The sequence below is a fragment of the Pelobates fuscus genome, chromosome 5 (assembly GCF_036172605.1).
Source record: "Pelobates fuscus isolate aPelFus1 chromosome 5, aPelFus1.pri, whole genome shotgun sequence".
Taxonomy (NCBI): Eukaryota; Metazoa; Chordata; class Amphibia; order Anura; family Pelobatidae; genus Pelobates; species Pelobates fuscus.
The window spans coordinates 69,075,906-69,220,084 of record NC_086321.1 but is presented as its reverse complement, the minus strand read 5'-3'; the positions used below and the strand labels follow the sequence as shown (position 1 = coordinate 69,220,084).

The window sequence follows — 144,179 nt, the reverse complement described above, 5'->3', positions numbered from 1 at the left end:
CACACACAATCATACTCAGCCAGTGGTTTATTTAATTGTGCTCAGGCCGATTACCTTGGTCCCCTCGGGGACCCATTGGGTGTCCTCTCACACTTGGGGACATGGACACCTGATAGGCCTTTTGATCATGGTCCCATCTGCTGCCCTTTAACAGCGAGACAGGTCCCTGTCAGATTGCCAGTGCTAAGAGGATGTAAATACATCACTCCCAGCTAACAGAGAACCTCTTGTATTTTTTTTGTCTTGAGCTTAAAACCGCAATGGACATAACACTGTTAGAGATTATGAAAAAAATTAATATGTATATGGATGTATGATGCTGTGAAATGTGAATAATTATCATTGTTTTATTCTTGAAATCTCTCTCTAAGTAGATTGTCAAGAGAAGCTGAAAACCATGCTAAAGCATAGAGATACCTTATTGGCAAAAATATTAAAATAGCGGACCAGTGAAGGCCCTAAGGAGAGAGTAACATTGAAAAGGAGAGGATGCCCTACCTTTAATACTACTAAGGTTGAAAAAAATAGCGAAGATCTCAACTATTAACAAACCATATTGCACCTAGCAAAAAACTTGGAAACAATTTAACAAAAAGGAGATACTGAGCGAATAGAACCCTATAATTCCTAGAAACACCTTCAAGGGTGTTCTATGCTGTCCCTAAGAACTAGAGCTAGGACCTATCAGATTACCCCTTGCCACGAAAATAAAGGAAAAACTCCAAGCTACAAAATTTAAGTGAATAAAGGTGTTAAACACCTAGTGCTCCCACAGTGAGTGAAATAAAAGCAATCAAGAAACCCGACACGCGTTTCGGTGCATATAGTTGCACCTTCGTCTGGGGATGAGGACCCCCTGACGAAGGTGCAACTACATGCACCGAAACGCGCGTGCCATATGGTTTGTTAATAGTTGAGATCTTCAAGCTCTTGCTATCAGAAGCTTTATATTTTGCTACTTGCCATTTCCTGACCCTGTTTATATACTGACATACTGATTGCTGCCCTTTTATTCTCTGAGTATGGGTTTCAGACCTTCTAATCGGATTGCTGATTAGGTAATAGGTATAAGGTATATACCACATTATAGAGACTTCGAGTACCTCCAGATTATTAGTATACCCCCTGGCACTTAGCAATTATCTCAGTTACATAGTGCCTTTTATCTAAATGTACTAATAAAATATTTATTATTTTATTTTTCATTGGCACACTTTGGGACTAGATGTAATTGCTGTTTGTAGTATACTTAACTATTTTAACTCCAATCTTATTTCTGGATTGGTTACATACATTTACAATGTATCTGACTTTGTATAAAACCAGATTTGGAGTTTCATTAGCTTTGGGACTCTATTAGTTATCTATAACCACTAATGCTTACCTGAACCAGTCTCCCTGCCTAAAACTAAATAAAAATAAACTAGTGCATACTAAATTAAAGTGCTACCAAGTGAAGTGAAACAAAAAAGAGCTCGACGCGCGTTTCGGCGTGATGGCACACCGTCGTTAGGAGCAGTTTTCCTTATTATGATATCCAAGAGACACCTTGTAGACAGTTAAAATGTTCTGTGCCAAGGAGATTATAGAAAATGCAACTGTTAATTATGCTATACTACAGTATGTTGTTTCCATCCACCCAAAGTCCGAAGGTATGCATTACATTCAAATGGCAAAGCAATTACAATCGCTTATCCCATTTTATGGCTGCCCTTGTGAAAAACTTTTCAGTAGATTGTTTTTTCATTTGCTTTATACTTTGCAATCATTACAGTTCTGATCTATTATGGCACTTGTCATTTTATACATTGATAGGATTTCCCAACTGCATTTTACAGAAGACATGAAAACATTCAAAAACCATCTGAGAATTCCAACTAACAATGCCAGCCAGATTAATGGTATTTCATAATAATAAATCTTCTTTTGCAGCATATTTAAAATTGTCACATTATTTTAGAAGGATCACACGCTGCCAAAGGAAATTAACAAATGCAATGGCACATAACAGGGGCAATGTAGAATTTGATGAAATGCTATAGCCCATTTTTATTTATGCAATCACATTACTTACTATGCACAGATCTATTCAATGTGTGTAGAAGGACTGCTACAGCCAGGGGAACTCACATTATGCAAGAAGCTTGATGTAATTATTTACATTTTAAAATGATTCTCCGTGGTGCTTTTGCTGTATTTTCCTAATTATTTTAGTTTTCTCCTTCTAATGAGTCTTCTTTTGAATTTATCGTTTTAGGGCTTTTGAAACTATTTAGTCTGCAGATGATCTGTTAACAATGTAATTTCAACCACCACCTTCCAGTTCCAATACTTTTTAAATTACATTTTCCTATTACCTGTTCAGTAGGAAATCACACTATAAGATTAAGCAATCACAACCCTTCCAACAAAGGGTTTTCACCTATTAATCGTACCATCAACTCAGAGTTGAAAAAGACTTGATAAACTACTTGAAATAATTTTTCAAATTATTGACCAATATCCTGAAACTTTTTAAAGTTTTTGCGCACAAGTGAAACTACCACCACAAACATCCCCCCTAAATTCTTTTTTTTTCCATATTTACATTTTTATTAAGTTTTTAAAATAACACTTTTTACAGTCTGTTCGACCATGTGCAGCACTGATGTTCAATGTCTCCACGCTCTGCATGGAGGCGCTGAACTTTTCCCATAGAGATGTATTGATTCAAATGAATCTCTATGAGGAGATGCTGATTGTCCAGCGTGGCATTTTGCAGCACATGCACATTAGACTCCAGATGCTTTTTGATGATCTCACCCAAGGAGGTGGATCAGGGTGAGATCATGCACTGGAATAAAGGTATTTTTTAAAACCTATTTAAGGGGGGAGGGGCAGACACCTATATAGTGTTCTTACCTGACCCTACAGTGTTCCTTTAAGGACAAATGATCAGTGTTATAGTAAAATATCTAAGCCAAGTTGATAAAGGATAATTTATTCCTACTTACGGTAATTTTCTTTTCCTAGTCATAGGCCATGGTAGCACAGCAATGGGTAGCCCCTACCGATCCATAATTATACAGGAACCTAATGAAAGTACCCTCAGTCTTGTTTCCAGCAATATCCATACATTTTACAGGAATACATTTTCCTTTTTCCTGGCCATATCCATGGCAGCACAGCAATGGGTAATACTCAAGTAATAACCAAGGGAGGAAAAAAAAAAATTAATACACAAGACTTCCAAAATATGAATGCAAAATGACAGCACATACACCTCATAAGTACATTGGAAATTAAAAAAAAAAAATATATTATATATAATTGCCCACTATTGCAACATTATCAAATTGACCAACTCAAATGTCCAAAAAAATATTTCTGAGAATGATTGATTGAAGACCAAGCAGCCATTTGCCTATAAGTTCCAGGGAAACTTGGCCACTGACGCTCAAGAGGGAGAAATTAATCTAGTGGGGAGCAAACAGACCGTCATGTACTACCACCAGGGCTTAGTAGCCTGAAAATAACCACCCTATCCACCCTGCTGCACAGATTACTGACATCTGTGTGCCCTCCATTTTTTCCAGTTATTTGCTTTGTGCAAAGGAATTGCAGGCAGGCAGTAATATATATATTTGTTTGTACTTTAGTTTATTGAGTTATATATTTATAGTGATTTGGCACTAAGCACTTTAAGTAATGTTTTGCACTATATATGGTGGACTAGTTATGTGAATTGAGATAAGTTTACATCTATGGGAGAGATAAGCCCTCTTACCTATACTTCTATATTGTGTCAATAAACTACTTTTTTTCTATTTTGCTTTAAAATGGAGTGAGGTATCATTTTGGTATCTTCTTAAACAATAAATACATCCCAGAAGAAAAAAAGAAAATCGCAGAATTAGTGAGAAGAGTGTGAAAAAGTCAAATAAAAGACGTTTCAGCGTGTGTGCATTTATCAAGGGAGCATAATCAGAAAGGAGAGAAAACCCTTTATATACCAATGATAAATTAACCATGAAAAACACATGAGTGTAATGGGTTGCCACCAACAAAAATTGGAGACCTCCCAACCATAGTCACATGGCTATGGTTGTCAAGGAAACCAATGAGCAGGAAGTAAACATGTATACATATTATATTTGATATGGTCAAGAAAACACAGAATCAAAAATATTAGAAAGTGAAGAGCACAATGAGTAGATTGTCACAGTTCTGCAGATTGGACTGCCAATATATGGATCCATAACACAGTACTTTTCACTAGATTAAGAACAAAGAGATTGTTAATATGATCAGTGGAATGCATGTGCGTTCCACTATAAACCGGAGAAAGTCCCACCACCCAGAATACCGTAGACATCCGGCGAACGCAGAGTATATTGCAATCACGCACGCGTCCGCAATATTTAACGAACATGAAGAATGGCTGTGGAAAGCAAGAACTCAAATAGATTTGCGCATGCACGGGACAATCAAATAGAATGACACATGCACGGGAAATTCCAACCAATGTATGCATCCACAATGGGGAAAAAAAAAAAAAAAAAAAAAAAAAAGTAGGACATGGAAATAATTCCAACACTATCAAGCCGTCAACAAGGCTCAAATAAAAAAAATGTGCATGTGTGCTTGGCAATTGGAACACATCCCACGTTCCATCAATAGAAAAAACAAATTTTTACTTACCGTAAATTTCTTTCCTGAAGATTAGAGGCAGTGCTTTACCAATGGGATTTCTAATCTGGAGAGAAAAAAACGGCAGGCAATTCTCCAAATTTCTCTTTGCCAGTGGGATATAAAAAAAAAAAAAAAAAAAAAAAAAAAAATCCTAGGGTGGGGCTCATTTCACCACTGCTTGTAGCACCTTGCGCCCAAAAGCTGCATCTTCCGAGGCCAGTATGTCTAACCTGTAAGGTTTAGAGAATGTATGAAGCGATGACCATGTGGCCGCCGAACAAATCTGGGAAGGCGTAGCCGCAGTAGATATAGCTCTAGTAGAATGGGCCTTTACGGAGCCTGTGATTTCCGAGTTACTGGTGGAATAAGCCAAATGAATACAGTCCTTCAGCCATCTAGCCAGAGAACTTTTTGAAGCCTTCATACCTTTCCTTGCGCCGTTAAGACAAACAGGCTGTTATCCTTCCTGACAGACTTTGTAGATTTAAGATATTGCATAAGACATCTCTTAACGTCTAAGCAGTGAAATTCTCTTTCCAACTTGATCTTTTGAAGCACTCTGGGAATAAGAACTACCGGTGGGAACACATTTGCTAGGTTGAACTTCTAGGGTACTGAAAGAGCATCTATGATATCTGGTTTGTCTGCAGGGTTCAGAGATGTAAATCGTCTTGTCTTCCGGTTTGTCCTGGAAGCCATAAGGTCTATTTCTGGACAACCAAAGAGGTCTGATATTTGCTTGAAAACTTTGCACGAAAGGGACCAATCTGTTTGTTTTAAGTGTTGACGACTCAGGGCGTCTGCTAATACGTTGAATTTTCCCATTATGTGAACTGCCGAGATTGAGAGTAGGTGAACTTCTGACCATAGCATGATCTTTGAACATAGAATTTCTAATTCTGTTGATCTCGTACCGCCCTGTTTGTTCACAAATGCTACTGTCGTCAGATTGTCTGAACATATCTGTACATGCTGATTCTGTATCTGGAACTGAAATGCAAGGAGAGCCATCCACACTGCCTTCAATTCTTTGAAGTTCGAGGAAGTTCTTACATCCTTTACTTGCCAAAGCCCCCACTTCTTTTGGTCTCGTATATGGGCCCCCCAGCTTAATGCCGAGGCGTCTGTTAAAATTCTGAAGGACTTCATTTGGAATGAAAGACCTGCCTGCAGGAATCGAGATGAGGTCCACCATGGAACACTCCTCAGCGTCTGACTGTAGAATTTCATCAGACCATCCAGGCTGTCTGCCCCAAACTTTTAAAATGTTTCTCTGAAGAGGTCTCATTCTGGCTTTTGCCCAACAGACTGCAGGGATAGCGACAGTCAAAGGACCCATTAAACTCATAGCTTCTCTGAGCCTCTGAATTGTTTGAGTAATCTTTAGTTTCTTCCCTTTTGGAAGGAAAATTTTCATGGAGATTGAGTCTATGATTAGACCTAAGAACTGAATCATTTGAACATGAACCAATTCTGATTTATTTGAAATGTATAAGCCAACCATGATTTCTTAAAGCTTGTAAAGCTGTATTTAGGTCTAAAGCTAGTTGTTCTTTTGATTCCGCAATCAAAAGCCAGTCGTCTAAATAAGGGATGACATAGATACCCAAACCTCTTAGGTAGGCCGAGATGACTACTAGCAGCTTTTTGAACACCCTTGGAGCAGATGAAAGGCTGAATGGAAGGGCTCTGAATTGGTAATGCCTGGTTACCGACTGGATGCAGATTGCAAATCTTAAGAACATTTGCTGGATTCTGCTATGGGCATGTGTAGATAGGCGTCTTTTAAATCCAGGGACGCAAACCAATTCCCTGGTTTAATAAGAAGTGTTGCGGATTTTATTGATTCCATACGGAACTTCTTTATTATAATACACTTGTTTACGGCCTTTAGGTCTAGTATGGGTCTGAATGAACCATCTGGCTTTGGAACTAAAGATAGCCTTGAATAAGTGCCCCGATGTCTCTCTCTTCGGGGTACTTCTTATATTACTTCCTTCTGCAGGAGTCTTGATACTTCTTGCATTAAAGCTTTTTCTGCTGCCTGAGAATGAACCCTGGAACATAAATAAGTTCTCTTTGGGGTATCTGCCAGTTCCAGACCATACCCGCTCTTTATTGCAGAGAGAACCCAGAAATCTGATGTAGTACTTTCCCAGTGATTTAGGAAGTGGGTCAATCTTCCTCCCACTGGCCTGGCGTCACAACATTCTATTTCTCTTGTCCGTGAATTTCGCTCTGTAATCAAGAACTTTCCTCTGTTGACCCCTGTAATTGCTCCTACGAAAGGAACTTCTAAATGAGGGCTGGATCCCCATTTTCTTTATTCCAAACCTGCTTTGTGTGGGCTTCAGGCAAGGCCTTCCTTCATTTGTTTTAACAAATCATCCAGTTTTGACTCGAACAGTCTTCCAGACTCAAAGGGTAAGTCACACAAAGAATATTTAGATGCAGCGTCAGCTGACCAGTTTCGAAGCCAAAGTGCTCTCCTAGCTACTGTCGTTAATTTCAGACTTTCTGAAGAAGAATCTACCAAAATAATCTGCAGACATGTTGATATTTTTTAACATTTTTACTGGATCTTCTTTTGATTCGCCTGCATAAACCTTCTCTAGTTCTTCTAGCCAATGTTTTTGGGCTTTAGCCACAGAGGTTCCTGCGATAAGGGCTTTTGCCTGAGCCGCTGAGGAAACAAACATTTTCTTTAAAGACGAGTCCATACGCTTCTCCATCACATCCTTTAAACCACTAGAGTAACCTATTGGTAACGCAGTTTTCTTTCCTATTTGAGCTATAGGAACGTCTACTACAGGAACTGTATCCAGCAGGCAGTCCTGGTCCACTTATATGGGGAGAAGAGTTTTAAAGTGTTTTGATATAAATGGTTTTATTACCTGGGAATTTCCATTCTCTAAAAACCAACTCCTTTAGCTGTGGATGTAATGGGAAAACTTGATCTTTTTCCTGTTATCCCATCCTCCATAAGGTTCTGTACTTTATTAATTTTCCAATGGCTTCCTCTAGTGAAGAATCACTAGAGGAATCATCCGAAACACAAGTACCTGAGCTTGCATCTGAATTTTCCCATGATCTCGGTCTTTTCTTGGACTGTTTTACTACCGGTAAATCCTGAGCAACAGATGCCTGAGCAGACTGCATAGCTGCAGATTGCATTTGCACAAAGGTTTGCTGCATACTCTGTTGTAACCAGCTTAGAAATGTGGACATTTCCATTTTTTTTTTAGCTTCCTCCGAAGCCTCTTTGGAACATAGAGAACAAAATTTCCTTTTATATTCATCTGGCATAGGTTGGAAACATACAGAGCAACTTAAATGCTTGGATTTTGCTGAACATTTCCCCTTCTCTGTATTCTCAGGATTAGACATACTGAGGAGAGAGAAGAGAAAGAAGATAATTCTTTATAATTTCAGGCTAGAGCCATTAAAATAAAAGCAAAATGTCTTACCTTAAATGGTCTCACAGTGTGTTGGAGGGCATGTGAGAAACAGATCTGAGAGCTCTGAAAGGAAGGCTCCAAATCATGTTGACCGTAGGAAAATAATTTGCCTATAAGAATGCAGCCTTGTCAGTTGGTTTCCGAAATAAATTAAAAGATAATCCAGTTTCAGTATAACTCACCAGGACATCCACAAAATGTACACTCGATCTGTCATATTCCATTTTAATATTCAGGATGCATTGATCAAGATCCGATTTGAATAGAAGTAAATTGCCCTCTGTGCCATTTCACACGAAGAATACGTCGTCAATATAGAGAAGCCAAATAGCAACGTGTTTAAACATGGGATGTAAATAGACAAAATCTCTCAAACTTGGCCATGTAGAGATTAGCATATTAGGGAGCCATGTGTCTAAAAAGAAATCATTACCAAATGTAAAGTAAATGCATGTCAATTACAGTTCGAGCGACAAGACAAATTCATATAACTTGGAATTAATTCCTAGTGTGGTCAATGAGTGTACCGAAGCCTCAATGCCACACACACACAAGGAATGGATGTATCCAAACTGCATAAAGCCATCGTACAAAGAACAGTGCCAGAATAAGAAGATTGTAATTCATTCCATCATTATATATATATATATATATATATATATATATATATATCTCATATATAGTGCTTAGTTATGTCTCCTCTTGTTTTGCCTATTATATCTTGTCTTATTTTGTAATTTCAGTCCATGTACAGTCCTGTCCTGTCCTGCCCCTGTTTAGTTAATGTCCCCTTATGTATTGTGTACATGTTCTGGGTTTAGCTTCTGTGGCGAAACCAGCTTCGCCACTGTGAACTGGAGAGGCCTGGTTGCTAGCCTCCTGCCCTGCGACTACGGCCCCTGGACATATTGCTCTATACAAACTATATTTGGGCATGTAATAATTTATATTACGGCTACTGGGCCTTTAAGGGCCATCCGGGAACTTATTGGGACTTTTGTGAGACTGTACCTTTAAGACTGTGGAACATGGTACTTTAACCCTGCCTTTAATATCCTGTATGTAGTGATATGTTCAGTTAACCTGGGATATAGATATGCAGCATTCTCTGATTGTTCGGTAGAATCACTCCATTCAGTATATTGAGTGAAACTACCGAACAACCAGACCACCCAGGAATAAGTGTGCCTCCAATTACCGTTTGCAACAATGTTGCAAACGGGTAATTGGCAATCAGTGTAATGTATGCTTTGTCCTCTGGGTGGCCGCCATTCGGGAAACGAACACGTGGCGGCGGCCATCTTAAACTACCGAACAGCGGTGTTTTGCCGTCGAGTGTCTGGAACTAAAATCGGACACTTGACTAGGCAAACACCGCTGAGACCTCCATACTTCCAGAAATTCGTATAAAAACTACCGAATGACCAGCCGTTCGGTAGAAAGAACCCCACAAACAAGGGAATTCATTCAAACCCTCTCCAGGCTCTATAACACAGGCAATTCGTCTGTTTTCATTCCCTTGTTTGTGACCGACCGCAGGGCCAAAATGCATGGAACTGTTTTCGGATACTTTACCCATGCGGTCGGTCAAATCTTTGGAACCCCATATCTCCCGAACCGTTCATCCGAATGACCTGATTTTTGAATATGTTGTCCCCCTGAATAAGGACTTTAAGGGTGTATCATATGTATTTGGGGTACATCCAGGAATTGGGGAAAAGGGTGTACGGTATAATTATGTTAAGTGTTAATCTAAGGGGAGGAAATGTGTGGGAGGTACATCCATGTGATTGGTTAATTTCATCCTCCCCCTGGGAGTGTCCTGTATGTACCTGTTTGTAATAAAAGCCAGGCTGGGTGTCCCAGTCCAGAGTTCCTGTTTTACCCTCAAAGTGATGTGTCGTCTCATTATTGGGGGGAAGGATTTATTGCATGCTGTTCCAGTTGACTGCTAGGAGTACAAGCCTATTCGTATGGTTCCTATTCAATGGTGTACAGCATTCATATGCTTGGGAGAATTTAAAAGGTTTCTCGGATTCAGTGTTCGTGTGTCTCCAGTCGGGAGAATGGTGTTTGCAGTAGCTGCCTGTGCAGCTGTAAAGGGGATTATCGCCTAAACTGGGTTTTACCCTCTTGTAAGTGAAACGGTCCGTTACAGCTTCCTATCCTTCTCTGGTTCTGGGTTCTACTAGTTCTGTCTTGTTTTCATGTTTGGTGACTATCCTAGCCTTGCCTTGTTTCTGTACTGGATACATTCTTGCTGCAGAGCCCCCCTTTCCAGTTCCTGGGAGGTCTGCATATCAAGTTCCTGGGATCCGCTGTAGCTGCAACAGGGTTTTGGTTTGTGGCCGCACAAACGCTGGTGCTCAACACCAGGGGGCATGTGGTTGCCCTGCACCAGGCCCTGATAATCCACTTCCACGCTGAAGACTCCGCTCATTTCCACATCAGGCACTGGGGTCCCGGTTTCCGTACCGCCACCCGAGACACAACCCTCAGGTAAGCCAAAAAGAAATTCTCTAGTGTTAGAATGACAAAGTCTGTCCTAGGGATAGGACAGGAACAAAGACTGCGGGTGGGAGGGGAAACCTATACCTTCTGTTTAAATTAGGTTCCTGTCTAATTAGGGATAGGGAGGAGCTACCCATTGTTGTGCTGCCATGGATATTGCCAGGAAAAAAGAATTGCACTTGCTCATAATATCTGTAAGGTATGATTTGAAACCATCTTTAAAAAAACAAAAAAAAAACAAAAAAAAAACACATATAAATGTCCATGACAAACATCACCTATCATCATCATCATCAAAAATTATGTGTTAAACAGTAAGGGCAACACAGATCCATTCCAGATTTTGGTACAAAATCTTTAGCAGTATGATGAAGTGGTGATGCAGAAAAGACCCTGTCAGTCTGTGGCCAAGTGAAAGATCTGCTCAGACATAAGCTCTTTTAATAAATGTGGTTGTTTTTTTACACTAAAAAGTGAGGTTGAGCTACTGACACTCATATGTGAAATCACATAATGTATAAGTAAAACAATCTTGCTTACAAAAATAGCAGGTTGTTAAAAAAACAATACTATCCCATGCTTAAATATTAAATAGTTTTAACACATATTCAACAAAACAGTGTTCCATGACACAACATTTCTTTGCATGAATAACTATTCAAGTTGAGGATTATTTTGTTAAAATAAATAGCACAAATGTGCTTCTCATTACATATTTGTCAAAAGTAAAAGAGAAAAGGTGCATATGACAACAGTAATACACACGTGCACATTCCATTGCAGAATATAAAAGTAACCAAACGTGAAAATCTGCAAGAAAAAACAGACCTTGTACCGCTGGTAAAAATATTACACAAGCCAGTCTGGTGGTGACCTTTGTTGCAATGCTGCCTTTTATCTTCACCTAATACTCTTTTATGTTTATGTTATTTAGAGGTCTGGTTTTCTTGACCATTTTGCTCAGTGAATCATTTTTCTTTTTTAACCTCAACCTTACACAGTTATAATTATTTTTCCACAGCTGATAGTAAAATTTTAGTAGTTTACATTGCGCACACTAACCTTAACCCTGGCCCATACTGAATTTTGCTTCTGAACAAGTAATTTGAATTTTTAAATGTTCTAAAATGGCATCAATTAGAGTTCTTTGTCCTCTTAAATGGAGCTTGTGGAAGCATTGCTGTCTGCACTCCACCAACATAAAGAGGTACTGGGCTGGTAATTGAAATGTCTTATCTCCCCACTGACCAACACAGGACCAGAAACCCCCTTGCAATAGTTAGGGGACATACGGCCTGTTTTTTTTTGTTTGTTTTTTTTAAGGTGTCCATCCAGCCTCCCTACCTTGGGGGAGATGGTGTGGTCCAGTGGTTGCTCTTTATGCACACCTCCCACCACCTTGCAGTGATGCCCCTGAATGGGGTGACATCAAATTCTGGCTTCAAGCAAGGGAACTGTGAAGGAAAAGCACATTAAGTACATCCCTCCCTTGTAACTTGAAAACATAGTACTCTCTGAAATCTTATAAATTAAGAGAAATGTTATTGACACATGCATGCACACATTAACTCTGACCCAAACACTCACTCAGTGCACAATCACACTTGGTGACCCATATACACAGACACTGAGTCTTTCAGACACACTTCATGTCAGGGTTCTTACCTGAGATGGGAGTCTGTAGCGCAGATATGTTTGCTTACCCTTGCAGATAGACACAGTGCAAGGTGACCAGATAAGAAGCCACCTGGACTGTGAACTTGTGCACGGGGGCTGTGCAGGAAAGGTGATCCAATGCAGTACCGACAAGAAAACAAACAGCAGGATAGTCAAGGGATAGCCGAAGTCATGGGATGACAGAGATCAGGATAAACGAAGACAGAAGCCAGGGTCAATATGGAGTTTAAGTTCAAGAGACTGGATCACAGGAACTGAACACACACAACAGGATTCAAAGACTTGATAGAGTTCCCAGGGCAAGGCTGCTTTTATATACCCTGCTGATGACTGATCTGTCTCAGGTGAAGCACAGCAATAGACAAAGCTCCCAGTGCTACAGACAAGCCAGGTAGAACAGGGCTAGAAATACTCCAAAGAATAGGAAGTGCTCTGGCTGAAAAGCAGTATAGTAGGCCCAGGACAGCAAAGGACACAGGTTCAAATCCCCTGTTGAGCACTTAATGGGCTGACCATGTCTGGATGTCACGGTGAGAACAGACAAAGAGATACACTCAGTGAACACACATATTTGCAAATGTGGCATAAATTGTGTAATTCAAGGATAGTTTTGTACCTTAGTATAGAACTTGGTTTAAAATGCATGTCACTATCTATGCATTTAAATAGATTTGTGTCCTAAATTTCTGTTTGTGTGCCAGAGAAATGCAGTTACAATCTTTTGACATATTTAATGCTGAACTTATTAAGTGTATAATGTACTTACTGTATGTATACCAGCACATCTATAAATTGGATTTTTTTCATCTGGAAACAGTTCAGGACAGGGGGAATTGAACTGGGCTTTTAATATGTTCTTGAAAAAAATAAGACATAGGAGATTGATTTATTTGCCCTTTCCTGTTTAAGATAAATGTCACTAATTTGTTTATATTACCTGAATGCTGAAAACATCAATATCTTATTGATGCTTTAAGTGTTCTTGATACAGTTTATACATAATACGCATACTGATTATCTATAAAAGTGATAAACATATTGTTCTAAAGGTGATTGTGATGGATGGCCTGATCCTCCTGATTTTTTTTGTGCAAGCCACAAGCTCACGGCGCCATTTTGTGACTGTTAGTAATGTACATAGGCATCTCTGTATTATGTGTACCTGTATTATACACAGTGCAATGTTTGTCCTTATATGCAGCTGTGGGTCAAGAGTGGGAGAGGGACGGCAGATTTCATCAAATATAGTAAAGTGTGAAATTTATTTTGTACTGTAAGTGACCTTACTGTTATGGGAGCCAGTAAGTCTACACTTGTAATTGCAGGTTCTTTACTAGATGTAATCAGATTTTGCTCTGAATGGACAGTGGTTCCAGGTATCTACCTGGCCAATAAGAGGAGGACCTTTTGTTGTCAGGGTGGACGTTAACAGGGGAGGCGGGTGGGGGGGGGGGGGGGGGAACTAGTCACTGAATCACTTTGTAACCAGTTATTTTCTCTGTGTTCTATTTCCCCAGTTCTGTATTCCCATTTGTGCAATGTTTTTTTTTTACTGTATACTGTGATCTATGTAAGCTGTTTTTTTTTTTTATAATAAATGGTGTGTTATTTTGAGTTGCCAAAAAGGAACCTGTTTTAGTCTCTTCCTTGAGGTCTCAAAGGATGTTACTATTCATCGAACTCTATAGAGTAATTACTAAGCGTAGTGCCAGAGGACTAGATAGATGGAATGTCATATAGTATTCAGATACAAAGATGAGTCCTTGCATGTAGTGGAGCCAGGGGCGTACCTAGAGCATTTGGCACCCGGCGTCGGGTCCTATTTTTGGCACCCCCTCTCAACTTTAAATATAAAAACAACCCAAATGTTTTTTTTATGTATTTAGCACCAAGCAGTCTTTGTGTGTTTGAATGTATGCATGTTTTTGTATGGAGTATATGTGAGTGAATGTAGCGGTGTGTTTGTATGTAGTGTTGGCGTTTGAATGCAAGCATGCATTTGTGTGTTGTGTGGTATTTGAATGCAGTGGTATGGTTATATATAATGGTGGGGTTTGTATGTAGTGTTGACGCTGAAATACATGAGTGTATTTGTGTGTAGTGTTGGCGAGATTTTTAGATGTCTGCACATATACACATACATACACACATTCAGATTCATATACACACAAACACAGTCACACACAGACACACACTGACACACATGCACGCATCATGACGACTCTAGGAACAATATATATTGGGGGAGGGGGGGCAGGTGAGGGCACATAAGATACCACAGTCAGTCAAAACAGGAGGGGAAGGGGGAGCAGTAAAACTTCTCACTAGGGGATGGGGTAATATGCTGCCATTGGCTAGCTGTGTTCTGCATGCTGGCATCTGACTACACATTTGCATAGAATTCACATTAGCCACCCAGATTTCTTGTTGCGGGGTGGCTGACACCTCTTAATTTCAATCTTTGTTTAGCAGATAACTCCTCTATTTGCTATCCTTTGTGGGATTGCCATATTTAAGGACACCAAATAAGGTGCTATCTGCTAAACAGCACCCTCATTTGGTATCTTTAAATATGGAAATCTCACATACGGGCACCAATTCAGGGAATGATCTACTAAACAGCTAAAGGATTAGTAGATAAATCCCTTATTTGTTATCCTTATGTGGGATTGCAATTTTTAAGGACAGGAAATAAGGGAGCTATCTACTAAACACATACGCAGAGATACACACACAATCACACACATAATCACAGAAATACACAATCACTGACCCACACACATAAAATTACATACACACAATCACATACACACACAAACATTACATACATACACACATTTAATAATTAAGAGGTCCACCCAACCTTCCTACCTTGCTCTAGAAGGGCTGGAGTGGATCCTTAGTCTCTGGTGGTCAGTGGTTGCTGCTGGGATCTCTGTGCTCTTTCTGCACAGGTCCATCGCACACCCTGTAATGACACAGAGGCCGCGATGACATCATATCCTGGCTGCCGGCTCACTGCAGGGCGAAGACCGTCAGTCACAGTCAGATGCACATAGTCCCACACAGTCACTCACACACAGTTACAGGCAGACAGTCAAACATGCCGGCAGACAGTCACACATACACACACAGATTCACAGACAGTCACACACACAATCACAGGCAGACAGTCACACATACACACAACACAGTTACAGACAGTCACACACACAACACACACACACAGAGTCACACAGACAATCACAGGCAGACAATCACACACACACACAGTGACACACACACAGTCACAGACAGTCACACACACACACACACACAATCACAGGCAGACAGTCACACAGGCAGACAGTCACACATACACCCAACACAATCACAGACAGTCACACACACAATCAGAGGCAGTCACACACACAGACACACAGTCAGAGACATTCACTCACACACACACCCACAATCACAGACAGTCACACACACGCACACAGACACACAGGCAGACAGTCACACACACACACAGGCAGACACTCACACACAGTCACACAGACAATCACAGGCAGTCACACAGTCAAAGACAGTCACAATCACAGTTACACACAGCACACACTCTCTCACTTACAGTAAGCTTGGGCTGGAGGAGGAGTGGATTCAGTCCTGCTGTGTTGGAATTGGGGAAGCTTCCCCTCTGTGTGCAGCAGTATGAGGCTGCATTTAGCTCCGCCCCCACATCTGGATTGGCTCCGCCCCCATGTCCGATCTGACTCCACCCCCAAAGCTCCGTGCAGGTTTCCTGCTTGCTCCCAGCCCCTGCATGAGTGAGTTGTGTCGGCTGCCCAGCGCCCCTGCTGCTATGGCACCCGGTGCAGCCACACAGCTCACTGAACTCCAAGCCTGGCAAGCCCTGGTGGCACCCCCATGCCACTGAGTAGAGCAGTTTGGTTGTGTAGGTTATGTAAAAAGAAACCCATGGACGATAGCGGGCCTGAACTGTTGCACATTCAGTAACAGAGCTGCTAGGGTTGTGTCACAGTGACATCCTGGTCAGTATAAAAAATATATATAGACATTATTTGTACCCCGTGGTGCATAGCAATTTTACATTTACAAGATGTGCTCACTAAATATCATATTGTAGGAAGTTTAAAACAGATTTGGAAAATTCAGGGAAAATTGCTAACTTGGAAAAAAATTCAACTAATTACAAATGTATTCTTTCATAGTGATGTCGCGAACATAACATTTTCGGTTCACGAACGCCGAACGCAAACTTCTGCAAATGTTCGCGAACAGGCGAACCTGGCGAACCGCCATAGACTTCAATAGGCAGGCGAATTTTAAAGCCCACAGGGACTCTTTATGGCAACAATAGTGATGGAAAAGTTGTTTCAAGGGGGACTAACACCTGGACTGTGGCATGCCGGAGGGGGATCCATGGCAAAACTCCCATGGAAAATTACATAGTTGATGCAGAGTCTGGTTTTAATCCATAAAGGGCATAAATCAACTAACATTCCTAAATTGTTTGGAATAACGTGCTTTAAAACATCAGGTATGATGTTGTATCGATCAGGTAGTGTAAGGGTTACGCCAGCTTCACAGTGACAGACCAAACTCCCCGTTTAACGCACCGCGCACAACTGCAAACTCCCCATTTGCACAAGGTTGGATACCAAGCTACCCATGTCCCGTTCCTTGTCCTCACTGATGTCAAGCCCCCTGGGACGCCTGCTGTGTTTGGTCTTCCACCTCCTCAAAGCAACCTTCCTCCTGACTCCTCTTCTTCAGACTCCTCTCTCTGCGTTTCCGCTCTCTGTGTTATTATAAGGAGTGTTAAATAGTACTATTCCTATCAGTTTAATCCCTGTTACGTCCCCTATCAGGGGACGTGTATATGGCAGCGATTTTAGGAACCGTGAGATGGAAAAAGATGCTTGGTCGGTCCTCCTACTTCAAATTTGGGGCACTGCGCGTGCAATCTAATGTGCCACCAGATAGGAGTGGTGTGTTAAGTAGTACTATTCTTATCAGTTTAATCCCAATGTCACGACTACTAGTGTGGTCCAGCACGCAGAAACTATGTAAAAATATACATAGGCAAGAAAAGGAAAATAAAAGGACAGAGCGTAAACTGGACCTTAGAATGGCCGGACTAATACGCTAGAGACAGAGAATGGTCAAAGGGAAAGCCGAGGTCAAGGAAGCCAGAAAATAAACAATACCGTTTACACAAGCCAAGTCAGGGAAACCAGAATTCAGAATAACCAGGGAAAAACCAAGATCAGGATACCAGGAAATCAGATTCACAATGATAAAGCACTCTCAGGAAACCAGGAACAGGAAACCACGACAGGGCAAGGTACTGGGGTGAGCTAGGGATTTAAATATCACGCGGCGGGCCGGCAGCCGCGACACCCTCTTACGTCCCCCTCATCAGGCCTTTTTTAGTCGAATGTATCGCCCACTGTCAGTCCCTTCGGGATCCATCTATTTTGGATCAAAGAAAACTTTTATTATTTGTCTATCTACACCTTCCAAATTGATTGATGAATGCGTGCACGCTTTCCCTAGAAGTAATTCACACCGGAGACAAAGTTTCTGATCAGTGAAATACTAAGGAATGCTTTATTCCCCAGAGGGGGGTCTCTTTCTTAAAGCAAAAATACGTCACAGTTTAAACATACAATATCAATTCAACAATTGGTTAACAGTCAAAAAGGGTCCCGCCCTACAGGATGTGATGTCATCATTACAGAGCTCTTCCCCCCATATTCCAGCTCTGGCTTGGATACATGAAGAAAGGGGAAGTGAGTAGTTTCTTTGTTACTTTAACAGTGATTCTCCATTTTGTTGCACGTGGAATTGGCACAAAGGAAGTGGGGGAGGAGTTAGCAAAGGAGGCTACCTATTAACACAAGAATGTGTAACAGAATGTGTAACAAGAAACTTGCAGAGGAAATAATGACTGAACCATAAAGGGGGAAGGGAATATTTACTCTAGCAGCCAGTTTTAACATAGTGAACACAGAATAACTAGACATTAGTAAATAGCTATTTTGGTTTAATTCTTCTGTCCACAACAGTCCCCCCTTAAAATGGCTATTTTACTAATAACTACTATCTCTAACTCTAATACTGTCCCTATAGAAAAATAACAAAAGGCTATCTTGCACATCTGTCTGAACAGGCCTCGAACGCTTCACTGTGCGGGTTACCCATAGCAGCTTGTCCACTACTTCTTCCGCGCCAGACTTCTGCCCGTAGAGACAGACGCTATCCCTGAATGTCATTAAGAAGAAGTAGCTATTGATTTAGTGCGGTGGGACTGTAAGGGTGTATGTGGTGTATCACGGTCTATGTCATCAATCTCTTGGTGAAGGAAGGTCGGGGTGGTCTGGTCGACTGTCTGATCAACTGTCTTTTGTAGGCATTTCTTAAGACAAGGTAATACACAACAAACAAGAAGAGCGAGGATGAGTATCGTTATTAAAATGGCAACACCTATTTGGGCCAGAGCACCTTGCCATCCAGACATCCATCCAAACCATCTTTCCCATGGATCTGTGGCCCCAGAATTCCTTTTCAGTTTGTTGGATAAACGTTTTAACTTTTCTATTGCCAACGTTACCTTACCATTAGGGCCTGTATTATCTGGGATATAGGTACAGCATGTCATGGTGTCTGGGAGTATTTTACATACTCCCCCTTTCTCTGCCAGAATCATGTCTAAGGCCAGTCTATTCTGGAAGGTCATCTGGGAAGTAGCTTGTAATTGTTCCGCCAAACCCTGGAGGGCATCTCTTGTATAATTTACAAAACGTTGTTGGTTATAATAGATGTAATTAATCCAATTTAAATTTTTATTGGCCGTGATGATTGGAAAAATAGATTCAAACCCTGCGGACACTTCATCTCTTGCTTTAAATTCATTTGGCACCCCCCTTGGCACTCCTATGGTATCTATATAAATATGGGGATCAAAACTGCCTTTTACAGGAGTATCTCTCTTTATTCTAGAGTATTGGTGTAACGTACCTGGGGTATCTTGGTGTCCGTCAGAGATTATGTGTATAGGCATAATTACCTTAGCTAGAGCACATTCTCCCCACCATACGCCTTCCAATCTGGTTCTAATCTGCATATCCCCACAAATCCAATATATATCTCCAAGGGATCTTATGTGTTGTTGGATAAAGGCAACTGGAATTGGGCTATATGTGGCACAGTACTTACCAGTGAAATTACCAAAGAATTGGCCTACCCCATCATATATACCATAACAAGTGTAGTTCCCTGGATATATGGTGATACCTTTATCTGGCTTGACATCTTTAAGGACAACTGGGTATTCCTTTATCCATGATCCACATTCCGTCCGGTTGTGTCAGGATCGGGACAGGGATCCAACACGCAGGGTACAAAGAGTGGAAAGGTACGTATACCGGGCCTTAGAATGGCCGGACTAACGTACCGAGAGTAATAGAGAATAGTCAGAGACAAGCCGAGGTCGAGGGAACGAGAAGACAGATAAGCGAGAGACAAGCCGGGTCAAGGGATAACAGAGAAGCAGGGTAGTACAACAAGCCGAGTCAAAACCAAATACAAACTAGAATACCAGAGCACTGAGTGACTAGACAAGCTAGAACCACGACAGGGCAATGAGCTGAAGAGAGAAGCAAGCTTAAATACCCTGGCTCCGGATGGTAAGCACGCCTCTGACAAGTGCCGATTGGATATCGGACACTTGAGTGACAGGTCGCTCGTGATAGCGTCATGACGTCACGTATTGAGCGTCCTGCTAGAAAAGGATGTGGATTCCTCGCGGCCGGTGTTTAAGTGGCTGGATGAACCGCGAGGAACGGAGGAAACAGCTCGCCTGGATGGATAAACCACCAAGTCTCTACCTCCCTTAGAGGTAGAGGCCTCAGGTACCCTGACAGTACCCCCCCTCTCAGATACGCCCACCGGGCGGAAGGAACCGGGGCGAGATGGGAAGCGGAGGTGAAATGCTCTGCGAAGGCGAGAAGCATGAACGTCCTCCTGAGGTACCCAACTCCTCTCCTCAGGACCATATCCCCTCCAGTTGACCAGATATTGCAATTTTCCCCTTGAAATTCTGGAATCAACGATGGAGCTTACCTCGTACTCCTCCCGACCCTCCACCTGAACAGGACGAGGCGAGGAGACCTTAGAGGAGAATTTGTTGCAAATAAGGGGTTTCAACAAGGAGACATGAAAAGAGTTAGGAATGCGTAAGGCAGGTGGCAGAGCAAGGCGATACGCAACCGGATTGATACGAGTGAGAACCCTGTAAGGGCCTATGTAGCGAGGAGCAAATTTCATAGATGGAACTTTTAGTCGAATATTCTTAGTACTTAACCATACCCTATCCCCAGGAACAAAAACAGGAGCCGCTCTTCTATGCTTGTCAGCGTGTTTCTTGAACAACGAGGAACTATGTAACAGAATTTGCCGAGTCTGATCCCATAATTTCTTCAGGTTGGCGACATGATCATCAACCGACGGTATCCCCTGAGAAGAGGAAACCGAAGGAAAAATCGAAGGATGAAAGCCATAGTTCATGAAGAAAGGGCTAGAGCGAGTTGAATCGCAAACAAGGTTATTGTGTGCGAACTCCGCCCAAGGAATCAGACCGACCCAATCGTCCTGGTGTTCGGAAACAAAGCAACGCAGATACTGTTCGATTTTTTGATTGGTACGTTCAGCAGCTCCGTTAGACTGAGGGTGATAGGCCGAGGAGAAGTTCAATTTGATGCCCATTTGAGAACAAAAGGATCTCCAGAAACGTGAGACAAATTGAGAGCCTCTATCAGAAACAATCTCTGAAGGAATCCCATGTAGGCGAAAAACCTCTTTTGCAAAAATCTCCGCCAATTCAGGAGAAGTCGGAAGTTTAGGTAATGGCACGAAATGGGCCATCTTAGTAAATCTATCCACCACCGTGAGAATAACAGTCTGTCTCTTGGAAGCAGGCAAATCAACGATAAAGTCTATGGATAAACAGGACCAAGGTTTCTCAGGAATGTCCAAGGGGTGTAACAGGCCACATGGAGATGCATGAGGTAGTTTAGTCTTGGCACAAGTTTCACAAGCTGCGACGAACTCCTCAATATCTTTTCGAAGTGAAGGCCACCAGAAATCCTTGGATATCAAAGAGTATGTCTTGCGAATACCAGGATGACCAGCTACTTTACTTTCGTGAAAACATTGTAAGAGCTCCAGTTGAAGTTCAGGAGGAACAAAGTTTCTTCCCTCAGGAGTGTTTCCGGGAGCTAGATGTTGTGACTTCAGGATCTGGTCAAGTAGCGGAGAATGAATTTTGAGACTGGTATTAGCAATAATATTGCATTTGGGTACAATGGAGGACATAAGTGGTTCAACTGAAGCAGAGGGCTCATATTGGCGAGATAGCGCATCGGCTTTAGAATTCTTTGACCCAGGTCTGTAAGTCAGAACGTAATTGAAATGGGTAAGAAACAATGACCAACGAGCCTGCCTGGAGGACAACCGCTTAGCCTCTCCGATATAAGACAAATTTTTGTGGTCAGTTAGAATGGTAACAGGATGTAATGTACCTTCCAATAAATGTCTCCACTCTTTCAAAGCCTTGATAACCGCTAGTAATTCTCTGTCACCAATGTCATATCTGCTTTCAGTACCGGTCAATTTTTTAGAGAAAAATCCACATGGATGTAATGGTTTATCAACCCCCAACCTTTGAGATAGGACAGCACCTAAACCAGTCTCTGATGCGTCTACCTCAAGTAGAAAAGGCAGAGAAGTGTCGGGGTGAACTAAAATTGGAGCGGAAGCGAAAAGCTCCTTGAGAGTTTTGAACGCAAGGAGAGCTTCAGTAGTCCAATTCTTAGTATCAGCACCCTGTTTGGTCATATTAGTGATAGGTGCGATAATGGAAGAGTAGCCCTTAATAAAGCGCCTATAATAATTAGAAAACCCAATAAATCTCTGTACGGCTTTAAGACCTTTGGGTAAAGGCCACTCTAGAATGGATTGGAGCTTATCCGGATCCATCTTAAATCCCTCTCCAGAGATCACATAGCCGAGAAAGGTTACCTGGGTTTGATCAAAGCTACATTTCTCCAACTTGCAGTACAAGCCATGCTGGAGAAGCTTGTGCAAAACCCTCCTGACTTGCTTGTGATGAGTCTCAATCTCACTAGAATGAATGAGTATATCATCTAGGTATACAATGACGCAATCTTGCTGAAATTCCCTAAGAACCTCATTTATCAGATCCTGGAATACAGCTGGCGCATTGCATAACCCAAAAGGCATAACAGTATATTCATAGTGACCATATCGAGTATTGAATGCCGTCATCCACTCATGTCCCTGCTGGATTCTCACCAAGTTATATGCCCCTCTGAGGTCTAACTTGGTGAAAATTGTAGAGCCCTTCAAACGATCGAAGAGTTCGGTGATCAAGGGAATCGGGTAGGCATTTTTAATGGTTATCTTATTCAAGCCTCGATAATCAATACAAGGTCTCAAAGAACCATCCTTCTTTTTAACAAAAAAAAATCCAGCCCCGGCAGGGGAGGAGGACCTCCTGATGAATCCCTTGTCTAAATTCTCGTGAATATACTCCTCTAGAACTGAGTTCTCTTTTGTAGATAATGGGTATACATGACCTCTGGGAGGCATGGTACCAGGGAGTAGGTTAATTTTGCAATCAAAGGACCTGTGTGGGGGTAAGGTATCGGCTTTCTTTTTGTCAAATACTGCCTTTAAATCTAGATACTGAGGCGGGATTTGTGTCTCTGTAGGATTGTCAGAGGTAGTCGATGTGTTAGTTAATCCGAGAGGTAAGACCTTCCGCAAGCATTTTTCTTGACAATTCTTTCCCCACGAAACTATCTCCCCTGACTCCCAATTAATAATAGGGTTGTGTCTCCTTAACCAGGAGTACCCCAGGACTATGGGAATAGACGGAGAAGAAATGAGCATTAAGGATATATCCTCTTTATGTAGGATGCCAACAGTTAAGTTAATCGGTATGGTCTCATGGAAAATAACAGGCTCAAGTAACGGTCTACCATCGATGGCCTCAACAGCCAGTGGTGTCTCTTTTAACTGGGATGGGATAGCATGCTTGGCAACAAAACCCTGATCTATAAAGCTCTCAGCAGCTCCAGAATCGATTAGTGCCATAGTCTTTACTACTCCCTTCTCCCACCTCAAAGAAACGGGTAACAGAAGCCTGAACTCTTTGTAGTTGTGAATAGAGGACAAAGTAGAAACACCCAAGGCCTGTCCTCTAGAGAAACTTAGGTGCGAGCGTTTCCCGAACGATTAGGACAATTTAGGCGTAAATGTCCTCTGACTCCACAATACATACATAAACCCTCCCTTCTTCTGTACTGTCTCTCTCTCTCTGTGAGATGAGTACTGCCTATCTGCATAGGTTCAGAAATACGTAAGTCCTCGAACTCAGAATTTTGAAAGGTAGGCGCTAGTTTAAAGGAGGGTCTACGGGTCCTATCTCGAGTGTTCTGCCTCTCTCTTATGCGTTCATCAATACGAGATATAAAAGAAATTAAATCCTCCAAATTCTCAGGGAGTTCTCTAGTAGCGACCTCGTCAAGAATTACATCTGATAACCCATTCAGAAACACATCTATATAAGCCTGTTCGTTCCACTTAACTTCTGCCGCCAAAGACCTGAACTCTAGTGCATAGTCCACAAGTGTTCGATTCTCCTGTCTAAGGCGCAACAGTAATCTAGCTGCATTGACCTTTCTACCAGGAGGGTCAAAAGTTCTTCTAAACGCAGCTACAAAGGCATTATAATTATAGACTAGTGGATTATCATTCTCCCATAAAGGATTGGCCCATCTCAGAGCTTTCTCAATGAGTAACGTAATAACAAATCCAACCTTCGCTCTATCTGTAGGATAAGAGCGGGGTTGTAATTCGAAATGGATGCTAATCTGGTTCAGAAAACCACGGCACTTCTCCGGTGACCCGCCATAACGTACTGGTGGGGTAATACGGGAAGAAGCACCTACAGTGGCTACCTCTAGACCTGAGACTGCAGGAGAAATAGAAGGAGTACGTGTCTCCTCAGGTGGGTTACTAGCACGAGACAAAAGTGCCTGTAGTGCTAGAGCCATCTGATCCATCCTATGCTCCATGGCGTCAAACCTGGGATCAGAAGAACCAAGCTGACTGTTTGTACCTGCAGGATCCATTGGCCCTGTCGTAATGTCAGGATCGGGACAGGGATCCAACACGCAGGGTACAAAGAGTGGAAAGGTACGTATACCGGGCCTTAGAATGGCCGGACTAACGTACCGAGAGTAATAGAGAATAGTCAGAGACAAGCCGAGGTCGAGGGAACGAGAAGACAGATAAGCGAGAGACAAGCCGGGTCAAGGGATAACAGAGAAGCAGGGTAGTACAACAAGCCGAGTCAAAACCAAATACAAACTAGAATACCAGAGCACTGAGTGACTAGACAAGCTAGAACCACGACAGGGCAATGAGCTGAAGAGAGAAGCAAGCTTAAATACCCTGGCTCCGGATGGTAAGCACGCCTCTGACAAGTGCCGATTGGATATCGGACACTTGAGTGACAGGTCGCTCGTGATAGCGTCATGACGTCACGTATTGAGCGTCCTGCTAGAAAAGGATGTGGATTCCTCGCGGCCGGTGTTTAAGTGGCTGGATGAACCGCGAGGAACGGAGGAAACAGCTCGCCTGGATGGATAAACCACCAAGTCTCTACCTCCCTTAGAGGTAGAGGCCTCAGGTACCCTGACAGGTTGGTTTTAAGTATAGTATAGAGACTTAGGAAACACATCTCTATCTCCGGAGGTATGTTCAAAGGGACAGTACCTAAGTGAGGCCTCGCTCCTCCACAGACATAGCAGTTAGATCTGTTGTGTTTGTTAGCATTATATTTCATCCACTCAAGCCATAAGTTAGTGTCAGATAAACCCGTCTCTACAGCCATAGTGTCCTCATACGTGGGGTTAGCTATAGCTATCATCTCTTTTAGAGTTTTGATATGTGGCTTAAGAGGATTAATAGTCATGTGTGTGGCTCCTACCCATTCAGGTGAGTCATACATGTCCCGTAAGTAAAAGGTCCCCTGTTTATTGTATGAACCTCCTCCCTTCCAGTACATTCCCATTACATATTGTCCAGCATCTCCAGGACTGGGGTGTTCTATGTTTAAGGCTAGTTTCATAGGTGTCGCCCCCCCTGGTTTCCTGAACGTCATTCTTTTCAGTAAGGACTCCCCATTTTTATCTAATCTGTCTAAGGCACTTTGTGGTCTATAGCCCCAGGCTGGCCCTGTATTCCACCCTGCTGCCTTCCATGAACTACACTCATATCCCCAGTAGTCATTAGTCACACATATGTATGGGTCCTTAATGTTAGGTATATCTTTGTACACTGTTGACAACAACGCTGGTGGAAAAGTACAGTTTACGATATCACAATAATCAAATGCAAATGTGGCTACCCGTGTATTAGAGGAATTGTACCAAAATGTATAAACATGATTGTCTTTGGTTATAGCGACTTGTTGGGCCTTTATCAGACCTAGCAGCAAGAACAAATACACAAAATTCATGTTATAACAGGATCTGGTTCCTCTGGAGCTGGAACTTTCTTGCAGTGTGAAGCGTGTATCCAAGAGTTCTTTCCAGCCAATTTAACTGAGGTAGTTGTGGTTAGAAGGACTTGGAACGGACCATCATATCTGGGTTCAAGGGTATGTTTTCTCACGAACTTCTTAACCAGAACCCAATCACCAGGGAGCAACTTGTGTGTGCCTGTATCAGACTCTGGATCTGGAATGGAAGAAAACACTTGGGCATGTATCTTGTTTAAAACTTGGGAAAGAGCAGTCACATAATTAACCATAACATCTGATTGCAGTTGGAGTTGTTGAGGAAAGTAACAACCTAACCTAGGGGCTGAACCAAACAAAATCTCATAGGGAGACAGGTTAAACTTCCCTCTTGGTGTGTACCTGACACTAAATAGAGCTATGGGGAGACTCTCTGGCCAGGGTAGGTTAGTTTCTTGGGCCATCTTAAGCATTCTGGCTTTTAAGGTGCCATTCATGCGTTCTACCTTACCACTACTTTGTGGGTGATAGGGTGTGTGAAATGCAAGGGTCACCCCTAGTGCTGCCCAGACTTCCTTAGTTACTAGTGCTGTAAAAGCCGGGCCCTGGTCACTTTCAATCACTTCAGGAACTCCATATCTACAGACAATTTCAGTGAGCAACCGCTTGGCAGTGGTCTTGGCGGTCATATTAGTAACCGGGAAAGCTTCTGGCCATCCTGAGAACATGTCCACCATAACTAGGGCATATTCATACCGGCCACTCTTTGGCATCTGAATATGGTCAATTTGGACTCTCTGGAATGGGTAGTGTGGCTTCGCCAGATGTTTGGGGAAAACTTTCTCCAATTTTCCCGGATTGCACTTGGCACAGATAGCACAAGACTTACAGTAGTTTTTAGTCAGAGTGGTAATACCTGGTGCTTCGAAATATTTAGCAATTAAAGAGTTCATGAGGGTCTTAGACAAGTGCGCTGCTCCGTGGGCCCATTGAACCACAGCCGGATACATACATTTAGGCAGACAAAATTTGAGATTACTAGTATATACTCCATCCTGTAAGGTCGCTCCCTTCTGTTTCCAGCTTTGCTTTTCTTCGGGACTTACAGCTGCTTGCTGTTCTTTCAAAAACTTGAGGTCCGTAGGTAAGGTTTGCATGGGAAAAATAGTAATTTCCTCACCGGACACTTTTCTGTCCACTTCCCTTGATTGACATGCAGCATCTTTGGCAGCTTGGTCAGCTTTATGATTGCCACATGTTTCTTCCGAATTCCGTCTTCCATGGGCCTTTACTTTCAGTATGGCCACTTCTTCAGGAAGGAGTAAAGCATCCATCAATTCCTTGATAGCTGTACCATGTTTAACTGGTGTACCGGTTGCTGTTAGAAAACCTCTTGTTTTCCATATTAATCCAAAATCATGTGCTACGCCCAGGGCATATCTTGAATCGGTATAAATATTAACACGCTTCCCTTCAAACATTTGGCATGCTACAGTGAGGGCTTTTAGTTCAGCTTCTTGAGCAGACATAGACGGAGGAAGTGGGGATGCTTGAAGTACCTGATCTACTGTGGTCACTGCAAATCCAGTGTGGTATCTTCCTTGTTCATCTGCAAATCTGGAGCCATCCACAAACAGTGTGCAGTCAGGATCTGGCAGAGCCGTTTCATGTACTGTAGGAAGATGGGTTGTTTCAATCTTCATCTGTTCAAAACAATCATGGGGGATGTCTGGGTCAGAATCTTTGGGAGGGGCATCTTCACATATTTCTGTGTGATACTGTAGGTAACCAGTAGTCTTACAATTCACAGTTCGTTTGGTAACACCTTCTGCAGAAAGTTGGTCTTGATCTGTTGCACTCCATGCTTTGGCTAATGGACCAAGTTCCTTCCATGAGATATTTGGAGATTTAGTAATAGAGACATGAGGAACTGCCATCTCCCAATGGTGGTACATATGAGTCACTTCTGTGGGTAATTGGACTAAAACTACAGTGTTACCTTTTGTATCACAGTATATGTCTGTCAAAGTGAGAGGTACTTCAATCAATTGAAACAGTTCTTCTTCATACTGAGGGTCAGGCCCCGACACGTCTCTGAACCATAAAGTACAATGCCATAGAGGAGATGGCTGTTCATCGTGTGGTACTGTGGGCATATGGACATCCAGATCAAGGAAGGCATCAGGATCTATGTTCAGACTGTACCAATAGTGTGGTACTCCCCCCTTGGGAAGTGTCAGAAGAGTGGCAGGATTCAAAGTGTAACATCGCTGTAAAGAGACATTATCGGGTAACATTAAAGTTGTTTGGAGACGAAGATGTCTTTGAGTAGAGAGATGTTTAGCTCGAACTTGGTTTAGTATCGCAGAAATATCATGGGGAGCGAGAATGGTTAGCTTGTGACCAAGGATTATGTCACATGTCTTGTCCAGCAGAGCACTTGCTGCAAATACAGCCCGAAGACAGGAGGGTCCTCCTCTGGCCACAGCATCCAACTGGCAGGAGTAATACCCTATTGGACGTTGACGAGACCCATGAGACTGAGTGAGAACACCAGATGCATGGCCCATCTTTTCGTAGACAAAGAGCTTGAAGGGCTTCTCGTAATTGGGAAGGCCCAGAGCAGGAGCAGTAACAACAGCACGTCGTAATGCGAAGAAGCTGGTAAGGGCTTCAGGAGATAAAGCAAATGGTTCAGTTTTGAGGGCATCGTAGAGCGGCTGCAACAGTGTAGAGGCTTCAGGAATCCAGGCTCTGCAGTAAGAGATAAGACCCAGGAAGGCATGGAGGGACTTATGAGCCGATGGAGGGCATAGTGATGTAATACCCCGCACTCTGTCTCTAGTAAGGTGCCGGGTGCCATGAGAAAGACAATGCCCCAAAAAGATCACCGATGGTCGGCACCACTGCAATTTCTTCTTAGATGCTTTACAACCTTGGGCGGCCAGGAAACAGAGGAAATCTTCAGAGGTACATTCTGCAGTCGGGAGATCATCAGCACAGAGAAGGAGATCGTCCACGTATTGCAGGAGGACCACGTCTGTGTGTGATTTCTGCCATGGTTCCAGGATGTATGCCATGGCTCTTGGAAACTGGCTTGGGGAATTTTGTGCTCCCTGGGGCATTACAGTCCAGGTGTATTGTTGGCGGTCATGAGTAAATGCGAACAGGTATTGGCAAGAGGGATGCAAAGGCACGCTGAAGTAGGCATTTGCCAAATCCACCACTGTGAAGAATTTAGCTGACGGAGGGACCTGGGATAGAAGAGTATGAGGATTTGGAACAATGGGGGTTTCCAAGATGGTAACATCATTGACTGCTCTGAGGTCTTGAACCATCCTGTACTTGTCCGGCTCTCCCTTTTCGGTCTTTTTCTTAACTGGAAACAAAGGAGTATTACAAGGCGATACACATTTAACCAGAGCACCCGCAGCCAGCAGAGTTTCAACTTGTTTGGAGATAGAAAGGGACTGAGCAGGAGTCAATGGATATTGTGGTCTTCTGGGCAGACTTGCACCTTGGAGCAACTGCACAAGTATCGGAGGAACTTTAAGACGTCCAATATCATCGGGACCAGTAGACCACAGTTGCACAGGAACTCTGTCAAGCGCACTGGGGGAATTATCTGGGACCCTTTCATTCCCATGGGGTGACTCCATGTGGAGTAGGAGGGGTAAAGAACAAAGGGCTGAGGTATCATCACTGGAGAGAGGGGTCAATAACTGAACCTTACCATCTGGAGTAAAGGAGACGGAGGCTTGCAAGCAGGACAGGACATCAGCCCCTAACAAATTAAGAGGACAAGAGGAAGACACTACAAAACGAGTAAGGAGATCTGGGAAAGTACCCACCCGTAAGGGCTTAGTTAATGGGTTGCTACGAGGGGTTCCATCAACACCTATACAGGAAACATCTATATTAGAGAGAAAGGAATCGTCAGGCAGGTCACATGCTCTAAGTACGCTACGGGCTGCGCCTGTGTCAACTAAGAAGGTGGTTGGGCAGCCTTCCACAGGTAGGACCACTGTAGCTAGGGGCCCCCCTTTATCCCCTGTATACACTGCCATGACAGGGGCATTGGACACAGGTTTGCCTGTTACCTATTGGACAAGATCAATATGAGACTGGTCTGGACCAGGGTATGTACGTGTAGGTGTAGTTGGATAGTATGGTTGCTGAGCATGCTGTGTAGGGCGTCGTTGTCTAGGCATTGGATTGTTAGTGGGCAGATAAGTTGCAGAGGGTAGGTTATTAGGATAATAATGAGAACCAGGTAACGGATAACCAAGCGCCTGGGCAGGAGGATAACCGGCCACAGGATATGGTGGCCGTAGAGCATGTGTGCGCTGCCTAGGTGCATGCAGACTTGGACACTCATTCCTAAAATGTCCTAGTTGCCTACAGTGATAACACGTTTTGAGTGGTGGTCCTGGGGCCTGAGCTGTGAAAGGGTCCAGAGGTGATGGAATAGGGTACCCGCCAGGGGCAAGATGAGTTGCAGGGTCAGATAAGGAAAACATTAAAGGATTGGATTTCTTTTGCAGGGGCAATTGGATTGACTCCAGGCCTTTAGCGACCAGGAGGAGAGTGTCCAGGGGAATTATCCTGAATTCGGGACGGGACTGGACCAGGCCTTTCCTTATGGGTTCCTTAAGGCCTGCAACGAAAGCAGCTGACAGCATCTGTGTGTGGGACTTATTACATGTGTTGAAACCTAGATCAGAAAAGGTTTGAGTTAACCTAGAATGAAATCTTTCAACTGTTTCTGATTTTTCTTGAACAATATCAGCAATAGAAATAGCCTGATCAGTCAACTTATCTTGAGCCCATGCACGGAGTTGTTCACAAAATGTGATACCAGACTGAAAATCTGTATCCGTAGTGAGACGGGCATCATCAAAGCTCCTTTCCATTACGGGCCAGTAAGCATCCCCTGCCTTAATTTCACACAGACTAAACAAATCGCGCCATGCTGCAGAGTAAGTTTTACGGATCTGAACAATCCGACGGAAAAAGGGCATGGGCTGTTTCTCAGGGTCAGGAAGTGATTGTACCAGTGTTGCAGCTTGGGACGGGTTGAAGGTAACATACATCAAAGGGGCACCCTCCTGATCATGCTGGGCACCGCAAGCACCTGCTATAGGAATGGAGGGTAGATTAGTTGTGGTCTGTGGAGGCTGCGCCTCTTGGACACTACTATCGGCAGTGAGAATGGGAATCAGACCAGCTGTAGTACTGGTCGCAGGGTGATTAACTGTAGTAGTAATTTGGACCGAATCAAGTTGCGAGGCAGGGGGAGAAGTGGCTAAGGAAGCTGTGGAGGTTGCAGGATAATAACCTGATGCTGCCGGGGTCGCAGCAGGAGGAAAGCCTGATGCTGTAGGAACAGTGGATCCAATAGTCATAATAGGGAAAGATACACTGGGGGCAGCCATAAGAGGGGTTGGAATGGAAGAGGATACAGAAGGGGGGGGGGGAAGAGACCACAGGGGTGTTGGTAGGGTACGTTACCATCATGGAAGGGATGGGTGTGTTAGAAACAGGAAATGGTGTCAGTGAAAGGGCAGAAGGGAAGGATTCCACAGGAGAAGTAAGGGCGGAAGTTATAGGGAGAAGTGAAAGGAATTGGGCGTGGACAGAAGCAACAGGAGCCGAAAGAGAGGGTGTAGCTGCAGAGATGGGCAAGAGAGGAGGAGGAGGCAGAGAAACAGGAAGGGAAGGGGGAACTGAGACTTGGAGTGGAGAAGGAGTGGGGGTTGGAAAATAACATGAACCATCTGCTTTAAGAACAGGGTACAAGGCAGCAGGGGCTGGAGAGAGGGAGCTAGCATGAATGGGCTGTGGGGGCGCTCCAGAAGCAGGTTGAGCCACCTCCCTTTTAGGCCAGGCCTTATCATATGGAGGAGGGCTGGAAACGTCTGCAACAGATTCAACAAAACAACCTTTTTCATGATATACAAAGACTTTTTTTCCTTCTAGGTCTATCTCCTCCTCAATCCACCCCTCCTTCTTAATTACACAAGCAACCTTATACCACGCATCTGCTGATTTCTTCAACCCATGATCCACTAAGATCCCATGTTTGTCGTTTAAAAGTTTTCTCCAGTCTTCCGCCTGCAATCTGCCACTGGGGGACATATTAATACTACACAGTTTAATAATTTTCCGGAGTTTGACCACAGCTAAGTCCCCAGCTCTTTCCTTTACAAGATCACAGGCTAACCGACCACGGGAGGGGTTAACATGAGTCTGACCCATTGATAAACTACAGTAGAACTGGATAGAGAGAAACAGGGAAAAGAGACAGCAAGCAGACCCTTGACCAAAAGAGAGTGAAGATAGTGAAGAGAGTGAGTGAGAGAGAGAGAGAGAGAAAGTGAGACAGAGAGAGAGAGAGACTGAAAGAGAGAGAGAGACTGAAAGAGAGAGAAAGAGACTGAAAGAGAGAGAAAGAGACTGAAAGATAGAGAGGGACTTAAAGAGACAGAGAGAGAGACAGTGAGACAGAGAGAGAGACTGAAAGAGAGAGAGAGACTGAAAGAGAGAGAAAGAGGGACGTAAAGAGAGAGAAAGAGACTGAAAGAGAGAGAGAGTGACTGAAAGAGAGAGAAAGAGGGACGTAAAGAGAGAGAGAGAGAGACTTGCAAGAAACTTGCATAAAGTGTCACACCAAGCTAGCAGAGCACAGAAAACACCCAGAGTGATGCAAAAAAAAAAAAAAAAAAACTAACATCTGGCAGCACAGACTCCAAGGAATGGAGGGGGCAGAAAGGGGGGGGGAGGGGGGAAGTAGGAGAAAGTGAGTTGCAAGCAGCACAAAGTATTTAACCATGTGAGTGCCTAAGCACAGCTCTCCTGAAGACAAAAGATAGAATAGGAGAACTACAGGACACAGATAGAATATATAACAAGTAACATATACCCAAAAAAACAAACAAACAAAAAAACAGTATACATGCAAAAGAACAATATATATGCCAAAGCACACAAATTCTTTAAAATAAATGCCAGCTGAAAATAGACTCCTTAAAATAAACTCCGTACATACACACATAGAAACTCACACTCAAGCACACATACAACAACTTAACTCTTTGTTTGTTGTTTTTATTATTTCAACAAACTAAAACCAATTACGCCAGTTTGGTATTTCCCAAAACCGAACTTAAAAGAAAAACAATAGAGAAACGCCAGGATTTAATATTAAAATATTAATATAATCCGGCCAAAAACGCCAGGGTTGTCTTATGAACCCCCTGATCTCAAAATAAAAACAACGCCAGGATTTACAATTAATATAATCCGGCCACAAACGCCAGGGTAGTCTTATGAACCCCCTGATCTCAAAATAAAAACAACGCCAGGATTTACAATTAATATAATCCGGCCACAAACGCCAGGGTAGTCTTATGAACCCGTTGATCTCAACATAAAAACAACGCCAGGATTTACAATTAATATAATCCGGTCACAAACGCCAGGGTAGTCTTATGAACCCCCTGATCTCAAAATAAAAACAACGCCAGGATTTACAATTAATATAATCCGGCCACAAACGCCAGGGTAGTCTTATGAACCCCCTGATCTCAAAATAAAAACAACGCCAGGATTTACAATTAATATAATCCGGCCACAAACGCCAGGGTAGTCTTATGAACCCCCTGATCTCAAAATAAAAACAACGCCAGGATTTACAATTAATATAATCCGGCCACAAACGCCAGGGTAGTCTTATGAACCCCCTGATCTCAAAATAAAAACAACGCCAGGATTTACAATTAATATAATCCGGCCACAAACGCCAGGTTTCAACACCCCGACCTCAAATAATCAAAAGAAAGTAAAACAGATTCTCAAACAGACACTTTCACACATAAAAACTCAAACTCTGGATTTAGTTAGGCTGTAGATAGACAAGTGACAGGGTTTATATAGTTCTATAAGGGGCCATATGGGTATATATATACCTGTCTGAAGACGTCATTCACACGAAGCCGTAGTGAAGCCACGGAGAATAAACGAAATCCAAAGAAAGGAAAATATAGGTAGGTAATTAACTCATTTACCATAGCCAGAGGTGATCAGTCTCCTTTTCCAATCTCTGGTAGTCCTTTTGTTCTCCCGTCTTGTAATGTATACACGGCTTTTCAAGTGAATTAACTACCCTTAATGTCCCTGTTCGGGCGCCAAATTGTTTTGGATCAAAGAAAACTTTGATTATTTGTCTATCTACACCTTCCAAATTGATTGATGAATGCGTGCACGCTTTCCCTAGAAGTATTTTACACCGGAGACAAAGTTTCTGATCAGTGAAATACTAAGGAATGCTTTATTCCCCAGAGGGGGGTCTCTTTCTTAAAGCAAAAATACGTCACAGTTTAAACATACAATATCAATTCAACAATTGGTTAACAGTCAAAAAGGGTCCCACCCTACAGGATGTGATGTCATCATTACAGAGCTCTTCCCCCCATATTCCAGCTCTGGCTTGGATACATGAAGAAAGGGGAAGTGAGTAGTTTCTTTGTTACTTTAACAGTGATTCTCCATTTTGTTGCACGTGGAATTGGCACAAAGGAAGTGGGGGAGGAGTTAGCAAAGGAGGCTACCTATTAACACAAGAATGTGTAACAGAATGTGTAACAAGAAACTTGCAGAGGAAATAATGACTGAACCATAAAGGGGGAAGGGAATATTTACTCTAGCAGCCAGTTTTAACATAGTGAACACAGAATAAATAGACATTAGTAAATAGCTATTTTGGTTTAATTCTTCTGTCCACAACACATCCCTCATTCATCTTAATAAAGGTGAGGTAATCTAGACTTTTTTGACCTAGGCGACTTCTCTTCTCAGTGACAATACCTCCTGCTGCACTGAAGGTCATTTCTGACAGGACACTTGAAGCGGGGCAGGCCAGAAGTTCTATCGCAAATTGGGATAGCTCAGGCCACAGGTCAAGCCTGCACACCCAGTAGTCAAGGGGTTCATCGCTCCTCAGAGTGTTGATATCTGCAGTTAATGCGAGGTAGTCTGCTACCTGTCGGTCGAGTCGTTCACTGAGGGTGGACCCCGAAGGGCTGTGGCGATGCATAGGACTTAAAAAGCTCTGCCTGTCCTCCATCAACAACACGTCTGTAAAGCGTCCTGTCCTTGCCGGCGTGGTCGTGGGAGGAGGAGGATTACTTTCACCTCTTCCCCTGTTAGATTCCCGTTGTGCCGTGACATCACCCTTATACGCTGTGTAAAGCATACCTTTTAATTGATTTTGGAACTGCTGCATCCTTTCCGACTTGCGGTAATTCGGTAACATTTCAGGCACTTTCTGCTTATACCGGGGGTCTAGTAGCGTGGACACCCAGTACAGGTCGCTCATCTTCAGCCTTTTTATACGAGGGTCCCTCAACAGGCACGACAGCATGAAAGACCCCATTTGCACAAGGTTGGATGCCAAGCTACTCATGTCCCATTCCTCGTCCTCAGTGATCTCACTGAAGGTATGTTCTTCCCCCCAGCCATGTACAACACCACGGGTACCAGAAAGGTGAAAACGAGCACCCTGGGATGCCTGTTGTGGTTGGTCTTCTTCCTCCTCTTCAAAGCCACATTCCTCCTCTGACTCCTCTTCCTCACAATCCTCTTCCAGCATTGCCGCAGGTCCAGCAAGCGATTCTGATAAGGCTGTTTCTGGTGGTGATGGTGACCACAACTCTTCCTCTTCACGCTCATCTATGGCCTGATCCAGCACTCTTCGCAGGGCACGCTCCAGGAAGAAAACAAATGGTATGATGTCGCTGATAGTGCCTTTGGTGCGACTGACTAGGTTTGTCACCTCCTCAAAAGGACGCATGAGCCTACAGGCATTGCGCATGAGCTTCCAGTAACGTGGCTGTCCTAGCACCCCGGTCATACAAATATTCATTAACGTCTTTTTCTTGTTGGAGCAGGCGGTCGAACATTAGGAGTGTTGAATTCCAACGTGTCGGGCTGTCGCAAATCAAGCACCTCACTGCCATGTTTTTTCGCCGCTGGATATCTGAAAAGTGCGCCATGGCCGTGTAGGAACGCCTGACATGGCCACACACCTTCCTGGCCTGCTTCAGGACGTCCTGTAAGCCTGGGTACTCATGCACAAAGCGTTGTACGATCAGATTACACACATGTGCCATGCACGGCACATGTGTCAGCTTGCCCAAATTCAATGCCGCCAACACATTTCTTCCGTTGTCACAAACCACTTGGCCGATCTCTAGTTGGTGCGGAGTCAGCCACTGATCCACCTGTGCGTTCAGGGCGGAAAGGAGTGCTGGTCCGGTGTGACTCTCTGCTTTCAGGCAAGTCAACCCCAAGATGGCGTGACACTGCCGTATCCGGGATGTGGAATAGTACCTGGGGAGCTGGGGGGGTGCCGTTGATGTGAAGCAAGACGCAGCAGCAGAAGAGGACTCAGCCGAGGAGGTTATGGAAGAGGATGGAGTAGGAGGAGTAGAGGAGGTGGCAGCAGGCCTGCCTGCAAGTCGTGGCGGTGTCACCAACTCCTCTGCAAAGCTACGCATTCCATGCTTGGCAGCCGTCAGCAGGTTTACCCAATGTGCAGTGTAGGTGATATACCTGCCCTGACCATGCTTTGCAGACCAGGTATCAGTGGTCAGATGGACCCTTGCCCCAACACTGTGTGCCAGACATGCCATTACTTCCTTTTGCACAATCGAGTACATGTTGGGGATTGCCTTTTGTGCAAAGAAATTTCGGCCGGGTACCTTCCACTGCTGTGTCCCAATAGCTACAAATTTTTGGAACGCCTCAGACTCCACCAGCTTCAGGGCTCGAGTCCTGCAGGAACGCATGGGAACGGCGTTCCTGCACTTTTTCCAAAGCAGGAACGCCGTTCCCGTTACCAGTCCTGCAGGACCTGCCCTGCTACCTGCACAAAGGGGGCCATCACACGCTGTGTTCCCTATTCGGCTCTAACTCTCGCGAGACCCGCGGCTGTCACCATGGCAACGCTCCGCACAGGCGAGTCTCGCGAGAGTTAGAGCTGGAGAGGACACACAGAGTGTGATGGCCCCTGTGTGCAGCGGCTGCCTCCCTCCACCGGACCACCAGGCGAAGCTCCCCCCTCCCTGACAAGGTAAGAAGCAGGGAGGGGGGAATAAAATAAAATAATCACATAAAGTTAAAAACAAATGCTTCCTCCCATCATCCAGCACACACACATCATCCAGCACACACACATCATCCAGCACACACACACACACACATCATCCAGCACACACACACACATCATCCAGCACACACACACACCATCCAACACACACACCGTCCAACACACACACACCATCCAACACACACACCATCCAGCACACACACACCATTCATCACACACATACACACACACACACACACACCATCCAGCACACACATCATCCAGCACACAAACACACCATCCAGCACACACACACACACACACCATCCAACACACACACACACACACACACCATCCAGCACACACACACACACACAATCCAACACACACATCATCCAGCAAACACGCACACACACATCTTCCAGCACACACACACCATCCAACACACACACACACATCATCCAGCGCATGCACACACACTTCATCCAGCACACACACACATCATCCAACACACACACACACATCATCCAGCAAACACACACAGCATCCAGCACACACACACACATCATCCAGCACACACACACACACACCATCCAACACACACACACACACATCATCCAGCGCACACACACTCATCATCCAGCGCGCACACACACATCATCCAGCACACACACACACACACATCATCCAGCACACACACACACACATCATCCAGCGCACACACACACACACATCATCCAGCACACACACACACCATCCAGCACACACACACACACACACATCATCCAGCACACATACACACACACACACACCATCCAACACACACACACCATCCAACACACACACACCATCCAACACACACACACACCATCCAGCACACACACCATCCAACACACACACACACCATCCAACACACACACATCATCCAGCACACACACATCATCCAGCACACACACACACCATCCAACACACACACACACACACATCATCCAGCACACACACACCATCCAACACACACACACACACACCATCCAACACACACACACCATCCAACACACACACACCATCCAACACACACACACCATCCAGCATACACACACACCATCCAACACACACACACACCATCCAACACACACACATCATCCAGCACACACACACACCATCCAACACACACACACACACACATCATCCAGCAAACACGCACACACACATCTTCCAGCGCACACACACATCTTCCAGCGCACACACATCATCCAGCGCACGCACACACACTTCATCCAGCACACACACACACTTCATCCAGCACACACACACACACACACTTCATCCAGCACACACACACAAACTTCATCCAGCACACACACACACACTTCATCCAGCACACACACATACTTCATCCAGCACACACACACTGCATTCATTATACACACTCTGCACGCATTACAAACACACTACATTCCCTATACACACTGCACTCTCTACACATTGCATTCACTACACACTGCATTCACTATACACACTCTGCATTCACTACAAACACACTATATTCATTATACACACTCTGCACTCACTACAAACACTACATTCATTATACACACTACATTCATTATACACACTGCACTCACTACAAACACACTACATTCATTATACACACTCTTCACTCACTACAAACACATTACATTCACTATACACACTCTGCACTCACTACAAACACACTACATTCACTATACACACTCTGCACTCACTAGACACACTACATTCATTATACACATTCTGCACTCACTACAAACACACATTTATTATACATGCACATGCACTGCATAGTAGTGTAATTTTTTTTTAAAGATGGGGGGGGGGAATCATGGGTGAGTTCCCACACTTTTTTCTCCAGGACTTGACCCCTGACCAGCTTGTATGGTAAAAGCTGGCGGGCTAAGAGTTCAGTCAAGCCAGCTTCTTACGCTCAAACATGTCCTTGACCGACACCTGACTGTGGGCAGATGAGCAGGAACTGCTCAAGGCAAGAGACGGAGTGGCGGATGGTTGAGAGGGGGCAAGGAGGACAGCAGTGGTTGACGTGGCTGACGATGCTGGACCAGGAGGAGGATGGCGGCTTTGAGTTTGTGTGCTGCTTGTACTCATGTGTTGATCCCATAGGCGTTTGTGATTTGCGATCATGTGCCTTCGCAAAGCAGTTGTACCTAGGTGGGTGTTGGACTTCCCACGACTCAGTTTCTTTTGGCACAGGTTGCAAATGGCATCGCTGTTGTCAGAGGCAGACACACAAAAAAAATGCCACACTGCTGAGCTCTGCAATGACGGCATTCTGGTGGTGGCAACAGCATGCGTTGATTGGCGTGCTGTCGGGCTGACCCCGGGTACCGATGCATGCTGTCTGACTGTGCCACTAGCTCCTTGCGACGACCTCCCCCTGCCTCCTCCTCCTCTCTGTCTCCCCATCTGAACTTTCCCCCTGTTCTTCTTCTATTCTAGCGGGCACCCACGTGACATCCACGGACGCTTCGTCATCATCAACCGCTTCACTTGTATCTGACAACTCAGCAAAGGAAGTAGCAGCGGGTACAACATCATCATCATCACACCGTACGTCCATGTGTGTAATGCTGCCTGACTGAGACATATCCCTGTTATTTACATCCTCTGGCAATAATGCTTGCGCATCACTCATTTCTACCAACTGATGTGTAAAAAACTCCTCTGACATACCAAGTGAAGCGGCTGTGGTGCTAGTGTTGGTAGTGGCGGCAGGCGGGCGAGTGGTAACTTGAGAGGTGCCCGAAGCTAAGCTGGAGGAGGATGGTGCGTCAAGGTTCCGAGCGGAAGCTGTAGAAGATTGGGTGTCCTGTGTTAGCCAGTCAACTATGTCCTCAGAACTTTTCAAGTTCAGGGTACGTGGCCTGTGAACACTGGGCATTATTCTAGGGCCAAAGGGAATCACAGCACCACGACCACGACGGCCCCTGCGGGGTGGCCTGCCTCTGCCTGTCATTTTTTTTTCGATTAGTGGTACTATGCATGCAAGCTACTGTGACAACAGATATGAGTGGCACTGTGCACTGGCAGAAGTTGGCAGAGTAGACGCTGTAGGCCTGACACACACACTTGCAGACAGTGGCGTACACATGACCTATGGGGCCCCGGTGCGAAAATTGATCCGTGGGCCCCCCCGCACGCTTACTCTGCGCGGGCCGGGGCCGCAACACATGGCGGCGGCACCAGGTCGCAGGGGTTGCAGGGCTGCGACCCCTGCGACCGCGGTATGTACACCAGTGCATGCAGATGCACACACACTTAAAGGACCACTACAGACACCCAGATCACATCAGCTCAATGAAGTGGTCTGGGTGTCAGGTCCCTCTAGTTTTAACCCTGCAGCTGAAAGCATAGCAGTTTCAGAGAAACTGCTATGTTTCACTGAGGGTTAATCCAGCCTCTAGTGGCTGTCTCACTGACAGCCGCTAGAGGAGCTTCCGTGATTCTCAGACACTGAACGTCCATAGAAAAGCATTGAGTAATGCTTTCCTATGGGCGGTTTGAATGCGCGCATGGCTCTTGCTGTGCATGCGCATTCGGAGCTGAGAGGCGGAGGGCTCCCCAGCGCCAAAGGAGTTCGGCACTGGAGAAAGGTAAGTGCTGAAGACACACACATACACACTCTCACGAACAGACGCATACACACTAGCTAACACACGCATACACACTAGCTGACAGACACACACATTTACTGACAGAGACACACTCAGCGATAGACATACATACACACTCACTTACAAAACACACACTCACTAACAGACATCAAACAGACTCACTAATACAAACACACTCAGTAACAGACACACACCGTAACACACTCACTGACACTCACTAGCAGACACACTCAACAGACACACTCACTGACACTCACACTAACACACAGTAACACTAACACACACACTAACACTCACAGTAACACTCACACACACACTAACACTCACAGTAAAACACACACACTAACACTCACAGTAACACTAACATACACACACTAACACTCACAGTAACACATTTTTTTTTTAATTTAACCCCCCAGCCTCCTTACCTTTTGGAGTGCTGAGGGAATTCCCTGGGGTCCAGTGGTGCTGCTGGGCTCCTGGGAGGCCGGTCACGCGGCGGGCGGGCAGGCAGGCGCGCGCGCGAGGGAGCACTCTCCCCTGAGTGGTTCCTCTTCAGCTCCCTTGCGCGCCGCATACTGATACCGGCGCCAGAAGATGACATCATCTTCCAGCTCCGGTATCATTGCGGTGCGCGAGGGAGCTGAAGAGGAAGCACTGAGGGGAGAGTGCTCCCTCGCGCGCCCGCAGGACCGGCCAGCCGGGTGACAGCAGGGCCAGCCTCGGGGGGCCCGGAGGTGGCCGGCTCCTGGGCCCCCCAGGAGAAGAGGCTGGCCAAGTGACATACATACCGGGTCGCAGGGGCCCTGGTATGTACGCCACTGCTTGCAGACAACTAACTGCTACTCAATCTATTACAGTCAAAATTTTTTTTTTTTTTTTTAAATGTACACTACTGTTACACAGATATGAATTGCACTGGTGTGACACTGTGCCCTGGCAAGCCCTGAAACGCACACGCATGAAGGAAACTGACTGCTATTATATTACAGTCAAAAAAGTTTTTTTTTTTTTTTTAAATGCAAGCTATTGTGACACCAGTGAGTGAGTGGTGGCACTGGGCAAGTGGGCACAGTATACGCTGTGAGCTTGACACACAGGCTGGCAGGCAGGCAACTGCAATTGGATTACACAGAAAAAAAAAAGAAGCAGACTGATATTCTAGCCCTAAAAAGGGCTTTTTGGGGTGCTGTCCTTACAGCAGAGATCAGATGAGTCCTTCAGGACTGTAGTGGACACTGAATACTACCTAACTATCAATTTCCCTATCAAATCAGCAGCAGCTACACTGTCCCTACTCTCACTAAGAATGCAGCTTTACAATGAATCTAAAATTAATGCTGTCCAGGAGGTGAGAGGGTCTGGGAGGGAGGGTCTGCTGCTGATTGGCTGGAATGTGTCTGCTGACTGTGAGGTACAGGGTCAAAGTTTACTCAATGATGACGAATAGGGGGCGGACCGAACATCGCATATGTTCGCCATCCGTGGCGAACGCGTACAAGCTATGTTCGCCAGGAACTATTCGCCAGCGAACCGTTCGGGACATCACTATTCTCTCAACTTTAATTTTGCTGTTTGGTTGTTAGTTCTCTTAAATACATCCCTTTATGTCTCTAACAATGTTGTTTTTATAAAGTACTGCATGTGTCACTGACTTGCAAAGTGTAACAATAATATATAATTATGATTCAAAATTGTATATACAGACTCACTTTTGAACAATTTATTGTACAGACTTAATATTCAGTATGGTAATTTAGATAATATTGAAGAACAAGAAAAATTAAAAAAACACACATGGCCAGTAAATAAGTCCATGACACACACATTCATGTTATACTCTTTCTCTTGGTAAGGAGGAGGACACAATAAGTACATGACTAAACCTAGCATGATGGCTAAGCTGAATGTAGTCAGAACTATGATCATGACTTGGAACTTGCAAAGGATCTTCTATTTAATCTTGCTGAGCAAGATTTCCTAAGGTAGACTGTTCCCTAGATCCATCCATGATGTAGACTGTGGAACAAGAATGAAGACTATTGCACTGTTACTTCATTTATAGTTAATCAGTTGTCTGTTTTACTTAACCAAGTGCATAGATATTATTATTATTATTATTATTATATTATTATTTATAGAGCACCGTCAAATTCCGCAGCGCTTTACAATGGGTGGACGAACAGACATGTAGTTGTAACCAGACAAGTCGGACACACAGGAACAAAGGGGTTGAGGGCCCTGCTCAATGAGCTTACATGCTAGAGGAAGTGGGGTAAAATGACACAAAAGGTAAGGATAGTATTAGACTAGTGACAGTTGCAGAAGAGGAATCAGTTGGGAGCTATTAAGAGTTTAATTGATATGCTTTTATGAAGAAGTGGGTTTTTAATGATTTTTTGAAGGAGTGGAGACTGGGTGAGCATCTAACGGAGGAGGGAAGCGAGTTCCACAGGAACGGTGCAGCCCTCGAGAAGTCTTGAAGGCGAGCATCAGAGGTGGGAGTACGGACAGAAGATAGACGTAAGTCTTCAGCAGATCGTAAGGGCCTAGATGGGACATACTTGTGTATAAGGGAGGATAGACAGGTGGGAGCAGCATTATGTAGACATTTGAAAGCAAGAATCAGAATTTTAAATTGAGCTCTATATTTTATAGGAAGCCAATGTAGGGACTGACAGAAGGGTGAGGCATGGGAGGTGCGGGCGGACAGGAAGATGAGCCTCGCCGCCGCATTCGTTATGGACTGTAACGGCGCAAGTTGGGAGCACGTAAGACCACTGAGAAGCGGATTACAGTAGTCAAGGCGAGAAAGTACAGTGGAATGGACCAGCACCTTAGTCGCATCTGGCGTTAAGTAGGGGCGGATGCGCGCAATGTTTTTGAGATGGAAATGACAGGATTTGGCGATAGAGTGAACATGAGGCTTGAAGGAGAGGTCGGAGTCAAAGAGAACACCTAGGCAGCGAGCCTGCGTGGTGGAGCTGATGGTAGCACCATTGACTTGGAGGGAGACAGATACAGGAGTAACAACACTTGAGGGAGGAAAGACCAGAATTTCAGTTTTGGTCAAGTTTAGTTTAATATATAGATTATAGATATAGATATATAATATATAGATTATAGATATAGATTTCTACACCTTGCCTTCTACTGGTAGGCCATAATACATGATGTACTAGGTATCCATTATTGCCTGATTAGCTGAGGATACCTTTTTCTCAAGGAGAAGGATTTTGGAGACACAAAGTACTTCTAAGTTTATGTTCAAATGTTTATGATAGTCATGAAGTTATTCTAAAAGTAAGAGCTGCCCATCCTGGCTTTGGAAATTACTCCCTGTAGGGTGGTACTTCCTTCACTTAGACTTCACGTCTCATTGCAATTGCGTGACCTCATTTCAAAATTGACTGCCTTCAGCAGTCTGCATACAATGATGCACTAACCAGTCGATTATTGGGTGCATATTTACGTTGTAAATGGCTATTTCATTGGTATCTTCTTGTGTGTCAAGTGAATCAGACAGGAAACGCTACAGCTATACTTGTCTATTGTAACGTGTAAAATGCAATAGTACTGTACTGTGAGTTAATCATTGTGCATTCCTTTCTTAGAAGAACATATGTCTTCTAGTGAGAGTGAAGTCCATTGAACAGGGTCCTTAGATTAGGCATAACTGATTGCATTTGACTGTAAAATTAATTGTTAAATGGGGAGAAGTAATAAACTCTATGGTAGAACAGTTTGGTTGAGGTAATGCAGACATTAAGAAGTATGTGGTTCCAGGGCCTCCATCAGGGAGATCACAGGACAGTTCTCTAAAGGGGCCTGATGGAGCAATGGGGCTAAGTAATGAAGCCCACCTGGCTGATCAAGGCCGACCCACCAGTTCTGATTCTCTTGGTACAGACCTGTCAATGCCCTCACGCTCCATGAAGCAAGTCTACCATCAGAAGACTATTACTGTTTCCTTAAGCTGCCATTGCCAAAGCTTTCCCCACTTAGGTACATCACATCCCAGGCAGATAAGAAAAGAAGGCCTGCTCTTAATCCTTCCCACTTGTCCTTTCCAACCTGTTCCACACAAGTATGTCTCATTAAAGGAACAAATATGGTCTTTAGGGGATTGACTGAAGATAGTGAATTGGGGAGATACAGCTAGGGACACAAAATGGCTGGAAAGGGTACTTTGATAAAAATACTTGTTATAGACCATTATTGATCTTTGTTAAATTCAGGGGAACCCAAATAGTATCAAGTGCACATGGAGAAGCGTGAATTAAACACTAGACTCGTGTTGGTTATCAAAATAAGCCTCTGACCTTTATTTAGCAGTTTGTGTTTTTATACATTAAAAAGTGCTTATGTGCAAATATTCATAGAACAGTAGTAGGAAGGCAGTGAAATAACAGGGAAGGAGTACAGATAAGACATAGGGATGAACATCATGTACATATAACAGATAAGTTCCTGGAAAGAGAAGGAACAGACTGATTTAGTAGAGACAGCTCAGGTGGGGGCTATCTGCTCCCGGAACTAGACATATATGGGCTTAAGTGTCATTTTAAGCATTAAGCATTTCCTGAGTCCAAGTTAACCAATTTTAATATAGACTATCTAATATGACACCTATAAGCTTGAACCTTGGAATCAAGGTAAATTCTTTCACATACTGCTGCAGAAATAAATGAGGGGAAATGGTTAAGGCAATATACATTTTGGAATATCTCAGACACAAGGTGGCATGGAAAGATAGAACACACAAAAAAAAATGGACAGCCCATGTATGTGGTAACAATCAGTGAAATAAAATGGGTATTTCATATTTAAATAGTGCAATGGTGGATCAATAATAATTCAAACACAAATGTACCATATAGTTCTTGTCCAGATGCAACTGTAAAAAATAAATACTCGTAAAGGGCAATACAGTCTGTAAAAAAATAGCTGTTTTAACAAATAAAATAATAAATCTTTATCACATCTCACTTACATTTTCATGAGTCTGTGCATGACTGGCTCATGTATAACATTAGTATTACAGCAATTGCCTGGAAAAGGGCCTCTGAAGTTCAGTTCTCCCAAAGTAAGATGAAGATTAAAGCACCACATTAGCATCAAATATTTGGATTTATTAAAACAAGCAAACATAAAAAAAACGTACAAATAAGTAAGCACGGTGCTGCGTGCAATAAATCCTTCAGTTCAAAACAAAGCACATCGTGTTTCGGCAATACAACCATCTTCAGGGGAATTTATATTCTATAAAAAACTATTGGACAATGACTAACAATATTAACAAACAAATGAGGCAGGTCCTTTGTGTAGGTATGGTCTCAAGATGTAGGGTTTTTGAGTAACATTTTGTCCTTAGACCCAAATAGCTTAATTGCTTTGGCCTCGTCTGGCTTTGATCTTCGATGGTCACAAACGTGCTTCCTCTCAGACAGGTAAATGTGCTGTTGTACTGTATGTTGTGAATCACCACTCCCTGGAGATGGGGACAGGCTTGTAAGAAATCTATGGAAGCATAGGGACCTTATTAATAGCACGGGAACAAAGGAAATCCAATGAGACCGGAACCAAAACTTCAGGGCCATGAAGGGAGCAAGAAGAAGGCAAAGCCAGTCCAAAGTCAAAGGTCTGGAAGGGGAGCATAGAGTTGAAGATCCAAAAGGTATGTCAAAGGTCAAGAATCTAGAAGGACAATTAACCAGGATGGAGGTCAGGAAATGGGGACTAGAATAGAACAAGCTAGTTATGAGAGCAACAACACAATGCTGGTCTCCGGGAAGGGGAGCTACAAAATAACTGAGCACTGGCTCAGTATGTTTTAAAGGACCACTATAGGCACCCAGACCACTTCAGCTTAATGCAGTGGTCTGGGTGCCAGGTCCATCTAGGATTAACCCTTTCTGCTGTGAACATTAACATAGCAGTTTCAGAGAAACTGCTATGTTTACATATGGGTTAATCCAGCCTCTAGTGGCTGTCATTGACAGCCGCTAGAGGCGCTTCTTCGTTTCTCACTGTGATTTTCACAGTGAGAAGATGCCAGCGTCCATAGGAAAGCATTAAGAATGCTTTCCTGTGGACTGGCTGAATGCGTGCGCGGCTCATGCCGCGCATGCGCATTTAGCCGATGACGGGGAAAAGAGGAGAGTCCCCAGCGCCGAGGGAGCCCGGTGCTGTAAAAAAGGTAAGGGATTAACCTCTTCCTCACCCTAGAGCCCGGCGGGAGGGCGGCCCTGATGGTGAGGGGGATCCAAGGACTCTATAGAGCCAGGAAAATGAGTATGTTTTCCTGGCACTATAGTGGTCCTTTAACTCATATTTTCTTTTGAGCACTTATTCAGTGCTTAAAGGACCACTCTAGGAACCCAGACCACTTTAGCTTAATGAGGTGGTCTGGGTGCCAGGTCCCTCTAGGATTAACCCTTTTTTTTTTATAAACATAGCAGTTTCAGAGAAACTGCTATGTTTATACTGAGGGTTAATCCAGCCTCCAAAACCTCTAGTGGCTGTCTCATTGACGGCCGCTAGAGGCGCTTGCGTGCTTCTCACTGTGAAGGCACCCTCAGGGCACTATAGTGCCAGGAAAACGAGTATGTTTTCCTGGCACTATAGTGGTCCTTTAAAGCGGCTCATTCACCCTTTGGGGTGTTTCCATATTTTGGTCATTATTCCACTGGGTGTTCGGTGGCCGCAAGGTGCAGAGAAAAGCTAATTTTACTTACCTGAACCTGTCCCTTGTGCCTCCCACCAGCTTGATCTGCCAGGAGTCCAGGTCTTGCACATGTATGGGAGTTCAACACTAATTTCTATGGAAGAAGTATAGTCAATACCTTTTTTCCTCTCAGCTGTCCCTAGTGATGGCTGGGGAAAATTTAAAAAGTTTGGCAAGAGTAGCTCCGCTCTGGTTGAGATTTTAGAGGTCCTAAATGACACCCATGGGTCAGGCAAGGGAATAATGTTTGTGTACTCTACTTACTTTACATATTATTAACATATTTCAGTCACATACACAGTGAATATAAGGAAACATTTTTTAAAATTACTACAAAGTTTAGAATTAGACAAGACAAAATAAGACAAGACGCAAGGAATAATTGGTGCTGGAATCAATGGTTAAATCTGACTTTACATTGATATGAACAGCTGGGCTTCTAATGCATAGGCAAAGGCTATCAATAGGCCTCCATTTATGCTCTTTTGTTGTATGTACAGTAAGTGCCAGCAGTGTGTGTATGTCAGTGCAGTGAGTGTTGTAATGTACAGTAAGTGCCAGCAGTGTGTGTGTGTGTGTGTGTGTGTGTGTCTGTCAGTGCAGTGGGTGTTGTACGGTACAGTTAGTACCAGCAAAGTGTGTGTATCTGTCAGTGCAGTGAGTGTTTTAGTATACAGTGTACCGGTTCCCTTATACTCCGACTGAGTATATGCGTTGTGATTCTCACATTTCCCAAGCGAAGCAGCGATTAGAACTCTTGGTTACCCAAAAATCAGTCGAGACTTGATGAAGGGTACAACAGGATCTGTTTATAAAAGGCCAGATACACAGTATTTATGCACAGACCCCCATAGGGGGTCTCTATCCACAGTAATATAAAACATAAGCTCGCCCCGACATCGCTGTGTCTGGGACATAATGGTATCTACCAGACACAGGAATCCGACACACAAAATCCCACAAAATACACAGAACACAGTAATGCATCCCCATATGCCCTACATCCCTGGATAGCTCCTGGTCCGAGCTATGTTCCCTGCAAATTTTGAGTGACTGGAAATGAGAAACCATTGTGTAAAGTCTGGGCTCGAGGCTCTGTACATACCCTAAAACAGTTCCACAAGATCACTTAGTTTAGGCCGGTGAAAGCGGCGCCAATCGGGAGACAGTGCAAAAACACGCAGTGGCCAATTAGCATTCAGGGAGAGAAGGTGTTTTGCTGACCAGTCAGGAAAAGGGCGCAAAACCAATTTGGATGGTAGCGCTTCTCCCATTGGACGGCACAGTCTCTGCGGTTGTGTTTAATAAGGTTGCCTGCCTGCTTGTTTAATAAGGTTGACTAGGGCTCGCGCCTCTCCCTGTTAGATGTCTCCACGTGGGCAGCACCAGGGAGAGCGCTCTTTGAGATAGGCAAGCCTCCAAGAGACATAGGGGTGGCGGGGAGCAGGAGGGCTGCACTCTTTTGGGGGAAACAGTCATATTGACAAAGTTTGTTACATACAGTAAGTGCCAGCAGTGTTTGTCTGTCAGTGCAGTGGGTGTTGTAATGTACAGTAAGTGCCAGCAGTGTGTTTGTCTATCAGTGCAGTCACTGTGTGTTGTATGTACAGTAAGTGCCAGCAGTGTGTGTCTGTCAGTGCAGTGAGTGTTTTAGTGTACAGTAACTGCCAGCAGTGTGTGTGTCTCTTAGTGCAGTCACTGAGTGTTCTATGTACAGTAAGTGCCAGCAGTGTGTATGTATCTCAGTGCAGTGGGTGTTGTAATGCACAGTAATTGCCAGTAGTGTGTGTGTGTCTGTCTGTGCAGTGGGTGTTGTAATGTACAGTAACTGCCAGCAGTGTGTGTGTGTCTGTCTGTGCAGTCACTGAGTGTTGTAATGTACAATGTCAGCAGTGTGTGTGTCTGTCAGTGCAGTGAGTGTTTTAGTATACAGTAACTGCCAGCAATGTGTGTGTCTTAGTGCAGTCACTGAGTGTTCTATGTACAGTAAGTGTCAGCAGTGTGTATATGTCTCTCAGTGCAGTGGGTGTTGTAATGCACAGTAACTGCCAGCAGTGTGTGTGTGTGTCTGTCTGTGCAGTGGGTGTTGTAATGTACAGTAACTGCCAGCAGTGTGTGTGTGTGTGTCTGTCTGTGCAGTCACTGAGTGTTGTAATGTACAATGTCAGCAGTGTGTGTGTGTGTGTGTGTCAGTGCAGTGAGTGTTTTAGTGTACAGTAACTGCCAGCAGTGTGTGTGTCTTAGTGCAGTCACTGAGTGTTCTATGTACAGTAAGTGCCAGCAGTGTGTATGTCTCTCAGTGCAGTGGGTGTTGTAATGCACAGTAACTGCCAGCAGTGTGTGTGTCTTAGTGCAGTCACTGAGTGTTCTATGTACAGTAAGTGCCAGCAGTGTGTATGTCTCTCAGTGCAGTGGGTGTTGTAATGCACAGTAACTGCCAGCAGTGTGTGTGTGTGTGTGTGTGCAGTCACTGAGTGTTGTAATGTACAATGTCAGCAGTGTGTGTCTGTCTGTGCAGTCACTGAGTGTTGTAATGTATAGTAAATACCAGCACTGTGCGTGTCTGTTCCTTAGTGTAAGTGAGTGCTTCCTGTGTGTGACAGAGGGAGGGTTATAGAGTAGCTCACAAACAGGAAGTGCTCCCAGTAAAGATCTGCACGGACTGCAGTGTACGAAGTGCAGGTACTGAGCTGCTTGCAGTTTACAGGGGATTTGTGCTGCAGCCCCTTTTATACAGTGAGTGTGCAGAATGTGAGTGTGCAGAATGTTTGCTGCAATCCCTGTGTAGAGGGACTTTGTGCTGCACTTCATGTATACAGGGATTGTGTGCTGTCAGCCTGTAATACAGAGACTGACAGTGTGCTGCCACCTTATTATAGAGATACTGTTTGCTGAACCCTATACAGGGGCAGGGAGCCTTAATGGTAAAGCTGGCTGTTCTCATGGTGATTATTATGAGAAGTTAAAAGGTTGACAGGATTCTGTATTGGCAGCGATATCCTTGCCCTTCAGTAGAGGAGATCAAAAGGTCAGACGTTTTTTACAAAAGTAAACTTGGCAGTATTAGCACTGGGTGTTATTTAGAGAACATTGTTTGTTTTTATATTTTAACTGAGAGTTGGCTTTTCACGAAGTCCTATACCTGTAATAGAAATTGGGGATCACCCTTGTTCATTGAGGATGTATTTGAGTGCACTGGACTGTGCAGAAATAGGGGGGGGGGGGGGGGTATTCACTAAACCAAAAATAATGAGATATCGATAAGGGATTTGCACATTCTAGGCACACATCTTTCAATGGGAAAATATAATTGTAAAGGTTTTCCAATTTGGTTACTTTGTATTTCTTTTGTCAATTCTTTATTTAGTAAATAAACTACTCTAAAAGGGTGCTCAAGTCTGCAACATACCTTCAATGTATTGTATTTTCCAATATGTGGAAATAAGTCATTTGAATTCTTGCTCATGCTGTGAATAAACCAACACAAAATACCCTAAATAAACACCAGTGGAAGGAGAATGGCAAATTACCCTTTTGATTAGCAGATCATAAGAAGATTCCTCAATTTCTTCATGACAAATGCATAAAAACATACAAATTACAAGAGGACCATAATAGTTCAATAAATACTACCACTACAAGGTTAGGGAATACATTGCACTCACAGACTTAAAGTAGAATAGTGACAGTGTAAAATATCAGCTGGCAGAACCTTCTTTCTTCTCTTTATCCAATAAGTAATTTTATTGAATCCACTGTTGTGAGAATGGTTATCCTCTAAAAAAATAGACTGTATTCTGTATTGCGCTAGCTGATACCACTAAGGACATCTAGCAGAGACCTGAGAGACAGTGCTTGGGCCAGAGGGATGCATAGATTATGTTTTTATGTATCTGTCGTGCTTATGAATACCAAACAGCGGTCTATAGCAGATACACAGGACCTTCCATAGATAAACCTGCAATTGCACAATGAGAAGCATCTTTTGTTTCCAAGTTCCCCTTCCCTTCCTACCCCCAATACAATGTTTATATTCCTGTTGTTATACAAATATGTAAAACTTTAATAAAAATTATTTGAAAAGAAGCATCTTTTGTTTGTTGTACAGGTTGGTGCGTACTCCCATAAGATATTGTGAATGACAATTAATGCAAAAAGGCAAGATTTGGAGGTTAAAGTTCTGCCCATTGCAATATTTTGCCTTAAGCTATCTTTTGATTGCATTGGAATTTCAAATAAATGCATGCAGTCAGATTCTATATTTCTGTTTTGTTTGTTTATCATTCGTTATTTATTGCAGAGCAAAGTTAGTGTTCTGCCACATATCCAGTCCAGTGTTACTGAACCTACTTAACTTACAAAAAATTAATCGCTGGTAAAACTAGACAATCTGCTGTTCAAAGTTCTAATTTATTACCGTAAAACCCAGGCCTACAGAATGTGAACTTAATACCCACTGTCCTTTACATTCACATGTTTCACATCTACTATCGTCAGAAACAATCAAGAGAATAAAGTACGCACTGTCAGTAATTAGCATGTGCATGAATCTTGCTAGCAACATTTTTGTTTTTATTTATATCAGGGTCTCAACAAGGTAAAATGAAAAGGGCTGTAGCTCTGCAACGGGCTCAAACGCTTTTTGTTGTGTTCACTAAACACTGGAATTGCTATAAAATTCAGCCATTTTCATTCAGTTGGCTGATTTCTCCTATAAAATTCCTCTGTGGTTCAATTTATTCACATTCACCAATTTAACTGAATTGAAACTGCATTGTGCCAAATGGGTACCTGCTATTTTCAAATGGCTCTTATATCAGCAGTGAAATTCACAGCAAAATGCTAGCAGGATGGCATCTGATGTTCCTGATATATTTAACCCCTTAAGGACACATGACATGTCTGACATGTCATGATTCCCTTTTATTCCAGAAGTTTGGTCCTTAAGGGGTTAAGGACCAAACTTCTGGAATAAAAGGGAATCATGACATGTCACACATGTCATGTGTCCTTAAGGGGTTAAAAGTCTCTGTTAAAGTAAAAATAAAGGGAGATTTGGGGTGGGCTAATGGTGACTTAGGGGTAAGAGCAGGTCCAGACTGGGAACTAAAAGCAGTCCTAGAGAGCTATTACTCCAACGTGAAAGAAAGCACTCATAGGACTTCAAAATGGACAAAAGAGTGTATTTTAAGCAGATGTGTATTTGCATATAATCAATGTTCAAATCCAGCTACCTTGACCTGTTAAGTAAAGTTTGGTAATGGGACTGAAATGGTGAATGTATGCTGTTGCACAACTGTAATAAAAAATACATTCGAAGCCCTAGGAGTGCAGTCCATATGAAAGCTTTGGGAGGCTATTGCGCATATGTGGCAAAATGCCGTGTTGCGCCAATCAGTTTCTCCTCAATGAATCTCTATGGGGAGTGTTCAGCGTCTCCATGCAGAGTGTGGAGACGTTGAACGTAGGTGCAGCACTGGATTAGGCAGTACATATAGTGGCCGTTCGAGTGACTGCTACAAGAGGTGTCCCTAGGCATGTAAAAACTGCATTTGCAGTGCTCAGCCTGTAGGGACCGGCTATAGACATCAGAGACCATACATTAAACTGTAATGGGTCTTGTGACCGTAGTGTCCCTTTAATAGGACATATTTTTTGTCACCTGTTAATCAACTCTTCAGTTTAGACCAAAAGGACAAAGACAGCAGGAGATACAGGCAAAGATGTATTAAAAGCTGCTCCCCCCCCCCAAAAAAAAAATAAAAGGTATCTTCACCTTTGTTTCTTTTAGCCTCGCTTTTGATTTTTTTTCTTTTTTTTCACACCCCTCTTGTGTATCTCTTACAACCCGCTTTGTGTATATTTTTCTCTTTTTGCCCTTCTCCCTCTGACTTTTTGCCAACAGGGTATTTTATGTGTCTTTCTAATCCAATCCTCTTGTGTGTGTCTATTCTCCCATTTCCCAGCTCCTCTGTGTGTTTTTCTTTTAGCCCAGCACCTCTGTGTGTCTCTTTCTCCTCCCCAGCCACTCTGTGTGTCTTTTTCCGGCCCAAAGGTACGCCGGGCCGTCAGTCCGGCCCTGGACTAGTCTTATAGTTATGGCTTCCGTTGCCCAGCTTTGTAGTAAGAGGATTAAATAAATTAAGTATTTCAGTTACACTTCATCTTTTGTGACTAATCAAATTAGCAAATGTATATAGAAATTTGGCTCATTTTAACAATTTACCAAATGGCAAATAACAATGAAATAACAGAATTACTCTTTTGTGAACAGCTGCATAGGTTTCATGCGGCTTTCTGTTTAAACAGCCCAATTTGGACAATCCGTTGCCATTAGGTGGCTCGGAATATGCTCCTATGTCTAAATTAACAGGTTATTGCAGAATTGCTGTCAAGAAATCCCAAATTTGACAATGGTATGTGTGCCTATTTTGCATATTTAGGAAAACATCCTCGTATTGTTTTGGGTGCTGTATGATGACGTTATGTGACACGACTTATAGTAAATTTATATCTTCATTGATGTAATGTTTGTTTTTATTTTTCCCTCTGCTGTTGCTGAAGAAATGGCTTTGGCTGGAGTTAGAGTTTTAGAATTAGCTGGCTTGGCACCTGCTCCATTCTGTGGAATGATATTATCAGATTTTGGTGCCCAAGTTATTCGAGTGGATAAAATCAATTCTTCTCACTTCCCAATGGATACTATGGGTAGAGGCAAGAGGTCGATAGCATTAAACCTAAAAAGCTCGAATGGAGTTGATATTCTGAAGAGTCTATGCAAGAAGTCTGATGTCCTTCTTGAACCATTCCGTCATGGTAAGTTGTTTAATTTGAAGATTTTCCTATTGTAGCCACAATTCAGAAGATGAAAAGAAAGATAGTGAACTTTAAGATAACCCAAACTAATAATCAATGTCTAGAATAATCAAATTAATTTTGTTAATGTGGAAGAATTACTTGTGTTAATTAGGAAACTGACTTGTGTTAATTCAGTGTGTGACAGAAATAAATAAAGGTAATACACTTGCTCTTAAAGCGATCCTATGGGCACCTAGCTCCCTTTATCTCAATGTCCCAGTGCTTTCAACCTTGCAACTGAGAACATTGCCGTTTCGCAGGAATGCCCATGTTTACGTTGCTGAATTAACATGCCTCCAGTGACTGTCTTCCTGGCAGCCACTAGAGGCAATTATTTCCCAATAGTAAAGTTAAACTTGACTACTCAATCAGATGGTCTCATAGAGATCATGTGATTGGCACAGCACACTAGCCTTCCAGTGTTTCCCTATAGATCAGCTGAGATCATCGAGCTTGTGATCTTAAATGAGTAGGCGGAGCTTTACCACAGAGACCAGCATGCTCCTGGATATAAGGTAAGTAAATCTTACATAGGTATAAGAATGCTATTGCATTAGGAATACATGTTTGTACTCCTAATGCTATAATGTTCCTTTAACGAGAGCACCATTATGAGAAAAATTAAAAGAACAATGTTGAATTTTCTTATTTTTTTTTTTTAAAGAACACTCCAGCTTTAGAAATACGTAGATTTATTTGTACTAGTCAAGCTGACTGCAACTAGAGGCATGTGGATCGCAAAAGGAAAACAATACCATATTTCAGTTATAAAACCTTATCAAATGCAAGGATGTAGGGGCGTGATCTATGCCCCATAAACGCTACATTAAGATGATGGAATTTTGTTGTTTACACTCTCCTTTTAAAGTGGTACTCTAGGTGCAATAACCACTACAGCATAATGTAGTGGTTATGGTGTCAGGAGTTCCTCCAGTAACCTGTCAAAGTACTTACAAACAGTTTGACACTTTCGTTCCTATGTTGGATGCTTGTTAACAGCAGCTCATGGAATCTCTTTGTCGCTTCTGTGTATTGTATTGCTTCTGGTGCCTAGAGCATCCCTTTAATTTTAAAGTAATAGAGAGTAAAAGTTAGCATGATCATTGTATTTTGTCATTTCCATTGTTAACAATACTCAACACAGAATCCGAGGTCAGTTAATTACGCCGTTGCAGGCGTTACAATACTCAATACAGAATCCGAGGTCAGTTAATTACACCGTTGCAGGCGTTACATCAGCAACACAAACCACACTGTGTCAACACTTCAAGGATGAACATCATAAAACTTCACAAACCTCACTGTTAGAATTGTATAAGCAGTGCCCCAAAAGTACTACATTCCACGCTACGCATTTTGAGCTAGAGATAGACACTTCTTCATGGGTATGAATAAACCCACACAAGAACCTTCTTAAATAGGGTGTATCCCACACAATACATTAACTCTTAACTCTAAATTCATTAAGAAGATATCTACAAGCAAAGTGGATCTTCTATATGTAAAGAAGAGCCCCTTTATATATTAATCCTTGAAGTGTTGTCACTTTATAGTTTGTGTCACTTTAATTATGCTTAGGACACAATCATATACATAGTTACATAACTGAAAAGAGACTTGTGTCCCTCAAGTTTACCCTTCTTCACATATGTTTTTGCTGTTGATCCAAAAGAAGGCAAAAAACCTAGTCTGAAGCGCTTACAATTTTGCAACAAACTAGGAAAAACCCTACAATAGCAGTCAGATGTCTCCTTGGATCAAGCATCTATTGCCCCACTAATTAGAAATGATATCCCTTTAGTTCTCTTATTTCTATTGTACTTCTACACTTGGTGCCAAGGATGACAATCACACTATTTAACTATAATACAAAATGTGATATTGAGATTTTCAAGGACATAGGGTTATTTTCAAATATATTCAATTACAAAATTTTTCATTGCTTAAGCTGATTGAACCATTTATGAAGATAAATATATTGGCTTGTTTTCAGGAGTGATGGAAAGTCTAGGGCTTGGTCCTGAGGTCCTACTTAGTGAAAATCCAAAACTAATTTATGCAAGACTAACTGGATATGGCCAATCTGGAAAATATGCAAGATCTGCGGGCCATGACATCAATTATGTCTCTCTGTCAGGTATGTTGAGAAAATTTAAAAAGTCAGTTGTCTACTCTTTGTTCTTAATGGAATGAAGGCAAACAATTTCATTAATACAAACATAAATTAGAGATTGTAGGTTACCAGTTTTTAGTTTGTGAGAACACTCTATTATAATTTATGATGTGAAACATCAATTCTCCATTCCTTAATAGAAAAAGCTTAGCAGGGGAACAAGCAATAGTACTTAGCTTGATTGATGGGCCAGCGATCACTGAGCATTGCCATTGATGATATGGTAAAATATGTTACCAGTGGCTTAAATATCATGAGGAACATAGTGCAAAGTTAACCCATCGTTGATAAGAGACTTTAACCCTTTCACTGCATTAGGATGTTCACAGAGTGGGCTTTGATGCTGTTAGGGTACAATGCAAAGTACAAATATTTTGGTGTGAGAAGGAGTAAAGCCCTGCTCACACCAAGGAGTCCCAAATATCAATAGGGCCTTCCCTATTCTGTCATCTGGGCCTTTTTTAGTGAGAGATGTGCTGTATGCAGAGCTCAAAGTGACAAATAATACAGCCTGTTAAATCGGGATTGTAATCCACATTAACTGCAAAACGGTGTGAGCAGGCTTAAATCTCTGCTCAAACCAGGATACCCAGGTAGATACTTGGTGTAGCGGACCTTGGGTAACCCGGCTGGTTACCTCTGCTATTTATAAATGGACAGACCCATTTCCCTCCCAGTAACTGGATGACACACAGTTCCAGGGTAAGACAACAAATGTATTGATTGGCCACATGCGGCTTTATACTTTCCCCATACAGAGGGTGGAACACACCTGAAGACAATGGACCCTCCCAGGGTCCTCCCCCTCCCGGTGGTCGTATATCGGAACCCCAGTTCCTTTGTCCCTTGTTCCCGCCACTCAGTGTTCCCTCCCAGGGTCCTCCCTCTGCCCCAGGTCTTTTCCCAGACCTGGGGGTCGTAGCGCGGGGAACTTCCCACCTCTTTACCTCCCAGTGAGAGCCTGCCAACCTCTGCCATTGTCCCCAAAGGATGTCCACACCAATCTCAGGGACCCCCCAGAACGTCTCCTTACGGGACATGGATGCTCCCCCTGGCCGACGTTTGCCCAAACGAATGACGGCCACCCAGAGAGGCACTCATGAATTATTTCCCTTGCGATTTCACACTATGTTGCGAGTTGCCAATGTTCTAATTGATTGGTGTGAACATTCCAATGGAGCCGGGGAGGTCCTCATTCCGGAACCGAATGAGGTGGGAAGCAATCTGCGAATGCTCCCCCTGGATGGTGTTCGTCTAACGAACGTGCTGCCATCCGGGGGAGGCATTATCATAAATTAGCACTATCATAAATTAACCTTGTTACACCCCATGACTGGCAATCAGACAACCGGTCCTGCTACTTCCTGGTGGAGCTAACCTCAAGAGGCAGCAATTTCTCAGAGTACCTGACTTACAAAGTCTTCTGATTGAGCTGCTTTGAGAAGTCTGTGATTGGACAACCACAGAAAGTCTGGGTGGGGTTAGAACGGGAGGACTACCAAAAATGTATTTAGGGCCTAGGCAGTGGCGTACACATGACCCATGGACAATGAAGTGGTCTGGGTGTCAGGTCCCTCTAGTTTTAACCCTGCAGCTGAAAGCATAGCAGTTTCAGAGAAACTATGTTTCACTGAGGGTTAATCCAGCCTCTAGTGGCTGTCTCACTGAGAGCCGCTAGAGGAGCTTCCGCGATTCTAAGACACTGAACGTCCATAGGAAAGCATTGAGTAATGCTTTCCTATTGGCGGTTTGAATGCGCGCACGGCTCTTGCCGTGCATGCGCATTCAGAGCTGAGAGGCGGAGGGATCACCAGCGCCAAGGGAGTCCGGCGCTGGAGAAAGGTAAGTGCTGAAGACACACACACACTCTCACGAACAGACGCATACACACTAGCTAACAGACACACACATTTACTGACAGAGACACACTCAGCGACAGACATACATACACACTCACTTACAAGACATACTCTCACTGACAAACACACACTCACTAACAGACATCAAACAGACTCACTAACACACACACAAACACACTCAGTAACAAACACACTCAGTAACAAACACACTCAGTAACAAACACACTCCGTAACAAACACACTCAGTAACAAACACACTCAGTAACAAACACACACAGTAACACACTCTCTGACACTAGCAGACACACACTCACTAGCAGACACGCACACTAACTCACACTCACACTCACACACACACCCACACTAACACTCACACTGACACACACTAACACTCACACTAACACACTCACACACTCACACTAATACACACACTAACACTCACACATGTTTTTTTTTTTTAATTTAATCCCCCCAGCCTCCTTACCTTTTGGAGTGCTGAGGGGATTCCCTGGGGTCCAGTGGTGCTGCTGGGCTCCTGGGCGGCCGGTCAGTGGGCAGGCTGGCGGGCGCGCGAGGGAGCACTCTCCCCTGAGTGCTTCCTCTTCAGCTCCCTCGCGCGCCACGTAGGGATGCCGGCGCCGGAAGATTACCTCATCTTCCGGCTCCGGTATCAGTGCGGTGCGTAAGGGAGCTGAAGAGGAAGCACTCAGGGGAGAGTGCTCCCTCGCGCGCCCGCCAGCCTGCCTGCCGGGTGACAGCAGGGCCAGCCTCGGGGGGCCCTGAAGTGGTCAACTCCTGGGCCCCTCCAGGAGAAGAGGCTGGCCACAGTGCGTACATACCGGGTCGCAGGGGTGGCGGGCCTGGTCGCAGCCGCGACCCCTGCGACCCTGGTATGTACGCCACTGGTTCTAGGCACATGAGGCATTTAACAATCAGGACGTGAATACATTGGAGCTCTTTTTATTTAGTTGCACTGGATGTTTAAACATTTATATAAACAAAATGTGTAAAATAAAAAAAGCATTTTTCCCCACTTGTTTAGATCTTATTATGCTGTGTTAGGTATACATATAGGATATTAAAATGCAGCCCTTTCTGTCATCTAAACAGCAATATATATATATATATATATATATATATATACCAAAAAATACCTGCTCTTATTAACAGCGTTGAAATTGTTATTGTTACGTTCACTAGGGAACCCTAACACGCAGACAGGACAAATTGCAATACCGATCCTTAGAATGGGTCCGGTTATGCAAAAAGAGATACCGTATATACTCGAATATAAGCCGAGGCCCCTAATTTTACCCAAAAAAACTGGGAAGGCTTATTGACTCGAGTATAAGACTAGGGTGGGAAATGCAGCAGCTACTGGTAAATTTCTAAATAAAATTAGATCCTAAAAAAATTATATTAATTGAATATTTATTTACAGTGTGTGTATATAATGAATGCAGTGTGTGTGTATGAGTGCAGCGTGTGTGTATGAGTGCAGCGTGTGTGTGTGTGTTGCAGAGCCTTGGTGGGGGGTGGTCAATTTTATTATTATTTTTTATTTTATTATTATTTAATTATTTTTTCGTCCCCCCCCTCCCTGCTTGATACATGGCAGGGAGGGGGGCTGTCACTCCCTGGTGGTCCAGTGGATGGGCACTGTGTAGGAGGGGGCTGGCAGAGCTGTTACTTACCTCTCCTGCAGCTCCTGTCAGCTCCCTTCTCCTCCGCGCCGGTCCTCTGCAGCTCCCAGTGTAAGTCTCGCGGCCGCACTATGACCCCGCGGCTCTCGCGAGACTTACAGTGGGAGCTGATAGAGGTGCTGAACGGACCGGCGCGGAGGAGAAGGGAGCTGACAGGAGCTGCAGGAGAGGTAAGTAAACGCTCTGCAGCCCCCACAGCCCCCAGTGACTCGAGTACAAGCCGAGTTGGGGTTTTTCAGCACAAAAAATGTGCCGAAAAACTCGGCTTATACTCGAGTATATACGGTAGTCAAAACACGAGCCAAGGTCAAGGGAAACAGAGAGACGGAATAACGAGAGACAAAGCCAAATATCAGTAACCAGGAAATCCAAATAACAAGTGCAACGCTCAATAGTAAACCAAAGACCACAACAGGGCACTGAGGCAAGGGAGAGGTTACTTTATATACACACAGGGTGTTTCTGATTGGCTCATCTCTAATTAGTGTTAACCACAACACGTGGGAAGAGTTTCTTCCCTCCCATGTGGTCTCTGATTTCATCACTGTGTGCTGGGTCACATGACCGGGTGCAGCACACATTTAAGGAAGCTGCTCTGGAGCGTGCAGCATCAGACACACTGCCAGTCTGGAGACGGGGACCAGATGACGCCGCTCGCTGTGATGAGGTAAGCAATGTCACCATGAGTGGCGCGGGGGCAGGGAACCTGACAGTTATAAAAATCTCAAGGTAAAATATACAATGCAGTTTTCAGTTATTATGGGTCGTCAATCTTTAAAGGTATGCTCATATTGAAGAAAACAGCAACTTCAGAGCTTTCCAAACCTAAGTGGAAGTTTCCCAGAATTAAATTTGAAATGATTTTTCAACAAGGATTTTGTGCACATTGTTGAGGAAATATAGGGGTGAAAAGAATCTGTTTTGTAGTTCTACTTATTACAGTAATGAGTGTTCTCTACCAGTTTGCAGCATCTTTGTGGGCTTTGATTATCGTCTAGTGATCTCTTCAATTGAGAACTTTAACCAAACCATAACTTTATTGACATACCGGATAGGAAGTGTATTACAGGTCGTTAGGCGTGTCCAAGCTTAACTCAAAAACGGACAAGCGCATACTCACAGTATAGCCGAGATCATGGACTAGAGACGTGTGCATGTAAACGAGAGAAAGAGCGGAGTCAGAGAATACCAGAGATCAGGATAGTCCAGACTGTTGGTCAGAATACCAATAAATCACAACAAGGCCCTGGCTACTTATCAAAATCAGGCCTTTATAGGATTTCAGAAAATGACACTGTTTGCGTCATTCCTGCACGGCCAAAATGTATGTGAGCATTAACAAGGACGCAAAGATGCATAGATGACAGCGTGATAGATGCCAGAATAGTGCGGGACTGAGTGTAGGATGCCAAAGTGACATGGAGGCTCGAGGACAAGGCAGGAGTGGGCAATTACCTGTAAAGAACTGAGACATCCCAGCCAGCCACTTTTCACTTACGTTTTTTTCTATTTCTATGGGGAAATCCATGCATGTCAATGAGACATGTAGACACAGAAATCCAATAGAAGCAGCAGTAGATTCACTTTAGTGAGAGCTCTTCAAAGTAAACTGTGAAGACGTCAATGATTACCATACATTTTAAAGTAAAAACACTGCACTTGTACCCTATTGGTAATTCTAGACTTAAAATAGAATTAGTTGGTATGGCTAAGCTGGAATGCAGTCACTACCTTAGTAATACCCCATCGATGGCAAGTACTTGAAAGGGGCTAAATGCTGGGTTGACACAAGGGGACTCCAAGCATAATTTAAGAATAATTATAAAAGAATAAAATTAAATATGCTTTTTTTTGGATCAGCCTATGATGCATGAGGTGCATGTACTTTTAATTAGCAGTTCTATGTTACAGAATCACAACTAGGAAGTGATATTTCTCACTTTCTATATACAGGAAGGTAATAATACCCCAAATGTAAGATTAGACTTGCCAAATAATATTTTTTTACCCGTATAGCTTTGAATTGATCCATTTAGGCCATATTTAGATTATCCATAGAGTTTGGTTAAGCAAAGTCTTACTCAATACTTTTCTTCTATATTGATTCTCAATCTTTAGGTTTGCTATCGAAGCTTGGAAAGAAACATGAGAACCCCGTGTCACCCCTAAATCTACTTGCTGACTTTGCTGGTGGGGGTGTTATTTGTGCATTAGGAATTACAATGGCTTTGTTAGAACGGGTACAATCAGGACAAGGGCAGGTGATTGATTCAAGTATGGTAAGTGGTTTCTATGTGGCTGGTTATCTTCATTACTATTATGCTGGCAAATAAAATTGTATACAAATATAACGTTTAAGAAGATGTTCTGGATTCCTTATACTTCAGCATTGGCATGACCAGTTCTGTTAATGTTAGAAATCTAAGTCTGTGGAGTTCAGCTACTGAGATCCAAAGACCAGTCTCCTGTGTTGTGTGGATATCCTCTTTCATTATCTTTGTCTATTGTTTAATCAGGTGCATGTTCTCCAAACACCATAGCTTTTATCCACCCATTATTTCTGACTTGATCCAGCAGTTTTTCCAGTTCTTTGTTCCAAGGTTTTCAAATCACTGATGCTGATTTGTTGGAGGCACACAGTGATATATATATATATATATATATATATATATATGTAGTAAGGCCGTTTGGCCTGTATTTGTGGGAGGGGCTTAAGTTAACTCACTCCCCTATATAAGCTACACCACTTACCTGACTCCTTACCGATCAAAGTCAGCGTCTGAATGCACTTCCGGTTCATCCAGTCGCCATTTTGGGAAACTTCAGTCTTCTCACGAGGTCTTCCACGCCAAAACCGTGTCTAGGAATCTAGCAGCGTGCTTTTCCGTCCGACCAGCTTCAGGCTTCTTCTACCGCCGCAGATTCACATACCGTAAGTTACCTTCCCGTTACGCCAGGCACAGTCCCACGGCATCGCTTACGGGCACGGTCCTCACTTTACGGTCACAAATCTCTATGCAACCGTTTGATGCACCTTGCGGTTCGGGTAATAACCTACATACTTATTTAAATACCGCTCGTATATATGCTTCTACATAGCCCCAGACGGGAATATCGGTTATGGGTTATTTAAGTGAAACACATATACATAGCTATATAGTATAAAAGCATTCTGTATTCCTATATACCCATTTAAACACATACATATTGATACTCATGCATTGTTATAAATACACTCCATACTGCAATCATCACTTTTGCGGCATAAGGCACATTAAAATACAACTTCAGCTTTTAATATGACTTAAACGGTTATATCAATTTTCACATGCACAGCAAGCAACTGTACCAAATGATACATGCTACGGCATCACCATGTAACATTTCCACAAGATCCATAATTACTGCCTACCTGTTACACTCACAGGCTACACCACACCAAAAAACACATAAAACTCTAAATCTGTTTTTAATCAGTTATGGCAAACTCATGCATTTGCCAGATAAACTCACCACCATATATATGTCCATACAGCAGCACATGGTACACATATATAATGATCCGAGGTGTATTTCCATACAGACACACATGGTACACATATACTGTCCTGGTTTTGCGGTTAAACACAGGGCTGGGCTCAGCAATGGGTTATTAAACTTAGTTTCATCTTGAATATTGCCTACGTTTAAAGATACCTCGCCCATAACATACCAACTAATATACATCCATCATATATAACTTTGTCTAAATAACACTGGATACGTGCTACACGGACATTTATTCATACATATTTCAAACCTGGGTTAATTAACATGGGTTAACATGGGTTAATTAACTGTCTCAACACACATGACAAACGGCTGTTCTACACTGCCACCTACAGGCCAGCATACATTTACAATAACATCATCCACATGGACCTCTGTGTATATATATATATATATATATATGTATATATATATAGAAGGCGTATGCCTGAAGTTGTGGGAGGGATTTTTAAGCCTTTTTAAACCCTGCAAACCCCTTACTTACCTGTCTGCGACGATTCGGAAATTCCTCTTCCGGGTTGTGCAGACCTCTGACGTCATTTCCGCCTCGACACGAGTACGCGTTCAGCAATTTCCAATCGTGAGTACTTTCGGCAAACACGTTTCGGATCTCGCATAGCCGTTTTCTTTCACGCTTCGGGGTGAGTTGTTTTAGAAAAATTCCTTTTGCATTCCTTTTACGTCTACAGTTATGGTTTACGGTATCACCGAGACTTTGTTCTCCCCTTCATAGCTGTCAAAACATACGAACCCACACGGTACGCCCTCAAGGTAAAATACATTTACATTGATTTCGGATCCTCTGTGTTTTCCAAGGCAAAGCCTTTTAGCCTATCGGTACTCGTTCCGTTCTCATCTCTTTCCTATCGTTTGTTTTCTCCGAGCCAATTCCGGTCCCCCAAATTCTTGGAATCCTTTCACAGCTGTCAGTTGGGGTCGTTGAATTCTTTGGTAAAGTGTTAGCTTGATTATTCTGGGTGCTTCTTTTCACTTCAATACCTTTCGTGTGACTTATACTTACTCCTCAAATATAGATATATATTATCTGAGCATCCCTTCATTTCTGTTTTTCTATACGCCAAAGAAAGGTTCATGGGCAGTTTATTCATTAATTTATACTGCTTGCTTTACATATATTTGATATTTGGCAAATTTCTAAACACAAGCATTGCTGCTTCTGACATGATTGCTAAGGATCTCATTTGGTCGCGGACGGTCTCTGGAGAGGAATCTTCTTGATTTGAGAGTAAGACGCAGCAGGGGACGGATGTGAAAGTATGAACAATTTCAATAGCATTGTTTTTATAAAAAGCCAAAAAAAATAAAAAAAAATAAAAAATTGAAAAATAAACCCCAAGACAACAAAAGACAGAAAAAGCCCATTTATACAATCATAACTCGGAGCTATTTACTAAGTTGGGATTTGTTTGGAATTCAAAATGAATGACACATTTTACACCACAAAAGTAACAATTCGAGACTGTTTTATTTGAATTCTGCTCATTGCTCACATCTTATATCCGGTAGGGCGTTTCTTTTAACACATGGTTATACTTTACAATTTTCTTTTTCCTTTTCATGCTGGCAGAGGAATTCGTCAGGTATACGGTCGTTGTACTTCTTATAGCTGCATAACTATTTAGGGTTAGTCAGTCTATTTCTTTTTTTTTTTATTGGCAGACATAAGGAAATCTATGGTGCTCGACATACGTTGCTACAATTGCGTAGTGTTCCCGTTTCAGTCTGGTTGATAGATTCCTTTCTAAAAAGGACGTGGGTATCGATATTTCCGGCTAGGTCTCATTGTTTGCCGCTGTTCAAGTACCTGATTTTATGCATTACATGATAGGTACATCTAGCACTCGTACATGGTGATTCGTCAAGTACACTTTTGTTAGTTCTTACGGCTTGATTAACCAGTTACCGTTCAGTCTATTTCATTGTATGCTGTTCGCATTGTTTTCGTTCAAAAAAAAAAAAAAACCTGCCCGTATATGGGTTTATTGCATTATAAATACGAATGGCTACCTGGCCGGGGATTTCACTCGATACGTGTATCCGTTTCTCTCTCTCTCTCTCTCGTTATGTCAGTGTTTCACTTCATCCGCTAGTACGGCGTTTTTATATTAGTTGTGCGTTTCCTCTCCCTAAGCTGTATCTCAAAAACATCATGTCGTTACTATTCGCGTAAAAAAAAAAAAAAAACTACGAAACTCGTTTTACATTACAAACCAGGGCCACGATATGGCACCACGGGCCCCGAGGGCCATGCATGCGGTTTATACACACATTCCGGTTCATACGTCCCGACCATCTGGACCCCGACATGCTCACAGGGCACTCCACTTTCGGTCAAGCTGTATGATCCTAACTCGTTACCACCCACGTTTCGTTCCGTGGCATGTCCTCTTTCACTAACTGACCTTCCCCTTTTAGTTAGCAACGGCTGGCTGTCAGGTTCCTAGGTGTCCACTAGTTATTATTCCCCCCTGGCTTCTTTGCCTTAGGTTAGTGGTCCCGCGAGGCCAACACCCATCCTCATACTTGGAGGTACCACGCCCCTCGGGCCAAATCATAGCTAGCCGCCTCGCATTGTGGCATAGACAGGGCCTCATCTGTCACTCCCATTGTATCTTATGTTTAACTGTCACCGAGAGGCCGACACCCTGCCACAACTTTCAGTGGCCACGCTACCCCCTCGCGCCAACGCATAGATAGAGCCTCTCAAGCCGCTTGGCAACTAGCAGGGCCTCACCTGTCACCAACCTAGAGTAATCGTTTCGCCGCATTGCGGCACTAGCTAGTCAGCCAGCTCGCACACACACACTCGCTCACTCTCGCACTCCTGGTAAGCTGAGGGAGGGGCGGCATACTACAGACCTGTCACGCATGATCACTTTGTTTTAGTTCCAATAAACCAAATCACATATCCTAGCGCTTTTATTTCCCGCTTTAGTTTCGTTTGTGATTTGAATACTCTTTCAGTTATACAAACAGTATGGCAGACCTATCTTACAAGGCTAGTCCTAAGCTTTCAATACGTCTTCACTTACGGGCTAAGGGTCTGCTTGGTACTTAGATATAGCAGTACAAGATGCCCAAATATGTATATATATTACCCCAACTTGTCACTCGCTGGTGATCCCATCGCACCACATTCACTACGTGCCCAGGTCTAGCTAGTAGTAACCAAGGCCTGCGGTTCCTCCCACAATTTGTTTCAGGCGTTTTGTCTTACACATATTCAGTTTAATACGCATGTTGGGGCTCACGTTACCTTTACGTTTCGTGTTTTACGGGTTAGGCCTTGCATTGGACCATCGTCAGGTCCGCAAGATACTTACGTACATACCGTGTCCGCTTCCGGATTCATGCATTACAGATGTCCTATTTTTTACATTGCAACCCATTGGGGGTCATTTGGTACGTGGAGTTCTAAATTACCATATGTTGACTCATACTATCACTTATTATCACGTCGACGTCAGGCATACAAGCAATGCAGGATAAGCATTAGCAATCTATTAAGTCCGGGTACACAGAGTTCCCACTGGTTTCATATCGAACATCATGGCATCACTCTGCCTTCTTTACGACCAAACGAATTCCATTCAAATCCTTAAACAACTAGTAGGGACTTGTGTACATGCCCGACATTCACAGGGTCCTCCATGCACATTCAATTCATTCATCATGCATTTAACGTTGCACTCGTTTCACTTTGTTTCAGTTCAAGTAGTCCATCAGGACTTACTTCCGGTCATGCTACATGTTTCAGGTTTGAGAAGTAACACCATTAGTATCATATAATGCAAACATTTACGATCCCAAGCCTACCTGGTAATTATTATAAGGGTACTTACTATTCGAACCCATATCATCTTTAAATTCAACCCCGATCAAAGCTCCTTTTTCAGGTTCCTCTCTTGGCCCACATTTCCCTACGGCGACTCACGGCTTTGCTTTCGATTATTCGGTGCGCATCACAACAATTTCATTCGGTGCCTGTTACAGTCCTCTTTCGCTGTGGTCCATGGCAGTTAGTCACAAGTGTAGGGTTAACACCCATCCACGAGAGGTTAACACCCTGCAGCGCGTGGTTAGTACAAGTCCACGAGGCCCAATTCATAGGTAAGGCCTCTCTCAAACACAGGCCTAATGGCACGGCCTCAACTCTCACGGGATAGTCCTTCTATTCGCCTCTTAGTTCCCGTTGGCTAGCAGCTCTACCACACGAGATAGTCCATGGCCATATGAGTTCGCATAATTAAAACATATTACGTTTCCTCCCTCCTCACAGCACGCTACAAGAAATTGCTCCAGGTAACATACTATCTTTATTTAACGCTAACCCTGTCATCTCAAGTCTCCTGCAGTACCCCCCGCCTCAGCCACTTCCGGAGTCCTGAAGTCGGTCCTTGCTTAAACGTAATGGATAAGCTAAAAGAACACGCAGTCCAGGAATCCTCTACAGGTCAATAAAGGTTCTAATCATACCTTAAGCATGAGGTTTCCGCAGGTAAGATTTGTCTACTAATACTATGCAAACATACTCTACAGCTTACGATATGGGTAAGTATTGTATATGGTTCACGATAATATGTGCGTTCTAACGTAAATGGTTGCTTGTACAATATTTTGCCACATCTCTCAAACTATCCATGCTATACATTCGCTCCTCGTTAAGTAGCCTTGGCCTCAATCCAATTTCCTTCTCGGGACATTCATTCCGTATTGGGGCCGCCACTGCAGCCTCAAGTTGTCATGTCCAACTCATGTTATGGAGAGGATGGGACGCCGGAATTCCTCGGCATGCAACCGGTACATTCCAAACCCAGAGAAGGAAATCAGGCTCGCTTTCTGTAATATGTCTAAATGATGTTGTTATGATAAATAAATGTTACATACTTTTTGGCCCTCTTTTGCAGGCCTAACCTCGCGTCGGTTTCGGCACACCTCAACCGACTCTTATTTATATAAAACTAAACACACTTTAATGTGCGCCCCTTCCATAATCCCGTACACAAATATATATATATAGGGTACATGGGTTACCTACACGACCACTTCATCATATGTTCATACGGGGCTTTACAAACACTGACCCCTAAATTAATATACCAAACAAACTACACGATCAATCCACACTATAAAAAATTACAGACACACATATATATATATATATATATATATATATATTCGATAAATAGCCAATCATTTCATTTAAAGTACCACATAACGTATTTTCGGTCATACTTGTACAAATCACCTAAATTAAATTAATTACCTCTCCTCAAAACAAATAGCACATCCCCTAACTGGGAAACCTTAAATCAAATATGTACATTTCAGATAAAACTTAACGTAAATCCATGCCAAATTGCTACGTTCAACTTACTACAAGACGCGAACTCAGCCACCTACAACCTGACAAGCACAAAACGTACGGATATCTTACAAACATCCTCACCACTGACCTCTACGGGTCAAAGAGACAAACATTATTAAGAATTGATCATGCCAATTGTATTTATTTTCATACGGTTTCCATCTATTTAGTTACAGGTATCTACTGCCACCTATATGGATTGTCTAGTTTTTAAGTTATACTTCCAGGTACGTACACCTGCTCACAGTATCCAAATATGATTCCCCAAAAAATAGATAAGTACTGGCAGTCAGGGTCATAGGGGCCATTAACGGTAATATCTCCTTCTCGGCATTATGCTTCGGATTAGCGGTCCCGCGAGGCCAACACCCCGCCTCATACTCAGAGGCATACACCCCTCGAGCCACTCGTGAGCTAGTCGCCTTGCATGTTTCATAGAGAGGGCCTCACCAGTCACTCCCTTCCCTTTGTCTGAGTAAAATCACCGAGAGGCCATCAATCGGCCACCACGATCAGTGGCCACAAAAAATTCCATTGCGCCAACGCATAGATAGAGCCTCTCAAGCCACTTGGCACTAGCAGGGCCTCACCAGTCAACAACTTAAGCATAATGGTTTCGCCTTACGGCATAGCTAGCAAGCCAGTACTAAAACACCCGGTTCAAATAATAAATTTACCTTTTATTTTAGTTAAACATGTCTCATGCAAGTGGTGAGGAGCTATCGCTTCCTAGTACCCCAGCTAGGGTCGAGACACCTTCTCACAGGGGAGATATGATCAGTCCAGCGTCAATCAGATCCTGGACAATACCACGCATTACCACCGAGTTAAGGAGACGTCAAATTCCCTACCCTGCTACGGCAAGGAAAGCGGAATTATTCAGACTCCTCAGCACGACAACAAACAACACGGAAGCAGGGGAAGGCCCCAGCACCACCAGTTCGGGGGACATCCAGGCTATGCTGGCCTCACTCATGAGCTCCATGGGCAAGGTCAACCACAGACTGGCTAACCTCGAGGCGGTGACCACAGCCCTCACCAAGGCAAGCCTTCCCGACACCGCTCAAACAACACCAGTCGAACCACGGGCTACGGGTAACGTTAACTCATCAGATACCCATGACGTTGATCCCGCACACACTATCCCAGCCCACATCAAGAAAGACATCCTGGAGGGCAAAGATGTCAACTTAGCATCCTTACTAATTGCCTCCCAGGATGTGGTAGAAAACAAGACTTACATGTATGACGAGGTATCGGTGGTGGTCAGATCTAAAGACTCCAGGTTGAACCGTAAACTGACCATCCCGGAATTTGTCTTAGCCTTTGGTATATTCAGAGATGTAATGTGTGAAGTGTACCCTAATAGAAGAGAGGAATTTGACCGTTACATGCACAAGCTGGTGGACCTTGGTAACAAATATGGTGGGTCGGCTTTTTACGATTACCACAGGTCATTCTCCACCAAAGTGGCTGGCGCTCTTTCCCAGTATGGTACCCGTATCAATTGGAGCAGATTAGACACAGAAATTTTCTGCAGACACTTCGCAGGGCTAAAAACACTAGCTTGTGTATCATGCTCTTCTACCACACACACCACAAATTTTTGTTCTAGCACGGCAGACGACCACAGTCAAGCTCCCAGCACTAGCTACACGGCTAGAACAGGGAAGAACGCCAGAGACAAACTTGGCCGTCCCATCATTTTCTTCGGCAAATCACAGATTTGCAATAATTTTAACGGTGGCACATGTAGTTTCAGTGCTTGTCGATTGTTGCATATTTGTTCCCAATGTTTCAGGGCATATGGTAAATCCATGTGCCCTAATAAAATGTACCCTAAACCATACCTAACGTCTGTTAACATTGATGTTCTAGCAGCACTACTAACCAATCACCCATCCAGACATCTTGTACAATTTCTTATCACGGGATTCAACGAAGGATTCCACACAGGCATCATACATATGCCCACTGGCCAACTAGAATGCCCAAATTGACAGTCTGCAAACCAGAACCCAACAGCAGTAAATACCCTAATAGCACAAGAATTGGCAGAAGGGTTCGTGTTCGGACCATTCACAACCCCACCATTTACATCATGGCGTACAAACCCCATCGGGATTGTCACTGGGAAGACTTCCCTCAAACAAAGACTCATTATTGATCTTTCAGCCCCTCATACATCCGCTACCCCAAGTCTCAACTCCCTCATTCCCTCCGAAGAATTTTCCCTTCAATACGCCACTATTGATCACGCCATTACAGCCATCACACAAACTGGGGTCGGAGCTTGGTTAATTAAAACGGACATTACAAATGCCTTCAAACTGCTACCAATCCACCCTACACTCTGGCACCTACATGGTATAAAATGGGCAGACAAATACTATTTCTTCTCCCGCTTAACTTTTGGGTCAAAAAGTAGCCCAAAGATTTTTGACACTTTCGCTGAAACACTTTGCTGTTTACTACTAAACATTTCAAGATGCCCCATAGTCACCCATTACCTTGACGATTTCCTGATGATAGAAGGGAACTCAATTCCGCCCAGAAGTCTCAAAGAAGCCATTAATCTATTCAACCACTTGGGTGTCCCAGTATCCCTCAAGAAAACTGAAGGTCCGGACACCATCATTACATTCCTGGGTATACAACTGGACTCAGCATCCATGCAAACAAGTTTACCACACGTCAAAATTGACAATATTATCAACAGCATAAACCACTACATTTTCCTGGGTACTTGCAACCGCAACGAACTCCAGTCCCTCATAGGTTCCTTAATCTTCGCCATGCGCATCATTCCTCAAGGAAGGGCTTTCATAGCCAGACTGCTTTGTCTTGTTCCCCACTTTCAACACGAGAACCACAGACTGTCCATGGATCAACAAGCCACAGCAGACCTACAAATGTGGAGGAGGTTCTTGACCAGCTGGAATGGTAAAAGTTTGTTCCTACCCGCATTATCAGACAAGTCACCAACCATATGGTCAGACGCAGCATCCAACAAGGGTTTTGCAGCCATCTTTGGTAACAAATGGCTGTGGGGTAAGTGGCCTGAAGAAGTCTGTGACTTAGAAGGCTTTTTCACAACCTCAGCCCTCTTTGAAATCTACCCTATTGTAGCAGCTGCTGTGGCATGGGGGCCATCAATGGTCTGGCTTGTCGGTTCGCTGCCACTCAGATAATCAAGCCACATGTCATATAATTAACAAAGGCCGGACATCATCCCTTACAATCATGAGGTTTCTTAGAAGACTCACGTGGCTGGCAGCATGTCATAACTTCTACTTGGTTTGCTTTCATGTGCCAGGTATTAGTAACGTAGCAGCTGACAGCCTGTCTCGTTTTAAATTTCAGGACTTCCGACAAGCACACCCGTCAGCAGCTCAAGCAGCCACAGTCGCCCCTCCATTCTCACAGCTAATCATGGACTAGACATAATCATGAAACATAGCAGGGATCTAGCCACATTAGCACTATCACACAACACTCAAACTACATATAACAGAGCCTTCACACTATTTAACAGATTTCTCGCCGATCACAACATATCACAACCATTCGTCATGACATCTATTATAGCTTTCGCTTCCTTTTGCCACCTTAAATTAAACTTATCATATAACACAATTAAGTTATATCTGACAGGCATACAACATCACATACTAACCCTAAGACCTAACACTCACAGTTTCATGGCATCATACCAGGTAAAGGATATACTCAGAGGTATCCAAAAATCCGTACCTCCATGACCACCACAGCGATTACCTATAAACAATAAACTTTTCCAGTCACCTATTAGATTCCAGACCTTTCCACTCTGCCGCCAATTCAGTCATTAAAACAGCCATGTACACAGCCTTCTACGGGTTCCTCAGGCCAAGGGAATTCACCACTGTAACAACTACTCAAACAGATAGATGCCTGCTACACAAACACCTACAAAAACACGGCGACCACTACACACTCTCTTTACCCCAGTCAAAGACAAGCCAACATGCGCATCCAGTAGAGATCACATATTACCCTACCCTAAACAAATGGTGTCCAGTAGCAGCCTTAGACGCCTATCTTCGTAACACCACAGTACTACCATCACAACCTTTATTCAAACTCCAACACACAGTACTCACCACCACGGCATTAATGAGATACATACGATCCCTGCTAACAATGTTGGGGCTCAAACCTTCTCACTACTCTGGTCACTTGTTTCGCATAGGAGCAGCCTCCACTGCATCCAGCGCAAACGTACCAGTACACGTCATCAAGGCTTTGGGACGTTGGAAATCATCCGCCTATACTACATATATACCCAAACCAACACAAGAACTAAGAAATGCATTTAAAGCCATATCTGGATAATTGTATATATTGTTGACTGTAATAAATATTTTGTTATTCACTTTTGCTCTCTTTATTTGCAGGCCTACCGTATCGTCGGTATTGGCACACCACAACCGACTTGCTCTTTTATACTATTCCAGTCCTACTGAAGTCTCACTCCTTATATGATTACTTTGCCCCTTACACAAGTAGTAAGGCCGTTTGGCCTGTATTTGTGGGAGGGGCTTAAGTTAACTCACTCCCCTATATAAGCTACACCACTTACCTGACTCCTTACCGATTAAGGTCAGCGTCTGAATGCCCCTCCCACCCACTCCTCATACTTACACAACCTTATTACTTTTCTTCTTCTTTACTTTCTACTCCTTGGTGGGCCCTCTTTATTTACAGGCCTACTGTATCGTCGGTATCAGCACACCACAACCGACTTGCTCTTTTATACTATTACAGTCCTACTGAAGTCTCACTCCTTATACGATTACTTTGCCCCTTACACAAATATAGATAGATAGATAGATAGATATATACCAATACAACTCTGAATTCATATACACTGACATCCCATTACCCATGTATTAAGACACAGAGACTCAGCACAAATACACTTCTGCATTCACACCACTCTTCTCAATACAACCCTGCATTTTCACAAAACTCCGCACAAATACAACACTGCATTTACATAGACTGATTTATATATAAGTATACTTTTTAAATTACTAGTCTTTTTTAAAAGACTAGTTACTGTACTAGCCCTAGAAGTGGCATATCCTGTATAATCTGTACTAGTCCTGGAAGTGTCATGTCCTGTATAATCTGTACTAGTCCTAGAAGTGGCATGTCCTGTATAATCTGTACTAGTCCTAGAAGTGGTATATCCTGTATAATCTGTACTAGTCCTAGAAGTGGCATATCCTGTATAATCTGTACTAGTCCTAGAAGTGGCAGTCCCTGTATAATCTGTACTAGTCCTAGAAGTGGCATGTCCTGTATAATCTGTACTAGTCCTAGAAGTGGCATGTCCTGTATAATCTGTACTAGTCCTAGAAGTGGCATGTCCTGTATAATCTGTACTGTACTAGTCCTAAAAGGCATATCCTTTATAATTTATACTAGTCCTAGACGTGGCATGTCCTGTATAATCTGTACTAGTCCTAGAAGTGGCATGTCCTGTATAATCTGTACTAGTCCTAGAAGTGGCATGTCCTGTATAATCTGTACTAGTCCTAGAAGTGGCATGTCCTGTATAATCTGTACTAGTCCTAGAAGTGGCATGTCCTGTATAATCTGCACTAGTCCTAGAAGTGGCATGTCCTGTATAATCTGTACTAGTCCTAAAAGGCATATCCTTTATAATTTATACTAGTCCTAGACGTGGCATGTCCTGTATAATCTGTACTAGTCCTAGAAGTGGCATGTCCTGTATAATCTGTACTAGTCCTAGAAGTGGCATGTCCTGTATAATCTGTACTAGTCCTAGAAGTGGCATGTCCTGTATAATCTGTACTAGTCCTAGAAGTGGCATGTCCTGTATAATCTGTACTAGTCCTAGAAGTGGCATGTCCTGTATAATCTGTACTAGTCCTAGAAGTGGCATGTCCTGTATAATTCCAAGAGTTTACTATTAACGTGACGTAAAGTCATGATTTTATTAATGACACGGAGGCGAGTATTATGTTTCTCTTTCTTTAATTTTCCCTCAGCAGCGAAGAGAAAAAAATTTATGTAAAAGAGAAAAACATAACATTAGCATATTCAACAGTGCTACTAATCAGTTTCCACCCCCTTCAGTATATAAGGTGTAGCACTCTCTTCGTTTTTCTGTAGCGATCCGAAGACCAGCCAATAACCGAACGATAAACTTGAACCGGAACTGTAACATCGGATAGCAGTCATACATCCCTTCCTTATTGGAAAACAGTAGAACAGTCCTTTAAATCTTCTTTATCACACCGATATAAGTATTCAGGCTAAAAGAGAGGAGAAATATGGTAATATCTCGATTGACATCTGGTTGTAACATACCACAGTATATATATGGTTACCTAGGTCTGGAGAAAAACCATAGTCCTAACATTATCAGGCATGAAACATATTATAAAATTAGCGTGATAATCTAGGCTTCATAGTCAATATCTGATAAGAAACAGGAAAGTTCCAACATGTAAGGTATGAGGATAGAGGCAGACTCAATCTAATCCTGACAGGCATGTGAATCCCTCAAACTCCACCCAGGGAGGGAGGGAGGGAATAATACTCGCCTCCATGTCATTAATAAAATCATGACTTTACGTCATGTTAATAGTAAAATCTTGGAATTTTATTAAAGACACGGAGGCTCCTATTATGCTCTTTTAAAGCTGAGCTATAATCTTATCTGAAAAAATGTTGGATAGGTTTAAAATAAAAATTCCGGAATGTGGATTTCGTAGACCAATCTACAGCCTTCAAGATGTCTTCCAATCGACATCCAATCGACGATGCCTTAGAGGCCATAGCGCCCCTGACGGAGTGGGTTGAGAAAACCGAGACATCTATCCCGGCTGAAGCCAATAACCATTTGACCCAACGCGTAGGAGTAGATACAGGAAGATGTGGTTTCTTCAGTGAGATGAACAGAGGTCCGTCATTAGATGGGCGTAGAGCAGAAGTGCGAGATTCGTATTCTTTTAGGCACAGCATCGGGCATAGATTGGGTAGAAGACCTGTTTAGTTGCTGATTTCGTTCTCCGCGAATGACACTCCTTCTGGAGTGAACATGCGGGCCTGCCAATCCAAAGCTCTTACGTCGGACACTCGCTTACAGGATAGAAGACAAAACAGCATAAGCAATTTTGCCGACAATTGTTTTAATGGCAATTCTGAGTTAGGGGGCCATCCGTCTAGGAGCTTGAATACCACGTTGACATCCCAAAAGGATCCATATCTAGGTGTAGGAGGGCGTGAGAAATGAACACCCTTAAGCAGATGACAGACTAAGGGGTTCTGTCCGAGTGGGAGCCCGTCCACGTTATCATGGCCTGCCGAGATTGCAGAATGGTACAGGTTGATGGTGTGAAAGGCTTTGCCTGATTCGAACAGATGTGTCAGGAAGTCCAACACCGATTTCACAGAGGCTGATACAGGATCCAACGATCGTTCCACGCACCAATTGGCCCACTGTCTCGAGGCCGCAGTATAGGCACGTGCCCATGCGTTTGCCAGGAGTTGTGTAGTTGTGCTCGAAACCTCTGTGATTTCCCAGGGTCCCCGGAAAGGAGCCACGCCATGAGACGGAGGAGCCCTTGTTCTATAAGGGTGTGACTCTCCCTGTCTGGATTGGTTAGGAGAGATGGGTGATCTGGTAACAACCGTGGGCGATCGATCGCCATTTCCAATAGGTGGGGAAACCAAGGTTGGGACCTCCAACATGGGGTTATCAGGACCATCGAGCTCTTGAAGCGTCGGAGGTACGCCAGGCAACGAGCAATCAGGTTGAATGGAGGGAAGGCATATGCCCCGCCTTTGGTCCAATCTTGGTGGAATGCATCGGTTGCCATGGCTTTCGGGTCTGGTCGCCAGCTGAAGAACTGAGGCAGATGCGTGTTCAGTCTGGACGCAGACAGGTCCACACTCAAAGGTCCCCATAAGTGAGCGATCTTGGAACACACTTGGTTGAAGTCTCCAATCTCCCGATTCCCTCAGGTAATGGGAGTTCCAACCCACGGTGTAATTGTCCAGGCCTGGGATGTAACTGACACATTGTTCTGTAAACAGTAATGCCAAAAGTCTTGAGCCAAGACCGCTAAGATGCGTGACTTAGTGCCTCCTAGATGGTTTATATACCGTACTGCTGAGACATTGTCCAATTTGAGTAGAATCGAGCATGGTGAACGAGGCCGCTAGCAGTTCCAGAGAGTTTATGTGTAGAAACGATTCGTCCGTGGACCATCTGCCTCCTGTGGATATGGAGCCGCAGCGCGTGCCCCAACCATGTAAGCTGGCGTCCGACTCTATCACTAGGTCCGGTGTGGAACCGAAGATCGCTCTTCCGTTCCACGCCTCCATGTGGGTCAACCACTAGTTCAGTTCTTCCCTGGATTCCACGTCCAGAGTAACGTGGGATTCATATGAGTGGCCACTTCGTAAGCAAGTAGCTTTCAGACGCTGTAGTGCCCGGTAGGGAAGCGGACCCGCAAAGATCGTCTGGATGGAGGCCGCTAACAGTCCAATGACCCGTGCCAGTTGTCACAGGGAGATGTCCAGCCAGTGCATAAGTAGTCTTATCTCTTTTTTGATGTTGGACATCTTTTCTGCCGGGAGGCATAGAATCTGTCGAACTGAGTCGACTCGGAATCCCAGGAATTCCATTTGTTGTGAAGGTATTAGAACCAATTTATTCCAGTTCACCAGGAAACAGAGGTTCTGAATGAGATACAGGGTCCATGTTAAATGAACTAACAGTATGGACCGTCTCCCGGAGAGCAGGAGGATATCGTCCAGATAAATAATAAGTCGGACCCCGTGTAGTCTGAGAAAGGTAACCACTGGTTTCAGTACCTTTGTGAAGCACCAGGGGGCGGAGGACAGACCAAAGGGTAGGCATGTAAAACGCCATTTCTTTGTCCCCCACCGGAATTGAAGCAGATCTCTGTGCTCTGCCGCTATCGGGAGTGTCAGATACGCATCCTGCAAATCTAGTCTGACCATCCAGTCTCCAGGAAGGAGTAGGTCTCTGAGGCAATGTATGCCCTCCATCTTGAAGTGTCGATATTGGACGAAGGCATTTAAGGGCTGCAGGTTATAACCAGGCGAACACCTCCTCTCTTTTTTGGCACTAAGAACAGGTTGCTCACAAAACCTGTAGTATCTAGAGGGATTCCCTCTATAGCCTTCTTGTCCCGCAGTTCCCTGATCTCCGGAGAGATGAGATTGTGGTGTGATTCTGACATGGGCATCACCCGTGGAGGGGTGCCCTGAACGGGAAAGGCTGTCAATTCTAGGTGGTAACCCTCTATAGTCTGTAACACCCAACTGTCGGACGTGATCATAGCCCAAGCCTGAGAGAACAGGGCCAATCTGCCCCCCACATTTATATGGGAAAAATGGGGAAAAAGCGTACTCACCATAAGGGCTTTTTCCCGTGGATGCTCCTAGACTGCCGCGGGCATTCCAAGGTCTTCCTCGTGAAGGGAAGAACGGAGTGTAGGTTCGGTTTCTGGGGGTTGAAGGAGGCTCTGTCCGGTCTGGAAAAACCCCGGGGGTTGCGGCCGGATAGACGGCTCCTACCTCTACCGGCCCCACCGAAACCTTTTGGTTGAAGACACGTTTTATGGAAGATTGGGCTTTGTCCAAGGCCGTAAAAGTCTTTACGTAGGAGCCCAGGTCCTTTATGAAGGTTTTCAAGAACCGATTAAATCTGCAGCACGAGTGATAAAATGGCCGCCGGCACAGGGCGGCGACAGAAAACCAAAAAGATGGCCGCCGCGAGTGTCGTGTGCATGCGCGGCTCTCGTGTGTGGCAAAAAGAAAGTAAAACTAACCGCAGTGCGGGAGCAGGCGGGTTCCGTGAAAGGGAGCCGAGGACTGGGCGAGGTGGGGAAGGGACACCTCATAACGGTTCCCGGTCGGGAGAGGGGTCAGGGAGCAGAGTACCCACCCAGAGGGGGAAAAGACCCTGACTTGCCAGATAAGGCAGACCTGAAGAACACCACAGTAAAGCAATAAAAAAAAACACCAGTAAAATACAATAAATACATATAAATACAAAAAACACAATAAAATACATATAAATAAAATATATTACTGTCTATGACTCCTGATAATAGTGGAAGCAAACTAGTGGGAGCAAAACATAACCCCCTAAGTGAATAGGGATAACATGTACAGTCCCACAGTAATTATATCACAAAGCAAGAGGAGAATAATGTACTTAGCTGGTCTGAGGGAGCAGCGAAGGAAGAGGAAGAGAGTGCTACACCGTATATACTGAAGGGGGTGGATACTGATTAGTAGCACTGTTGTATGTGCTAATGTTATGTTGTTTTTCTCTTTTACATACATTTTTTCTCTTCGCTGATGAGGGAAAATTAAAGAAAGAGAAGCAATACTCGCCTCCGTGTCTTTAATAAAATCTGTACTAGTCCTAGAAGTGGCATGCCCAATATTATCTGTACCAGTCTTAGAAATGGCATTTCCTGTTCAATCTGTACTAGTCCTACACATGGCAAACTATGTACAATCTGCATCAGTACTAGAAGTGGTATCTGCACCAGTTGTAGCAGTGACATGTTCTGTATAAACTGCACATCTTTTGACATTCACTATTAAAAAAAAGAGTTAAAATAGTCCCAGAAGTTTCAAATTGTGCGAAAGGTTGTGTAATGACTTAAACACTAGAGGACAAACAGTAGATAATAGATAAAGGATTGATAATGGAAAATGGGTGCATGTGTAATGACTTTTAGCAAAGTTTGAAGCATAGTATATAGAGTGAATTATGTAAAATGGGAGGGGTTATTATATATTGTTAAATATAAAAATGAATGTCAGTCTTGATTGTGTAAGTAGTCTGTAAGAAATCTGTAGCGCATCAATTCTGAATTCCTCTCTTTAAATTGCATCACCGGTACAAATAATCACAAGACATACAGCAGTGTAATTGCAGCTTCCCTACTGATAGATATGTGTCTGTTCAGAACCATGTGGTTTAATGTATGTTCTCAGTTACTGCATATCACATTTTCTTAGTAAAAAGCTGTTCTCCCCTGTGGATACTTTGGGTTTTTCTGCTTATATGTAACATCTTTCTGTAATATGTAATTGCTTTCCACTTTTTTTGTAATGGACAGTTTGACAGGTCTTGGATAACTTGTGAGTGCCATTTTATGCATGAAACAGATGATCCCTTACATGTAGGCTTTGAAGAACTCATAAATAATTCCGTGTAGCCCTCTTATGCTTCATTGGGATATGACACATTTTATATACCTTTTGTGGGATTTGTGTTTGTGTCAAGGACATCATTCACCCGTAGAAATCTCAGATGTAATTGACATTTGATAACCAAAAGGTTTTGATTCCTGAGTTACTGGGTGAAAGTTAACAAGAAAACAGTAAGTAAGTCACTGTACAAGAATTAACTTTGATCCATTGTACAGCGCTACGGAATTTGCTGGCTCTATATAAAAAATAAATTATTATAATAATAAAATAATAATAATACAAAGTTGTAAAATGCGTGAGCAAAAGAGGGGAGTATGTTCTCGCCTCATTGAAGGGAAAGGGTAAACTATTCAGATCTAGTTACAGCTAATACTATTGCCATAGATCCAGAGCCGGCTTACAACATTTAACTCTTTTCAGACATCCTAAGTCTCCCAGAGGTTCTGGGAGCCCCTCAAATTTTTTGTGTTAAATAGGTTTGTAAAAGAGAATATAACATCAATTTTGTCCTAAGCAGAGGACGCAAAGTAAACACATTGGTGATACCGTTCAGAGGGAAACATAGACAAAGTATCCAGTGATAGGAAAAACTGATGTAACTGCCTTAGATGCTAATTGGGGTATTCAGTGATCAATTCACCTCTATTAACCCCTTAAGGACCGGACTGTTTTTGCGATGTTGTACATTTGCGACCAGGCATCTTTTTACACTTTTGTGGTGTTTGTGTTTAGCTGTAATTTTCCGCTCTCTCATTTACTGTTCCCATACAAATTATATATTGGTTTTTTTCAGGACAAAAGGGACTTTCTTTACATACCATTATTTATATAATCTCATGTAATTTAATTTTTAAAAAATGAAAAAATATGATGAAAAATTGAAAAAAATACATGTTTTTTTACTTTTATGTGAAAAATCTTTTACTCATCTACAAAAGCGAATGAAAAAAACTGCTAAATAGATTCAAAATTTTGTCCTGAGTTTAAAAATACCCAGTGTTTACATGCTTTTTGCTATTTTTTTGCATGTTATAGGGCTATAAGTACAAGTAGGATATTGCGGTTTCAAAACATACATTTTTAAAATGTATCAATAGTGACATTGTAACACTATTATCTGTCATAAATCGCTGAATAACACCCCAGATGTACATAGTTTTTTTAAAGTAGACAACCCAGGGTATTCAATATGGGGTATGTCCAGACTTTTTTAGTAGCCACTTAGTCGCAAACACTGGCCACAGTTAGCGTTCATATTTGTTTGTGTGTGAAAAAAGTACAAAACTAAATTGAACGCTAATTTTGGCCAGTGTTTGTGACTAAGTGGCTACTAAAAAAGACTGGACATACCCCATTTGCAATACCTTGGGTTGTCTTCTTTCGCAAATGGTATGCCATCATGGGGGTAATTCTCATTCCTGGGCTACCATACGCTCTCAAAGGCAACGTAACCAACCTGGCCATTTTCAATGTAAAAATATTTGACCCATATATTTGACCCTGTAACTTTCAAAAACGCTATAAAACCTGTACATGGGGGGTCCTGTTCTACTCAGGAGACTTTGCTGAACACAAATATTAGTGTTTCAAAACTGGAAAATGTATCACAACAATTATATCATCAGTAAACGTGCTGTTTGTGTGTGAAAAATGCAAACAAAGTCACTTTCACTGACCATATCATCGCTGTGATATGTTTTACTGTTTTGAATCACTAATATTTGTGTTCAGCAAAGTCTCCCGAGTAAAACAGTACCCCCCATGTACAGGTTTTAGGGTGTCGTAGAACGTTACAGGGTAAAATACAGTGCTAGCAAATTAAATTCTCTGGACTTTCGGCCTGGGTTGGCAGGCAGGTCCCTTAAATTGCAATCAATAAAATAACTTAATTATGTAAAAATATTACATAAATACGCACGTAGAATTTAAATATATATACATATTTATATATTTGAAGTCTACGTGTATATTTATATAATTATTTATGTAATTTTGAATATGGACATATGAATAGTTTGTATTCTTTTTATTTATTTATATATACATAGATATATATACAATTTCATTCTAAGTGTATTTTGATATAAATATATATATATATTAATATCAAAATACAGTTAGAATAACATTTCGTATAGATATATAATTTTTTTTAAATTTGTATTATTATTTTTACATGTTTAATTTAATTTAAATTACTTATTATTTGTATTTTATAATATATATATATACAATATATATAGTTATTATATATATTATATATATACGTGTGTAATTTAATTATAAGTGTATTTTTATATTAATATATGTACATATTAATATAAAAATACACTTAGCATGACATTATATATATGATATATAGACATATATTATATAGGTATAATATATGTCTATATATCATATATATATATATACACATATATAATAATAATTTTTTTTTATTAACATTAACTTTATTTTATTTTTAGGATTTTACACTTGCAGGGAGACTGCCTGTCAGCACAGACAGTCCCCCTGCAGGCAGACACATGGACACCTATTGTGACCATGTGGTCGCCTTGTTGGGCGATCACATGGCCACAGGGGTCCTAATCCGCCATGGGGAGACTGTCTGGGCTGCAGGCAGTCTCCCCACAACGGGAGCACCGCCGATCGCCGCCGGGGGAACGACGGCGATCGGGTAAGTACATGTTAAATTTAGGACCGTCGTCGGTCCTAAATGGGAAAAAGGCCGATGACGGTCCTGAACCGTCTAGCGTCCTCAAGGGGTTAATGAACGAGTAAACATGCTGAGATGTCACCTGCAATATCTGCCATACCTGTAGTCTCCTGTATTTTTGATGCGGCTCTCTGACACCCGCAAATCATTTACAATATCCTGTGCGTGTATCTCTGTGTTAAGGTGTTCATACATGTTTGGTAGCCGTGTGTCTGTGTTTGTGGGGGGTGGAAAGGGAGGGCAGTAGCTAATGAAGCCACCTCCCTGAAATACATATTTGTGTGTCGGGATGTTGTATCAAAGTGGAATAGTGTCAGGAAGATTGTGTGTAATTTCCTGGCACACAGACCGTCATTGCATCTCACTGTGCTCAATTTGAGAGGAGGCTTAAACAGGATGCATACACATAGGGTACCAGGACACAGGGAAAAATTGTCAAATAGATGCTGAGGAGTCCCTTGTTTTTTTTCTCAAATTGCTCTAAAATGGTTTGACATAAAATGGGAGGATGGGATGGTACCAAACAAATCAGAGCACCATACCTACTATGATTAGCTGAAGTGATTATGATGCTTAGAGAGCCGTATTTATATGATAACTCCATTTATCATGTTAATAGTAACTCAACTTAGAGGCAATCTGTCACTTCCCTTTTTTAAATATTATTTTTACTTATCCCTCTATTTTGAAAAGTACCTATTTGCGAGGTGTGAAAACCAAAAAAATTTATTTAAAAATCCACAACTTTTTATCCTGTAAGTGGGTGCCTCCATCTTAGCTTCCTGTCAATCATTATCAGCTCCGTCCTGGCAGTCAGCATAAAGAAAGCATACAGAGAAGATGAGAAATGAAACAATGTTTTTATTTCTCCTCCTCATTTGCAATGTTTGCCCTGGCTGTGCCTTGTCTGAGCTGTATTATTTTATTATTTGCTAGATCTAAAATTATTTATGAATTTATAAGAAAATAGCATCTCTAGTTTTTTTTAAAGGGACATGCGAGTCACCAAATTTGAGAGAAATAGGCCTTTTGTGTACATAGAAAAAGTATTTGATCTTTGAGTTCAGCTCATGAAAAATGGGAGGAAAAAAAGTGTTGCGTTTATTATTTTGTTCAGTAAAATATGTTTGAGCATTTTTCTCTAGTTACATGTGTGATGAGGTTTGTTCTGGCTTAGTTGTTTTCTAAAAGGTCAATGATAAAATCATGTCTTTCTCTGCTCCAACCCTCACCCACCTCTTGGCAGTGCGTTATCACAAATAACACATATGCATTAAAGGAGCATTATAGTCTCCTAAACCACTTCATCTCATTGAAGAGGTCTAGGTGCAGTGTCCATATCCCACTTAGTTCTGCTATGTAAATCAGTGCAATTTTTGAAAAACTGCAATAATTACATTGCAGGACTAAGGCTGCCTCTAGTGGCTGTCAATCATACAGCCACTAGAGGAACTTCCTGCTTGCTAACTGTCTTGAGGTTGCATGTTGGACGTACTCACGCTATGCATAAGAATATCCAGCGTCAGTGAAATCCCCCTAGGAAAGCATTGAAGCAAATCCAGAATTATCTGTAGCGCCAAGGATAGCCATCAGTAAACTTCCTTATTGAGTTTACTTTTATAGCTGTTAAAATTAATCTATTTTTTTTATAATGTTTTATTTTTAAATTTATGATATATAGTAAAAAGGTTGAAGAAATACCCCAGTCCATTAAAGGATCATTTAAAGCACCATAACCACTACAGTCTCCTGTAGTGGCTGTGGTGCCATGATTTCCCTGGCACTTTGCCAATGTAACTTGTCAGTACGGTTAAAATGGTTTGACAACTTACTTGGGTTCCTCTGGGTAAACATTGCCTCCTCTGTGGATACTGGAAGCTGCTCTGGGGGAATACCAGGGCTATCCTAACACCATAACTATTAAAGTGGGCTGTACTGGTCATAGCATTTGGAGGGTTCCTTAAAGTCCCGCCACTTACACTGGCTTTGTTGCACTCCCCACAGGTATTCTAGAATGCCCTAACCTACAATCCGCACTCATAGATGCAACTAGTGTACAGGAACTCCTCAGTAAAGAGATTAAAATGCTTTTATGATAGGGCTCTTCACTACATCACCATTCACCTATTAGAGAACTAACTCTCTAGGTATAGCTACAGGAAAATGTAATAACAAAAAGAGACTTATTTTCTATTTTTCAGCCCCTCACTCTTCCACTACCCCTAGTTTAACCCCTTAAGGACCAAACTTCTGGAATAAAAGGGAATCATGACATGTCACAAATGTCATGTGTCCTTAAGGGGTTAAATGCATTAATACCTTCAGAGGATTCCTCTCTACAATACGCAAAAATAGACAATGCCATACAAGCTATCATTAACTTCGGCAAGGCAACTTGGTTAAGCAAAACAGACATCTCAAATGCTTTTAAACTACTACCAATTCATCAATCACTCTGGGATCTGCATGGCGTAATTTCGTACTAGTCCACAATTCAAAGACTTAATTATGCTTTAAATCTGTTGTTAAAACATAGTAGGTCACTTGCACAGGCTGGTTTGTCTATTAATTCTAAAAAAGCTTACTTTAGAGCAGGGGGTAGTCAACCTTTTAATACCTACTGCCCACTTTTGTATCTTTGTTCACGGTAAGATTTTCTTACCGCCCACCAGTGCTGCAGAAGCTAATTTTATAGCACAAGTGGAACTTTTTTTTTTTTTTAAATATGTACTTAAAATAATGATTTTTTTTTCTATTTTCTATTATACTTTTTCTTATGTGTGAAGGGTGTAGTGTTTGTGTAAGGGACAGTGTGTGTGTGAGGGGTGCCCTGTTTGTGTGAGGCTGCAGTGTGTGTCTCCCCCTCCCTTCTTACCTTTTACCAGGGAGTGGAGGACATAATGCTGCAAGCCCTGGTGGCATGATCACTTTAGCCTGCAGCTCCTCCGTCTGCAGGCCGACTCTCCTGTCCTCCTGCGAGCACACCACTGTATCAGAACATTTCATGGCAACGCTCCGTACAGCCTGCTCGCGGGAGGAACTCAGAGCCTCCCAGGCCATTCCCTCTCTCTGCTGGATCTAAGTGCCAGCGAGCCGGTGAGGGAGATCTTTGATCTCCTCACCAGCCCGATAGGGCTTAGAGCAAGGCTGGCTCTGCATGGGCCGGCAAGGGAGATTAAAGGATATCCACTGCTGGCCTTGGCATTTTCTGTAGAACCCACCACCGCCCACATAAAATCTCAAACCGCCCACTAGTGGGCAGTAGTGTCCAGGTTGACTACCCCTGCTCTAGAGCCTGTGGTGTGTTTAAAACGTTTGTGTGTGACTTTAATGTAATAAATGTTTTTTCTGTAGAAACCATGGTTGCATTTACAACCTTTTGCCACATCTCTCTGAGACTAGCATACAATACCATTACACTATATACCAGACATACAGCATTACATGTTAACTCTATACCCAAACAAAACTCCAAGCTTATCTTCAAATCCAGTTAAAAGCGTACTGAAAGGTATTCAGAGACTAAAAATTCAAAAACCCATAAAAAGACTCCCCATAGACAGTAACATCTTTAGGAAAATCTCTGAATTAATAGATAAAAGACCTTTTGTAACGAGTATATACCCCTACACGCAGGATCCAGCCTAACAGAAGACAGTACAGAGGAGAGATGCGTCTACCGGACCTTAGAGTGGCCGGACTCGACGTAATAGGATAAGACAGAGTCAGGAACGATCCGAGGTCAAGGGCACAAAGAGACAGCGTAAACGAAAACTAGCCGGGGACTGGTACACAGGAATCAGCAAGCCGGCAAACAGTACAGAATAGGATAAAGCGAAAACGAAGTCAGAATACAAAGCCAAGGTCAAATACGGAGAAACACAACTGAACACAACAAGCACTAAAGGGAACTGTAGCAGAAACCACGATAGGGCAAGGAACTAAGGGAAAAGGGTAAGTATAAGTAGCCTTCAAACTAATGTGATTGGCTCCTGTCACTTCCACTCCCCCAACAGGTAAGTGTATGGGGTGATTGGCATGACAGGAGCCAATGGGAGCCTTTTTGCAATTTAGGCTCCCACTGTCTCTTTAAGAGCGCGCCCGAGATTCGCGGCGCGCTCTTAGCTGCAGGCGGGACACGTGACCGCTTCTCGCGGTCACTGCCCGCCTTCCTGTCTGAACAGTCGGACGAGCCGCGCGCGGCTCGTGCAGCCGCAGGACCGCGCGCGGCTTGAAGAGAGGACCGCGTCCGGCCCCCGGATAAGGTAAGTACCGCTACAGTACCCCCCCCTGAGGACACGCCCTCCGGGCGGGCAGGACCAGGCCTGGCAGGAAAACGCGAATGGAAAGAACGTACAAGGCGGGGAGCATGAACAGCATCCGCAGAAATCCAACTGCGCTCCTCAGGCCCATAACCCTTCCAATGTACCAAGTACTGAAGCCGACCCCTGAGAAAACGAGAGTCAATAACAGCAGATACTTCGAACTCCTCATGACCCTCCACAGAGACAGGAGGGGGAGGGGGAGTATGCCGGGTATAGCGGTTGCGTACGTAAGGCTTCAACAAAGAGGTGTGAAATACATTGGGTATACGCAGATTCTTAGGCAGACCCAAGGCATAAGAAACGGGATTAACCTTATGTATAATGCGATAAGGACCAATGAAGCGGGGAGCCAATTTCATAGAAGGCACCCGGAGGCGAATATTCCGTGTGGAAAGCAAAACCCTGTCCCCCACAACATAGGAAGGAGCCGCTCTGCGATGCTTGTCAGCCTGAGCCTTCTGGCGGGCAGCAGAGTCCACCAAAGAACGCTGAACCTGCTCCCAAGTATTACGCAAACCAGCCAAATGCTCATCCAGAACTGGCATGCCCTGTGAGGAGAATGCAGCCGGAAGAACAACGGGATGCTGGCCATAGACAACGTAAAAAGGGCTTTTGCCGGAAGAATCATGAGTGGCATTATTCCGAGCAAATTCAGCCCAAGGAAGCAGGTCAGACCAATTGTCCTGATGGTGAGACACAAAACAACGGAGGTACTGCTCAAGAGACTGGTTGGCACGTTCAGCAGCTCCATTAGACTGGGGATGGTAAGCGGAAGAAAATGAGAGGGAAATACCCATCTCCGAACAAAAGGCTTTCCAGAACCTGGAAACAAATTGGCTACCCCTATCGGATACAATAGATAAGGGAATACCATGTAATCGAAACACTTCTCTAGCGAAGATAAGAGCCAATTCCTTGGAAGTGGGCAACTTGCGAAGAGACACAAAGTGAGCCATTTTGGAAAACCGATCTACTATCATTAGGATGACTGTGTTACCATTCGAAGGGGGTAATTCAACAATAAAATCCATTGATAGATTAGACCAAGGTCTCTCGGGAACGGGCAACGGGTGCAACAGCCCACAAGGAACTCTACGAGAAGTTTTCATACATGCACAAGTAGTACAAGCACTTATATAGTCAGTAACATCCTTACGTAAGGTATCCCACCAGAAATACCGAGAAACGGCTGACACTGTTTTGGAAATACCAGGATGTCCAGCAGTCTTAGTATCGTGATAAAGTGACAGAATATCCCGTCTCTCGGGAATGTCAACGAACAATTTATCATTAGGCCTCTCGCTGGGTGCCATGCCTTGTTTCGCTTGTATGGCCTGCAAGAGGGACGAGGAAATAGACAATATAGTAGTTGCTATTATCCTGTCTGGGGGAATGACAGGAGTGACATCAATCTCCTGTTTGTCAATAGTCTCGAATTGTCTGGACAGAGCGTCCGCTTTGGTGTTCCGGTCACCTGGCCTATAGGTGATTATATAATTAAAATGAGACAAGAACAGTGACCACCTAGCCTGCCGTGAAGACAATCTTTTAGCTTCGCTAAGGTAGGATAGGTTCTTATGATCTGTAAATATGAGAATAGGATCCTTAGTTCCTTCTAGCAAATGTCTCCATTCTTTGAGTGCTAAAATGATAGCAAGGAGTTCGCGATTACCCACATCATAATTCCTCTCTGCCTTGGACATTTGTTTAGAAAAGAAGCCACAAGGATGCAATGGCTTGTCAGGAGACTCTCTTTGGGATAAGACAGCACCTACCCCTATATCGGAAGCATCAACCTCAAGTATATATGGCAATGAGGGGACAGGATGCTGTAAAATAGGGGCAGAGGCGAACGTAGTTTTAAGAAAGTCAAAAGCCTGAAGTGCCTCAGTAGACCAGACACGTGTATTGCCATCCTTTTTAGTCATACGAGTAATAGGCGCTACTATAGACGAAAAACCTTTGATAAAACGTCTATAATAATTAGAGAAACCCAGAAAACGCTGGATGGCTTTCAGACCTTGCGGCAGAGGCCATTCTATGACTGCAGCGAGCTTCTGGGGATCCATCCGAAAACCCTCGGCGGAAATCAAATACCCTAGAAACTGGACCTCGGACTGGTCGAATAGACATTTTTCTAATTTGCAATAAAGACCATTAGCAAGAAGGGTCTTCAGAACTGTCGTAACATGTCTGTGATGAGTGTGAATGTCTGTAGAATATATTAAAATGTCATCCAAGTACACAATAACAAATGAATGAATAAAGTCCCTTAAGACATCATTAATAAATTCTTGGAACACTGCTGGGGCATTGCAAAGCCCAAATGGCATGACGGTATACTCATAATGACCTGACCGAGTGTTAAAGGCTGTCTTCCATTCGTGGTCCTTTTTAATACGTATCAAATTGTATGCTCCCCTAAGATCTAATTTGGTGAATACCGTAGCATGTTTGAGCCTGTCAAACAATTCTGTTATTAGAGGTATAGGGTAAGCATTTTTGATGGTGATCTTGTTAAGACCTCTATAATCAATGCAAGGTCTTAAATCACCTTCTTTCTTTGATACAAAGAAGAACCCCGCTCCAGCCGGAGAAGAGGATCTTCTAATAAATCCCTTGTCTAATGACTCTTTAATGTATTCCTCCATGACACGGTTTTCTTGAACCGATAGGGGGTACACCCTGCCCTTAGGAGGTATAGTACCAGGCAACAAATCAATAGCACAATCGTAGGGTCTGTGAGGCGGTAATTTGTCAGCTTCTCTTTTATCAAAGACAGTCTTTAAAGTTAAATACTGAGAGGGTATTGTCGTAGATAAAGGAGGAACAGTAGGAACGTTAATAGAATTCACAGGCGTGACTTCAATAGTACATGACTCATGGCAGGCTTCACTCCATGATTTTATCTGCCCTGTCTCCCAGTCAAAAATGGGATTGTGGGCACGTAACCATGGATACCCTAACACCAACTGTGAAGAGGGAGAGGTGATGACCTGGAACCGAATGGTTTCATAGTGTAGAACCCCTGTGTACATGTGTAGCGGTGCAGTCTCGTGAATAACAACAGGAGATATCAATGGTCTACCATCTATGGCCTCAACGGCCAAGGGTATCTCCTTCTCTCTGATGGGAATATTGTTTCTCTTTACAAAACCAGAGTCTATAAAGTTCTCGGCTGCCCCAGAATCAACCAGGGCGTCTATGTTTTCAACTATACAACTCTCTCCCATATGTAAAGAAACAGGGAGAAGCAATCGGTTAGGAGGCAATGTAGGAGACTTAGAAATCACACCCAAGGCCAGTCCCCTATAAGGTCTTAGGTGCGAGAGTTTTCCGGGAGCAGAGGACACTCCTTTACCATATGGTCTCTCTTACCACAATATAGGCAGAGTCCCTCCCTTCTCCTATGTAATTTCTCAGTATCTGAGAGTTTGGCAACCCCTAATTGCATAGGTTCCTCTTCAGGTACTTTAACACTCTCCGGTATATTAACTCTGGGTTGAATAGGTGTAACAAAACGTCTATTCCTGTTCTTAGTATAGAGCCTGTCACGAATCCTATTATCTATATCGATGAGGTAGTCAATAAGGTCCTCTAAGGCAATAGGAAGCTCCTTAGCTGCTACCTCATCCAATATAGAGTCTGATAAACCTTCCATGAAGGCCGTAGTTAACCCATTATTGGTCCAATCGACCTGTGAGGCAAGGGTACGAAACTGTATAGCGTAATCAGCCACAGACCTAGAACCCTGTTTAACCCTCATTAATGCTCTAGCGGCATTCTTAGACCTTTTCATAGTATCAAAAGTTCTGCGAAAAGCTGTTAGGAAACTGTGAAAGTTATGCACCATAGGTCCATTAGCCTCCCAAATAGGGTTTGCCCATTCAAGTGCTTTGTCGGTAAGTTGGTGCATAAAGAATCCAACTTTAGACCTCTCTGTGGGAAATGAACGTGGATACATTTCAAAATGAAACTCTATTTGGTTAATGAACCCTCTGCATGTCTTAGAATCCCCTCCGTACCTAGGAGGAGGCGTTAAATGTGCTGTAGCGTTAGGCATAGTCGATACTTCAGGAAGCAGGGGTGCAGGAGGGTTAGGTGCGGTTGCTGGAATGGTTCTAGTTAAGAGCGTCTGGAGAGCCTGAGCTATTTGATCCATACGGTGATCCTGCTCTACAAATCTAGCCTCATGGGTCGCCATCTGTTGAGCTAAATCTGCGGGGTCCATGGCCCTATCGTAATGTAACGAGTATATACCCCTACACGCAGGATCCAGCCTAACAGAAGACAGTACAGAGGAGAGATGCGTCTACCGGACCTTAGAGTGGCCGGACTCGACGTAATAGGATAAGACAGAGTCAGGAACGATCCGAGGTCAAGGGCACAAAGAGACAGCGTAAACGAAAACTAGCCGGGGACTGGTACACAGGAATCAGCAAGCCGGCAAACAGTACAGAATAGGATAAAGCGAAAACGAAGTCAGAATACAAAGCCAAGGTCAAATACGGAGAAACACAACTGAACACAACAAGCACTAAAGGGAACTGTAGCAGAAACCACGATAGGGCAAGGAACTAAGGGAAAAGGGTAAGTATAAGTAGCCTTCAAACTAATGTGATTGGCTCCTGTCACTTCCACTCCCCCAACAGGTAAGTGTATGGGGTGATTGGCATGACAGGAGCCAATGGGAGCCTTTTTGCAATTTAGGCTCCCACTGTCTCTTTAAGAGCGCGCCCGAGATTCGCGGCGCGCTCTTAGCTGCAGGCGGGACACGTGACCGCTTCTCGCGGTCACTGCCCGCCTTCCTGTCTGAACAGTCGGACGAGCCGCGCGCGGCTCGTGCAGCCGCAGGACCGCGCGCGGCTTGAAGAGAGGACCGCGTCCGGCCCCCGGATAAGGTAAGTACCGCTACACCTTTCAACGACCCCACAAATTTGGTAATTAAGTCAGCAGCATATTTAGCTTTCCTGAGACCCAAAAAATTTTCTGTAGAAAAAAAAACATCCAACTGTAAGTCATGCGTTAAGCAGAAAATTCTTAACAAAAGTAAACAGACAGGCCCCCCTGTAGAAATTATATATTATCCTACTTTCTCAAAATTGTGTCAAGCACTAGGCATGTGCATTGGAAAAAAATTTGGTTCGGATCGCACTTCGGTTCGGCAATCGGAAATTCGACACTTCGATTCAGCACTTCCTAAATTCGGGAATTCGGCACTTCAGGACTTCAGCAATTCCCTAAGCCTAACCCTACCCCTACCCCTAATCCCAACCCTAACCCTACCACTACACCTAACCCCAGCCCTAACCCTACCCCTAACCTACCCCACCCCTAACCTACCCCACCCCTAATCCTAAGGGTTAGGTTAGGGGTAGGGTTGGGGTTAGATTCCTGTCATCATTCCCTTAATTTTCCCTCCCTCTCCTGTTTTGCAACTTTTCAGAAATCCGAAGCACTTCCGAACTTCAGCACTTTGGTTCGGCACTTCCGAAATTCGGCACTTGGGCAATTCGGACATTCGGAAGCATCTGAATGTCCGAATTGCCGAAATTCGTCTGAACTTAAATTTGGCCCGAAACGAATTGCACATGTCCAGTACTAGCATTGGACAATTTAGTTAAAAATCAGATCATAAAAAACCCTGATTACCCACTGTTATCTCTACAAGGGAAACCACTAAACAGTTCATGCTATACATACACACACTATTACTCAGATTAGGCCTCAATCCAACCTCCTTCTCAGGTCATTCATTCCGCATTGGGACAGCCACAGCAGCTTCCAGTAACCAGGTCCCGGTATTTAAAGATAAACTAGGGAGAGACTCATTGCCCTGTTGTGGTTCTTGTTTGACCAAAGACCGCGTATTCAGTATTGGTATTCTTATATTCTGACTTTGTTCCTTTGACCTCGGCTATTGCATTATCGTTGATCCTAAATTCTGGTATCCCTGACCTCAGCTCTCTATTTGACTATTCTTTGTGTGTGAAGTGTTAGTCTGGCCATCCTAAGGTCCGGTATACATTACTAGTATTTGCTGCGTCTACGTGTAGGATCCCCGAACGTTCCTGACATGACAACAGGGCCTTATGGATCTGCCGGTAAATACTCAGGTAGGCCCATACGACAACCGTTTCCAAGAAATGGATCACTGTATGGCAGGGCCTGGGATTTGTCAACTTTTTATCTAAATAAGCAAATAATGGAGCCGGCTGTCCACCCGCGGGAGCATGTAGCCGGCCGCCCTGAGCTTCATGGAGGCGGCCGGCTGAGTGAGCGTTGCAGCCGGCCGCCCTGCGCTTTGTGGAGGCGGCCGGCTAAGTTAGCATCCAGGCAGTCGGCTGGCCCAGCGTGCGAGGGAGCAGTGATATTCCAGCGGCTCCTCTCTGCTCCCTCAAGCTGTTTAATGATGCTGGGAGGCGGAATATGATGCCATTCCGGCCCCGGCATCACAGGGAGCAGAGAGGAACTGCATGGTAGATTACTGCTCCCTCTCACACAGGGAGAGAGAGCAGCCCCACTGGACCCAAGGGAATGTACACTTAGCACTCCCTAAAGGTAGGGAGGCAAAGTGCTTTAAAAAAAAAATGTAAATTTGTGTTTGAGAAAGTGTATGTGTGTATGTCAATGTGTGTGTGTGTGCCTATGCCTCTGACAGTGTGTGTGTGTGTGTGCCTTTGCCTCTGCCAGTGTGTGTGTATGCCTATGCCTCTGCCAGTGTGTGTGTGTGTGTGTGTGTGTGTATGCCTATGCCCCTGTCAGTGTGTGTGTGTGTGTATGCCTATGCCCTTGTCAGTGTGTGTGTGTCCCTGTCAGTGTGTGTGTGTGTGTGTGTGTGTATGCCCCTGTCAGTGTATGTGTGTATGCCCCTGTCAGTGTGTGTGTGCATGCCCCTGTCAGTCTATGTGTGTGTATGCCTCTGTCAGTTTGTGTGCGCCAGTCAGTGTGTGTGCGCCAGTCAGTGTGTGTGTATGCTTGTGTCGTTGTGTGTGTATGCTTGTGTCGTTGTGTGTGTATGCTTGTGTCGGTGTGTGTGTATGCCTGTGTCGGTGTGTGTGTATGCCTGTGTCGGTGTGTGTGTATGCCCGTGTCGGTGTGTGTGTATGCCCCAGTCAGAGAGAGTGTGTGTGTCCCAGTCAGAGAGTGTGTCTGTTTAGGTACCTGTGATCCCAATTGGTGTTTTTACTCACCCTTTTCTCCTCACGATGTGCAGGTTTTGCCGTGGCTTGTCCTGCCTCCATTGCCGAGTTCATCAATCTTTTTGATCTCGGCTAAGCCAATGCTTTCCCATAGAAAAGCATTGGGAGGATATCGCGCATGTTCTGTATGGGTAACATTCAGCACGTCCATGCAGAGCACTGACACAGGACTCTCTTGTGGCCGTCTGAGTGACAGCCACTAGAGGTCTTAGTAGGTACCGATGTAAACACCGCCGTTTCTCTGAAAATGCAGCGTTTATATTGAAAAAGCTACAGGGACAGGCTATAGGCACCAGAACCACTACATTAGGCTGTAGTGGTTCTGGTGACTATATGCCCCTTTAAAAAACAAAAACCTGGCTCCTAACTTTTTTAGCTGGCTCCTAGATTCCAAACAAATTTGTCAAGCCCTGCTTTATGGACCAGATAGCTAGTGCTTTATGAACCTTAATTAACAGGTCTAATCCTGTACCAAATGAAAACTGTGCTCCCTCCGTGACTCCTCAATATGGGGGACTGGAGGTAGATATTGTAGGGGCCTCGTCCCATGCTATGGTGAAGCACCAGAAGCTTGTCAGGGTTTTTTAAACCAAATAAGCATCCACTTTGAGCTCCAGACACGATCCTATCCTACTGATAGAGCCAAGGTAGGATTTTTTTATCACGCTTTTAGTACCTAGAGCTTTGGCATGGGCTTATCCCTTATGGGAGAATAACAACCCTCTGGTGTATAATTACGGTGCTTTTATCGAAGCATTTAGACATACTTTTGTCCATCCAGGTAGAAAGGCCAATGCAGCCAGGTATCTGCTCAGACTTAAGCAAGGAACCAAAACCTTGGTAGATTATGCTCTAGAATTTCGGTCTCTAGCATCGAAATCGCTTGGAACAATCAGGCATTTGTTGATGTGTTTCTTAACGGTCTCCCTGATGTTATAGCTACTAGAGACATTCCAGAGAACCTTGATAAAATTATAATATATATCACTCATAGACGAACGCCTGAGATACAGACAGAATACTAGAGATAGACCTAGAAGAAATTCTATTTGTATGGCACCTGTATTGAATAATCCTAACTCTATGACACTTGCTTTACCATAGAAACATAGAATGTGACGGCAGATAATTTTCTAAATACTTTCATTAGTCCCTGGCCTTATCGTATAGTTAGGATAGCCTTATGCCTATGCTACGCATGCTTAAACTCCTTTACTGTGTTAACCTCTACCACTTCAGCTGGAAGGCTATTCCATGCATCCACTACCCTCTCAGTAAAGTAATACTTACCAGAACCAATGCAAGTAGGGATGACTAGAATAAGTGAAGCAGAGAGACAATACAGAAGAAGGGAAGGCCTGTGTCTTTTTTGTGGACAAAGGGGTCATCTTCACCTTAATTGCCTTAATAAGTCGGAAAACTCTCACACCTAAGTCCACAAGGGGTGATTTTGTGTCCTCTACTAATGCTCATAAGGAGCACCGACGTCTAGCTCACTTTGTCTTAGCTTGGGACAATAAGAGGGTTAATACCTTGGCATTAATAGATTCTGGTGCAGCTGAGAACTTCATTGACCAGGATTTTGCTAAAGCTAACTCTCTACCTTCTAAGTTAAGAAACATGCCATTAGCCGTTGAAGTCATAGACGGTCGACCCCTCCAGGTACCCATGATCACGCAAGAATCCATTCCAGATATCCTAATAGTGGGTGTGTTGCATAAGGAGGTCTGTGTATTCCAACACATTACTTCTCCTACCTTCCCAGTAGTATTAGGATATCTTTTGTGACCCAGAGACTTTAGACTCATATTCATTTGACTTTCTTGGTGACCCAGAGACTTTAGACTCATATACTCAATACTTGGTGACCCAGAGACTTTAGACTCATATTCATTTGACTTTCTTGGTGACCCAGAGACTTTAGACTCATATTCATTTGACTTTCTATTTAGAATTGATTTATATTAGTCTCGGATCCCGAGTATGGTTTACCGTTTTTGCTTTCTATAGGAATTTGGGCTACTTAAACACTTTTAGCCATTGTTTGAGCTTTTGTCACTAGCTCAGAACGGATAGCCCTCCTATTGTTCCCACAGCAATGACTGTTTCTCTTTATCCACAGAGGTTGTATTACTGTGCTTCCTTAAGCAATACGTATTATAGTTGATAATCTAACATTAAGCGCGCTGGTTGACATACATCGCTAAACACACACCATCCCAGACAGCTCATTTGTGTTACGGTTCTATTAGGGAAGCCAGTATTTACCCTTGTTTTCTTCCAGCCGTTACAGAATTGTTATATTGTGTTCGATCACAGACGGGTTACATTATAACATTGAGACTATTTCTGTATCATTTGCACAATAAGTGCTATTTGATTTGGCCCCTGTGGATTGCAAAACTTAGTTTTGCACACTTTACTGGGAGAAGGTTTCTGAAAACATTTGAACAGAACCTCCCAATGACTGTATATATTGGTATCTAGTACTAGTCATTATCCCTGCACCATTTATGTTTAAGACTTTAAACCTGTACATGTTTTTGAGTTACAAATTTACTTCATTGCCTTGTATATACCTTGGTTTATCTTTTTCTTTTTTTCTACCAACATATCTATTAGGTCCTAGAATATTATACTGTACACTATCATTATCAATTATTATATTTTTGGTTTATGTTCTTGCATACACATTATTGTATCTTTAGGCCAATCTTGAACCATTGCTGACTATACAATGATTTAGTGCAGTTATTACTAGACAATGGTCTGTAACATCCTCTAATAGGATCTATTTCAGCTCTATATATTCTCTGATCGACAAGTTATCAATTAGATATTATATAGACATTGGTTTATCACCATACCTATGAATATTAGTATGTATACACTTTAGTAACTGGATATTTTATTCCCATCCATTTATTTTCACTAGTTTCTAATATTAATATTAAAAGTTATACTTTATTAGTTAGGACACTCATTTTTCTTTTTGTTTACCCCATACATTATTATTATTATTATTATTATTATTATTATTATTATTATTATTATTGCCATTTATATAGCGCCAACAGATTCCGTAGTGCTTTACAATATTATGAGAGGGGATTTAACTATAAATAGGACAATTACAAATAAATTTACGGGAACAATAGGTTGAAGAGGACCCTGCTCAATCGAGCTTACATTCTATAGGAGGTGGGGTGTAAAACACATTAGGACAGGAATTTGCAGTCAAATAAGGTGGGCTGCCCTTTAGGAGAGAGCAAGAGACAGGTATTTGAGGTAGTGGTTAGTCTTGGAGGCCATAAGCTTTCCTAAAGAGATGGGTTTTAAGGTACTTCTTAAAAGATGCAAGACTAGGGGAGAGTCTGATGGCGGTAGGCAGGCTATTCCATAGGAAGGGAGCCGCCCATGAGAAGTCCTGCAAGCGTGAGTTGGTCGTACGGGTGCGGACAACGGACAGGAGGTGGTCACGGGCAGAACGGAGAGACCGAGAAGGGACATACCTATGGATCTGTGAGGAGATATAAGAGGGGCTAGAGTTGTTCAGTGCTTTATAGGTGTGAATTAGTACCTTGAATTGACTCCTATAGCATACAGGAAGCCAATGTAAGGACTGGCAGAGGGGTGAGGTGTGAGAGAAACGACTAGAGGGGAAAATCAATCTGGCAGCAGCGTTCATTACGGACTGTAGGGGTGCAGTACGGCTTTTGGGAAGACCAATCAGGCGAAGGTTACAATAATCCATGCGGGAAATTACTAGAGCATGGACAAGCTCCTTGGTAGTATCTGGTGCAAGAAAGGGGCAGATGCGGGCTATGTTTTTAAGATGGAATCTACAGGATTTGGCAACATGCTGGATGTGAAGCTCAAAGGTGAGGCCAGAATCAAGTATGACACCAAGACAGCGCGCTTGCAAGGATGGACTGATGTGGGTACCACAAACTTGAAGGGAGAGTGAAAGAGGAGGATCAGTAATAGGAGGAGGAAAGACAATGAGCTCAGATTTAGAGAGATTGAGTTTCAGAAAGCGGGAGGACATCCAGTCAGAGATGGAAGAAAGGCAAGCAGTGACACGTTGCAGGACGGCAGGGGAGAGGTCTGGGGAGGAGAGATATATCTGGGTGTCATCAGCGTACAGGTGGTAGTGGAATCCAAAAGAGGTGATAAGTTTGCCAAGAGAGACAGTATAAAGAGAAAATAGAAGGGGACCAAGGACAGAGCCTTGGGGGACTCCAACCAAGACAGGACGAGGGGAGGAGGTATCATTAGAAAAAGAGACACTGAATGAGCGTTGGGAGAGACAAGAGGAAAACCATGAGAGGACAGAGTCACAGAGACCAAGCGATTGAAGAGTTTGAAGAAGGAGAGCATGATCAATGGTGTCAAAGGCCACTGAGAGGTAAAGAAGAATTAGTATGGAGTAGTGGCCTTTGGATTTAGCTGCGATTAGGTCGTTAGTAACTTTGATAAGCGCAGTCTCAGTAGAGTGGAGAGGGCGGAAGCCAGATTGAAGGGGGTCAAGGAGGGAGTTGGAATTGAGGAAGTGAGACACACGGGTAAAGATAAGTCTTTCCAGAAGCTTTAAGGGAAAAAGGGAGCAGGGATATGGGACAATAGTTCGAGGGGGTGGATGGGTCGAGGGATGTTTTTTTTTAGTATAGGTACTACAGTGGCATGTTTAAGGTCAGCAGGGACAATGCCAGAAGAGAGAGAGCAGTTGAAGATGTGTGTTAAAGAAGGCACGAGACAAGTGGAGAGAGATCTAATAAGGTGAGATGGGACAGGATCGAGTGGGCAAGTGGTGGGGCGAGAAGAGCAAAGTGGAAGGCATATGCCTGAAATTCTGGGAGGGGTTATTTTAGCCCCAGTAACTCCTGCTTACCTGTCATCGCCGTTTCAGAAGTTCCCCTCCCTCCTCACCCTTTATTATTCATATTAATATACCAGGTGGGCCCTCTTTTTTGCAGGTCTAACCTCTGGTTGGTTTCGGCACACCTCAACCGACTTTTGTTCTTATCAAACTACATACTTTTTATTATACGTTCTATCATTACTCCGCACACAAATATTACTTATATCTTGTAAACCTTTATTATGCAGGGAAAATAATTCTTACTTTGGAATCAAAATAATTAAATAGCATTCTTTTTAATGTATTCTATGAATAATTAAATTAATAGAGGGCCTTTCCCCCCCTGTAGTTTCCCTTTAAAGATATAACATGGCACAATAACTACTTCAAGTGAAGGTCTCCAGAGAGATCCGACAGAGTATCAAGATAAATGTGTAACCTCATAAATACAGCAAAGTGCATATTGATTTTTTTGTTCCTTAACTTTGTTGATATGTTTGCTTGGATATTAACTATGTATCTATTCATTCCCATTGCTCTGTGTTTATGAAGAGCAATACAGATGCAAAGTTCTAATTGTAGACTAATCTTCATAGAAACCAATCGAGAATGGTGCTCGATGGACGCCATTCTAAAATGGTTACATGGGTGGACTACAGCATGCTATAGTGGTCATGTTGCTGGAAGTTTTCTTTTAATATCTTATAGTATTTCATAAAAGTTATATTTTAATGCAGCCCATTTCAGTTCTGCGTTAATGTGATCCACAATATTTGTTTATTTTTATCTGTAGGTTGAAGGAGCAGCTTATCTTGGTTCTTTTGTATGGAAATCTCAAAAACTGGGTCTGTGGAGTAGATCAAGGGGAGAGAATCTACTCGATGGTGGAGCTCCTTTTTATTGCACATACAAAACCTTGGATGGAAAGTATATGGCAGTAGGTGCTCTTGAACCACAATTCTACAAGGAACTGTTGAAGGGTAAGTTTTAATAATCTAATTTAGATTTCAGTCAGTATAGATATCACATACGGGTCCTTGGTTTGTGACCACACAATCCTATACAGTATGGAAGCATTCAAAGCCTCTGTTAGGTGCTCAACTCACAAATTGGCCACAGGAGAAACTATTTCTTATACTGCTATTTAGAGATTACTGTCCTTTAGATTAGTGTCCATTGTGGCATATGAGGATAGGTTTATTTATTTTTATTGTTATGTAGAGACTGTTAAAAGTCTGCAGCTGAAGTTATCCAAGTTAGGTTTTGCTTTTCACATTTTTATTTATTTACCTTTAATTTTATTAAAAAAAAAAAAAATATATATATATATATATATATATATATATATATACAATAAATGAAACCAAAGATGGCTAGGGCTGCATTCACTTGAACATGCATACATTATAGGGTGCTGCTTGTGCCAATTTATACAAAGTACACAATCCAGCGCACTCGCTCATTTACCAAACAGTGATTTCAAGTCTCATAGAATGTAATAGTTTTATTTAAAAACACCTCACCTAGGCAAAAAAATAATGGGGGTTTTCACTACAGTATATCATCATATATTGCATAAGCCTGACACAATGTTAATGTACTCAATTCTTGGAAGGTCCTATCCTAGCAGCCTAATGCTTGCTCTTATGAGATTAATCCACTTACTTGGGGAATTCTTCCTTAGTGGGACTATCTGCAGGGTAAGGCTAAATAGAGCCCTTGAATGAGGCACCTGTGACGGGGAGGGGTGCAAAAACAAGGAGTTTGCCTGGACTCACACATATATAAATGAATGAAACCATTTTTTTTTTTTATTTAAAAATTATAATGAAAAAAAATCCACTCATTAAAAGATTTTTTTTGGGGCGGGGGAGTGGGGGGGGGCGGGGTTCCACACAGGAGGATAGATAATATTACATTACCTCTCTTTCTTCTAGATAATGTTCTTGCACAATATGTTATGTAAGTAGCTCAGTGCTGGAAAATGTTAAGCCCTGTGAATGTTAAAGTGCATTAACTTGAAACTCAATACTAGAAAAATAGATGCTTACAGGTAAAAAATTATTTAAAATCTATGCTGTTTTCCTTGCTCTGAATTTCATATGGTAAATTGGATTTAATTTTCCATGTTCTGTGCAATATATTTAATTCCTTCTATTAATATGCACAGTATTAATGTTGCTTAATAGTCAGACAGAATACTAATACGTTTTAATAAAAGTAAACTGTGAGGAAATGGCTTCCACCTGTTACACCATGGGATAGAAAACAAACTTTAAAGGAACACTATAGGGCCAGGAACACAAACATGTATCCCTGACCCTATAGTGTTAAACCCACCATCTAGCCACCCTTGGCCCCTCATGCCTCCCTAAATATAGCAAAATCTTACTTGTATTCAAGCCTGAAGCTGTAGCTCTGCATGCTGTTTGCCTAGAAATAACAAGCTGTCTGCTGACATCTTCAGAAGTGGTGGCCTGATCCAATCACAGTGCTTCCCCATAGGATTGGCTGAGACTGACATAGAGGCAGATCAGGGGCAGAGCCTGCACAGTTCAAACACAACCCTGGCCAATCAGCATCTCCTCATAGAGATTAATTGAATCAATGAATCTTTATGAGGAAAGTTCAGTGTCTGCATGCAGAGCGTGGTGACACTGAATGCTTGGATGCATTTTAGGCAGCCAGGACCCAGGAAAGATCTCAAACAGCCATCTGAGAAGTGGCCAGTGACGTTATCACTAGGCTGTAATGTAAAGACTGCATTTTCTCTGAAAAGACAGTGCTTACAGCAAAAAGCCTGAAGGTGATGATTCTACTCACCAGAACAAATTCAACAAAGCTGTAGTTGTTCTGGTGACAATAGTGTCCCTTTAACTAGAAAATCTTTCTGCAGAATCTTGCTTGCTGTATTTTAATAGACTGCTCATGTTCTTACTAAACTCATTTTATTGGACACTTGGCTTGTTGTAGAGTGAAATTAGTCAATTACACCTGTTGGTTACTCTCTGACACTCTTATTTACTAAACTGAGTATTTAAAGTGAATTTCAAATTTAGTAGCAGAATGTTTTTCTAGTTCACCTATTTAGATCTGAAATGTTTAATTTCACTTTGAATTTACCTCCAGTTCTTACTTGAATACTCTTACTTTGTGATTAGCTCTTGGAGCTTTTCATTAATTTATCTATAATGTGGGTGTTTAGGCTGAGTGCTTAAAGGGACTCTATAGTCACCAAAACAACTTTAGCTTAATGAATCAGTTTTGTTGTATAGATCATGCCACTTTAGTATCACTGCTCAATTCTCTGCCATTTAGGAGTTTAATCACTTTGTTTATTCAGCCCTAGTCACACCTCCCTGCCATAGGCATGCACAGCCTATTGCATAAGGGTGTGCACCCTAAAGCACAAACACACACGCTGCGTGTATGTATGTATGTATGTATGTGAATATATATATATATATTTATAAACAACAGTAAGTCTGGCACTCAATCCTCAAAAATAAACAAAAAACTTACACCAAGGTGCTACTCTGCGCTGAATATGTAAAATGTAATAAAGATGAGGGAACTCAATGGACTTCCAAAGAAAAAAAATGTATTAGAATGTTGCCAATATGGATCAACGTTTCGACCAAACAGGTCTTTATCAAGATGATATATATATACTCACACACACACAAATACACTGTTGTGCACACATACACCGCTGGGAATGATCTATACACTATAACTGCTACATAAAGCTAAAGTTGTTTTGGTGACTATAGTGTCCCTTTAAGTACTTCATGTGGCATTGCTCATATTAAAGGGTTACGCTAACAACCTTCAACACTTCTGCTTTTAAAAGTAATCATGGTGGTAGGAGTCTGTATGTTCAGTGTTTCTACTTGAAACACAGCACATACCGAAAAATATGCACATTTATGCTGGGGTCTATTTACACCCCTAGCACAAGTGATTTAGGCGTCACAGAACTCTGTTCCGGACTGCTCAATATGAAGTCTGTAGTCATCACACACTGCTGTAATGAGATGATAATGTCCTCCCTCCCTGTGCTCCCTCTCAGCTCTCCCCACCTCCTCCATGTTCAACAGTTACATGTACTCTGGGACGGTACACGGTCCAAAAAAAATATGATTATTTTTAGAAGAAAATTTGAGGAAGGCACACATCTTATTATCTATAGTGGATATAGCACATACAGTATTCCTTTTATAGGCTTTTAGAATACATACAGTTTTCTTGATGATGAAAGTAATGCTGTTTCAAAAAACATTGGTGCACATATTTTGAGTGGCAAAACTGCTTTCAAAGGTCTTGGTTTTAACCAGGCTACAGTTTTTGCTTTATGTTGGCTTGGCAGCAATATTGTGGTGGAATCTCGGTAAAAATAAATTTAGTAGGCCGAGATTACCACGTGGCATGTGTACGTGCATATGCTGACGTATCGATCAGTTGGTTGCACGTGGCAAGATACGATCAGTAGTGTACGGAGCATGTGCGAGAATACAGGATGTAGTATTCCCCTCCTCCATTGTGCTGGACAGGCCATGCGGTCAAACAGGAAGTTAATTCTTATTTGTATTGATTGGTTAAGAGAATGTGCGGGTGGAGCTTAATATGGGAGGAGTTATGTGCCTATATAGGGAGCCTGCACTATTGTCCGGGGCTCAGAACTTGTTGTATTTTGGTGACATTAGTCCCTCTGAGTCCCGATCAGTGATCCGAATAAAGAATCTCTTCCTTCCTGAAGAAACCTGTGTCCATCTCTCTGTGCTTGGCTTCCGTCAGTTTCTCCGGTATCATTTGGTGCATTGGCCGGGAAGCTCATCGTTCAACGGTAGCTGAGAAGCAGAGGCGTGAGACGGTCTATCTTTGCCCACGTTCTCTACGGCTGCACCCCTGAACTTCTGCGTGGACCTCCCTTCGTAGTAAGTGCTGGGGTGTCCCCGTCGATGAGTGTGAACTCAGGTTCAGGAACGAGGAGGTAAGATGACCGCTGTTTTAGACAGCGGACCCACTAGGGGTATACCGATTGTGCGGTAGGCCCATAAGGGGTTAAATCTGTGTATGGAATCTGCCCCCTCTGTCGGAGGGAAGGAGCGAAGGCGCACCGCTCAATCGAACGCTCTTTAGTAAGACCGTTTGATTTGGTTTGGAGTCAGGCGGGGTTCCGTGTAAATAGTCCTAGCCGGACACCGGTGTCTTAACATAGAAACATAGAATGTGACGGCAGATAAGAACCATTCGGCCCATCTAGTCTGCCCAATTTTCTAAATACTTTCATTAGTCCCTGGCCTTATCTTATAGTTAGGATAGCCTTATGCCTATCCCACGCATGCTTAAACTCCTTTACTGTGTTAACCTCTACCACTTCAGCTGGAAGGCTATTCCATGCATCCACTACCCTCTCAGTAAAGTAATACTTCCTGATATTATTTTTAAACCTTTGTCCCTCTAATTTAAGACTATGTCCTCTTGTTGTGGTAGTTTTTCTTCTTTTAAATATAGTCTCCTCCTTTACTGTGTTGATTCCCTTTATGTATTTAAATGTTTCTATCATATCCCCCCTGTCTCGTCTTTCCTCCAAGCTATACATGTTAAGATCCTTTAACCTTTCCTGGTAAGTTTTATCCTGCAATCCATGAACCAGTTTAGTAGCCCTTCTTTGAACTCTCTCTAAGGTATCAATATCCTTCTGAAGATAGGGTCTCCAGTACTGTGTACAGTACTCCAAGTGAGGTCTCACCAGTGTTCTGTACAATGGCATGAGCACTTCCCTCTTTCTACTGCTAATACCTCTCCCTATACAACCAAGCATTCTGCTAGCATTTCCTGCTGCTCTAGTACATTGTCTGCCTACCTTTAAGTCATCAGAAATAATCACCCCTAAATCCCTTTCCTCAGATGTTGAGGTTAGGACTCTATCAAATATTTTGTACTCTACCCTTGGGTTTTTACGTCCAAGATGCATTATCTTGCACTTATCCACATTAAATGTCAGTTGCCACAACTCTGACCATTTTTCTAGTTTACCTAAATCATTTTCCATTTGGCTTATCCCTCCTGGAACATCAACCCTGTTACATATCTTAGTATCATCCGCAAAAAGACACACCTTACCATCAAGACCTTCTGCAATATCACTAATAAAAATATTAAAGAGAATGGGTCCAAGTACAGATCCCTGAGGTACCCCACTGGTGACAAGCCCAAGCTTCGAATATACTCCATTGACTACAACCCTCTGTTGCCTGTCACTCAGCCACTGCCTTACCCATTCAACAATATTGGAATCCAAACTCAAAGATTGTAGTTTATTGATAAGCCTTCTATGTGCAACAGTGTCAAAAGCCTTACTGAAATCTAGGTAAGCAATGTCTACTGCACCACCCTGATCTATAATTTTAGTTACCCAATAAAAAAAATCAATAAGATTAGTTTGGCATGATCTCCCTGAAGTAAACCCATGTTGTCTCTGGTCTTGAAATCCATGTGTTTTTAGATGTTCAACAATCCTATCCTTTAACATGGTTTCCATCACTTTCCCCACTACTGAAGTAAGGCTTACTGGCCTATAGCTGCCCGACTCCTCCCTATTACCTTTCTTGTGAATGGGCACAACATTCGCTAACTTCCAATCTTCTGGGACTACTCCTGTTATCAATGATTGGTTAAATAAATCTGTTGATGGTTTTACTAGTACACCACTAAGCTCTTTTAATAGCTCATCAGGTCCCATTGACTTATTTGTCTTTACTTTTGACAGTTGAAATAGAACCTCTTCCTCTGTAAACTCACGTGTAATAAATTACTCATTTATCCTTCTTCTTAACTGAGGTCCCTTTCCTTCATTTTCATCTGTAAATACCGACTTGTCTAGACTAGCGTTCTAGGGTGTACAATTTGTTCGCTAGGTCGGAGGGACCGGGAGACTAAGCGGCGTCTGTGTAAATTCGGTCCTCTAGCTCTCAACCTATCTTGGCTAAGTGGGAAGGCGTGTAAATTTGGAACCCACTAGACTATTGATAGAGTAGAAAGACTAAAAGGGTTCTGTTGTAAATTCCGCCCTCTAGTTCGCTATATGTGGTGCTTGGGCAGTGTGGCTAACCAAAACGGATGTAGATAGTTTTAGGTAGTCCATCAAGGTACTGGCCAATAGTTTAGTTGGGATTGCATATGTGTTAAAGATTGTTAGTAACGTGTATATCTTGTTAGATAGCGCGAGCTCAGCCGTCTAGCGAGAGTGTTAATAGTGTGTTGCTGTATTATAGTGCACGGTACCATAACCTTGTATATTTACTGACACTGTATATAAGTACTAATCATTGTCGTCTATTGCATGTCTAACACCATAACCACTAATAATTGTATTGTGACCTTAAATTGTACTTTGACCTATGCTAACCGTACTGTAACTGCTGTTTGTAAAAGACGATGTTACTGGGGTGTGTTATAGACGGGTAATTCATATATAGAGAATTATAGCGTGGGTGACTGTATAGTTTCGCCAAAGGGCATAATATCGATTACTTAGTGACTGGTGTAACAGCTGTGTGTGCACGGGAATTCCCTTAGTGTTCATTGTGTTATTGTGTACGTTTCACTTGGTAACTGTACCACGTGGTGCTGTTGCCGGAAGAAATGGGTGTGACTGTTGAATAGAGTGTGTGTATAGCATTCGTTGTCAACGACGCTCCATTGATAAGTATGGGCGCGTCGGAGTCGACGATTTTGGATCCCTTAGGTTGTATGGTGAAGAATTTTAAAAAGGGATTTACAAAATGTGATTTTGGGGTTAAAATGTCTTCTGTACGTTTGGTCACTTTGTGCACTAGGGAGTGGCCTACTTTGGTTGCGGCATGGCCGCCACGTGGCAGTTTAGATCCAAATCTGGTACAGCGTGTACACGTGGCTGTATCAGGTAGGCCTGAACTTTACGGACAGTTTCCATACATTGATTGTTGGAGGCAGGCCGTAAACGACTCGCCAAGATGGATCCGGATATGCCACGAGGAGCAATGTCGCCTCATGGTGGCCAGGACTTGTTTGTCCACTAGGACCACGGTTAAGCCCATTTTGGACACGCCCCCTGAGTCCGAGATCCCTATGCCGCCCCCTTATTTCCCTGTAGTACAGGAAGTTCTACACCCACTCGCCCGTTGTCCCCATCTGCTTCCTCCTCCAGTTCAGAATCCACCCCCTGACATACTAAACCTCCCCTTCCGACACCAGCCCCCGTTAAGTCCATCTATTCCGATTTGGCGCCATTTCAAGATTCGGGTCAGGCTTCCTCTAGCCCGGCTCGGAATATTTTATTCACTGGCCTTCCCCATGATAAAGCTTCCCTATCCGCACGTCTTACTACCCCCCGACCGGAACCTCTAACCGACGCCCCTCCACGAAGCCCTATACTAACCTGACAACTGACCGGTACCCAAAAACCTAAACATTACCAAATGCCTCTTCGTTTGAATCCTGGGTCAGCCTATCTTGATGCTTTAGGTCAGATGGTGTATGCTGACCCAGTCTTCGTATATGTCCCGTTCACGACTACCGATCTCTTGAATTGGAAGACCCACAATTCCTCGTATACTGAGAAACCACAAGCCATGATTGACCTGTTCACCTCGATAGTCCAGACGCATAATCCAACCTGGGCTGATTGCTAGCAATTATTAATGACATTGTTTAATAATGAGGAGAGGACTAGGATTAATCAAGCGGCCATTAAAGCGCTAGAGGAAGAAGCCCGTACTTTAAACCAAGCCAATCCAGCAGCATGGGCCGCAACCCATTATCCTAATACCGATCCCGACTGGAATGTTAATGGCGCAGATATGGTTCAACTAAAAGCCTATAGAGACGCTATAATTGCTGGCATGAGAGCCGGAGGGAAGAAAGCCATAAATATGTTGAAGACAGTTGAGGTGATTCAGAAAAGTGATGAAGCGCCCAGTGTCTTTTATGACCGATTATTGGAGGCATACCGCCTGTATACCCCCTTTAATCCGGAAGACACCGAGAATTCCCGAATGGTAAACTCTGCCTTTGTCAGCCAAGCCTACGGGGATATTAAGCGCAAGCTACAGAAGTTAGAAGGGTTTGCAGGAATGTCCATCACCCAACTAATGGAGGTAGCAAATAAGGTGTACATGAATAGGGAATCAGAAAGTAAGAAAGAGGAAGAGCGCAAGATGCGTAAAAAGGTGGATATGCTAGCGGTAGCGATCGCAGGCGTAGATAGACGGGGCCCAGATAGAGGCGATAGTAGGTGGAATAGGGAGCCCCTGAGTAGGAATCAGTGCGCGTATTGCAGAGAAGAAGGGCATTGGAGAAGCGAGTGTCCGAAAAGAGAGCAGTACGAGAGAGACCCACCCAGGGCAGGTTATGGAAACTTTAGAGGCAGAGCGAGAGGTAGAGGAGGCCCCGGAGGGAGTAATAGTGGTAACAGAGGAAGTGTAAGAGAAGACAGGTACTATCCCGCAGCGCAAAGGTCCCGCGATAGAGAAGGTAGGGACTTTGTAGGATTGGCTGACACGGTCATGGAGGACTATTGATACCGACCGGGCTCCATCCCCCTTGGTCGAGCGGAGCCTATGGTCGATGTATCAATAGGGGGAAAAAGGAGTGCATTCATGATCGACACTGGTGCTGAACATTCGGTGGTGACTAACCTAGTTGCTCCTCCATCTGGAAGAACTATTACCGTAATAGGAGCAACTGGAAGAAGTGCTGCAAAACCGGTTCTTAAAAGTCGACTCTGTACATTGGGAGGCCACATAGTAAAACATCAATTCCTTTACATGCCTGAATGTCCAGTCCAATTGTTGGGACGTGATTTGCTATCCAAACTACAAGCGCAGATTACGTTCCTACCAAACGGAACAACGTCCTTAAAGTTTAATGGACCTTCAGGTATTATGACATTATCCGTACCAAAGGAAGAAGAGTGGCGACTTTATACAGCGTTGACTAGCCAAAACCCTAGGAGTGATGAATCCTTATTCAACATACCAGGAGTTTGGGCAGAGAACAACCCACCGGGACTGGCCCGCAATATTCCACCTATTAAAATCGAACTAAAACTTGGGGTTTATCCAGTGAGCCTACGACAATATCACATTCTGCAGAAGGCTAAGAAGAACATTCAATCTTATCTGGATAAGTTCATATGGTATGGTATCCTAAAATTCTGTACTTCCCCCTGGAACACCCCATTGCTGCCTGTTCAAAAGCCCGGTACAGATGAGTATCGCCCTGTGCAGGACTTGAGAGCAGTCAATGATGCGGTTGTTAGTATACATCCAGTTGTGCCCAATCCGTATAACCTGCTTGCTTTGATTCCGGGCGGGGCTACCTATTTTACAGTCTTAGACCTCAAAGATGCCTTCTTTTGCCTCCGAATTGCCGCAGAAAGCCAATGTATCTTCGCTTTCCAATGGGAAAACGCTGTAACGGGCTCGAAACGCCAAATGACTTGGACAAGACTACCTCAAGGGTTTAAAAATTCACCGACCCTATTTGGTTCAGCTCTAAGTCAAGATCTACTGGATTTCGAGTCCATCCCAGGAGAGTGTGTATTATTACAATATGTAGACGACTTGTTGATAGCAGCAGTTACAAGAGAAGTATGTCAGCAAGCAACACACGATCTACTACACATTCTCTGGAAGGCAGGATACAAGGTGTCTAGGAAGAAGGCTCAGTTGTGTCTGCCAACTGTCAAATATCTGGGATTCCATATCTCTGAAGGTCAAAGGATAATGGGGCCAGAGAGAAAAGAAGCTGTGTGCCAAATACCAACACCCAAGAATAGAAGACAAGTGCGGGAATTCTTGGGGGCAGCAGGCTTCTGTAGGATATGGATTCCCAGTTACGCGATATTGGCAAAACCTTTGTATGCAGCTATCAAGGGTACAGAACACGACCCCTTCTTATGGACTCAAGAACAGCAAACAGCATTTGAAGATGTGAAGAAGGCTTTGATGAGTGCCTCAGCATTAGGTCTGCCTGATCACACACGACCATTCTACCTGTATGTACACGAGCAAAGAAGAATGGCTGTGGGAGTATTGACACAGTACTTGGGATCATGGCAAAGACCTGTTGCCTACATGTCTAAGCAACTGGATGCAGTGGCCAGCGGACTTCCACCTTGTCTAAGAGCCGTAGCTGCAGCCGCCCTGCTGGTAGCTGAAGCCGATAAACTCACTCTGGGTCAAGAACTTTATGTACGAGTCCCACATGCAGTACAGACGTTGTTGGATTACAAAGGAAATCATTGGTTTAGTAACAGCCGTATGACCAAGTATCAAGCAATGTTGTGTGAAAACCCAAGAGTGCATTTAGAGACTGTAAATACCTTAAATCCAGCTACCCTTTTACCACAACCTACTGAAAGTCAACATGATTGTTTGGAAGTGATGGATGAAGTATTCTCAAGTAGACCAGATCTTCGTGATTTTCCCATCCAGAACCCCGATGTTCAATATTACACAGACGGCAGTAGTTATGTGAAAGAAGGGATCCGCTATGCAGGATATGCAGTAACAACGATAGACAAGGTGATAAAGCTCGGCCACTGGCAAAAGGAACATCAGCACAGAAAGCAGAACTGACACGAGCGTTACAATTGGCTGAAGGTTTAAGAGTGAACATTTACACGGACTCCAAGTATGCGTTTTTAACCACTCATGCCCACGGAGCTTTGTATAAAGAAAGAGGACTATTGAATTCAGAGGGAAAAGAAATCAAGTACGCAGCTGAAATACTACAACTATTAGAAGCAGTATGGGAACCGAAAGAAGTCGGTATTATACATTGTCGAGCGCATCTGAGAGGAGATGGCGATGTAACTAAAGGAAACCGGATGGCAGATAATGCAGCTAAGCGTGCCGCTGAATCAGGAAGACAGGAATATGTGGAACATATAGCTGCTCTTATACCAACCCCACTGTCTCAATGGACTCCAGTTTATACAGCTCAAGAAGAGGAGTGGTTAAAGACTGAACCTGGAAAGTATTTGGAGAACAAATGGTATCAGTTAGAAGATGGGAGAATAGTTATTCCAGCATCACTAGCGGTAGAAATTGTCCAAAACTATCACAACGGGACACATTCTGGGAGAGACAGTACAGAAGAATCTCTCAGAAAACATTTCTACATACCAAGATTGTCCAACTTAACTCAAGCCATTGTACGAAGATGTGTAACGTGTGCTAAAAATAATGCAAGGCAAGGACCAGTAAAGCCACCAGGAGTCCAGTTTATGGGGGGACTCCCTATGTCCGATCTACAAATTGACTATACAGTAATGCCTAAATCTGGTGGACATCGCTACCTACTAGTAGTTGTGTGCACCTATTCAGGCTGGGTAGAAGCATGTCCTACTCGTACAGAGAAAGCAGGAGAAGTTGTGAGATTCCTGCTACGAGAAATAATACCCCGATATGGACTACCCTGCTCTATAGGATCGGACAATGGTCCAGCTTTTGTTCATCAATGCCTACAACAACTGACTCATATGCTTGGTATAAAGTGGAGGCTTCATACGGCATATAGACCTCAGAGTTCTGGTAAGGTAGAGAGAATGAATAGAACTATTAAGAACCAGTTGGCAAAAATGTGTCAGGAAACCCAACTTAAGTGGAACGTTCTTTTGCCCATAGCTCTGTTACGAATCCGCAGTACACCTACCAGAAGGATGGGCCTCTCTCTTTTTGAAATCATGTATGGGCGACCACCTCCCGTACTTGGTAACTTAAGGGGGGATTTGAGTCAGTTGGGAGAAGGAATTACTCGGCAGCAGGTTGTAGAGTTGGGTAAGACTATGGAGGAGGTACAGAAATGGGTACAAGATAGATTACCTGTGAATATTTATCCCCCAGTTCATAGTTACCACCCAGGAGACCAAGTGTGGATTAAAGAGTGGAATAATGTACCGTTAGGGTCCAAGTGGAGAGGTCCTTATGTTGTTCTTTTGTCTACCCCTACAGCGATAAAAGTGGCCGAAGTAACTCCGTGGATACATCACTCCAGGGTTAAACCAGCAGCGGTCGATTCTTGGCAAGCTACAGCAGATCCAGAGAATCCCTGCAAGATCCGGTTAAAGCGCACGACTCAGGAGTGACGAGGAACTTTGTGGATTACAAATTTTATTGTTTCAGAGACTGGTAAGTGAGTGAGACGGCCATAATAAAGCCTGTCCTCTCACCAACGAGTGATTGAAAAGTCAGGAAAGTCTCGAAGGGACCCCTGTGAAGACGAGCAGAACTCCATTCCCTGCAGCCCTTACACCTGGAAGCTGAGGTGCCATCGCACAGACGAAGACTGAGGATGCCGACGAAAGATGTGCTTATGATAATGTTTATTTATATGTATTTTTATATTCAGGAAGGTAGAGGTACCGACACTCCTAGCTGTGAGGTATGCATTAAGACTACAAGAACAGGTAATCATGTTTCCCAGACTCTAATTTGGCATTCACAATATGAATGTAAAGGAGATGTATCTAGGTGTAGATATCTAAATGTAGAGTATAGTGTATGCCATCTAGGGGTAGGAGAACCTAAGTGCTTCAATCCAGAGTATCAACCCCGTACAATTTGGTTGACTCTCAGGAATGGAAATCCTCAGGGGACCCTAATAAATAAAACGGTATTAGAATCCGTACATTCTTCGGGTGTTCTGCTATTTGATGCATGCAAAGCAATCTCAAGTGGTAGAAAGACGTGGAATGTATGTGGGGATCTTAGATGGGAGAGAACGTATGGGTCTAATGATAAATATATTTGTCCCAGCAGTAAAAATAAGTATGTGAGTCCTAGATGCCCAAATAGGGATTATAATTTTTGCCCATATTGGTCTTGTGTGGGGTGGGCAACTTGGGGACAGACAGCAGACAAGGATATGATTGTGACTAAGTTGCCTACCAATCCATACTGTAAGTCTATGGAATGCAATCCAGTCCATATTCTTATAAATAATCCTGACCAATTCTTAGATAGATATGGTAATTTATTTGGGTTTCAAATATACGGGACGGGTTTAGACCCTGGGACAGTATTGTTTATAGGGATAGAGACCAATACGGTAACCTCACAAACTCATCAGGTATACCATTCCTTTTATGAAGAGATGAGTATAGATAATAAGATCCCCCATAACGCTAAAAACCCGCTCAATCTTCTAGCAAAACATAATACCAAGATGAGGACAGCAGTGTACCAAAATAGATTAGCCTTGGATTACCTATTGGCAGTAGAGGGAGGTGTATGTGGGAAGTTTAACCTGAGCAGTTGCTGTCTTCAAATAGATGACGAAGGGCAAGCAATAGCTGAGCTTACTAGCCATATGGTTAAACTAGCGCATGTGCCTACTCAGGTATGGAAAGGGTACAATCCAAGCAGTTGGTTTGGTAGCTGGTATGAGCAGTTTGGAGGGCTTAAGGCATTGGTAGGCGGAGTCCTACTGATTTTAATGTTGTGTCTACTCCTGCCATGTCTTATCCCCTTAGTAGTTAGGTCTGTGCAAAGCCTGATAGAAAATATAGCAGAAAGGAAGGCTGCTGCACAGATAATGTCCATATATAAATACAAGGCTCTAGATCAGGGAGAACCAATGCAGGAAGAGGAGTGTTAAGGGATTCACATCATAGGAAAAGTCTGGTCTGGTTCATGGTAACCTGAGGTGTATGCAAACCAAGGTTAAGTGATGCCTCAAGTAATTGTGAAATATCAAGAGGCATCAAAGGGGGGAATGTGGTGGAATCTCGGTAAAAATAAATTTAGTAGGCCGAGATTACCACGTGGCATGTGTACGTGCATATGCTGACGTATCGATCAGTTGGTTGCACGTGGCAAGATACGATCAGTAGTGTACGGAGCATGTGCGAGAATACAGGATGTAGTATTCCCCTCCTCCATTGTGCTGGACAGGCCATGCGGTCAAACAGGAAGTTAATTCTTATTTGTATTGATTGGTTAAGAGAATGTGCGGGTGGAGCTTAATATGGGAGGAGTTATGTGCCTATATAGGGAGCCTGCACTATTGTCCGGGGCTCAGAACTTGTATTTTGGTGACATTAGTCCCTCTGAGTCCCGATCGGTGATCCGAATAAAGAATCTCTTCCTTCCTGAAGAAACCTGTGTCCATCTCTCTGTGCTTGGCTTCTGTCAGTTTCTCCGGTATCAATATTATAATGCAATATCACTAAGATGATACTATAGACATACACTGTTGATTTAGTTTTGTTCAGTTTATTGAAAATTCTTAGGAACGTAAGATACAAAGCAGAAAACCGAGAATTCCATGCTTTCTGTAATGCATTATCTACGGTTGCCTCTTAATTGGCCATAGCTCTACGACCCAGATAATTTATATGCGCTATTACTTATTTTCATTTCCAGACGCAATACCTTATTTTAAATTGTTTTAACATTTGTACATCTAAAAATGGAAATACAAAAATGCATTCAAAATATTACATTTAGAATAGACAATTGCCTCATTGTTTGATTTAAAGTTCTTTATCCGCAGAATAAGCATTGATACGTTCAGACTGCACTTATTGTTTATTCAGTGGTTCCTGTCATTTCTGTGCAATTTGTGAACTTGATGCCTTGCGGGAAATAAGGAAGAAGCATTGGTTAGTGGATAACTTAGGATAGCAGCTATAAAGCAATAGTAGAGCTAAGGCATCTGTCAGTTACATTCCCCGCTTGCAAATTAAAACATGTCTGTTTTGTTTTCTTAAAGGGGAACTACAAGCATCATAAACAGCTTTTAGTGGTGTTTGTATTGCTAGGTACTATGTCTGCAGACTCACCAATATTTGAGAATCCATTTTTATTTACAAAAAAAGACAATTGTCTTGGGTTCGGCAGGACCATCCCTATCCACTATCGGCGTAGTGCGAGCGAATCAGTAGACGCTGCGCTGACAGGACACAAAGCTCACGCTCAGAGCACTTACACATCATGGGATAAGACTGGCCATACAGGCTGTTAGTCACTTTTTGTGAAGGCACAGCAGGCTGAAATGCTTCTTTTCATCGATGCCCCCTTCCAGGCGTGGTCCTAAAACCAAATATTGAAAGTATGAGCACTGAATGGTGTAAGAGATAATAAAGTCTTATATTAATATGAAATAACATATGAGTTTATAAATACATAATAAATTCAAGGCCCAAAATTTTAAGTGTTACTCTACTAGTTCTAGGTCTAAAATGTATTCACCACTGCAAGCGTGGAGGGTTCAATGCACAATCATCAGGGGTACGTTTCTACTCACCAGGGCTGAATTTCAATGTATGTAAACACGGGCATGCAAGATTGTCTGTAAATAGATTTATTTACGAGAGCATATTGCAGCATGAATGTATTTGCACAAAAACATAAACATTCATTATTAACAAACAAACAAAGGTTTGGAAGGAGGTGTGTGAAGAATAGCACACATGATTTATATTCATATAAAAGGAACACTAATAAAAAAAACTAAAACAGTTGAATGTGTTTTACTTATTTTTTTTAAAATACAGGGCCCCCAATTTTGTTTATATCATGAAAATCACTATTACTCATTAAAATCACTGTAATCCAAGTGCAGGGACAGTCTCCTCACTGCAGCTGGATTCTACAATCATGATGACTGGATCCTTCAATCATAGTGGCTAGTCTAATCAGATGTTTTTCACAGACAATCCTTTTGTACATATGGTGCATGTGTGGCAAACATCACAATCCATCAATTCAGTACTTCTCTATGAGAAGTATTGCATCTAGAGCTTCTGCTAGAGAAGCATTGGACACACAATCTATGGTATATTTTTCATGCTGGCACCAGAAATCAAATAGATTCAGTTACTGCAATGATTTTTTCTAACCCGTAGATGATCTTAAAAGGCACATAAAATCACATTTCCTTTCCTCTGAAACTGCTATGTTTATAGAAAAAAGGGTTAACCCTAGCTGGACCAGGCACCCAGACCACTTCATTAAGCTGAAGTGGCGGTCTGGGTGCCTATAGTTGTTCTTTAAGCACAGCTTTTATCATTTAAGGCTTTTTTTTTTTTGCAGAGTGAAGTGAAGAGCTGATGCGTTGTAATTTATTTCTTTATTTCCAGAAGTCTACTTTGTGTATATGAAATTATTTGGAGCTTGGTCTTATGACTCATCTTATCTTTTCGAACAGTACAAGTATTAGTCTCGCTTCTGTAGATTGTCCACTGGGACCAAAGACTTAAACCTTAAACACTTTATATTATGTCACTTAACTTTTATTTGAGGGAGGGGGGGGGGGGAGTGGGGTGGAAGGCGGGATTGGAGTGGGGAGATGACAGAAATGCCAAGCACAAACATTTTAGCAACTCCGGTGAAGGAAGCCATCATGTGTTTGTGATACTGGTTTTTTTTTCACAACTCACTTAAAAACTCAAATAGATTACCCTTAATTTAGAACATCACATATTTTGTTTTGCTTGATTGTTTGTGCTTCTTCTCTAAATTTAAAAGAAACAAATTTAAAGGGATTCTCAAAACACCAAAACAAGTCTACACTCCCTGGCACTCCCAGCCACTGCTGGCGGTGCCAATCTGAGACAGGCTCACTTTATCACATATGGTGGACGTGTGAACTCATCTGTCCCTATTGGGCCTGGGTAAGCGAAATCTTCACCCACCTCGTGCCAATACCAATAGAATTAACCCCTGAGGTATGCCTATTGTACATATGGCCGCAACACCTATCTAAGGTCCATGCGAAACTCCTATTCCAAACTCTGATAGCAGCAGGTACCTTAATAGCTAGGGCATGGAAGACGACAACCGCCCCAACAAGCCATATGCTGAGGCAACAAATACAAACCAACTGGGAGTATGAACTGATGGCTGCAAAACAGATTAGGAAACCGGGAGCAACATTAGAAGCTGGGCGACTGTGGGGAACATACTGGCAAACCATGGGAAAGCAAGACACCGGGGAAGTGTGAGAGGGCGACCTATACAGAGGCGAGATAGCAAGCCATTTCATAGGTAGAACGCAAGAAAGTCCCATACAGACAAAATAGGGACAAGCGTGATACTCTGATACATGACACTCTAGCATGTAAGAAAGGCCGGGCTCGCAAGGAAACCAGAACCGGGACAACCCCAAACCACAATACCCTCCCAGCTGACAGACACCACCTGAGTTGTAACCCCCCCCCCCCCCACTGTACCACCATACCGAGTAAGTGAGTCAGATGATGACTTTAAGGAATACAGTGTAATAATGTTTAAGTTTTAATGCCAATATGAACCAGATTAAAATGTCTACGAATGGGATCACAACCAAAACGCTTACTCACCATAGTATGCCGAAGGACCGTGCCAGCAAAGAACAATACGAGGCACAGTGGACAAATTACAAAACCACAATATGTTAAATTACAATGTTCAATATGCCACAATATGTTCTCACTGTGATACATTATGCAACTCCCCCCTCTTCCTTTTTGTAACCCTAACCCCAACTAAATATGAAAATAAAATTGTCAAATTGGGGGAAAAAAACGTCTACACTCTTACACACACCCTTCTTGACAAAAAGTTGTATTTTCATTCAGATCTTACAGCACAGTATGCTAACTTTTAGAAGGTATATCCCCTACTCTGGTAATTTAACTTTTATCACATACAGGAGGCTGTTTATGGGCTCTAGCTGGCAATCCACAGAGCCAGAAACAAGAACTTGTGAATTAAATACACTTTTGCAAAAACAAGAATCTATAGAAAATTAAACTTTTTTTTTCAGAAGGTGCAGGTAGGCTGTATGAATCTCAGTAAATGAGGTGCTTAGGGCTGCACAAACAAAGCAATTGAACTCCTACATTGCAGATAATTGAGCAGTGAGAGTGCAGATGCATGATTTATACACTAACTTCAATTAAGCTAAAACTGTATACAGCTTTTTAATGATTTCACATTGCTGCCTAGTAGCACCTCTAGGTGCAATCACCAAGATGGCCACTAGAGGTGCTTTATACTTCAGTGCTGCATTTTGTGCAACACCTATGTTCAGCGTCACCACGCTGTGCATGGAGACCCTAAACCCTCCCCTTAGAGGTGCATTGATACAACGCATCTCTATGAGGAGTTGCTAATTGGCGCAGTATTTGCCATGCATGCACAATTGCCTCCTAGTGTTTTTACTATAGAAAATCATTGGATTGGCTAAGATCAGCAAGATCGAAAAGCTCAGCTGTGAAGGCGTGGCAAGTCGTCACGATGGAGAAACGGTAAGTTTAAACATCTTTTAACTCCACTCTATGGAGTGTTAAGTGTTATAGTGTTATAGTGTTAAGTGTATGAGTGTTATAGTGTTAAGAATACATAACAGTGTTTGTATTCCTAAAACTGGCCATAATAGCATCGCAATCAGCAAAAGCAATTTTAGCAATTACTGAGTTTTTGGTAGATGACAGAAGGGATTTTATATATAATATATTTCTTGATGGGTATAATTTAAAGATCCAGTTGCAAGAGATCAACTGGCCTATTGTATGCACTCTAACTCAGTGGGCAATTGTTAACTTGATCTTTCACTTACAATAATGATAAAGTTAATATGACTCCGTTCCACATATAAAAACCTCCTAAGATCTAAGATCTCATTTAGAATGACTGTCAGTGACCAGAGAAGTCTACTTATTTTGAACCTCAACATAAAGGCGTCAAATGGCTCACAATATACGGCATTTTCCCCTGAACCTAGTACACAAATTTAGTAAGAAAAGCCCCTGTGTAGAATTCATGGATGAGGTCAAGATCGTTGGCTATAGACCTGACTAAGTGTATTTATCCTGTCATCTACTGAGTACAAGAAGATCTACAGAACATAGGGATGGAATCACAAAGGTAACCTTTGGAACAAATTGTCATCAGAAAAACTAAAACGAGGAAATAAATAGTTAATTTGTGCATTTTTTTACTTTTCATACAGATCTGTCATTCACTTTCTTCTGCAAAATGTATCTCCGTCTGGTATCTCTATAATTAGTTTTTATATGTTTGTTATCTGCAGGGCTTAATCTCGACTCTTCAGATCTTCCCAGCCAGATGAGCTTCTCAGATTGGCCTGAAATAAGGAAGATATTTACGGAAACATTTGAACAGAAAACTCAAGCAGAATGGTGCCACATATTTAATGGGACTGATGCGTGCGTAACTCCTGTTGTGTCCTTGAATGAAGTTACAGCACACCAGCATAATAAGGAGAGAGGATCTTTTATCATTAATGATCAAGGGGAAGTAAGCCCTAGGCCTGCCCCAGTTCTCTCCAGAACACCTGCAGCTCCCGATGCCAGCAGGGATCCATTTGTAGGAGAACACACTTATGAAGTCCTGTCAGAATATGGTTTCAGCGCTAAAGAAATTTCCAATTTTCAGACTTCTGGAGCAATTGCGTGTAACACACCAAAGAGTCAATTATAAAAATGAAATAACATTGGTAACCCTTTCATTTATAAGTGCAATTGTTAAATAATTAAGGTGATTATTTGAACTCTATAATAAATTATATTGAGATTATTTATATAAACTCAAGGCCTTATGTGGGTCTGATATGAATTGTACAGCAATTTTTTTTCCCAATATCGTTTTTTTAAAGTCTGAGTAATTTTCAAAGTAAATTGTGTTTTGGATTTTTTTTTCTTGTCAGATTTCTGCTTTGACTTCTCTCCTTCACTGTCTACAGTACAGTATAATACAAAATCTATACTGATAACATAGAATCTGATATATACAGGGAATCTCTATTATTATTATTATTATTATTATTACAGTTCTAAAGCAGTGACATTACTACTGCTCTAACCAACTAACTCATATATGTATGTAAAAAACAATAATGTGTTCTTAATGAATTAACAATTCATTGTTGCATTTACTAAAGTTTACACAAATTCCCTAAAAAAGGTATGTTTCATTATTAGTTCCAGAACTGGCCTCTACAACTACTGAACATTTACACCTTTTTTTGCGGAGGACTTACTTAGTTCATGTGTCCCTTTTAAGTATTTACTTACTCGGCCATTGACAGCCTGTCAAAGACATCTGGGGTACACTGCTGCACAAAGCTGATATTTCCAGCCAGGAAGAGAAAGGCTTGAAGGTTTGAAATAGGCAACAGGGACACAATCTTCGCACCATAAACACTGTAGGAAAATTAAGAGTGACCCTTTAAGGCTTCAATTAAAGGGACACTATAGTCACCTGAACAACTTTAGCTTAATGAAGCAGTTTTGGTGTATAGAACATGCCCCTGCAGCCTCACTGCTCAATCCTCTGCCATTTAGGAGTTAAATCCCTTTGTTTATGAACCCTAGTCACACCTCCCTGCATGTGACTTGCACAGCCTTCCATAAACACTTCCTGTACACAGAGCCCTATTTATGCTTTCTTTATTGCAAGTTCTATTTAATTAAGATTTTCTTATCCCCTGCTATGTTAATAGCTTGCTAGACCCTACAAGAGCCTCCTGTGTGTGATTAAAGTTCAATTTAGAGATTGAGATACAATTATTTAAGGTAAATTACATCTGTTTGAAAGTGAAACCATTTTTGTTTTCTTTTCATGCAGGCTCTGTCAATCATAGCCAGGGGAGGTGTGGCTAGGGCTGCATAAACAGAAACAAAGTGATTTAACTCCTAAATGACAGTGAATTGAGCAGTGAAATTGCAGGGGAATGATCTATACACTAAAACTGCTTTATTTAGCTAAAGTAATTTAGGTGACTATACCGTTCCTTTAAATATTTTCTAATGTTATGGAAATTTCTTACATAAACTGCATAAACTGCAAACCACAGTGTTAGTGCTTAGTGAATATTCCCCTGTGAGATATTCTCCAGGGTATCACAACAAACATGTACAGCCTGACTTCCAAAAATGGGGATCAGTATAGCAATCTATGCATCAACAGTGATGAAGGTATAAGAGAGGTCAGGCTATAGACCTGACTAAGTCTTTTAACTGTGTGCACTTTTGTAGCAAACCACGATGTGTTCTGTATGTACCTTAAAATTAAGGAAACAGTAACATAGTGAAACACTGTAGATTTATTTTATCCTATTGAACCCCCCAATTAATAAACTCCTACAAGATGAAATGGTGGTGCTTATTTCTAAGTACCACTAAAACAGCAAACGGTACACGTGAGCCAGCCAAGCAGTCAAAGGGTTACCAGTTCCTTGGGAAAAGACAGCATCTGCTCTGTGCACTTGTGCCGACCGTCTACGATCTACTCCTGGAGGACCACCAAAGGTATCTCTCGCTGGGAGACAAAAACCTTGTGTGTGGTCACCAGATGCTGAAAAAGACATCTGGCACCATCAATGCGTTTCGCCCTTCTGATATGGGCTTTTTCAAGATAGGTGCCGCGACCGCTTCTGAACAGTTTTATACTCTGTTATCTGAGTGGCATCAGTGATTTCTTAAAGATTCAGACATATGATAAAAGAAGTGTTTCATTGGATCACTTATAACGATAATAAATGCAATATACTAATAAAGCATACTCTCTTAAGACACAATTCCACAATTAGGATGATCTTGCACTGATGCTTTATATAGGAAGCTATTATCGATCATTCTCCTTGCTTATGAGTATATGTTGCACCCCAATAAAGCTAGCAGTAATACATTATATAGTTAAATCATATATGCTTATTTATTTTTGGATTGTAGATTAACCATTTTATGATGTCTATATTAGGGTTCTATGTTAGACGTTCTAATTCATCAAAAGTGGAAGATCAATAAGTGTTTCCCTAGGTATCCCTATGGAAACACTAATTATTATTATTATTATTATTATTATTATGCTATCAAATTCCGCAGCGCTTGGACGAACAGACATGTAGTTGTAAACAGACAAGTTGGACACACAGATACAGAGGGGTTGAGGGCCCTGCTCAATGAGCTTACATGCTAGAGAGAGTGGGGTAAAATGACACAAAAAGTTAAGGATAGTATTAGACTAGTGACAGTTGCAGAAGAGGAGTCAGTCGGGAGCTAATAACAGTTTAATTGATACGCTTTTATGAAGAAGTGGGTTTTTAACAATTTTTTGAAGGAGTGGAGACTGGGTGAGCATCTAACGGAGGAGGGAAGTGAGTTCCACAGGAACGGTGCAGCCCTCGAGAAGTCTTGAAGGCGAGCATCAGATCATCCACTTTTGATAGGGATCCCTCTGGAAACACTTATTGATCATCCACTCTTGATAGGGATCCCTATGGAAACACTTATTGATTTGCATTAGAATGTCTATAGACATCATAATCTATTTTCCCAAAAATGAATAAGCATATATGAATTAACTATATAATTTATTACTGCTAGCTGTATTGGGGTGCAACATAAACTCATAAGCAAGGCGAATGATCGATAATAGCTTCCTATATGAAGCATTAGTGCAATATTTGCAGTAGATCATCCTAACTACACCAAAATGTTAACCAATGTGAAGAAAGGTACTTTTCGAATGAACAAACAGCAATTTAATCAAAAAGTAAAACACACTTCCTTCTGAAAAGCCACAGAGTGGCCATTATTCCATTTTTTATTTTCTCAGCTGTTTTATGCATGTTTACTGAGAAATATAAGACACAAGCACACCATATGCTTAATAAAAATATAATCTGTATTATCAGTATTGAAAATCACTCTCCAAAATTGGATCACATAGCAGGTCAACAAATGACCATAACATAAGTATTCATATAACTGGAACACGGTTTGACATAAATGAGATCCATATATCAATCCTACAATACGGATATTAACATGAATAGCCAATATCACAAAGTTCCCCAAACACCAGGCTAAATTACCTTAGGGCATGATCCGATACAGTTGTGCTTGAAAGTTTGCATACCCTGGCAGAAATTGTGCCATTTTTGCATTAATTTTGAAAATATGACTTATCATGCAAAAAGTATTTTATTGGAGGATAATGATCATATGAAGCCATTTATTATCACAAAGTTGTTTGGCTCCTTTTTTAAATCATAATCATAACATAAATCACCCAAATGGCCCTGATCAAAAGTTTACATACCCTAGAAGGTTTGGCTTTCTTACAGACACACAAGGTTACACAGGTTAAAATGGCAATTACAAGTAAATTTCCTACATCTGTTTTTTTTTTACTTAGTCTCTGTGTGTAAATAGTCAATACGTTTGTTAGCTCTCACGTGGATGCACTGAGCAGGCCAGATACTGAGCTATGGGGAGCAGAAAATAACTGTCAAAAGACCTGCGTAACAAGGCAACAGAACCTTGTAAAGATGTAAAAAGATATAAGGATATAAAAAGACATCCAAAGCTTTGAAAATGCCAGTCTGTACTGTTCAAACACTTATTAAGAAGTTGAAAATGTGGGGATCTCTATATACCAAGTCAAGGTCAGATAGACCAAGAAAGATTTCAGCTACAACTGCCAGAAGAATTGTTTGTGATGCAAAGAAAAACCCACAGGTAACCTCAAGAGAAATATAGGCTGCACTGGAAAAAGACAGTGTGGTTGTTTCAAGGAGCACAACGTGACGATACTTAACCCCTTAAGGACCAAACTTCTGGAATAAAAGGGAATCATGACATGTCACACATGTCATGTGTCCTTAAGGGGTTAAACAATAATGAGCTGCGTGGTTGAGTTGTAGAAAGAAGCCTTTACTGCGCCAGTGCCACAAACAAGCCTAGTTACAATATGCTTCTGGTAGGCATGTGCATGGGAAAAAAATTCGGTTCGGTTCGGCTCGGCATTCCGAAATTCGGCACTTCGGAATTTCGGAACTTCTCTTGCAGCCGCTTGGTAGATAACTCCCTAATACCCATGGAATTAGGGAGTTATCTAACAAAAAGCTGAAAGACCTAAATATTACTAAAGATTACTTAGTATTAGTAAATTATGCCCCTACTCGCTATACTGCGAGTAGGGGTATGTTTAGTAAACAATGGGTGCGATTGGGGGCTTTTAAACTAAAGGGGCCACCCCTATTGCCCCCCCCTCCCGGCCCCTACCCCTGAGCGGTGAGTGGGGGCCCTAAATTAGAATAAGGGGGGGACCTGTTGCCCACCCCAGGCCCCCACGCCCTAAATTAGAATAAGGGGGGGCTAATGTCCTCCCCCTGGCCCCCACCCCTAAGCAAGCACCGAAACGCGCGTCGGGCTCAATGGGCTCATTTTCGTTTACTTTTTCTCACTAGGGCTATCTATCACTATGTGCAGGTAACCAACATCCTAAGTATGGTTCTGCACATAGAGTCACTCTAATCTTTGTTTGTCACCTCTCTCTCTCTTGTTTGGTCACTGTATATATAATTTTTGTCTGTATAGGGGTATTCCCTTTGATGTAATTGGGGATTACTAATATGCATGATGAATACATCCCTGTATCTACTGTTACTACTATACGTTCAGTGTTATAGTCATCTAGCAATAGCTCCTAGTGGAAACTATGAATCCTACCTAGATGCTAGCCGTTTATTCCACAGGGTATATGCCACATGCTACCCCTAATGCCGGTTTGGTTTTTGATTTAACCAGTCTTTTTTAGTCGAACAATCACAGGCTATCATACATACTAGTCATTGGCCATACGGCACTATTCAGGCTTTTATCAGTGACCATATTCCAGACCCATGTCAGCTGAATGACATTCACCTACTTAGCAAGCTCAAAGCCACTGGACTTGACCATTTCTAATTGCCCAATAAAGTCACTAACCAGTTGCGGCATTTGAGCCTAGTAGGTACCAGGGTATCACTGGATATCTATAGAGGTGAGCCATTAAGGCAAGATTGCACTCTTTTCAATATTTCGTTATATCATTTATTCACTTATTAATCTAATTCACAATTACACTGCACTTATATTCTATATTTATTTTTTCCAGTACTATACTCAACCAGTCTGGATCACTCCAGCTTTTTGAGTATCCTGTTGAATCCTGACTATGTTTGTATACTTTTTATTTAAAATTGTATACAGTGTAACATTCTTCTTCTTCCACTGGGTAAGTATATTAGTACTTAGGCAATACTGTGCTTCGACACTTCGGCACTTCGGAACTTCAACACTTCGAAAATTCGGTAATTTTGGAACTTCGGGACCTCGGCTATTCGGACATTCGGACCAAAACGAATTGCACATGTCTAGCTTCTGGCACACTGTAATTTGGAGTGACTAGACCAAAAGAGACCTTTATGGTCACAACCATAAGCGCTATATAAGGAGAGGGGTCAACAAGGCATTTAGTGAAAAGAATACCATCCCCACTGTGATGCATGGTGGTGGCTCATTTATTTTGGGGGGGGGAGTGTGAGCTGTAAAAGCAAAGGGAATCTTGTGAAAATTGATTGCAAGATGAATGTATGTTATCAGAAAATACTGGCAGACAACTTGCATTCTTCTGCATGAAGGCTGCGCATGGGATGCTCTTGGACTTTCCAGCATGACTAAGCATAAGGCCAAGTTGACCCTCCAGTGGTAACAACAGAAAAAGGTGAAGATTTTGGAGTGGTAATCACAGTCTTCTGACCTTAATATCATCGAGCCACTCTGCTGAGATACCAAACGTGCGGTTCATGCAAGACCACCAAAGACTTTGCATGACTTAGAGGCATTTTGCCAAGACTAATGGGCAGCTATACCACCTGCAAGAATTAGGGGCCTCATAGACAAATATTACAAAAGACTGCACGCTGTCATTGATGCTAAAGGGGGCAATACACAGTTTTAACAACTAAGGGTATGCAGACTTTTGAACAGGAGTCATTTCAGTTTTTTTTCTTTGTTGCCATGTTTTGTATTATGATTGTGCCATTCTCTTAGAATTTGTGTTTTCGTTGCTTACTCATGTTTTCTTTAAAAATTGTACATAACATTGTACATATATTACCAATTCTCCAAGGGTATGCAAACTTTTGAGCACAACTGTACATACATTATGAGTGAAACATCAACAATAAGCATAGTAGAGAGCAGATGATGCTGTTATTAAACTCATTAGGTGTGGAAATATTGCACCTTTGATGTGTGTATCTGTATGTTCAACCTTGTGTTAGTTATAGGAATATTCATGTTGTGGTGATTTATGGATCTTTTATGTGATCCTATTTTGGAAAGTCATTTCTAATGCTGATAATAAAGATTAATATTTTATTAAGAATGTGGTGTACTCTTATGTCAATTATGTTTCATTGTTATGTATGATGCTCTGGGGGAATAAAGCATGGGTATTACTGAGCACTTTTCAAAGAATCTTCGTTTTCTTTTGTATGTATAACCTCCTGTTTAATATTTTTAATTTTAAATGTGTGTTTTATTGGTTTTGTACACTTAAGTATACAGTAGTAATAATAACTGAGAATGAAAATAAATTAGACAATCAAAATAACAGTAACATTATCCCAGAACATTATCTAACAATAAGCTTTGATAGGCACTATAGCTCATTTTGTATGATATTGGAGGCCACATAGGAAAACATTGATTCATTGCTATCCTATAGGAAAGTTTGAATGCCTGTGCTTGCTACACATGCGCATTAGGCATTGGATTGGTCCTTGCAACTAAGCTTATTGGACTGGGGAAGCCTGCACGAATCCAGCGATGCCACACTTGACAACCGGAATGACGGGAACCGCAGAAGCAAGTTGCTGCCTACTAGAAGAGGCAAAGAGGAAAGACGGCCGCTTTCCCACCTGATGCCAACAGTCTCATGCGAGCACGTAACGCTCCCCCCCCATGGAGCGGGGATATCCCTACCAGATGGAGTAACTCACGCCCTGCACCTCTTGTTGGGGCCCACGATCCTTCAAAGCAACGTGGGAACAGGGACCTCCAAGATGACGGACACATCGGATTCTGCTACACGTGACAAGTGGCAGCAACAACCTACGTGGTCAGACAACAATAACGTAAGAGACACCCTTGAGGATCTCTTTGACCGCTTTTGGGCCAAGCTGCTGGCGCGCTCACAGCCAGCTGTGACTAACCACATAATGCCATGCACACAGTTCATGGTGAGAAGAGGCCTGGGAAACCTCTTCAGGGCATAATGAAGTCCCAAACCACATATTCCTGTGCTAATGGCCTTCCCAGGCTGAGAGCAACAAGGGGTGCACCTCACAGGTGCCAGCCACACAGGCAGAGGGCAGCAAGACACAAGCGACGACAACCTGAGAATGATAATAAGACTCACCACACCATCCCTACAGGGATGCCCTGGGCCACAACGGAACCTAGGCTCGTGGCAAGAGTGTACCAGCTCTCAGACAGCACTGGGGCAGAAGGGAAACCTCACCCCGAAGACGCCGTGATACCCCCCAAAATAGACAGAGCACCAATACGAGACACACACCTCACAAGGGTGTCAGCTGAAAGACTAACCCGCTGACAGGGTGGACTTGCATGAGAGCCTGCAAACAGGGTACTAGGAGCACCAAATTGGACTCTATCCACTAACTGCAGGGAGCACATTTTTGTATGTTTAGCACATATGTCACACTCACACACACCCACTGGAACGCTCATGATTCTTCCACACACTTAGCTTGTTGATCCTATGTTTTAATTCCTACTAATAGTCTATTTAAATATGAGCTTATTATCAGACGATCCAGCATACACTTCATGTGTATTCGCTATATGTTTTCCTCTGACTGTCACTATTGTTTCCACTATTCAAAAATGTTTGCATGATATACCACTTACTCCAAATGTAATATGTGTTATTCAGCCTGAGGAGTGCCGTTCGGGTACCTCAAGCATTCCTGTACCTACCTTATGCACTGCAAAAAAAAAAGGGGTAGGAAATAACAGAAGTCCTAATTACTTAATCAATTTTGCAAAGTAACACTTCTGCTCCAAGGGGGTCTCTGGTAAGAAAGATGGTGACTCACTTAGAATTAGCAAGTACCAACCAAGTACCAGCCACACTTCAGTATCAGTAGAGATATACCCTGTGGATTACCACGCCTCACCCAGAGGTGGAGTTAAGGCATATCTATAGAGACACTAGGTGACTACACCCACATCAACCCAAATGGAAACATTTGGTTCTTTCTTCTCTTATGTACTTGCCACAGAAATAATAATTGCATCTACGAATTTATTATTTTTCCATTCCAAAGATAATTCACATACCTTACTTGTGACCCAATATAGCAGACATCACAATCCTTTCAGTAGAAAGTAAGGATACTAGATCCTAAACATACCAGGAAATAACTTGTGAGAGAGCTGTGATATTGAATCTCGTAGTTTGGCTGAAGGGATATCCAGAAAAAGTCAGAGGCTGATATAATATATCCTATAATAGACAGTGAAAAATAGGTATATATTCTTCCTTATCAATATACAATCCCCAACCATGTAGTGGTCTCTTGTGTTGCAAGTTGTCTTGAAATCTATATAGGGCAAGAAATAGAAAACATAGTGTTGTCTGTAAACACTTTAATTTTAATAATATTGGTTAAAATTAGAGAACACTATATTTACTATTTCTTGCCCTATATAGATTTCAAGACATCTTGCAATGCAAGAGAGGAAGAATATATACCTATTTTTCACTGTCTATTATAGGATATATTATATCAGCCTCTGACTTTTTCTGGATATCCCTTCAGCCAAACTACGAGTTTCAATATCACAGCTCTCTCACAAGTTATTTCCTGGTATGTTTAGGATCTAGTATCCTTACTTTCTACTGAAAGGATTGTGATGTCTGCTATATTTATATAGTTCTGTGTGCCAGTAAATCAGTCTTGTTCCAGCATTAAGTTTTGGCGATTCCAGGGATATTTCTACTCGTAGAATATTGGGTGATTTTCTTTTATGGGAAGAAGGGAATGCTTGACGGGGATATTTTCTACTACCGTCACAACTGGTTGGCAGCGGCGGGATTTTCCCTTCTACTTTCCTTTACACCAGGATTCCAAGCAGACACTGGGAACAGTGAATGGAAGGCTGGTACACCCTTCTTAAAAGAAATACACTGAAAGAACTACTGGAAGTCCGTGGAAGGATTGCTAGCAACAAAACCAAGCGGGTCATCATAGCAGAATTAATGGAGCTAGACCAGGAGAACTTGGTTGCAGCAACGCCAGCAGTACAAGAGATGGAGACACCAGTGATTCAGGAGGAGGAATCACCAGCCAACAAAGCAATGAGAGAGAAGCTAGCATGGTTCGGTCCGAACCCAACGGCAGATGTGGTGCTGAAAGTGATGAACCTGTTAGCGGAGGAGGCTAAACAAATAAGAGACGCAGAGCTACAGTTAAAACTGGCAGCAGTCCAACAAGCAGCCACACATTCTCCAAACAGTGAGTACAGCACAGCAGACACAAGGAAGATTCCGTTTAGCGCTTTTAAAGCTTTTGATGAAAAAGACTGAAATTGATAATTACCTGGCAGATTTTGAGCGACTGTCATGCCCCAACTACCGGTAATTCCTTGTTTCTTCCGGGTTCACGGAGTTTAGCCACACCCCCTCTCTGATGCGGTCTCGCCACGCTACATAATGCGACCATGCCAGATACAAGACGCTGGATTAATGAACAGCGTACCGCGATATCTAACCGGCTAAAAGTTTCTCTGCAAACATACCTGTGTACCGAACCGGACTGAAACTCGAACTAACCTCCTTCTCCTCTCCTCGACCATGGCTAGTATCTGGACTTCTCTCATCCTCTCTCCGAAAGAACCTCCCCGGAGGAGAACTCCGGGAACCTGAATTTCACCCTCTGGAAGCTAAGTCAATTGTTTTCATCTGTGATAAGAGCTTTCCCTCTCTCAAGCCTGCTGAGCATTCCTTCCATAGTCTGCTCTCAAGTCCGTCAAGCATTCAAGCACCAGCTGCCCCTGGTCTGCTATCTATAACCCCAAAACGAATCTCTGGTTACAACTTCAATTATAGCGTTCTACTTCTCCTAAAACTTGCAAACACCAATGTGCTAGATTGCATGTATATAGGAAGCTACTTACTCCAATTAAACCATCAGCGAAGTAATTAAAGATACAGTACCTGTATTTACCTATATTAAAAAACTCAAATCAAATCATCAAATTAAGTCCTAAGAGATCTGCAGTTGCGCTCCATATCAATCTATGTAAACGTGACAGATTAATCCAGCCTTTGTAATGGATCCAGCAGATTTCGATTCTAAATTTACTATGCTGAATCAAAGAGTCGATACACTTGCCCAAGGCATGCAAGACCTACAGGTTACAAAAGAACGGATTCTAACTTATGTCAGAGACTGTTATGCACTCAGCTAGCGACCCTGCTGTCTCTAATCCCAAAAAATTTTCTGGAGATAGATCCAAATACAGGGAGTTTCCTAATTCCTGCAAGTTACTAATTGCTCTAAAACCTAGATCTTATCCCACTGAAAGATCTAAGGTTTGTTCAGTTATCTCCTTCCTAAGAGGTGAACCTATGGCCTGGGCCCACTCCTTCTTGGAAAATGACGATCCCATCTTAGACTCATTGGATGAATTTTTTGAAGCCATGTCTCTTCTTTATGAAGATCCCAACAAACAATCTACAGCTGATTTAACCATCAGAACCCTACAGCAGAAACATAGACCTGTCGAAGACTACATTGCCGAGTTTAAAGGATGGGCAATAGAAACTCAATGGAATGACATAGCCCTGCGCAACCAGTTTCGAATTGGGTTATCCGAAGCAGTAAAGGATGAACTTTCTAGAACTGAACTTCCTACTACGTTAAACGCGCTGATTCAACTATCAATCAGCATTGACAGAAGGCTTAGAGAAAGAAAGGCCGAAAAAGCTCTCTCGAGTTCATCATGGAAAAAAACATTTAGTCCTTCAATAACAACTGAAAAACCATCATTGCCAAATGATCCTATGGAAATAGGCTCTATAAGAAGTCCTCTCACTCTAGAAGAAAAAACTAGAAGGCGTCTACTAAACCTCTGCATGTATTGTGCTTCGCAAAATCACTTGATCCCAGATTGCCCCTTATTGAAACGGCCAAAGGGTGGTAAGCATGCTCATACCACTTCTATACTAAGTGCACTTCCTTCTAAATCAACCACTCAATTCTCCTCTATTTCTCTCACATTACAGTGGGACAAAGAAAGAATTACGACTGAAGCCATCATTGATTCTGGGGCAAACGGGGTGTTCATCGATTCATCCTTTGTAACCAAAAATAAAATTCCTTGTGTTTGCAAAAGCACTTCTGTTTCTGTCAGAGTGATTGACGGCTCCCTCATATCCTCGGGCCCTATAATAAATGAAACTATTCCTGTAAGAACAACCACCCATCATACTCATACTGAATATCTTATATTCGACATTATCTCTTCACCTCTTTATCCGGTCATACTAGGAATCAACTGGTTAAGGGACCACAACCCACAAATTACTTGGTCTCCCTTCTCTCTCACCTTTAACTCTGCGTATTGTAAGGAGACATGCTTACAACATATTCCAATTTTTCAGATTATTGAAGAACCAGCTATACCTTCCTGTTATTCTGAGTTCTCAGACGTATTCAGTAAAAAGGAAGCTGAAACACTCCCACCTCATCGTCCCTACGACTGTCCCATAGACCTCATACCTGGTGCCCCCATACCTTTTGGGCACATCTATCCTCTCTCTGAATCTGAATTAAAAATTCTCAAGGAATACTTGGACGAAAACCTCCGTAAGGGGTTCATTAGACCTTCCAGCTCACCAGCTGCCTCCAGTATGTTTTTTGTGAGAAACAAAGACCAGACTATACGTCCCATCATAGATTACAGAGCTTTAAACAAAATAACAGTTAAAAATCGTTACCCTCTTCCCCTGATAAATGAATTGATTGAACGGTTAAAAACTGCTACTATCTACACCAAGCTCGACCTCCGTGGGGCATATAACCTCATTAGAATCAAAGCTAACGATGAATGGAAAACTGCTTTCCAAACAAGATATACGAGTATCTTGTGATGCCTTTCGGCCTCTGCAACGCCCCTGCAACCTTTCAACATTTTATAAATGACATCTTCAGGGATCTTCTAGACGTCTGTGTTATCATTTATTTAGATGACATTCTTATATATTCTAATACTCCTGAGGAACACAAAAAACACGTGAGATGGGTGTTATCCAGACTTAGAACTCACTAATTATACGCTAAACCAGAAAAATGTCTTTTTAACGTCAATGAAATAACCTTTTTAGGTTACGTTATTACCCCTCATTCGATAAGCATGGACAGTTCTAAAATCAATTGTATCCTCAACTGGCCCATTCCTTCTAATGTAAAAGAATTACAACGTTTTCTGGTGTTTGCCAACTTCTACCGAAAATGTATTAAAAATTACTCTGACGTAGCTCATTCACTTAATTCACTTAACAGCAAAAAACATCCTTTCCATTGGAATGAAAAGGCTCAAAAAGCCTTCGATGAATTAAAAAGAAGATTTACTACTGCTCCTATTCTTCAACTTCCAAACCCCACATGTATCTATGTCCTTGAAACAGATGCTTCAGAAACAGCCATAGGAGCTGTCCTCTCCCAACACAAAACTCCTCAAGATCCTCTTCATCCAGTTGCCTTTTTTTCACGTTCAATGTCTCCTGCCGAAAAAAATTACCCTATAGGAGAAAAATAATTATTGAGTATAAAAGCAGCCTTAGAAACCTGGCGACATCTTCTTGAAGGAACACAAGCTCCTATAATGGTTTATACTGACCATAAAAACCTTGAATATCTTCACTCCAACAAAACTCTCTCTGCTAGGCAAGTAAGATGGAATCTCTTCTTCTCCCGGTTTAATTTTCAAATTGTATTTAGACCTGGATCTAGGAACAAAAAAGCGGATGCCCTTTCCAGAATTCACCAAGACCTTGAATTGGAACCTCCTCCACATACACTCATCGGAATCTTAACGTACCTCATAGATGACATAAAAGGCCTAAGTAAAGATGCTCTTGAACTTCCTAAATCAATTAAGTTATCAAAGAAAGATGGTCTCTATTATTTCAATGACAGGATTTACATTCCTCCCGCATTCAGAAATAAAATACTCAAATTCATCCATGACTCTCCTCTGGCTGGTCATCCTGGTATAAAAAAGACCCTAGAATTATCCAAAAGATATTATTGGTGGCCTCGCCAGGACACCACCATCGAATCCTATGTCAAAACTTGTTCAACCTGCCAAAGATCCAAGTCTGAACATCATCACCCCTTTGGTCAATTATTGAATCTACTGATTCCGGAGAGACCTTGGCAATCCATTTCCATGGACTTCTTGGTGGAACTTCCCCCTTCTCAACATCATACCACCATTTTAGTAGTAGTGGACCGCTTCACAAAAATGTCCCATTTTATCCCTTTGAAGAAATTACCCTCATCATCTGAACTCTCAAAAGTATTCCTTGATAATATAGTGAAACTTCATGGACTTCCAGATGAAATCATATCAGACCGAGGAACCCAGTTTACCTCCAAATTCTGGAACGCATTATGTGCTTCTCTTCGTATTCAACGTAAACTGTCTTCCGCTTATCATCCCCAAACCAATGGGCAAACTGAAAGAGTTAACCAATGCTTAGAGCAATATTTAAGATGCTATTGTTCTCACTTACAAGATGACTGGATGACATGGTTACCCATGGCCGAATTTGCATATAACAACTCATACAAGTAGCAAAATGACTCCTTTCTGCTCCAATTATGGGTTTCATACCTCTTCGTTTCCTGCTCATACAATTCCTTCATCTAACCCCACCGTTTCAAATAAAATCTCTCACATGTCCTTCCTCTTGAATTAGCATCCTCCAACCAAAAGAAGTTTTTTGATACCAAGAGACAACCTCCTGCAAACATACCTGTGTACCGAACCGGACTGAAACTTGAACTAACCTCCTTCTCCTCTCCTCGACCACGGCTAGTATCTGGACTTCTCTCATCCTCTCTCCGAAAGAACCTCCCCGGAGGAGAACTCCGGGAACCTGAATTTCACCCTCTGGAAGCTAAGCCAATTGTTTTCATCTGTGATAAGAGCTTTCCCTCTCTCAAGCCTGCTGAGCATTCCTTCCATAGTCTGCTCTCAAGTCCGTCAAGCATTCAAGCACCAGCTGCTCCCTGGTCTGCTATCTATAACCCCAAAACGAATCTCTGGTTACAAATTCAATTATAGCGTTCTACTTCTCCTAAAACTTGCAAACACCAATGTGCTAGATTGCATGTATATAGGAAGCTACTTACTCCAATTAAACCATCAGCGAAGTAATTAAAGATACAGTACCTGTATTTTCCTATATTAAAAAACACAATTCAATTATTATTTTCTATTTTTTCCTAATCATCAAATTAAGTCCTAAGAGATCTGCAGTTGCGCTCCATATCAATCTATGTAAACGTGACAGCGACAATGTAACTTGCACCGAATAGATAGAGGAGAGTGGGTTTCAATATTGTCAGGCAAACTGTCAGGCAAAGCTTCTGATGCTTTCCGGACCGTGCCAGAGCAGGAGATCCATAGCTACGCCAGGGTTAAAGAAGTGCTCCTGGCTCATTATGCAGTAACCCCAGAGTCCTACCGACAAAAGTTCAGGGACTCACGCAAAACCACGAAAGACTCTTACGTGGAATGGGCATGCCAGTTATCCCTGTCGGCCTCTAACTGGGTTAACAGCAGCCAGGCCACCACCGCAGAGGACATTTTGCAACTAATGCTCCTGGAGCAATTTTACGATCACATCCAGACGGATGTCAAAGACTGGGTGAGAGATCGCAGGCCCATGACTCTACCAGAGGCCGCTAAGCTGGCGGATGAATATGCGGATACTCGCAAGACGAACCCGGTCACACCACGGGTACAACCTCCATGACCAACGGTGCCCTCACACCCACCAGCCGCTAGATACCAACCTCCTAACAGACCGGTGACAACTAGCCCTCGCTATCCACGCCAGGAGGACAATGAACAACGCTGCTTCCAGTGCAAACAGCTGGGTCACTACAAGCAGAATTGCCCCATGGACAACAACACCAGGTCAAATTGGTCTCGACCTGGGTACCGCCCACCAGCAGCAGCCCATTGTGTAGACTCGGCTTGGGATCCCCAGGAACTGGGTCAGGAAGAACCATTGGGCACCCCTTACGAAGCCCTCATGGTACAATCTGTTATTACGGACAACAGGAAACACCATTGTAGGCTGGTCATGGTTAACGGAAAAAACGCCCGTGGATTAAGAGACAGTAGGGCAACCATCACGTTGGTACAAAGACACCTATTAAGGCATCAGAGAAACCGGGGAAATCAATTGCTGTGAGAGTGGCAGGGGGGGCAGTATACCGTATTCCTACTGCACAGGTACACCTAGACTGGGGTGTGGGAGCTGGCAATGTTCATGTGGGCGTCATGAAAGACCTTCTGAAGTCATCTTGGGCAACGACATTGGCCCCCTGACTTCGGCGTTCGCCTCTACCCCCGCTCAGGAGGCCCACACAGTAACCACCAGAGCACAAAGTCGCGCTGCCAAGAGCCATCCGCTTCCTACTGAGACCCAGGTAAGCCAACCCAACCTACCCTTGACTGTAGAACCCCTACCCTGGGACACCCCAGAGGACTTTGGGCGGGAGGTGACCGGAGACCCTTCCCTAAGAAAGTATCGAGAGAAAGCCAGGAGGGGCCAAGGGGGGTTAGAGAGGGAGCAATTTATCTGGGAGAAAGGCCGCTTGTACAGGCTCACCGAGACCCGGGGTAATGCACCAGGGCCTAAGCAAAAACGCCAGCTGGTAGTTCCCCGGAAATACCGGCAGGAGTTATTGAGGATTGGGCACAACGTACCCTTGGCAGGCCATTTGGGAATATGCAAGACAGGGTATCGGATAACCCAGAACTTCTTCTGGCCTGGGGTATCCGACGTCGTCCGGGCGTATTGTCAAACGTGCGAGGTATGCCAACGTATAGGTAAAAAGGGAGACCACCCAAAGGCTAAACTAGTTTCCATGCCCATTATTGAAAAAACGTTCACAAGGGTAGCCGTGGACATTATAGGGCCCCTGGCCCAACCTAGCCGTTCCGGCAAGCGGTATATACTCACCATAGTAGACTACGCCACCCGTTACCCCGAAGCGGTAGCTCTCTCTAACATACAGGCTCATACCGTAGCAGAGGCCCTAGTTAAAGTATTTTCCCGAGTAGGCTTTCCCAAGGAGGTTCTGTCCGACCAAGGTACCCATTTCACGGGCGAGGTAACCCAGCAGATATGGAAAACCTGTGGAGTTAAATCCCTGACTAGCTCCCCATACCATCCCCAGACTAATGGCCTGTGCGAGCGCTTCAACGGAACGCTAAAGCAAATGTTGAAGTCGTTCACGGGGGCATACAAGGAATGGGAGCGATTCCTGCCAAACCTTCTCTTTGCCTACCGAGAGGTGCCGCAGGAATCGACCGGATTCTCACCCTTCGAACTTCTCTATGGGAGGCGGGTGAGGGGGCCCTTAGATCTCATCAAGGATCACTGGGAGGGGCAGACAGAGATTGAGGGGACCCCGGTTGTACCTTATGTCCTGGAGCTGAGGTACCGCATGGAGGAATTAGCCCAGACAGTGCAAGAGAACCTCCAGGTGGCCCAACAGCGCCAGAAGGTATGGTATGACCGACGGGCTAGGCACCGGAGCTTTCAGATAGGCCAAAAGGTCATGGTATTAAGGCCAGTCCGAACAGACAAGCTCCAGGCCGCCTGGCAGGGCCCCTATAAAGTTATAGGACAGACATGCGACACTACCTACACGATAGCCAGTTGCGAGGATGAAGATGTGAAACAAACCTTTCACATCAACATGCTCAAGGCCTATCAGGAATGGGCAGAGGAGGTAGCCGCTATCTGTGCACCATCAGGAGAAGACACAGAGACCCTACCCCTTCCCGACCTATTGGGCAGTAACGAAGGGATGACCCAGATAAAGAAAGTCCAGCTAGGTGAACAGCTGGAACCGCAAGAGCGGGCTCAAGCTGTCCGCTTACTAGAAACAAAACAGGCCACATTCTCTCAGGAGCCTGGATACACACTCCTAGCCGTACACAAGGTAGAGACTCCCAGACAGGCACCCCTGAGACAGCCTCCCTACCGTATACCCGAAGCAGTCCGGGAAGGGATGCGGAAGGAAATAGATGAGATGCTTCGGCTAGGCGTAATCGAACCCTCAGAAAGTCCTTGGGCCTCGCCGGTAGTCTTAGTGCCAAAGAAGGATGGGACAACCCGCTTCTGTGTAGATTACCGGCGCCTCAACGACAAGACAGTTACGGACGCCTATCTGATGCCACGGATGGACGAGCTGCTTGACCGTATCTCTGCAGGGAAGTATCTGACCACAATAGACCTATGCAAAGGATTCCCCTAGCAGAAGATGCCATACCCAAGTCGGCCTTCATCACCCCGTTCGGCCTATACCAATTCCGGGTTATGCCGTTCGGGATGAAGAACGCCCCGGCCACCTTCCAATGGATGGTGGATCAGTTACTTGGGGGTCTCCAGAGCTTTGCATGCGCTTACCTGGATGACATCGCCATCCACAGCGATACCTGGGAAGCGCACCTAGAGCACGTAGGGATAGTATTAGATAGGATCAGGGGGGCCGGGCTGACCCTGAAACCCGACAAATATCACTTGAGTATGGCGGAGGTACAATATTTGGGCCACCAAATAGGATGTGGTAAGCAATGGCCGGAGCCGGCTAAGATCGAGGCCGTTGCCAATTGGCCCACTCCCCACACCAAGACACAAGTCATGGCTTTCTTAGGCACAGCCGGCTATTACAGACGCTTTGTACCTGACTATAACGCCCTGTCCAAACCCCTGACCGACTTGACCAAAAAGAAGCTACCCCGACAAGTCCTGTGGTCCCCGGAATGCGAGGAGGCTTTCCAAGCACTAAAGACTGCTCTGGTTAATGCTCCGGTGTTGGTTACCCCAGATCCTAACAAAATATTTATTGTCCACACAGACGCTTCAATGTTTGGACTGGGGGCAGTACTAAGCCAGATCGGGGAGGATGGAGGAGAGCACCCGGTGGCATACCTGAGTCGGAATCTGTTGCCAAGGGAGGTCAGTTATGCCACCATTGAAAAAGAGTGTTTGGCCTTGGTATGGGCACTCAAAAAGCTCACACCTTACCTTTATGGCCGGGCGTTCACTCTCATTACCGATCACAACCCCTTGGTGTGGCTTAACCGGTTTCAGGGGACAACGCCCGTTTGCTACGCTGGAGCTTGGCCTTACAGCCCTATGACTTTACGATTCATTATCGCCCAGGCAAGCAAAACGGGAATGCCGATGGATTGTCACGCCAAACGGATTTAACCTCGGACTAAAAGCTCTGAACCCGTCAACCCTACTGGACCAGGAAAGGTCCAACGAGTTGCCGGAGCAGGGAGAAAAAGGGGGGCCATTGTGAAGGACTTTTATGCAATTGCCTATATGTTTCAGTTTAATTCTCTCCCTGCTATTTTAAGGTCTATATTGTTCGGTTCCAAATGTCAAGAATGAATGTATTCGTGTACCGAACAGGGACCACACACCCTGGGTAGCAAGTAGCAATTAGAACACAGAGAAAACCGCAACTTAACTGCTACTAGGTGGCCGCCATTCGGCATACGAACACGTGGCGAGAACAAAGGATGGCAGCCATCTTGAAACTCACGAACGCGGTCAGCGGGACTTATACAAGGATTGCCTGGAACTAATTTCGGCACGGCAACCATGCGAACGCCCGGTCCCCACGGAAGTCCTGGATGAATACGTTTCCCTCCACGAATCAAACTGGTGTTCGGTAGATAGAATCTACCGAATGAGGGGAACATTCACATGTAACCAGCTGCACCATACGAACGGTGGTTTTCGTGTAGTTAGATGTGAACGGAGACCGGCTCTTGCTACTGATTCTATGGAACTCTAGATCGGATACCTCCACATGGCAAGCCGGTCAAACTTCCACACGATGGAAATTCGTGAAATTTGGATATATGACCACCAGTATCCTCAGCTACCCAGGGATGTTGAAATTACTTTTCTGAAATTGTTAAAAATTGTAAATGTTCTGGCCAGCAGATAATTGAGCTGTGTGTATTGTTAAAACTCAACTATCTAGCCTGGCCCAGAGGAGGAGTTTTATGCTGCATAAATTGTGAGTTCTGTGTGCCAGTAAATCAGTCTTGTTCCAGCATTAAGTTTTGGCTCATGTGTGGATTATTTGGCGATTCCAGGGATATTTCTACTCATAGAATATTGGGTGATTTTCTTTTATATGAAGAAGGGAATGCTTCACGGGGATATTTTCTACTACCATCACACATGTCATGATTCCCTTTTATTACAGAAGTTTGGTCCTTAAGGGGTTAAGCAACCATGCCCTCCTTTATAACTAGGGGCAGCACTTTTCCTGGATACTTCTGATATAGCATTTTATGTATTTTTATTATCTACTACTTTGTTTAGTTTTATTTTATTTTATTAGTTTACTGTTTAGTAACCAGTGCCCCCCTTTTACATTGGGGGTAGCACTTTTCCTGGATATCCCTTCAGTCAAACTACGAGTTTCAATTTCACAGCTCTCTCACAAGTTATTTGCTGGAACGTTTAACTTACTTTCTACTGTATCTTTTAAGCCTATATGGGGGCTTTTCTATACTAATTGAGATTTGTTGTGAGTTTGTGTCTAATTCATTCAATGGGTTGTTATCCTCCATGAAGTCCACGTTCATTACTAACTTTCAACTCTATCTGTACAGTTTTTTCTGTCTGTACTTATCTCATCACAATCCCTTCCCCTATGGTTAAGTTATGTTAAACATGTTTGGGCTTGTTTAGAAGATGGTGCTTGTCACATTCCAAATATAACAAAAATGAGGCTTAATTGTTATTCTGTGGGTAAATATTAATGTTTTTTTTCTTTTGGATATGATACTGGAACATGGTTAATGGCCATTAACATATCAAATAGATTGACTCATCAATTAAGAAGTACAGACCATATGGCTGAAGGCAGACATTCAGGATTTTCAAGTGTAGAATCTCCTTGCAGAACCTTTAATTAATCACAGGATACATCTTTCCCTTTTCACATTCCTATGCAATTTACATGACCCTTTTTGTCATCTGTGGGGGTCCCAGCTTCAAAGACAATATTCCATAGTGCAATAATGAGTTATGCACCTGTAGCAGAGCCCTAGTCCGAGCAGGGACACTGGTTTTTCCAACATACACTCAGGAACAAGAAAAATATTCCAAGGGAACAGCCAAATAAAGGAAAATACTCCAGGAATCTGCCACCACCTCCCCAGCAACTGGATGACACTCAGCTCTGGGGGTATAACGGATTTTAATAGAGGCACACACTGCCTTTTATGAGAATCCCCATGCAAGGGGTTTCCAATTACATATTCCAGGGGCATTCCTCACTGGACCTGAGATTAGACTGAGGCAAATTACACAACATAATTACAGTAACTCTCAGGTCCAGGACATGTACAATATGAATGACCTCAAATCATACATTTCCCCACAAGGTACCCACTTAAGTCCTATATCCCCGGATAGCCTAGATCTGAGCACCCAACATATCCAAAAAGCGCACAGATCCCTTGAATGCAGCCGAAACGACACCGGGATATAGTTTAGACCAACCGCACAAGAGGTGCTTGCCCAAAACATTTGCATGAAATCAGTCTGTGCAGTCGGTCTCTTTCAGGAGTATAAACTACATGAAAAACCAATACAAAACTGTTTGTGTGTACATTTGTTAGGTGTATCTTGTTCAGGAGTTTTCTCCCCCCGAACGCCACTCTGTTCGCCTGAATCCCCATGAATATAACAGAAGGGGGAAGTCCGAGCTGTGTTCGCACCATCAAGTGGTTCCATACACTCGATGACCAAACACTGCTGTCTCTGTTCGTATCTAAAGATGGCCGCCACCACGTGTTTGCACATACGAATGGTAGCCACCCAGCCAACCGTTTGGAACGTTCAAGTAATTGCGGTTTGTGGAGGTGTGAACAGGGATTATTGGGGTTAACAAGCGGGACATTCAACATATGGGTGGCCTGCCATTCGGTACTTTGCTTGGTTGTCCAACAAGACAGTGGTAGTAGGCCAGGAGAATTATATTTAACGAATGGCCAGGTGAACAGGGGAAAACCACGATAATCCAATAACAGGGGTTTTGTCCCACACGGACTGCAAGCACAAACATAGGGGACAACTGGGGGAAAAATACCTGGACAGCCCATAGCAGGAATAAGGGTACCGTCCCAAGGCCCATTCCGTCACAGCACCCTTGCCGTGACAATTAGGAAAACAAATTTGTATGCCTAACGTTTTATGGTTCCTTTAAAAAGAGTTCCCCATCCTAGTATGAGGCCAGAACTAAAGAAACATTTCTAGCAAGAACATCATAACTTCAGTTCAACCATCCACCATCTAGAAGAAACTCACTACCTTAATATAGTGCAAACTATTACATAAAAAACTGAGAGATTGGGTTAGAGAATCCACCTACATAAAGCAGGTGGAAAGTCCAACCCACTAAAATAGAGCATCACATAAATAGGGTAAATAAACCTTTATTAGAAAAAAATAAAATGGAGCTTCACATAAATAGGGTAAATAAACCTTTATTAGAAAAAAATAATATACTAAATACACCAAAACAGTGTGTGTAAATAGTGATAAAGTAAATACCAACACCAATAAAAACCTGGGCAGGCTAAACCTACAGGAGTATGAGATAAAGGTGAATAAGTAATATTTGTCTTTAAGCAATCAAAATAGAATCACCTAAAAAGTCTCAGTATAAAAGTAACAAAATGGTCTAGTCTAAAGGAAATAGCGTAAATGGGATAGTAGGTATCTGGCAGTGGTTGTAGTGCCGACAGTGAAAAGACGGCGAAACTAGAATTATAGACAGGGGCGTCTAAACTAAGTCCTAAGATGTCTAGGAAAAAGGAATACCTCCCTATAAATTGACTAAAAGGGGGGTTATAAATATAGAATATAAATCCAAGTTACACTCTTATTGCCAACAAAGATAAAGGGTAAATAAATCCCTATTAGATTGAACCACAATGGGATTAGCACGACCGGTAGTATAATCAATAAATAGAATAATCAAAACAGTAGTAAATCTATCCTTGTGGAAAATAAAGTATACAAGCGTTAAGATAGAACCTAGTACGCCCTAGACTGACTGTCTAACCCACAAACGCTCACTGCTGCTTCATGGCAGCCTAACAAAATCCCTAAAAGCTTAAATCATAGTATTCAACGCATAGATAATGCCATGAGAGCCCAGGTAAATAAAAAACGAAAAAGGGTAAACTTAATTAGAAATCATAGCATCTGCTACTAACAGTTCGACGCGCGTTTCGGCGTGTTCAATACACCTTTGTCAAGAGCTAACTGGCAAGTGAGTTAGGGACCGCTTATAAAGGGGTAAGTACACACCCCTCAGAACAAGACCTCCAATCAAACGTTCTAATTGTAGAAGAGTGACAGATTACTCCCCAGTAGTCCGGACCAATCAGGGGAGGTGGGCGTGGTAGCCACGGTCTCCGTGTCCAGAGCGGAGGGTGGAGGTGGATAAGGGAGGGGGGAAGGATCAAACATAGTCACTGTTAAGCGGGATAGTTTCCACCCAAGACAGGGTATTCCCACTGGACAGTACCTTAGACTACGACGTAATTGCACAGATGTAAAGGACTTTCAAATTAAAGCTAAGATCTTGAGACAACAATTCAAAGAGAAGGGCTACCCTAACAGGTGTCTCAAGAGGGCTTACCTTAGAGCATTGACAACTGACAGGGCAGACCTCCTGTCAGACCCTCCAGTGTCAAATAAAAGTACCAACAAAACCATTAGGATGATCAGTATGTTTGATACTGGCTTGGACGAGGTGAAACACTATATTCAAAAAGTCTGGCCCATTCTATTGAAGGATACCCACCTCAAGGAAGTCCTGGGCCCACAAGTTACCATCACGGCCCGGAGGGGCAAGAACCTTTGCGATATCCTTGTACCCAGCCACTTTGTAATTAAACAATCCCTCAATACTACGTGGCTTGGACGCAAAATCCCTGTAGGATCGCATGGTTGTGAAGATGCATAGCCTGCAAGTACATTCTTAGAGACTCAAAAGAAGTGAGTGATAGTGAAGGCAAACAATCCTTTCAAATCACTTATTTCTTTAATTGCAACTCTGCAGGGGTGGTTTATCTACCTGTAGTTGCAATTTAATGTACGTAGGCAAAACCTTCCGGCCATTTAAACAGCGTATCAAAGAACACATCAGATCCCCCAAAAATCGACTTGACACTCCCATCTCGAAACATTTAAAGGAAGCTTCTGTGGCCTGAAGCTTGTCAAACGCGAACAGAGACGGGGGACTTTGACAAAATTCTACGCCAAAGAGAATGCAGATGGATTTACAAATTGAACACCCTTAATCCAAGAGGCCTAAATGAAGGTTTTTCTTTCTCCCCATGTATTTTACTCATGGAGAATCATTCTCTATCTATCTTACATACTTTACATTCCTTGTAATCAGTCCATATACTATATTTTCATTCATTTTCTTCAACCGGCCTTACTATCCAGTAATTTCTATTAATTTTAGTGATCATTTCCAGTATACATCTTATGGTAAATCAATAGCCTTTATTCTGGCATTTGAATTTAGGGTCCTTTTCTTAGTCACTGTTTTGTATTTC

At 42.9% G+C, this 144,179-nt stretch overlaps 1 protein-coding gene across 1 annotated transcript; it reads left to right on the top strand.

Moving 5' to 3' along the window:
- Positions 1 to 50,099: 50,099 nt before the first annotated feature.
- AMACR (alpha-methylacyl-CoA racemase) lies at positions 50,100 to 120,021 on the top strand. The gene is made up of 6 exons (XM_063453965.1): positions 50,100 to 50,155; positions 54,038 to 54,289; positions 56,325 to 56,468; positions 62,185 to 62,345; positions 100,185 to 100,371; positions 119,462 to 120,021. The coding sequence occupies exons 2-6, from the start codon at positions 54,040 to 54,042 to the stop codon at positions 119,869 to 119,871; spliced, it is 1,152 nt and encodes a 383-aa protein (XP_063310035.1). The 5' UTR covers positions 50,100 to 50,155; positions 54,038 to 54,039; the 3' UTR covers positions 119,872 to 120,021.
- Positions 120,022 to 144,179: the final 24,158 nt, after the last annotated feature.

What these genes read in the sequence shown, in the direction of transcription:
- AMACR (XM_063453965.1), top strand. Translation starts at nt 54,040, where the DNA reads ATGGCTTTGGCTGGAGTTAGAGTTTTAGAATTAGCTGGCTTGGCACCT. An exon ending in TCTTGAACCATTCCGTCATG is followed by an intron (nt 54,290 to 56,324) that starts GTAAGTTGTTTA and finishes GCTTGTTTTCAG; the next exon opens with GAGTGATGGAAAGTCTAGGG. An exon ending in CAATTATGTCTCTCTGTCAG is followed by an intron (nt 56,469 to 62,184) that starts GTATGTTGAGAA and finishes CTCAATCTTTAG; the next exon opens with GTTTGCTATCGAAGCTTGGA.